Below are 144,179 nucleotides of genomic sequence, written 5' to 3' on the forward strand. Positions count from 1 at the left end.
TGACCCTTCAGCAGAACTGGGTGAATCCAAAGAGAGGGGTGAAATATAAGCTGGTTTAAGGTTGGTTGGGGGGGGGTGGGTTGGGTAGGGGGAGAGAAGTGGAGGGGGGTGGTATGGTTGTAGGGACAAGCAAGCAGTGATAGGAGCAGATAATCAAAAGATATCACAGACAAAAGAACAAAAGAACACAGAGGTGTTGAAGTTGGTGATATTATCTAAATGAATGTGCTAATTAAGAATGGATGGTAGGGCACTCCAGGTATAGATCTAGTGGGGGTGGGGGGGCATAAAAGATTTAAAAATAATGGAAATAGGTGGGAAAAGAAAAAGCTATATAAATTATTGGAAAAACAAAAGGAAGGGGGAAGAAACAGAAAGGGGGTGGGGATGGAGGAGGGAGTTCAAGATCTAAAGTTGTTGAATTCAATATTCAATCCGGAAGGCTGTAAAGTGCCTAGTTGGAAGATGAGGTGCTGTTCCTCCAGTTTGCGTTGGGCTTCACTGGAACAATGCAGCAAGCCAAGGACAGACATGTGGGCAAGAGAACAGGGTGGAGTGTTAAAATGGCAAGCGACAGGGAGGTTTGGGTCATTCTTGTGGACAGACTGCAGGTGTTCTGCAAAGCGGTCACCCAGTTTACGTTTGGTCTCTCCAATGTTGAGGAGACCGCATTGGGAGCAACGAATGCAGTAGACTAAGTTGGGGGAAATGCAAGTGAAATGCTGCTTCACTTGAAAGGAGTGTTTGGGCCCTTGGATGGTGAGGAGAGAGGAAGTGAAGGGGCAGGTGTTGCATCTTTTGCGTGGGCATGGGGAGGTGCCATAGGGTGGGGGTTGAGGAGTAGGGGGTGATGGAGGAGTGGACCAGAGTGTCCCGGAGGGAACGATCCCTACGGAATGCTGCCGGGGGGGGTGAAGGGAAGATGTGTTTGGTGATGGCATCATGCTAGAGTTGGCGGAAATGGCGGAGGATGATCCTTTGAATGTGGAGGCTGGTGGGGTGATAAGTGAGGACAAGGGGGACCCTATCATGTTTCTGGGAGGGAGGAGAAGGCGTGAGGGCGGATGCGCGGGAGATGGGCCGGACACGGTTGAGGGCCCTGTCAATGACCGTGGGTGGAAAACCTCAGTTAAGGAAGAAGGAGGACAAGTCAGAGGAACTGTTTTTGAAGGGAGCATCATCAGAACAGATGCGATGGAGGCGAAGGAACTGAGAGAATGGGATGGAGTCCTTACAGGAAGCGGGGTGTGAGGAGCTGTAGTCGAGGTAGCTATGGGAGTCGGTAGGCTTGTAATGGACATTGGTGGACAGTCTATCTCCAGAGATTGAGACAGAGAGGTCAAGGAAGGGAAGGGAAGTGTCAGAGATGGACCACGTGAAAATGATGGAGGGGCGGAGATTGGAAGCAAACTTAATGAATTTTTCCAAGTCCCAACGAGACCATGAAGCAGCACCGAAGTAATCTTCGATGTACCGGAGAAAGAGTTGTGGAAGGGGGCCGAAGTAGGACTGGAACAAGGAATGTTCCACATACCTCATAAAGAGACAGGCATAGCTGGGGCCCATGCGGGTACCATAGCCACACCTTTTATTTGGAGGAAGTGAGAGGAGTTGAAGGAGAAATTGTTCAGTGTGAGAACAAGTTCAGCCAGACGGAGGAGAGTAGTGGTGAATGGGGATTGTTCGGGCCTCTGTTCGAGGAAGAAGCTAAGGGCCCTCAGATCATCCTGGTGGGGGATGGAGGTGTAGAGGGATTGGACGTCCATGGTGAAGAGGAAGTGGATGGGGCCAGGGAACTGGAAATTGTTGATGTGACATAAGGTGTCAGAGGAATCACGGATGTAGGTGGGAAGGGACTGGACAAGGGGAGAGAGAAGGGAGTCAAGATAACGAGAAATGAGTTCCGTGGGGCAGGAGCAAGCTGACGCGATCGGTCTACCGGGGCAGTTCTGTTTCCCACCCAACCACCCCCCCACCACCTTAAACCAGCTTATATTTCACCCCTCTCCTTGGATTCACCCAGTTCTGCTGAAGAGTCATGAGGACTCGAAACGTCAACTCTTTTCTTCTCCACCGATGCTGCCAGACCTGCTGAGTTTTTCCAGGTAACTCTGTTTTTGTTTCAGTCATTTTTTAAGTTAGGTTCCATTAGTTAGCAAGATAACCTGATGTCTGGATTTCTCAACTTTATTTTGGTATAAACATTTGAGGTTGACAAGCCCTCACTCAATTACATGGCATTATTTTCCAGTTCTGGTTTGGCCCCACCTGTGATAACATCTACTCAATATTTTCTTTGTGATGTGCATAGTTGTTCATATCGATTAAAATATGGCCTGCCTCTTGGTTCTCAGAAGAGAGGTCTTTATTTATTTCCTGCCAGGGCTGGGCCTTTACCAGCATCCCAGTGTGGCATTTAAGCTTTCTTAACATAGTTTTAACTAAGCAAGTTAATAGATTCAATAAACTACTATTGCTAATTGAACTACTTTCAGACTGTGTGAGATAATACCAATCCAAGGGTGAGCTGATCTATTCAGCTCAATATCCCCCCAGTGTGTGTTGTGCCCTAGGCTATCAACTTTAACGTCAATTGTGTTTTGTCTTGCTATAGTATATAGAAATGTTTCAGGGAGAAATTTAGACATGACACAAGTTCAATGAAGTCCCCTGACAGAAATGGAATATTGTATCTGAATCATGTCACATAATTGTGTAAATTATATTTAAGTCTATTATTTACTATTATTTTCTTTTGCATAAGGGCTTTGATGCTTAAAAACATGTTGGTTAATGGTTGTGGGTAACCATGGTATGAAGGAAAAACTGGATATTTAATGTGGTAGGGCACATTTTGTTGTCCCCATAAAACATGTCAGTCACCATGGTTGTGACACAGTATGCTCCTTCCTTGTATAATTATGAGTGAATAAGTAACACCAGGCTGCCTATGCTGACACAGAATCCCAGCTGAACCCACAGGCAGAGACTTAGTGGTTGGGTGCATCATGGGGGTATAACCAGGTGTACTGCATGCATGTACAACCAGCTAAACCCAGTGCCATCCAAGTGTAATGATTGATCACAGCGACATAAGTGGGTGTGTGTTCATTTTTCAGTAATGCTTGCCTTTGCATCATGACCCTAAAAATGTTCTCCAAACCTAAAAATAGGGTTGGAAAGCTTTTGTTGCCTAATGGTGGGCACCTAGAGTGTCAACCCTATAAAGGCTTAGTTCTTTTGTACATACTCAAATGTACTCAACAAGCATGGGGAATCATTAGGCCTTAGTAAGCCTGTGGATCTGATATGTTAGGGGGGTTTGGGCTTCATGCTCTATATTCCATTTAAAAAAAAATCCCCATTCATAATCCAATGTGGTAGTTTTCCCTGTTCTATCAATTGGAGACTTACCATAGCTTGTTCTATCATCCCTGCTCCATATGATATGCAGATGATTCCCTGAGAGACCACTGCTGAGGTGTTCTCAGTTTCTCTTGGAACAGCATTAACTGTGTCTGCAGCTTGCTTGACTCACCGTCCCATATCTATGATACTTATTTGAGGACCTACCCTTCAATTAAGATACTGGCTGATCCTGTTCCCTCTTCCTTCATTATACTCCTTGGGGTCACTCAGCAGAAATGTTATATTATCTACAATGCTTTCTGTATCTAGACTATTAATCCAGCCAGACCCTATACTCCTACCCCCATTCCTGTCAGGATTCCATCGTCTATCAAGTCTCGCTTCCTCCTGATGCGATCTGCACCATACTTGTTAGTAGTTAAGGGTGTGGGTGTGCGGAGTGTATAGTATATTATGTGATGGGGCACGAAGGGATCTCAGTTTCCCATAGCCTGGAGTTTCTTTCTCAAAGGTCTTGATAAGCTGTTGGAGCCTACATTGATGCAATTTGTCAAAATTTCCCCTGCACATCAAAGGTGGTCAAATCCAGAAGGTCGGGATGGTCTCATAATGCAAGTCATTGTAGAAGACCATATCAGTGGGAACACCAACATGCCCATTTGTGCATCTGCGTCTATTTGCAGCTGCTGGCTGGCACTTTGGGCAAGAGGGCTGGGGCTGAAGAACCAGCTCTAAGGCCCATATCCCCTCAGTTTGATCACAGTACATTAGGTATTTCCAGTATGTATAGTTGCCTGCAGTAACTTTGGGGAAGCAGTACTGACATTGATCACCAAAGTCAGTACAGCATACATGACATGGAGATAGATCTTTTCACATCCCATAAAAACCCATAAATCCCATGTGGATCATGATAAATCATAATTCCCTGGTGTTCCCAGAATTTGGATGATTTGTAGTAGTTCCAGAAGCGTGACCCATTTTGGAAAGTTCTAATTGAATCACCCTGGGTGGAGGACCTCCCCCTGGGATGGACATACCAAGACAAATGCTATCCATGGAATTCATACTTGCCATTTTTTGAAGTTTGCTCAAAACACAGAATCAATGGGCTCCCAGACTCTATGTCTCCAAATTTGCAATTTAACAAAAGAAAGCTGATGAGATCAGTTATGCACAAGTTAAAAGTGAAAAATTACCATGTATCTCCTACTGTGTAGTTATGGACTTGGACTTCCAAATCATTCTGGTTGGACAATGCCAGTATTGGTCATGTGGTTGAAACCAGCTTGAGATAAGGAATTTTATCTAAAGATTAAGAAGCGACCTGGGCTGTCTGCAGAAGAACATCACAAGCAGTAGCTGCAAAAGGCTAAGTCATCTTTGCCTTTTAAGAACTGAGGAACTGTGAAGTCTTTAAAAGCCTCCCAGCCTGATCCCAAAACTCCATAGCCATCTGTAAAGAAATGGGACTTCCTGGTAAGGAAGCCACAAGGAACTGGCTTCATGATCTACCCAGAAGCCACCTCTTTGAGGAGATCTTACAATAATTCTGATATTTGACTCCAGCTATTTGGACACATCTAACCTACAATTCAAGAGTACTAGGCCTGCACCAACTGATCTACTGCAATAAGTCAAATGAGTGACCTGTTAACTGTTCTTTTGGTTTAATACTTGTTGAAGTGCACTAGCTTCTTTAAGTGCACTTCCCTTGAGTGCGGGGTGTGTGAATGATGTAATGTTTAAACTTCTTCAGGGTGAGTGTGTCAATAGATAATCTTTGTTATTTTTAAACTCCTGAAAGTCTGCTTCTGTCTCTTTAAATTGACCACACACTAAAGGGGGCTTGGAAACACACATACCTACCTTTCTAAAACATCCACACTGATTGTAGACAGCAAGGGAAGGGTATTGATGTTTTCAGTTTATTTCTCCTTCCCTGTCCTCAACACTAATCTGTTCTCCAAATACCATTGCGTGTTGCAGTTATCCAGCATCTTTTTCCACCCCCCACCACACACCCCACCACACCCCCCCCCAACCCCCTCCACCTGGACACATACCAAGGTAGCCTCCCCAATCTGATATGTTGTCATCACTGTCCAGGTAACATTACATAATGTGAGGAAGACCCCAGCTCTCCATGGGTAACTAAATATCCAATTATATAGGAAGTTTTGTTTTTATTCAGTCTATAGCAGAATGTGGGTGTTGCTGGCTGGGCCAGCATCTATTGCCATCCCCAGTTGCCCTCAAAAAGGTGGTTGTGAGCCTTCTTGGACCGCTGCAATCCATGTGATGTAGGTACACTCACATTGCTGTTTGGGAAGGAGATCCAGGATATTCATCCAGCAACAGTGAAGGAACGATGATATATTTCCACGTCAGGATGGTGTGTGGCTTGGAGGGGAACTTGTGGGTGATGGTGATCCCATGCATCTGCTGCCCTTGTCCTTCTAGAGGTCATGGGTTTGAAAAGTGTTGTCGAAGGAGTCTTGGTGAGTTGTAACAGTGCACCTTGTTGATAGTACACACTGCTGCCACCATGTATTGGTGATGGAGGGAGTGAATGTTTACAATGCTCGATAGGGTGCCAATCAAGCGGGTTACTTTGTCCTGGTTGTCAAGCTCCTTGAGTGTTGTTGGAGATGCGCTCATTCAGGCAAGTGGAGAGTATTCCATCATACTCACGACTTGTGTCTTGTAGATAGTGGACAGGCTTTGGGGAGTCGGAGGATAAGTTACTTGCCACAGGATTCCCAGCCACTGACTGACCTACTCTTGTAGTCAGAATATTTATATGGTTGGTCCAGTTCAGTTTCTAATCAATGGCAACCCCCAGTTGTCTGATTCAATCTGGCAATTCCAACGTCCACTCTCTGGGGTGCCCAATCCCACTGTGTGACCCTGTTCTTTACTGGTCAGGGTACCTTATAGGCCCTATGATTCCCACAGAGAGCATCAGCACAATCATCTCATGCTGGGCTTGCACTGGTTTCTCTCATGCTCTGAAACCCACAAGACATAATTATTACACAAGTATTATGTTTTGAATCTAAAATTCTGAATTGTACATTCACTAACCAGTGAATTCAGGGCACAGAATATCTCCAGTGTATTATTTCTTCACTGCCTTTAACTAATATGATATTTTTGACATTTTTTCCAGTTTCTTCCTGTTGCTATGAACTATCTTAATCAGGTACACAGCTAAGCCAGCCTGGTCTAAAAGAGTGAAGAGATCCTACCCATTAGATTCAGACATGTGATCCTTTTTGTTGCATTTCATGATCATGACAGCATCACTAATCTGATATTCAAAAGATTGTACTTTTTTGTCAAAGTAACATTTAATCTGTTGTTTGCTCATATTCTTTGCCACAAACTCATTGGTTGCGGAAACATAATCTACTGATTGGCTGAGTCAACTATTTTCATTAGCATTGGCATTGAATTAGGTATTAACAGTTATGGCAAGGTCCGCATTAGTCTGCCCATTGTTGCCTGATAAGGGGATATTCTGTGGTGGAGTGAGGAATCAATCAATCACCATCGAGCACGTGGGTAGCATTTTAACCCCCTGTGTGGGGTGTTCTCCACAAAGCTTTTACAATATTGTTTTCAAGATTTGACTGCTTTGTTTCACTAGGCCTGAGGATTGTGGGCGATGACTCACGTAGCTTTTGTGAAATTTCAAGCAATTTCGATAATTCGATAAAGAGCTCCCCTGTAAAATGCAATCCTTGATTGCCTTCTATTTGAATAGGAATTCCCCACCTGCAGAGCTCCTCACACAATAAGACTCAGGCTGCTGCTATAGGTGTGCTGGTTTTACAGGAGAATGCCTCCAGCCATTTGGCAAATTTGTCCATAATATTCAGACAATGCTGGCACCTTGATGTGGCCCTAGGAAGAGGCATGATCAATTTGAGGGTGTGTCCATGGGCTTCTGGGGGCTGGGGCACCTTGAAGGAGAGCCCTATGCTGAAGGCGAATCAAATATCTGGCTATTCTGCTGGACGTATCCACCTTCAGTCTGGACCACCATGCCACCTTAAGGATTTTATCAACAGTTGTTGTTCTCACTGAAATAGTGGCCACCTACAGGCTGACAGTGAAAAATCTCAAAAACTCCTCTGCCATAACAGGTGGAACACAGATAGCAGGGAAGGAATTGGAGATGGGTTTAAACATCAAAAGGCGTTCCATAGAATAGTTAGTTAACTACCCCCCACCTCACCATGTATTTAAATGGTTTGGTGAGTCATGCAGTTGACTGGGGCAGGGGCTTATTCTCCTTGTGTCAGGCAAGGGTAACTGTATAGGGTGGCCACAATTCCTGCAGAAGGACAGAATCATATTGATATAAATGATTTTCCACAGCAGAAACAATACCCAAAAATCGCAGCCTGCAAGGGTTACCAGAAATGGCAGTCTTTTCTAACGTACAAGTATGCCTGTATCTGAACTGGTGACTGTGGATGTCAGGTCAAGTGACGTATTTCTTCATCACTTTCTTCTTCCTCTACCACTTCTTGTTCCTGCACCACCGCCTGGCCAGTTTCAGCTCTGGGGTATCTGAAAGGAGAAAAGCACAAGGGTGAGGTTGTGGTGAGGTGATGGTGAGTAGTGGAATGAAGAGGTGCATCCTTAAACCATCTGTAGCTTGTAAATCAGAGACTATGGAATGTGAGAGGAGTTGAATATGAGAAAAAGGATTAGTTATGAGGATACTTGCATCCTCCATAGTTTCAATACTGCTGCTGGCCATGGCCTGAATCGTGGCTGCTCCGACGATGCTGAGCATCCATGGGGGTAAGGACATTCATCCATACTTGTTACCTGCCAGTTAAGTGCTGCTGCCTGCAGTTATGTGCCACCTTGACCTTCAAGAGAGAGGGAAGTGTGTCAGTGAGTGTGGTGTAATGTGCATGGGTGATTTGGCTGTCATGTTTGAATATCTGGTGGCATGTGCGAGCTGTGAGATGTGGGTGTGAGGTTTTCAGCATTACTAAGCGCGTGTGGGTGAGGAGAAGCCATGGTTATAAGATATGAGTTATGATTGATAAAGATTGCCAGTAGTTGAGTGAAAGGGGAATGATGATGAGAAGTGGTGAGGCTTTTCTTTATTCCTTTATGGGATGTGGATGTTGCTGGCTAGCACTATTGATGTCCCCTTCCATCACTTTACTGATGATTTGGCCGTAATTGGCTGGGTTGGATGTGTCCTTCTTTTAGTTTACAGGACATAACTGGGAAATTTTCCACATTGCTAGTAAATGTCAGTCTTGTAGCTGTACTGGAACAGCTTTGCTAGGGGCGTGGCAAGTTCTGGAGCATAAGTCTTCAGTATTATTGCTGGGATATTGTCAGGGACCATTGTCTTTGCAGTATACAGTGTTCCAGATATACAAATATGGTAGATGAAGATTAATCTACTGACCTTGACCACTCTTTTGAGGTTGTTTCATTTATTCTGCCATTATCCAGGTCTTCAGGGATATGCTGCTTGCATTGACTGTGAAGGATATCTGCTCCCATTTCCTTCTGCGATTTTGCCTGTAGGGCCTTGTAGCCCCTTTGGGATGGAGGACATCTCCTGTCCACCTCATATACCAAGGCCTCCGGAGTTGAGTCTGGGAGTCATGGAGCATGTTCTTTCCCCCGTTGGACCATTAGTCACTATTCTTCCTGGTCAAACTTTCTTCTCTAGCCATTTTTAGCATCTGTTGCAGCTAAAATGCACTTCCCTTTAAGTGGTCCAAGCTGGATTTAATAGCATAAGCTAGCATTAAGCAGCGTTAGCCTCGCATGAACTTGGGTCCTGTTCTGAGGCATGCAGCCACTCAACAGTATGTTTTGCATGCAGCTATCATGTAAATGAGCAGACAGCATGAAGTTTGTGTGCTGCTTGCAACAGAAGGGTGCCTGTTAATCAATAATTGTAGCCCCCGCACTCATTTTTGGGGGTTATCTCTTATAGGTTAATAATCATGCACAATTTCAATTATCCACAAACAAATTGACATGCAGAAGTAAGGAACAAAGAAAAGGGAATTGAGTTTTTACAATGAGTTCAGGATTCATGATTAGTCCATGAGAAGAATACACTGCTAAAGTATAAGAGAAAACTAGGCAATAATGAAATACAATTGATGAATAAATACAAAAAAATCATAATCATAACAAAAAGATTATGCATTAAGTACATAGACAACAAGTGAGGAGGGCACTCAGTAGAGTGTATACTTCTGCTACGCTGTGTTTTCACTCAACGTTATTACAATTTTGCAGATCTTCCTTGAGGCTTTTCCCTACCTGGTTGATGCTATGTAACTATAAAGCTTAGAAAATAAATCTTTTTATTAGGAGCTTCCATCTCACTGAGGGGGCTTCAGGCCAATTCACATTCAACAACCTGCTCTGAAAAATCTGCTCACATTTTGACAGCTGTGACAAATTCTACTACAGCAACTGAGACAATGCACAACATTCTAAGTCAATCAACAAATTCTAGATAAAACAACCTAGAAAATTCAAAACTCGCCCCATCTCCCAAAATTAACAAATCCTTGTTTAAAAAATTCCAGGATCCGGATCCAGATCTGCATCTTGGCTGAAAGATATTGTTAGGAAGAATACATTCTGCTTGGATTATTCTTTCATGGATGTCACTGGCTAAGCCTGCATTTATTTCCAAGACCTAATTGCCCTTGAGAAGATGGTGGTAGGCCACCTTCTTGGACTGCTGCAGTCCACCTGGTGAGCTACACCCACAGTGCTGTTAAGAAGGGAGTTCCAGGATTTTGACCCAGCAACAGTGAAAGAATGACAATATAGTTCCAAGTCAGGATGGTTTGTAGCTTGGAGGGGAATTTGCAGGTGACGGTGTTCCCACACATCTGCTGCCCTTGTCTTTCTAGGTGGCAGAGATTGACGGTTTGAAATATGTTGTCGAAGGAGTCTTGGTGAGTTGCTGCAGTGCATCGTGACAAGAAAACAACCAATCATTGGGGTTGATTTCTAGAGAAAAGCAGAGAACTTTTATCAAACCTCACTTAGATTACATTTGGAGGACTGGGAACAGTTCTGGTCTCCTTATTTTAAAAACATTGGAGTAAGTGCAAAAAAGATACACAAGAATGATGTTACAATTGAGAAAATATACCTATCAGGAAAGGCTGAAGAGGCTAGGGCTCTTTTCTCTGCAAAGAAGAATTCGAGAGTGTAATCTTTAAAGTTATGAAGAGGTTTAATAAGTTGGATGTAGAGAAGAAGTTTTGACTTGTGGTGAAAACCAAAATTAGTGGCCATAATTATCTGTAACTCTGTAACACCTCACACTTGTCTAAATTGAAATTGATTTTCCAACTGCATGTCTATTCAACCAGATTATCAATATAATTTTGCATTTTGTTGCAGCCTTTCTCAGTAATAACTGCAGCTGCCAATTTGGTGTTGTCCGCGAATATTGCAATTGTACTTCAGATTCGCAAGTCTAAATCGCTTATGTAAATTGTGAATATTAGTGGCCCCAGCACTGATTCTTGCATCATCCACCATTTGCCAATCTGAATAACTACCTATGATATCTACTCTCTTTTCTGTTTTGTAATCAGATTGCTATCCATTCTACTGCTTGTCTCTTAACTCCACATGTTGTGAGCATATTCATGAGTTGACCATACAGTATCTTATATGAAAAACCAAAATATTTCATTTACTACAATAGCCCAGTCTACTTTTTGTGAATTCTTCAAGTAACTCATTAAGATTGGTCAAATATGACTTTTTCTTATAAAATCCACGTCGATTGTTCTTTGTTATATTTTCCATTTCCACGTTTTTTTCTATTGCATATTTTAGGGTTACATGCTTTTTCTTACAACCACTGTTAAGTTAACTGTTAAGTTAACTGGTCTATAGATCCTTAGACTTGTTCTACATTCTCTTTTAAATATTGGTATATTAGTAGCTGTCCCCAGTCCTCTGATCTTTCCTTTCTGGTCACTAATAAATTCAATTAGGAATACTGGAAAAACTTCTTTACCCAAAGAGTTGTAACAATACAGAACATGCTGCCTCAAGGAATAGTTGAGGTGAATAGCATGGATGTGTTTAAGGGAAAGCTAGAGAAACACATGAGAGAGAAAGGAATAGAATGCCAGGCTGATGGGGTTAGATGAAGAGGGATGAAAGGAGAATCCTGTGGAGCATAAAATCCGCCAAGGATTAGTTGGATCACATGGCCTCATTATGCGTTGTTGACTCAATGTAATTGTATGCAAGCTACTAAAAATCACAAAAAATAATTCAAACCGTGAATTTAATTTGGCTAGTGTGACTATGACTTCCAGAATTTAAAAAATGCTGTTTGAAATCTAATTTTGCATAATCAATTTCAGTCACTGAGGAAGAAAAAATCAGATGGCATCTTGAGTTATTTACAGCAAACAGATAATATGACACCAAGTGAGAGTATTCCAGGGACCCTTGACAAATCATTACATTAACATAGAAACCACTTAGTGGTATCACAGGGAAATATAAAGTTATGTGTAGACATTGTTGCACAGAAACTGCCATATTAATATTGCAATTTCCAATGGAGCATGTGATTTACATAAAAATTTTAGTATGTCATTGATAATATTTTCCAGTGATTCCTCACTCATTTTATTGCAAACCTCTTACCTTCATATAACCTTCATCTGTGGGCACTTTGGATTGCAGAATTCTTCTCGTCAACTATCAATGTAGCAATGTTTGTTTGCACTGGCAAACTGGAAATCATTGGCTCCAAGTTTAACTTTGAGGTAGTTTTTGCCAGGTGAGCAATAGGTGTGAGTTAGAATCTCATCCACTGCTCAATAAATGTGTCCGATGTATTTTATCTCACTGCTGCATCTTGTTCAGGCCCTAAAGTTAAAATTGTAGTAGGTTTCTATGATGAGATTTGGGTCTGACATTGTATGTTAAAAAAGACCTTGCCAGCTCTGGGTGGGTGTTCTTGCTGCCTGTTTAGGAGATTAGGTGAAAATTATAATCTTCCAGATCTATGCAAGCATGTAAGTTTTTTTGGCAGTTTGAACAGCTCACCTGCTGCAGATCCACCTGGCAAGTAGGGTCAGAGGCAGAATAGCCATATTTTCTTAAATAAATATATATATCAAGCAATCAGAAAGAGGTCAACTATATTCAAAGAGTACCAAAAAGAACTTGTAGAAATTCACAAACAGAATATATTCAAAAGTATTTTCATAACTACCAACCATACACAACTTATTATTACAGCACTCTAATAATGAAGTATTTCAAAATAAAAGATAATATACTTGATTTCTGCTCTCCAGGCTATAAATATATGAAATATATTGCTGCTAACTTTCAATTACTTTGGAACATTACAATTTTCTCCTAATTTAGTGTCGAAAGGATATGGCCCCTTTTTTCTGTGCTTGAAAGCCATATGCATCAGAACAGATCCTATCATATCTGCCAAGTGACAAATTTGTTCTTTGCAATTGGCAATATGATAAAAGCATGAAACTAGAAACAATTGTAACAATGTCATGTCTAACAAAATTGGCCTTTGCTGTGGGAGGCACAGAAGACTTGAGGGCTGATAACTAAGTTCCAACACTGGCAGTGGAATAGTTGTTCTTTGAGCTGTTCTCATGCCATAATGTAAAGTCTGCTCCTGGCGCACAATGCATAAATCAATTAGTTTCATTTTCTGATATCAAAAACTCTTAAAGGCTTGCTAGTCTTCTGAAAACAGTGCTGCTATTGAAGGGTAGAATGATAGAAAGCAAGTTACAGAAAGACAAGGATAATTAATGGAACCCTTCCAAGGTGCAGCTTTGGAAGTTCTGCTACAACAGTAGATATTAGGGAGAAAGGTGGTCCCTTTTGGAGTGGAGAGGCATCTCCTCTGAAGAATAGTGCAAGAGTAGCTGAAAGAATGAATGATGTCTCACTTGTGACAAGTTCCTGAAAGCAGGTGAAGACATTTCTAGTCTCTGAAAGATTGTAAAGAGAAGTATGCTCATATATTGCTTAACTTTACAGTGTTGATTTACAATGCATCTTAATAGCAGTTCACTATAAGCTTGGTTGCACATCACAGAGAGAGGGAATGCACATTCCTCTGGTTTAAGTTCACTCATTTTCCAAAGGCACAGGAATTATCCTGTTTTAATGTTCTACTCCATTACTGCTGTCAATGAGTTTGCCTTATGCACTGTGAAAGAAAGACTTGCATTGATAATACACCTTCCATGTCAACCGGGTGTCCCAAAGTACCTCACAAGCAATGAAATATTTTTTGAAGTGTAGTCACTGCTGTCATGTAGGAAACACAGCATCCACTTTGCACACAGGAAGTTCCCACAAACAGCAACAAAATAATGACCAAATAATCTGATTTTGTGATTGAGGGATAAACATTAGGCAGGACACTGAAGATAACATTGTTTGTCTTTGAAATAGTGCCATGGGACCTTTTCTGTCCACCTGAAAGGGCAGACAGAAACTTGGTTTAATGCCTTATCTGAAAGACAGTGCAACACTCTCTCAGTACTGTACTGGAGTGTCAGGTTAGCTCTTGTGTTCAAGTCCTAGGCTGCATTTCACATCCCCTGCCAGGCATGTTTTCGGAGGGAGGGGCACGTAAAATAGGGCGGGTGCCCACCCCACTACCTTCACTCCCGCCTGCCATACTTAAATAAATATTTATTTATTTTTCATTCAAGGGATGTGGGCTTCACTGGCTGGGCCAGCATTTATTGCCCATCTCTAATCATTCTTGAGAAAGTGGTGGTGAGCTGCCCTCTTGAACCGCTGCAGTCCATGTGGTGTAGGTACACCTACAGTGCTGTTAGAGAGAAAGTTCCAACATTTTGACCCAGTGACAGTGAAGGGCCGGTGATATATTTCCAAGTCAAGATGGTGAGTGGCTTGGAGAGGAACTTCTAGGTGCTGGTGTTTCCATGTGTCTGCTGCCGTTGCCCTTCTAGATGGTGGTGGTCGTGGGTTTGGAAGGTGCTGTCGAAGGAGCCTTGGTGAGTTCCTGCAGTGCATCTTGTAGATGGTACACACTGCTGTTATTGTGCATTGGTGGTGGAGGGAATGAATGTTTGTGGATGGGTTGCCAATCAAGCAAGCTGCTTTGTCCTGAATGGTGTCAAGTTTCTTGAGTATTGTTGGAGCTGCACTCATCCAGGCAAGGGAACAGTATTCCATCACAATCTTGACTTGTGCCTTGTAGATTGTGGACATGCTTTGGGGAGTCAGGAAGTGAGTTATTTACCACAGGATTCCTAGCCTCTGACCTGCTCTTGTAGCCACAGTATTTATATGGTTAGTCCAGTTAAACTTCTGGTCAATGGTAACCCCCAGGGTGTTGATAGTGAGGGATTCAGTGATAGTAATACCATTGAATGTCAAGGGGTGATAGTTAGATTTTCACTTGTTGGAGATGGTCATTGCCTGTACTTGTATGGCGTGAATGTTTCCTGTCATTTGTCAGCCGAAGCCTGGATGTTGTTCAGGTCTTGCTGCATTTGGACATGGACTGCTTCAGAATCTGAGGAGTCACAATTGGTGCTGAACATTGGCAATCATCAGCGGACATCCCCACTTGACCACAATCATCCCTGACCAAGGTGAATGGGTCATGACTGTGGCAGGGTCATGTAGATAAAAAGCTCTAATTAGCATTTGTGTTTTGTTGATAGGTAGAATGTTCATTTTTCTTACAGCTGGAGTCTGTGGAAAGAAAGATACACATGCAGAAATCTATTACAAAACACCAAATTCAATATTAATACAGATCCTTAAAAGGACTCAAACATATGCTGTCAAATGCCCATCGCTTTCTGGCCTGTTCTCTGTCTTTCTGTTCACTGTTAACAGATATCGGTGCAGAATTTTTGCCCATATTGGAGCAAGTCTGAAGGTGAGCAGGAGGAGCCTACCAGCTCCTCAAGGCATGGGAAACAGGCCAGATGCCTGGAGGTTGTCTCCTGGCAGTAGACTGGGGAAGGGCAGTCTTTGAGGCCCACACCCAAATACTTGGACACAGCTGCAGCCGCAGGCTGCCAGGAGGGGTTTACTCTTCATGATGGTAGTATGACCATTTTTAATTTAAAGGCTATACAAGTTGTGAGAGGACACCTCAAGATAGAGGTGCCCTCTCTCTCCTATCTGAAATGGCAAACTGAAGCTCCCTTTGTGCTGGAGGGCCTTCCATTGGCCCTCCAAATTTGAGAACCCACCAGCCATTCTTAATTGGCCAATTTAGGGAACATCATTGCTGGATGACTGTTCCCCTTACAGTGCAGGGTCGGGGCCCTCATTTGACCATGCCGTCAGGGTTCCAACCCATGAAGAACCTTGCCACTGGAATCTACTGGTGAGTCAAACCTCCTATTCAAACGCTTGCTGTCCAAAAGCTCAGGTTTACCTTCCAAAGTTCTGACACGTCCCAGATTCCTCCATTACAGTGACACGAGATTAAAGGACTCACCAATGCTGCCAAAAACACCAGCAGCTTCGTTGCAATGCTGTCAAACTTCAGTTTTTCCCAAACAATTTTGCTAAATCCTGGACCATTCCCCAGTGGCACTGAAACCCAGCTTCATCCAGCAGTTTGCTGCCAAGTGCCACGCTGCCCCATTCCCCTCCCCAGTTTTGCTAACTCCAGTTGCGGTACATTACATGCCAACTAGTTGTGCATTCTCAACTTTTAAATGACAAAAATAAATACATAGCTGAAAGAATACAATAAGATCTTTTCACTTTTCACAGCATAATGGACTTAATTATGGAATTTAACTGCCAAAGTACCATTTAATAAAAATAGAATGTAATTTAGTCAATTATTATAAGCCAGTGGTAAGAGGTTTGTCATAAATAGTCAATTCTTTGGCTATGAGCAATGCCACAGGAGATTATATAATATATAAACAAAATACTTTTTGGCAGAAGCACTTATGGTGGATCAAATTAAGATATGTGTGTGTCTATGTCTGAGAGGAGGTACTGCTAAAACATAGTTGATGTTCAAATGTTTACATACACGTTACCTGGGTTATTGGTGGAGTCATTTAATGAATAACACCTTAAGCAGCACAGCCAAATTCCACACTCCTCAATGGGAAATTTCAGCTTCCTCTTAGGTGTGGATGTCAATGAGTTTGCTCTTAGAGTTTGTTTGAGTCGAGACCAGAAGGGCTAAGTGTTTGCAGACCATTAATGACAGGTGCACAACTTAAATAATTCACATTGAAAAGTTTGATTGACTTGGTGAGTAAGAGTAATTCTAACGAATTCCATGTTATTCTGGCACGTTGGATTCTGCGAGCTCTTTTTGCTTTGGTTGTTGGAAGCGCTAATTCTTGAGTGGAACCACCCACTGACATGGATTATGTATAGCGCAGTTAAATCAGAAAGTCATTTGCTTGCATGCTCAGCGCTATAAGTTTTAGAGTTTATGATGCTGTGTAAATTCAATGCAGGAATCATAGTATGACAGCAGATGAAGGATTAACAACTGTGATATATTTGCTGTTTTATTGAGTGTTAGTTTACAATTTATGGAAAGTATTTTGGTGATCTGTTAAAAACACTGGGAGGTATAGACTTCTGTTTGATAATGTGACTGCTAGACTTCCTGCCGCAGGCCTGAGCTATTTATTTAACGCTTTGCAGCGTGGAGGAAGTCTCCTGAAGGTAAGACAGAGGTGAATGGCTACATGTGCCGTTTGTATATTTGTAAAATTGTACACTTTCTTTCTCTGTCTGTGAAGCGTAATTATCAAATAATATTTTTCTCAATAAACACATTGCTTTGCCAAAAATTGGTCTGGATATGGGATTTATACTTGGAAGAACGGTATTAAATTCTGGTTGCATTCTTGTAAAAAAGATTATCGACATTCAGTTGCATGCTGGGCAAATTTACTATTGCAATCTGAATCTGCCAACTAAATGGGTCAACCCGATCAGCGACAAGAATTCAGTGCATCTTATTGCGTTTCATAATAACAGCCTGGAATCTATTCAGTGACTCCATTCCCCCAGCGACTCTCGAGTTGAACCTCTTAACCTGTTGGAAGAGTTAATGTACCTGACAAATTTGAGTGGTTGAACTACTTTGACTGAAACCTGAGAAAAGTGAAAATAATATCTGTGCCTGTTGTTGTCTTATTGGCATCAGGGGGATTGCAGTTTTAAAGTATAAAAACGCATTTTCCGTTAAATTGCACAATACTTAAAATATTTCTAGACTTGCATCAGTGCTACAGATTATTGTTAGAACAGAAATTGGAAGCGTGACATTTCTGCTTCTCCAAGGTGACAGATAATGTATGGCACTGTTTGTTTTGCAGCTAGTCAGCTTGCTGTTTCCGGTGAGTTGGCTATTTGTGTAATTTTGTTTTAAAATCTAGATTGGCCGTCTGTTTATATAACCATAATGTTTTGGCTAGGGCACAACTCGGAACCTTGGAGCCATTCTGCAAAGTGTAGCTTGGATTGTTTCCTGCGCGTGCCTGTCAATCAGTGACGGAAGCACACGCGATCAGCCGGCAGCTCGAGCTCGCTTCATTCCCGGCAGTGTTCTAAATGGCTGACAGCACTTTCATTGAGGAAACCCACCCTTATGGGTGTAAGGAAGGATTGGAATGGGGATACGAAGAAGGTGAGCTTTTGAACAATTTTTTTGAAAAAAGTGTAAATGAAACATGATATTTTGGTCTAATTATTATTCATTAAAAAAAAGAAACCGTACAAAAAATAAACTTTCCATAAAGTTATAAGATTTTTAAAAATCCTGAGGTTTGTTTCTTTGGCGAGGGATTTATTGCGAACAGATGTGTGTGTCTTTAAAATCAGCTCGCATTTAGCAGCTGGTCCCTTCACGGGTCCATGGTAAACTCCATTTGAAAAGTTTGGTTTATTCAGATTTCTTTAGTCACCTAAGTCCAAAACTATCTCAGATGATCATCTCATGTAAGAAATAATTATTTGTATATCTTTTATAATATGACAACTTGCAAGCAGTCAAGCTCTTCTAAATGTCACCTGTTCTAAGTGTAACCTGTAAAAGTTACACCACTTGACTTTTGAATCTAATTTTAATTTTGCTTGTTTGAAATCCTTAAAAGTAAGAATTACGGTATCATGTAAAGTGCTGAGCTGAACATGGACATAAACAATTTAATTGCTCTATTTTAGGAGTGGAATGGGGACTATTGTTTCCTGAGGCTAATGGAGAGTATCAGTCTCCTATAAATTTGAACTCCAGGGAGGCGAAATATGATCCATCGTTATTGGAAGTGCGTTTATCACCAAATTATGTGGTTTGTCGGGATTCTGAAGTAATGAATGATGGCCATACCATTCAGATACTGCTGAAGTCCAAATCGGGTATGTAAAACAAATGTGCAAGTTGTGCAATGGATTATGCAATGTTTGTTTTTACACAAATGCATCTCACTTTAATGCATTGTTTATTCCTGTGTGGATTCAATAAATCATTGTTTGTAGTGCTGATGTTCAGCAGGAGCTTCAATAGATTAATATTCTTTATGACACATCAACATAAACTTCCTTTTGTGTCATCATGAACATATTTACTATTTTTGCCACAAATAGAGCACAGACGCATGTTTGCAGGACTTTTTTCCTCCAATTTTGTATGATAGGAATTTCACTCAGATGAAACAACAGATTATTGGTATGTCTTCTGGAGAGGGCTATAAATGTGGATTTGAGTCTAAATCTAGATTTTATACTAGTATTGATCTGAATGGACAGAGGTTTGATTTATACCTGTTATAGAGCATTTTTTGGCTTTTCAGTATTAATTAAAGTATATGGAACTCACAATACAAAAAAAAACAAACCAGCCCTATAAATAGTAAGCTCCTCTGAATAGAAACTGAAAATAAAAAGGATGATCTCTAGCTGTTGCTAAGGTCCAAGACAAAAAAATGAATCAAAGGTTTTCAGCGTTAATTGAACCCTGTTCACTTACTGCTTTGCATCTTTAACACAATATATACACGCAGGTCAGAATTTTATGGCTCTTCCTGTCCGGCAGGATAGTACGGATCCGCCGAACTGAATGGAGATTTAAATGGCTCACCGCATCTGCTTGGGTGGGTGGGGGGCGGGGGGGGGTGCATAGGTCCTGGCCATAGAATTTATTTTAGCCTCACTCATTTGGAGCAGAGATCAGAGAACAGTCCTCTCCTCCATTTCTGTTGTAATCAAATTCTTAACTGGAAAATCAGAATCCTGTGAATTGGGTACACTGGCCTCTACATCTGATTTTTCAATTCATACTTTGTGCCTCCTGCTATTTCCAATTACCTCTTATGTTTGTTGCATAAGCTTGTTAAGTTTCTCAGTACTAGTTGCTATTTCTGTTGGTTGTATTCATTGTTAGCTGTTGGATGGAAGAGTTCACAAACATTAGCTGTTGGATAGAAGAATTCACAAATGATGTAGGTGGAAGATGCACAACATCACTTCACTAGTGATAGTCTAACCATCGCCCCTTGACATTCAATGGCATTACCATTGTTGAATCCCCCACTGCTGTGGTTCAAGAAGGCAGCTCACCATCACCTTCTCAAGGGCAATTAGGGATTGTCCAGCCAGCAAAGCCTACATCGCATGCATGAATAAAAAAAATCAATATCCTAGGGTTACTATTGACCAGAAACTGATTGGACTAACTGTATAAATACAATGGTTACGAGAGCAGGTCAGAGGCTAGGAATCCTGCAGCAAGTCACTCACCCCCTGACTCCCCAAAGTCTGTCTACCATCTACAAGGCACAAGTCAGGAGTGTGATGGAATATTGTCCACTTGCCTGGATGTTTGCAACTCCAACAACACTCAAGAAGCTTGGCACTGTCCAGGACAAAGCAGCCCACTTGATTGGCACCACATCCACAAACATTCACTCCCTCCACCACTGATGAACAGTGGCAGCAGTGTGTACTGTCTACAAGACACACTGCAAAAGCTCGCCAAGGGTCCTTGGGCAGCACCTTCCAAACCCATGACGGTTACCATCTAGAAGGACAAGGGCAGCAGATATATGGGAAGTTCCCCTCCACATACTATCCTGACTTGGAAATATATCGCCATTCCTTCACTTCACTGGGTCAAAATCCTGGAACTCTCTTCCTAATAGCACTGTGGATGGACCTACACCACAAGGACTGCAGCGGTTCAAGAAGACAGCTCACCACCACCGTCTTGAGGGCAATATAGGTAATAATGCTGGCCTAGCCAGTGATGCCCACATCCCATGAATGAATAAAAAAAAATTATATAATGACAGAATAAAAGAAATGTAAAAGTGCAGTAGGCCTGGAAATTCTCCACAAGCTGATGCAACACAGGAATTGTAACAAGTTGGGATTGCCACCTTATAGTCGGCCTTGAACTGACTTAATCTAAATTCCTGAGGCAGCGTCATTAGCATTAAAGGGACTGGTGCCCACAATATTTATAGTGCCTCCTGGCTACTCGCCTCTCACAGAATCTGAAATTCTTACAGCTCTATAGGAGGGGTTGGTGGATGGGAGAGAGAGTGGATGGGTTGGTTTGGGCTAGCTTGAGCAGAAATTTTCTGTTCTGAGGTCTTCATTGGTGTAGTTGCCATTTTCTTAATGGTGGTTGATCTCTGATTCACAACTGTTGGGAAATGACATTGTGGACCCTACTTATGCCTGTTTTATGGTGAGCTTCCCTGCATCAAGGAGAAGTACTGTCTGTTGGTCTGATCTGCGGCACTGGTGGGTTTATCTAGTAATGTGTAAGATGACTTTGATTTATCCCTTCCTCTGAAAAGTGATATCTGTATTTGATGCCATAAAGCGGTGGACTCCTATTGGGATAGGATTCCACTGCAAACCTCCCCATCACCCAACCTGCATGGTTGCTATGCTAATTATTTTTTCCCTCTTCCAACCTTTCTTCTCAACAACACTCAATTTGCTTCTGGCGAGGATCATCAAATGAGTGGAAACCCCTAACTCCTGTTTGGATGTCCAATATGTCTCCACGGAGCCTTAACCGTGACACCTTCAAAACCTAGACAGATTAAGATGATTGTGCTTGTATTTCTTGCTTTTGGTTTGTCCTGTATGAGCTTAAAGCACATGCAATTTTTGAAAGAGTTGTCCCTCCTGTCTTCACTAATGGATAATCTGAACCACAATGCCAGGATCTGCTAGTATCAACAACCTGAGATTTATGCAAATTAAATAGGATTATATATTTAAATTTTGTGGCCCCTGAGACTTGATATTGCATGCTCATGTGACACACGAGGACAAACTAACCAAGAGGCATTGAGGCCAATATTATTCTTCTACTGTTGTCCTGTCTGATATCAATTGATTCAGCACAAGTCAGGGATGGATCTGGGGCCACCTTGCTATTTAATTCTTCAGTTCACTGAATAAATTTACTGACCCACGGAGTAGATCTTTGATTTCATCGAAATGTTAAAAGAAGATTTGGACTAAACATCAGCTGTTTGTAAAACGAAGTCACCAAAATTAGGAAAAAGCAAGCAAATCCACTTGTCATAACAACTGGTGGCTGTTCTTTGAGCAGCATAAGCAAGTCAAAAAAGAAAGAACTTGCATTATAAAGCACATCGCAAACATGTAAACATATGAAAAGGAAGGAGAATAAAATACCAGCTGGTCTCATTGTCATTGTGCATTTTTCTTTAATATTCTGCACCACAAAACCTTGATTTCATTCCTTCACAGCCTCCTCAACTAACTAGCTAAACTCCTGGGAACAGCAAAGTATCACAAAAATGAGGGCTAATTAAGGGGTCAGAAAGTCATTTTCCAATCAAACAAATTCCAGGAAAGCATGGTGATTCCCAAAGCCTGCGTACCTACCTTGTATATGCAGTTCTGTCAGCTATACGATGAACTTGTCCAACTTTTTGAATGTTTGCATCAAATCTGCATTTCCTGCACAAACTGGCAACTCTCTGTTAAAAGAAGTATGTCCTGACAATTAATTGATTCTATGCGTATGGCTTATACTTGTGCTTCATGGTCCTTTCTAATCTATCTAAATCAAATTTCTAATCCACATAGTTGAAATCTATTCTCATTCTCATTATGTAGAAAAACCTCAATTCAAATTTCTTTAAGAACATAATAGGAGCAAGAGGAGACCATATGGCCCCTCGATCCTGCTCCATCATTCAATACATTCATGACTGATCTTCTGCCTCAGCACCACTTACCCATCCAGTCCTCAATAATCCTTGATCCCTGAGAGACCAAAAATCTCTCCCTCAGCCTTTAAATATATGCAACGATGGAGCATTCACAATCCCCTAGGATAGAGAATTTCAAATATTCACGACCATTGGAGTGAAGAAGTTTCTCACCATCTGTGATAAATGATCAATCTAAGACTGTGTCTCCATGTTCCAGATTCCCCAGCCAGGGAAAACAATTTCTCCCTTTGATGTCTTTCTTTTAAAGATCCCCAGCTCTGTAAATCTGCTGTGATAATTAAAGATATTTTAACGAGATATTAATCTTGTAACTGTCCACTGAACCCTTCTCTGGCCACAAGGATTACCTACCATATGAGGGAACTGCATCTGAATCCGCTAATATAATCAAAGTCCTGTATCAAAGATAGTATACTGTTGTTATTTTGTAATTTAATTGTCATGGCAAGACATCTATATATATATATATATATATATATATATACATAATTTGGATTTGTTACATGACACCAATTATGAACCTTCAGCAACTCATGTGCTACAGCACCCAACTCTTTCTTTGCTCATTAGCCTTGAGTGAACAGGTTTGGTATTGCCCGAGCGATGAGGATAACTCTATATATAAATAACACATGTGATACCTGGACCAATTTCTTCCATTGCATCTACGTCCAAATATATATCTCTTTTTCTCATCCAAGGTGTAAACACTTGATCAAATCTTTAAATCGTCTACATCAACTTTCTTGACTCCTCCATTCAGATGAAGGTAATGAAAAGCAATAGCCCTAACACCAATTCCCTTTACAAGCAGATGGTCCCTATGCAGAAGTCACTAGCATTGTTAACAAACTTTTATCGATGAGAATGGAACATTTCTTTATTGAATCCAAAATCTCCCTGCTAATATCACAGAACAGAATCTTGTTAACTACTTTTATTCTCTTATCCCCTGTCAGGATATTCCAAAGTACGTTACGCTCAATTAATTACTTTTGTAGAGTGATCACTGTTGTTTTGGAGGCAAACGTGGCAGTCAGCTTTGCATAGCAAGGTCTCAAAAACAGCATTAAGATAGCAGACCGTTTATACTTTTTGATTCTGTTGTTGGAGTGTTGTTGGCTGGGATACTTCCCCTACTTTAAATAATACTGCAGTTTCTTTTGAGTTCACTTGAGCTGGCATATAGTGCTTTGGTTTAGCGTCTCATTCAAAAGAAGACTCTTTTGACAATGCAGCACTCCCTGAAGGAGCATTAAGTACTTTGGGTTCCAGATAGCATCAGAAACTAAACCCCATCAGAAGATGGTTAATTGTGGGAAGCAGCAGATGAGAAATCACGTTGCTATGCCCCAATTGGTACAAAATACTTTGCCCATTTTATTATCTGAATTGAGTTATTGCACAAGATTTCTCATTTTTGTGCTGTGTCAAAAGAAGAAACCAAACTTAGTCAAGTAGGGCATGATAAACCAGAAGAGAATTTGTTCTGGCTTTCCAAAAATTCTATATGCTTAATGAGAAAATTAGTATACAATTTACAGCTTAAAATCTGTACTTAATTACCTGATCTACTTTTGTCACATTTTTGATTTTAAAGCACTTAATTAATGTACTATTTTTAACTCTGTTTAATGTGGATGAGTGCAGGGACTTCATTTTTTTTTGTCCTAGCCTACTTTCTAGGCCACTTTATGACCTGAAAATGGCAATGTATTTTGAGTGTCTTTATGCTGCTTCTATTGCATTTGATGTATTTAGTTCAAATATATGATCCTGAAGTATTTAAATCTGTACCCACTAAGGATGGCTGCACTATATAAATGAAAATACAGTGGCATATTTTGTGCAAAATCTAATATCCGTAGACAATTTAAATGTTATTTTTAAATTTATAGCAAAGTAAATTTTATTTTTGATTTGTTGCAGTTTTAACTGGTGGTCCACTGCTTGACAATCATGAATATGAATTGCATGAAGTTCGATTTCATTGGGGTAAAGAGAACCAGCGTGGCTCTGAACATACTGTTAATTTTAAAGCATTTCCCATGGAGGTGAGTGCCAGACCAAAGTAGATATATATGAGTGGTTAGTGGATTACGTGAAGTTTGAGAACATCCCTTTGGAAATTGTGTTGCTTTCTCAGTTAAAAATAAAATGATCAAATCCCAAAAAGTTTGTCATACATTGTGGCGAGTCAATAATATATCTTTGTTACTAATGCTGAGCATTTATTTCCCAGCCAGTATTGAGGAATTAGATGTTGAATCATGGGTAGCTTTGTGGAATGCTGTAAATGTTTTGGGCTGCCTCCTTCTTTCCCAGCTGCCCCCTCAAAATGTTTTTAGATTCTTGGATATTAGTTCAATACTTTCGTCTGTTTAGCCACTGGACTTTTTCTTCTTGCCTGTGTTCTTACTGCTCTTGAATGGGGATGTTCAGGGTGTGGGTGGTAAGTAGAAGATGGGTTGAGGGGAGGGGGCGGCATCCAAAGAGGTATGGGGTTTTTATACTGAGTATCACAACTTAAAGGCCAGAAGATATTGAATATATTTCTTTAAAGGGTTGTTTTTTGTTAATAACCAAGTTAAGAAAAAAGATACATTGCTGACTGTGTTTGACTCTGTAGCCTTGAATTTGTACTTGTTTTATCTGACAGCTAGAAGTAGTAATTTGTCTGGAGTGGCCCCATAGAACACTAAAAAGGTGTCTCATGCTCTTACTTTCAAAGAGTCAGTCATTTAATTAGGTTCCCTTTTAAACAGGGCCATCTGTTCACCGAAACAATTAGTAAAGTGGGAACATCTCAATTGCACTTTCTTTTTAAATGGGGTGTAGCTGGAATATTGGAATCAGATGACAAGATCCCTTGGTTTGTGAAACTCACTGAAATATATAGTAAATTTTGTGAATCATCTACCTAATGAATGGTGAGGGTGGTCATGCTTCCCTGGGCTAGTTTATTTGATGCAGGTTCAGACTTCCATACTATTGTATGTACCACTCCTCAAGTTGTTGCTTGAAAATATGGAGAGGTGTCTGAGTGACTGCATTGTTGAATATTCCATTCTGTGTTGATGGCTTATTTGCTGGCAGCAGACAGAGATGCAGAATGCAAGGTGACAGAGAACCTAGTGGCTGAGAAATTTTCAGTGAACAGCTGCAGGAATGTGGGGGGAATCACTAAAATGACATCTTGTCCTCCTGGCGTTGCACTGAAAGCAAGTACCTGACTCCCGTGAAAAAAAACAATTGCCCTCTAATGTTGCTCTTTGTCTTTTGGCACAACACCTGGCTAAGACATTCTTAAGTGCAGCAAGAAAATTCGCTACTCTATTTTTATGAAGGCAGGCTGACCTCATCTGAAATAGTCCCGAAAGCAAATAACAATATATTGATTTAACTTCTTTTTCAAAGAGCCTGCTTTTTTATAAATTGGGGCAGAGAGTAAGAATATTGAGGTAATAACAAATTTGTATATGTCAGTAATTGGATCACAGAGCACTGTGTGAAGCTTTGGGTGCTCCGATAAGGAAAGGACACTAAAGCCATAAAGAGAATAAAGAGTAAGTTAACTTGGATGAGTACTAGTAATTATAAGGTCAGACTTCAGATAATGGGACTATTTTCATTGGAGCGGAGGAGGCATAAAAGAGATATAGCTAATATTTTTTACATTTCTGAAGGGCTTTGATAGGGTGAATAAGGAAATACTTACTTTTGTGTTGGTAAGTGAGAGAAGAAAGCCATCAATTTAAATGTCATCAGGACTGAGGATAGAAGTTTAGAGTTAATTAAGAGAGTTGGAGCATGAAATACTTCATCACTTGGAATAGTTCAGCCAGAGTCTATGGCCAGAACTTTACATTGATCGGGTGGGCACGACAATTAAAGGACCAATTAAGGCCATTAAAAATCCTATTGTCCATGATTTTACATTGACCGTGTGATTTTGCGTTCTTCGTATGGGCAAAATGGGCAGGCTGTCAGCCTGTTTTTAATAGGTCAAGGTGAAATGTCTGGGGTGGAATATAATAAAAAGATATCTGGGGACTGATGTTTTTTGAGTTCTGCTGTCAGGTGCTCGAATGTGCTGTATAGACAGAGTTTGGTGCATTTTTTTTCTTGTCATTTAATCTGTACAGGCCTGCAGCTCCCTGAGGCAGCTCCGTAGCAACTGCCTGCATTCAGGGAGCTCGCTAGCAGTGTCCACCCGCACCCTCACTTTTATCGGCACCTGTCCTCTTCCTGCCCCCCTCAGCAGTGCTGAGGTTTTCTCAGTACACGTTTCATGCTGGTCGGCTGTTAATTGGCCAGCAAACGTGAAATTGCATTCAGGGGCCGATCGTGGGTGGAAGCGCATTTTGCGTCCACTTCTGGCCCACCAACTTGACACGCATGCCAAGCGTGAAATCCAGGTTTGCATCTTTTACTCCCTATTATTTATCCACTTTTCCTTTTAAAAGGGCCAAAACCAAATAATTAACTAAGCGAGTTGCAATGGATTAAAAATAGAAGAGAAATTGGATACATGCAGGTGCCTCGGTGAGAGAAGAGGAGGGTATCATTGCGATGAATATAAGAAAGCTCAGAAACATTTTATCAAGATTAACAGAGGGTGAAATTAAAACATAGAGAAAGGAAAAGCTAAGGTGAGGCCTGACTATTTAAAAAAAAACTTGGTCCCGCAAAAGAAAAGTCAAACAAGGTGAAACCCATAAAAAATGCAAATAGTCTTGAAACTGAGGACAAGGCTACTTCCTTTTGAATATTCGTGATGGAAGATGTGAGCAACATGACCTTTTCAAAACAGGTACAAAACCCAAGTATAATCTGACGTCAATATAAGTGAAATGAAAGTTTTAGACAGGCTAAATGGGATCAAAACAAATATCCCCAAGAGTAGATGGTACTTACTGTGGATGTTGAGGACTAGGAAGGAGATCTATGAGGCACTGACAATCATTATGATGGAGTCATTGTGACATGCCAGTAGATAAGAAACAGATAACTGTGATGTCTATATCTAAAAGTTTAATAAAATAGACAAGGGTAATAACAGTGCCATTAGTTAAATAATAGTAGATTAGTTATTAGTAAAATAATGGAATTAATTATCAGGAGCAAACACTAGGATTATCTGTACAATAATCTAGTTAAGTGGTCAATATGGCTCAGATGGGGAGATCCTGACCAACGTCTCTGTGAAAGCGATAACCAAAGTGGATTATGATAAGCTCCATGATGTGGTCTACCTTGAATTCCTTCTGATAGGAACATCAGACCTCTTACAGCTACAACAACAACTTATCGTGCCTTTATCTTAATAAATATTTCCCAAGGTGCTTCACAGGAGCAATATAATGCAAAATATGACACAGACCACATAACATATTAAGTCAGATGACCAAAAACTTATTCAAAGAAGTAGGTTTTAAGAAGAGCCTTCAAGGAAGAAAGTAATGTAGAGAGGCTGAGATGTGTTGGGATGGAGTTCCAGAGCTTGGGGCTTAGGCAACTGAAGGCATAGCCATCGATGGTGGGGCAACGATAATATAATTGGGAATGCACAAGAGGCTAGAATTAGAGGAGTGCAGATATTGAAGGATTGTGGGGCTAAAAGAGATTACAGCGATAAGGAGGGTCAGGTTCACGGAGGGATTTCAAAACATGGGTGAGAGTCAAGTCAAGATGGTGTTTAACCGGAAGCCAGTGAACACTGGAGTGATTGGGGAATGAGGTTAGGTGTGAGTTAAGAAGCTGAGTTTTGAATGACCTGATGCTTATAGAGGGTAGAGTTTAGGAAACCAGCCAGGAATGCATTGGAATAGTTAAATTTAGAGGTAACGAAAGTTCAAATGAGGGTTTCAGCAACAGATGAGCTGAGGCAGGGGCAAAGTTGGGCAGTGCTACAGAGGTGGAAATAAGTGGTCGTGGTGGTGCTCTGGATATATGGTTAGAAGCTCATCTCTGGCTCAACTATGACACCAAGGTTGCAAACAGATTGGCTTAATGGCAGATTGTTGCCAGGGAAAGGGATGGAGTTGGTAGCTGGTGAACAGTTTTTGGATTGGGGCTTGAAATCAATGGTTTCAGTTTCTCAGTGTTTAAATGGAAGAAATTTGTTCTCTTCCAATTTTGGATGTTGTATAAGTGGTCTGATAATTTAGTAACAGTGGAGGAATCAAGAGGGGTGGTGGTGGGGTAGAGCTCCATGTTGTCGGCATACCATGTGAAAACTAATGCTGTGCCTTCAGATGGTGTCACCAAGGGGCAGCATGTAGATGAGAAATAGGAGGGGGCCAAGAATAGGCAGTTGGAGGGACTCCAGAGATAATGGTGCAGGGCCAGGAAGAGAAGCCAGTGCAATCAGAAAAGATTGAAACCAAGTGAGAGCAGTTCCACCCAGGTGGATGACTGTGGAGAGGCATTGGAGGAGGATAGCGTGGTCAACTGTGTCAGAGGCTGCAGACAGGTTGAGAAGGACAAGGATGGAAAATTTACCCTTTTCATAGTCATGTAGGTGTCATTTGCGACTTTGATAAGACCTGTTTTGGTACAGTGGCAAGAGTTGAAACCTGATTTTGGAAGTATTCAAACATGAAGTTCTAGGAAAGATGGGAATGGATTTGGGAGGTGACAACACTTCAAAGGCTTTACCACAGTAAGCCTAAATGATTCCATTGGGCAGTTAAGAGTCAACTACATTAGTGTGGGACTGGAATCACATTAGGTGAGGCATCAGTCATAGGCAATCCAAGAAGGAGGCAAAATATGAAGATATCCTCTGGTTACCATCAGATGCTGTCAAATCCATGTGACTAGTTGGGCCTAATTGGGGTTGATGACAGGTGGCTTTCAGGCTTTTCATGCATGCAAGGTTGAGTGTGAAGGCTGTGTGTATACATGACCTATGCAATCTTGTAGACACTAATGCTTAGCTCTTGGAACGCGGACCACAGTGAATGGGAGTTAGTTGATATGTTCAATGTAGTGCATTTGGAAATTGTGGCTAATGTTCCTTGTACTTCCTGACATGGAAGGGTCATTACATTTCTTCTGGCACTAAATTACTGTAAATGTCCTCATGGGGTTGGTACTGGTTGCCCTGGCCGTATCCTTCGACTACATTTTTGATGGACTTCATTGCTTGGTCTCAAATAAGGTTTGCTTAAATTGCCTGCATGGGCTTACATAACTTACAGTACTGTCTCTGAAAACAGTTGAGCTCATTGCTCTTTCCCCAAAGAGCCTATTACTTGCGACTAAATTATTTGTTGATGGCTGTTTTTTTTTTGAGCTGTTGCAACTTGTTACTTCCTATCACTAATATAGTGGGGTCAACACTAATGTGCTTGGGAGGGAGAAGTCTGACTGCTGCATTCTAGCTGCAATTGTGATACAATTGGGGAAATTAGGTTGTTTCGTTCTCTACAGATTCTTTAGTTTGAACGCAGGATTAAAGATTCTGATTTATAAAAATCAGTAGACAATACTTGTGTAAAGGCTTTGTTTTAAGCATTCTAGGTTCAAAAAGCAAACAGTCATTGAAAAATGTTGTTATTTCTTTCCTTAATTTTTGCAATATTTATATTTTCAGCTCCATCTTATCCATTGGAACTCTACTTTGTTCAAAAGCATTGATGAAGCTTTGGGGAAGAAAAATGGGATAGCAATCATTGCTCTGTTTGTCCAGGTAAGTATTCAATTGTAAACACGCATACTATTTACCGCCCCCCCCCCCCCCCCCCCCCCCCCCCCCCCGCCTTAAACCAGCTTATATTTCACCCCTCTCATTGTAAAGAAAAATCAGTTCTGTTGAAGGGTCATGAGGACTCGAAACGTCAACTCTTTTCTTCTCCACTGATGCTGCCAGACCTGCTGAGTTTTTCCAGGTAATTCTGTTTTTGTTTTGGATTTCCAGCATCTGCAGTTTTTTGTTTCTAATACTATTTACCCTTGCCTGGAAGGATGGTGAGCTGCATGAGAGGACAGATTGCTTGGCTGCTCTTGGTTACTTTCTTACAATCACATACAAAGTGACATTATTGAAATCTGGTCGCATATGACCTGAAATGCTGCATAGTATGGGAAACATAAAATTAAACATATTTAGAGTGAGGGGAAAACCTGAGTGTGAAATTAGCGAAGTACCATAATTTCACACATCTATTGGCAAATGCTGCTCAGGCTGTGCACAAATTGGCCCCTTTAAGTTAGCATACATGTGCAGCCGTATAAAAAGGTTTGAAGGGACTGCATTCTTAATTAAACAAGTTGGCCTTATGCATCAAAAAAAAGTAAAGGGCATGTTGCTTAAGAGGCCAGAATTGGTGGAGCACAGCAGGTATCTCAAAAGGTGGTAGGAGTGAAGGAGGTTAGAGATGTAGGGATTGTTGAGATCATGGACATATTTGAAAACAAGGATGAGAATTTTAAATTGTTAAAATAATTAAAATATAATTGTTTACCCAGTGGACCACCAGAGTTTATCCTTTTTAAAGGCTCACCTTTGCACCAGCTACTTTTGTACTACAGCAGATGTCCATTCTCACTGGTGTTAATTCAATTTTGATGCATAGCTTCAATAGAATGGACTGCACCAAAGAAGGCACCACAATTAACTCAAATGGCTACATTTTATGCTGATTGGGTGGGCACGCGATGGGATGTGAAATCACGCGAGATGATATCGGGTGAGCATCCGACGCTCACGCGATATTTCAGTTGGCGGCTGCGCGCAAAAGTTGGAAGCCTGCCCGCCGACAATTAAGAGGGAAATTAAGCCCATTAATGGAACAATTGACTCTGATTTTTTTGTGGTCTGTCCAATCATACAGTTGGTGGATGGGTGAATCTGCCAGAAAACCTTTAGATTTTTCAAGAAACCTCATCCAAGAGCAGGATGAGGTTTCTGTTATGAAATCAAATAAAAATCTGTGGGCAGCATTTTTATCATCTATATTTTCAGGTGCCTGATTCTGATGTTTGGACATTTTTTTTCTGGCCTTTTGAAACTTTATTTGATGGTTTTTGGGTCTGCAGCTCCCTGAGGCAGCTCTCTGCGCTTGCGCTCACCTGCGCTTGTGTTGACGTCATCGCCCGCCCTCTTCCAGCCCCCACATTGGCAGTGCTGAGCTTTTCAGCGCATGTTTCATGCTGGCTAATTGGCCAGCCAACATGAAATTGCAGTTGGGGGCTGATTGCAGTCAGTGAAATGTTTCCCAGCCTATCCCAGGCCCACTGATTGCGCTTGCCTGCCGAGCTTACAAACTCAGGCCAAAATTGCTGCACAGAACTAACATGACAATTGCAATACAAGATTTTTATGCCTTGCAAAACAAGTTTAAAGCCTGATTTTTTTATCTTCGTGCAGAATTGTTAAAATTTGGGTTTAGACAATCCGAAGATATCCTTAATTTTGGTCATTGCAACCAATTTCCTTTAAGAAATAGTGTTAGTTCTCTAATATCAGAGGTGGATGAAATTTACATGGAGTAGTCAGGTAATAGGCCTGAATCTGTGGGGATTAGAACCTTGTAGCTGGAGAAACAAAAGTATAAATGCTTAAAGAATAAAGTAGTGAAATTACAGGAATTTTAGGAGTGATCATCAATGGTCCAAAAGAGGAATTGGATACATATTTGAAGGGAAAGTTTACAAGGTTAAGAGGAAGGACTAGGGACTAACGATATTTTTTCTAAAACTCAATGAACTAACACTATCAACAAAAATACATCTGTCAGAGTATATGCTATGTGGAAAGAATGCAACTGTGGCACACAATGAATAAACAGAAATTGTGGAAGAATGTACTTGCACACACTAAAATAAATCCTAAGCATTTTCCACGAGAGAGCATGAAATTAACTTAAAAATCTGGTGGAATATAATTGAAGCTGGACCTTCGAGATCACAGCAAAGCGTGGAGCTGCCGTTCATTCTGTGGCATTTGCAATTGGTTGCAGTCAGAGGCAGGGAGGGAGGTGGATGCCTCAAAGGGGTATAGATGGTGGAGGGGAGCCAGCTTGTGACTCCAAACATCCATCCTCCCAAGTGAATGATCATGGCTGACGAGGGATTATGCAGTTAATGTTTTTAGGCTGCCAAGGCCATGGCCTTACTACAAAATTTGGAAGGTAGTGGAGACAAGCGCAAAATGTCCATGTGAGGGTTTTTGCACATGGCTCTCATCACCCTGGTCAAAAAGCAATGTCTCCATACACATTCATATATGAATGGGAGGAACACCCAGGGTGTCCTTTCGCTGAAATTGTGGAGTGGGGGTGGGGGGTGGGAATGCCATGACCAGATGGAAGCTGCTAGCTTTGAGATGGACATGCTCGCTTAATGTACCACTTCAATTTGTTCACACATCCACTGAGGCGTTGATGATGTAGGCTGCAGGCAACCCTGCCTTGCTAATGACTCTCATCCAGATGAGAAGAAGGAGGTCCTGTTGCTGGTTGGCACAGGGCCTTAAGGAGCACGGGTCTGAGCAGCAAGAGGCAGCAAGAGGCAGCAGGGCCTCTAGAAGGTCAGACTGATGGTGAACATGGACCACTATCAGTGAACATTGGCTCGACATGGGTGTATCGCCAGCGGTGCTCTTACCTAGAGATGAGTGAAAGGCAATGCTGGAGGCACCCTCATATGTCCCAGGATGTGGTTGTTCACATATGCCAGCTTATCCAGTATGAACTGCAGCTGCAAGAACTCTGGAGGAGTAGTGTGGAGCTCCTGGCCTGCTGTGAGTGAATTTCTATTTGGGTGCCATTTAAAAATGGCACAGACCCTTCGAACTCATGGGGTAACGATAGGATGGGTGACTTTTGCCTGCCCTGCCACGAGATTTGACAAGCTCCTCGCTGATTCATAAATAATGAGCTCAAAAGCAAATGATCAGGTGGGTTCATACGCCCTGCCATCCAGTGCGAATCATGCCAACTTTCCCTCTAACCATTAGGGTGGGATTTTCTGGTCCTGCCAGCAACAGGCGTTGTGGCGGGCTGGAGTGGAAAATATGGGGTGCGGCCAAAATTCAGTTCCCTGCTAGCGTAAAAGCAAATTGCAATTTTCCCCTCTCAGCTTTCATAGCAGGTAGGGTTGCCTGCCATGCCATGTTGGGAACCGTATTTGCATGCCTTTGCATTTCATGAATGCTCATTTGAAAACCCATCTCACCGGAATCATGCTCCTGCTCCAAAGCTAATCAGCATGCTGGTGGTTGATTAGACTAGTGCGAATTACGACCAGATATGCACCTGGTGAACAGCACCTCGCTTGTGACTTCGAGGTTTGTGCATGCAGTGTTTGTCTACTAGAGAACCATAGAAAAGTTAAGGCACAGAAAGAGGCCATTCAGCCTATCATGTCTATGCCTGCCAAAAAAGGAAAAACAAAGAAACTAGCCGTTCATTTTAATTCCACTTTCCAGCACCTGGCCCGTCAATGCCTTGCAGGTTACAGCACTTCATGTGCAGATCCTGATACCTTTTTAAATGAGTTGAGTGTTTCAGCCTCAACCATCAATTTGGCCAGTGAATTCCAGATGCCCACCAAGCTCTGGGTGAAAAAGTGTTTCCTCATGCCCTCTAATCCTTCTACCAATCACCTTAAATCTATGTCCCCTGCTAATTGACCCCCTCAGCTAGCGGAAACCAGTCTTTACAGTCTACCCCATCTAGGCCCTCATAATTTTGTGTACTTCAATTAGGTCACCCCTCAGCCTCCTCTGTTCTAAGGAAAACCACCCTAGCCTATCCAATCTTTGCTCATAGCTGTAACTTTCAAGACCTGGCAACATGCAGAGCAATTACGTCCTTTCTGTAATGTGGTGACCAGAACTGTACACAAAATTCCAGCTGTGGTCTAACCAGCATTTTATGCAGTTTAAGCATCACATCCCTGCTTTGTATTCAATACCTCATCCAATAAAGGAAAGCATTCTATATGCTTTATTTTTTTACTACCTTATCCACCTGTCCTGCCATCTTCAGGGACCTGTGGATATGCACTCCAATTTCTCTTGCTTCCTCAACCCCTCCAATATCCTTCTTTATTGAATATTCCCTTACTTTGTTTACCCTCCCCAAATGCATTACCTCACACATTTCAGGATTGAATTCCATTTGCCTCTTTTCTGCCCACTGAACCAACCATTGATTTTTAAAAAAAAAAAAAAATTTACGGGATGTGGGCTTCGCTGGCTGGGCCAGCATTTATTGCCCATTCCTAGTTTCCCTTGAGATGGTGGTGGTGATCTGCCTTCTTGAACTGTTGCAGTCCATGTGCTGTTGGTACACCCACTGTGCTTTTAGGAAGGGAGTTCTAGGATTTTGACCCAGTGACAGTGAAGGAATGGTGATACATTACCAAGTCAGGATGATGAGTGACTTGGAGGGGAACTTCCAGGTGGTTACGTTCCCATCTATCTGCTGCCCTTGTTCTAGATGGTAGTGGTTGTGGGTTTGGAAGGTACTGTTGAAGGAACCTTGGTGAATTCCTGCAGTGCATCTTGTAGACGGTACACATTGCTGTTACTGTGATGTCAATCAAATGGGCTACTTTGACCTGGACGGTGTCAAGCTTCTTAAGTGTTGTGGGAGCGGCACTCATCCAGGCAAGTGGGAAGTATTCCATCACAATCCTGACTTGTGCCTTGTAGATGGTGGACAGGCTTTGGGGAATCAGGAGGTGAGTTACTCGTCGCACAATTCCTAGCCCCAGATAATATTCTGGAGACAACAGCTATGTTCTTCACTATCAAGTACACAGCCAGTTTTTGTGTCATCTGCAAATTTTCCAATCACGCCTCCCACATTTGAGTCCAAATCATTAATATATACAACAAACAGCAAGGGCCCCAACACTGAGCCCTGTAGAATGCCACTGGAAACCGCTTTCCATTCACAAAAAGCATCCATCAACCGTTACCCTCTTCTGTCGCTGAGTCAATTTTGGATCCAACTCATCACATTCCCCTGTATCCCATGGCATCTCCCTTTTCTAACCAGTCTGCTATGTGGGACCTTGCCAAATGCCTAACTAAAATCCTCAAAGACAACATCCACTGCACTACCCTCATCAATCTTCCTTGTTACTTCCTCAAAAAATTTGATTAATTTAATAAGACACAATCTTCCCCTGACAAATCCAAGCTGACTATCCCTGATCAATCATGTCTTTCTAAGTGACAGTTTATCCTATCTCTCAGAATTGATTCACTAATTTGCCCACCATTGAAGTCAGACTGACCGGCCTATAATTTTCTGGCCTATCCCTTGCACTTTTTTTAAATAATGGTATAGCATTCACAGACCTTTAATCCTCTGGTACTGTGTTTGTATCTAGTGAGGATTGGAAGATGATCCTCAGAGCATCAGCTATTGCCTCCCTGGCTTCCTTTTACAGCCTGTGATACAATTCATTTGGCCTTGATGATTTATCCACTTTTAAGGATGCTAGTCCCTCCAGTACTTCCCCTGTCATTAAGCTTATTGTATCTAATGTTTTGTACTCTTCCTCTCTAACTAGAATGTCTGCATCATCTCTCTCCTTAGTGAAGACCGAGACAAAATAATCATTGAGAACCCTGCCCACATCTTCAGCATCAACACAAAAGTGACCATGTCCTTCTCTGATAGACTCTACCCTTTCCTTAGTTATTCTCTTGCTTTTAATGTACTGGTAAAACATCTTTGAGTTCTGTTGAAGAGTCATGCGGACTCGAAATGTTAACTGTGTTCCTCTCTACTGATGCTGCCAGACCTGCTGAGTTTTTCCAGGTATTTTTGTTTTTGTATTGGATTTCCAGCATCCGCAATTTTTTGCTTTTATCTTTGGGTTTTCTTTGATTTAACCTGCCAATTTTTTTGTATTCTCACTTTCTTTTCCTAATTTCCTTTTTATTTCATCCCTGTACTTTCTATACTCCTCTACTTTCTACAATATTAAGCTTCTTGTGATTATCATAAGCTTTCTTTTTCTGCTTTATCTTACTCTTTATGCTTCCGGATAACCAGGGGGCTCAAGATTTGGCAGTACCACCTTTTATTCTTTATGGAGACTTCTCTACATTGTGCTCATAGAATATCGCTTTTGAATGCCTCCCAGTGATTTAATATTTTTCTCTTCTAGTAGCTGTATCCAGCCAACTTTCACCAGTTCACCTCTCAGCTTTGTAAAATTTGTCTTCCCCCAATTTAGAACTTTTACTCCTGTTCTATCTTTGTCTTTTTCCATAATGATGCTAAATCTAACTGTATTATGGTCAGTATCTCCAAAAGGGTTCCCCACTGCTACTTCATCCACTTGTCCAGCTTCATTTCCAAAGACTAAATCTAGAATTGCATCCCCTCTCGTTGGGCTTGCTACATGTTGACTAAAAAAAGTTCTATTGAATGCAGTTCAAGAATTTTGTGCCCTTCACATTGCTCGTACCCCAATTGATATAAGGATAGTTGAAGTCTCCAACTATTACTGCCTTATTGTTTTTGCACTCAGAATTTTGCCTACATTTTAAAAAATTCTTTCATGGGGTATTGGTTTCGCTGGCAAGGCCTGCATTTGTTGCCAATTCTTAATTGCCCTTGAACTGAGTGATTTGCTAAGCCATTTCAGAAGGCATTTTATAGTCCACTACATTGCTGTGGGTCTGGAGTCACATGTAGGCCAGACCCGGTAAGGACGGTAGATTTCTTTCCTAAAGGACATTAGTGAACCAGATGGATTTTTACAACAATCGATGGTGGCTTTATAGTCACCATTACTGAGACTAGCTTTATATTCCAGATTTATTAATTGAATTTAAATTCCACCAGCTGCCATGGTGGGGTTTTAACCCATGTCCTCAGAGCATTAGTCAGGGCCTCGGCTTACTAGTCTCATTTCCCCATTGAGATGGTGGCATAGTGGTCCAACTACCTTCCACTATTTGGGGGTCTATAGTACACTCCTAGCTATGTGGCTGCCCCTTCTTTATTTCTGAGCTCAGCCTATATGGGCTCATTTGATGCATCGTTTAGTATACCATCCTTCCTCACAACTATAATTGATTCTTTAACCAATAATGCTACACCCCTACCTCCTTTTTATCTCCCGCTCTATCCTGCCTGAAAACACAATATCCACAGACGTTGAACTGTCATTTTTGCCCCTCTTTAAACCAAGTTTCCATTATAGCAATGATATCTTGCTGCTATATGTTTATTTGTGCCCCCAGATCATTAGCTTTGTTTGCTATACTCCTTGCATTTACGGTGTTGTGACCAGCCCCCGGTTGAGGTTCCCCAAATTGTTATGCTCCCGGGTGTGGAGGAATGAACTAGCTCCCTTTCTTTGTTCAACCACCTCAGTTGGTTGCAACAAGGTTAATTTAAAAAGAAAAACAAAAACAGAATTACCTGGAAAAACTCAGCAGGTCTGGCAGCATCGGCGGAGAAGACGTTTCGAGTCCTCATGACCCTTCAACAGAACTGAGCAAAATTAGGAGAGGGGTGAAATATAAGCTGGTTTAAGGTGGGGGGTTGGGGGGGGGGTGGGTAGTGGGGGTGGCTGTAGGAACAAGCAAGCAGTGATAGGAGCAGAAAATCAAAAGATGTCACAGACAAAAGAACAAAGAGGTGTTGAAGGTGGTGATATCTAAGAGAATGTGTTAATTAAGAATGGATGGCAGGACAAACAAGGTATAGCTCTAGTGGGGGTGGGGAAATAAGACTAACAAGGCATACATAAGAGGTATAGATTTAAAAATAATGGAAATAGGTGGGAAAAGAAAAATCTATATAAATTATTGGAAAAAACAAAAGGGAGGGGGAAGAAACGGAAAGGGGGTGGGGATGGAGGAGGGAGTTCAAGATCTAAAGTTGTTGAATTCAATATTCAGTCCGGAAGGCTGTAAAGTGCCTAGTCGGAAGATGAAGTGCTGTTCCTCCAGTTTGCGTTGAGCTTCACTGGAACAATGCAGCAAGCCAAGCCATTTTTTAATTTAAAAAGGATCCCTTCCATTGTGGACACCTTTTCCCAGTCCAAATGTTTTTATGCTTTAAAAGGATTTTAACTAGGCTTTTTTGAGTCAAAGAGTGAGTTTATTAGTTACTAAAACACGAGAAAAAATGTGGCACACATACACACAAATTAGAAGTGAGTCCAGAAATAAAAGTTTAAAAAAAGATATATGATCAGTCTTTTGGCTTGTCTGTAAGAAGTAGATGGCAAAACTTTGCAGCAGTTAAGTTGGGTGATTCCGGTAGAGCTGACTTTGGCAGTTGAGTGGGTTTGGAGATTTTTGGCTCTGCAGGTTAGCTGAAAGGAATTGTCCTGTTTCGTTTGACTGTGGCTTTCCTGACTTATGACTTTGTTCCAGCAATGAGAAAGAGAGGACTTCTTTTTACCTGCAAGTGCAGGGATGCCTAATTGATGTTCCTCAGCTGTGACTTTCACAGCACACCCTTGCACAACAGGCCTGGAACACCAAAACTAGCACACACAGACCAGGGTTGCAGTTGGCTTTTAACCCCTTTTCTTGTGTATTCTTGGAAGGGAAAAAACAAACATGTTTTACACCCAGAACTGTTTTTCTTTTCAACTCGCATCATGTCCACAGTCTGGGATGTAACTCATAGGTCATGGTTTCTGCTGAGATGGTAATCATACTTCATTATCACCTCAATCACAGGAGATCAGTTTTTGTTGCGTTGCATCTTTTCCTTTCAAGTGCCTCTGTCTGAAGTGGGCTTTGACAACCTTTTAGGTGTGACATTCTGCTCTCTGGACTAGTTGGTCAAGTGTAGTCCACATAGGAATTTCTCAGCAAGTGGTTACTTTACAGTCTCAGCCAGCTTTTACTTGTATGTCCTTTTTTAAATAAAAAAGCACGCCTTCAAAGTTTAATATGTCCAGAAGTAATCTGGGGCTATGATCCATGGTCGTGACAACATACATACCTTTTAATACTGCCACATTTCTGTGTTGTACGATCTTTAAACTGTTCTGCTTCTGTCTTTCAGAGTCACTGACTAATTTTCTATCTCCCGTCCCTTCTCTGAATTTGCCCTTAGGTTCCCATCCCCCTGCCAATCTAGTTTAAAGTACACTCACTAGCAAACTTCCCTGCGAGGATACTTGTCCCAGTACTGTTCAGGTGTAGACTGTTCAGCTCGTACAGATTCCACCTTTCCAGAACTGGTCCCAGTGCCGCAGAAATCTGATGCCCTCCTTTCTATACCAGCCTTCCAGCCACATGTTTAATCGCTCAATTCTCCTATCTCTATACTCTCACATGGGACTGGGAGTAATCCTGAGATTATTGCTTTAGAGGTCCTGCTTTTCAATCTCCTTCCTCGCTCCCTAAAATCTGCTTTTAGGACCCCATCACCTTTCTGACCTAAGTCATTGATACCAACATGGACCATGACCTCTGGCTGATGACCCTTGCCCAGAATTAAGTCCTGCAATCGCTCCGTGATATCCGTTTGCCTGTCACCAGGGAGGCAACATATTATCCTGGAGTCATATCTAAGGTCACAGAAATGCCTGTCTGTTCCCCTAACTAACAAATCCCCTATCACTACTGCTCTTCATTTGTTCTTCCTCCCCTCCTGTACAACAGAGCCGCCTGTGGTGTTACAAACCTGCCTCTGACTGCACTCCTCTGATGAACCAACACCCTCACCAGTATCCAAAATTAAAAACCGATTGATGAGCGGGATCCCAGGGGCCTCCTGCATTACCTGACGGTTCTCTTGGACTGCCTGGCGGTCACCTATTTCCTTTCTGCCTCCAGGCTCTTAAGCTGTGGTGTGACCACCTCTCTGAACATGCTATTCATGTATCTCTCAGCCTTGTGGATGCACCACAGTGACTCCAGCCGCCACTCGAGCTCCAAAACCTGGAGCTCAGGTTTCTGCAGCTGGTGACTCTACCTGCACTTGTGATCATCTAGGACACCTGTAGTGTCCACTACTTCCCCTATATTACAGAATACACGTTCCACATGACCGAGCTGTCCTGCCATGGCTTCAATTTACTTCCCTTATGTTAACTTTATTTTACTTTAGTTTACTTATACTACTTTATTTTACTGGACCTTGACTTAACTTTCTTAAATCTAAGTAGCTACTTCTTTAAAAAAATGCATCTTTCTATTTTCCAATTCTTCCTTTAACCCTCCCTAGCAATTTCTCACCAACCAATGACTTCACATTTCTCCTGTGATGTCACTCTTGGATTTATTTCAAACTCAGTCCCTTTGTACAGCTTCTGGTTTCTGGGGGCAAACTCGCAGTAATTGCATTCAGAACCAGCTACCTTACATTGCACTGCCCTCGCAACTGCTCCAACTCCCAGCCAAGGCTGCTCAGGTAGCAAGATCAGCGGGAAGGGAAGGGGGGGTGTGTGGAAGGCACACGCTTGACATGATTGTAGTGGGGGGGTGTGCGGTGTGGTGACAGGAGGGAAGGTGTGGACAGAAGCACATGGCTAGAGAGGGTTAAAGGAAAAGTGGGGATAAGTCTGAGGCAATCCTGGAACACTGCACACCATGTAGCTGGGGCTAGAAAACAAAGGCAGTCCTGGGGCAGTGCACACCATACAACAAGGCTGTTCCTGGCACGGTTGTCTTGGTCCCAGTCCAGGGATGGGGAGAGCTTGTCTGTGCTATTGGTTGTGCGCTGTCGGTTGTGCAAAGTCTGGTGTGCAGCGCGTGCTCAGTCCCTCACGTATTTGGATCCTGGGGTTGGTGGCTTAGTATTGGGTGGCAGATGGCACAATTGCAGTCAGGGGAGGCACCTGTAGCCTGTAAAAGAGGAACTGGTAAGTAAGGAAGTAAGGAGGACATTCAATGGTCTCAGGTTTGCGGTGGGGGGTGACAGTGTTGGAAGTTGATCTCACAATGGAAGTGGAGCTGCATCATTGAGACAGCCAGTGGAATGATGCTGGTGAAAAATAACCTTGGAAAACAATCACCAAGGGAGGGGTCTGAGGGCCTGTGGGAGGAGTCAATTACTGCACTTTTGGGCTGATTGAAGGGGCACCCAATAATTTCTAATTCAGATGTTGAGAGCAAGGCTCAGCTGAGACATGTTAGGAAGATTCAAATGCCAATTGAAGGAGTTGGACAGCTTAACTCATGGTGCACATTCTTGCGAGAATCTGTTAAATTTGGGGCCAAATGTTGAATGGGTATGAATGAACATTTGTGTTTCTCATTGGAATGTGGAAAGGTCAGAAAGATCCAAATGTAATGGGGACATGGCTAAAGTACATATGCAAAATTTTCCAAAGACTTCTACGCATTGTTGCTGAGAGGTTCAGGCTTTACACGGCTCAATAATGACAGTCATTATATTGGTGAAAGACTGAGCTCTAGTCTACTCCAAAGGGTGCAGCCTGACAGTGCCCTGACAGGCTAATAGCCTCTTTGTGAATGTGCTGCCATGCCTGGGGCATTGTGGGGGGTGGGGGGAGGTGGGGGGTGCAAGGGAAGATCTTTCTTTAAATTCATTTTGCAGGATGTGGGTATTGCTGGCTAGGCCAGCATTTATTGCCCATTCCCAATTGCCCTTGAGAAAGTGGTGGTGAGTTATCTTTTTGAACTGCTTCAATCCATGTGGTGTAGGTACACCCACAGTGCTGTGAGGGAGGTAGTTCAGGATTTTGACCCAGCAACAGTGAAGGAACAGTGATATTTCCAAGTCAGGATGGCGAGTGGCTTAGAAAGGAACTTCAAGGCGGTGGTGTTCCCATGTGTCTGCTGCCCTTGTCCTTCTAGATAGTAGTCGTGGGTTTGGAAGGTACTGTCTCTATGAGCCTTAATGTGTTTCTGCAGTGCATCTTGTAGATAGTGCACATTGCTGCTGCTGTGTGTTGGTGGTGGAGGGAATGAATGTTTGTGCATGCGTTGCCAATTAAGCGGGCTGCTTTGTCCTGGATGGTGTCAAGCATCTTGAATGTTGTTGGAGCTGCACTCATCCAGACAAGGGGAGAGTATTCCATCACATTCTTGACTTATGCCTTGTAGATTGTGGACATGCTTTGGGGAGTCAGGAGGTGAGTTACTCGCCACAAGATTCCTAACCTCTGACCTGCTCCTATAGGTACAATATTTATATGGCTAGTCCAGTTCAGTTTCTGGTCAATGGAAACCCCCAGGATGTTGATAGTGGGGGATTGAGCGATGGTAATGCCATTGAATGTCAAGGGGTGATAGTTGGCTTTTCTCTTGTTGGAGATGGTCATTGCCTGGTACTTGTATGGCGTGAATCTTACTTGCCACTTATCAGCCCAAGCCTAAATATTGTCCAGGATTGCTGCATTTGGACATGGACTGCTTCAGCATCTGAGGAGTCACAAATGGTGATGAACATTGTGCAATCATCAGCGAACACCCCACTTCTGACCTAATGATGGAAGGTCATTAATGAAGCAGCTGAAGATGGTTGGGCTTAGCCTGAGGAATTCCTGCAGTGACGTACTGGAACTGAAATGATTGAACTCCATCAGCCACAACCATCTTCCTTTGCGCTAGGCATGACTCCAACCAATGGAAATTTTTCCTCTTGATTCCCAGTTTTGTGAGGGCACCTTGATGCCACAATTGGTCAAATGCTGCCTTAATGTCAAGGACAGTCATTCTCACCTCACCTCTGGAGTTCAGCTCTTTTGTCCATGTTTGAACCAAGGCTGTAATGAGGTCAAGAGCTGAGTGGCCCAAACTGAGAATCAATGAGATCAAGTGCTGCTTGATAGCACTGTTGATGACTCCTTCAATCACTCTACTGATGATGGAGTGTAGACTGATGGGGCGATAATCGGCTTGTTTGGATTTGTTCTGCGTTTTATGTACAGGACATAGCTGGGCAATTTTCCACAGAGCCGGGTAGATAACAGTGTTGTAGCTGTACTGGAACAGCTTGGCTGGAGGTGCAGCAAGTTCTGGAGCACAATTCTTCAGTACTATAGCTGGAATATTGTCAGCACCCATAGTCTTTGCAATATCCAATGCCTTCAGCCGTTTCTTGATATCATGTGGAGTGAATCAAAGTGGCTGAAGACTGGCATCTTGAATGCTGGGGACCTCCGGAGGAGGCTGAGATGGATCATCCGCTTGATGCTTATGGCTGAAGATTGTAGCAAATGCTTGAGCCTTATCTTTTTCACTGATGTGCTGGGCTCCTCCATCATTGAGGATGGAAATATTTGTGGAGCCTCCTTCTCCAGTGAATTTTTAATTGTCTACCACCACTCACACCTGGATGTGGCGGGACTGCTGAGCTTTGATCTGATCCGTTGGTTGTGGAATCGCTTAGCTCTGTCTATCGCTTGCTGCTAATGCTGTTGGGAAGCATATAGTCCTGTATTGTCACTTCACCAGGTTGATGCCTCATTTTCAGGTATGCCTGGTGCTGATCCTGTCATGCCCTCCTGCACTCTTCATTGCTGATCCCCTGGCTTGGTGGTAATGGTAGAGTGGGGGTTATGCCGACCATGAGGTTACAGATTGTGGTTAAGTACAATTCTGTTGCTGTTGGTTGCCCAGTCTTGAGTCACTGGATCTGTTCGAAATCTATCCCACTTAGCATGGTGATAGTATCACACAACACAATAGAGCGGGTATCCTCAATGTGAAGATGGGACGTCGTCTCCACAATGACTGTGCGGTGGTCCCTCCTACCAATGTCATGGACAGATGCATCTGCGGCAGGCAGGTTGGTGAGGACGAGGTCAAGTATGTTTTTCCCAATTGCCAGTTCCCTCACAACCTGCTGCAGAACCAGTCTAGCAGCTATGTCCTTTCGGACTCGGCCAGCTTGGCCTTTGGTGCTACTGAGCCACTCTTGGTGATGGACATTCAAGTCCCCCACCTAGATTACATTTTGTGTCCTTGCTACTCTGTGTTTCCTCCAAGTGGTGTTTAACATGGAGGAGTACTGATTGATCATCTGAAGGGTGGGGGGATGTGGTAATCAGCAGGAGGTTTCCTTACCCACGATTAGCCTGAAGCTATGAGACTTCGTGGGGGCTAGAGTCAATGTTGAGGATTCCCAGGGCAACTCCCTCCCAACTGTATACCACTATGCTGCCACCATGGAGATGGTGGTGTCTGGGACATGATCTTTAAGGTATGATTCTGTGAGGCTATTGCTTGACTAGTCTGTGAGACAGCTCTCCCAATTTTGGCACAAGCCCCCATATGTAAGGAGGTCTTTGTATTGGATTCAAATTCCACTATCTGCTGTGATGGGATTCAAACCCAGGTCCCCATTACCCTGGGTCTCTGGATTACCAGTCCAGTGACAATACCACTATGCCAATGCCTCCCTTTGGATGAGGGCAACCAAAGAACTTCACAATGACCCCATAGCTTGGTAATGGAAGGTGATCATTGCAGGTTATTGTTCAATTATGAATCTGATCAACTGCTACATCTAGATGCATCCCCGACATCCACAGCAGAGGTGGACGCAGCCTGCTGGCTGCTATGCCCTGTTTCCTGTGATGACCTTGGTGGGCATCTTCTTGAGGGCTGAGGCATGGGGGGGTGGGGGCAGGTGCACCCTCCCTGATCTGAGGAGCTGGAGTTGCTGGGGTCACAGGCAGAGGGGATTTGAAGTGGCTCGATAGCCCTGGAGAGTCCTGGGTGTATTATCCTGGGATGTCCAGCTGATGGTCCTCGTCCCTGTACATTTCTGAGGGCCCCTCTCTGAGGGGAAGGGTCTTCTGGAGGGAGATCAAAGCTTCCCATCCCCCTCTTGCATTGTCACTGATGGATCCCACTCACGGCTATAGTGATGGCATGCAGGTCCAAGTGTTTGTCCAGCATAAATCGAGCCTTCTGCTCAACCAGGGTCTCCATGGTGGATGCCGCCCGTACAGTGGTGACCTCGATGCACTGTCTTATTAGTTCCATGACATCAGAAAGAACATGGTTGGACTCCTTCATCCTCCATTCTAATCTAGTGACAGCCTTTGACAATCCTGCCTGCCGTACCCCTGCCTGTCTTTGGAGCTCCATCATCTCTCTGATGAGCCTCTGGAATTGACCCTCATCGGACTCTGACTTGGCATAAGCCTGGCCTCCATCAGTCCTCCGAGTGTTGGTGACCTTGGCTGTCACTGCCTTCACCTGCTGCTGACCCAAATCTGTGCTGTGCTCACCAGACGGTGACTCCTAGCTTGCTCTAAAACTAGGTACGCAATGATGGCTCGACATCTAGTGGGTCTTCAGGATCCTCATCAGAGGTGGTCTGGGGGCTGGAGCTGATGGGCTGGCTGGCTGGCTCTGTGTCTCCACCTTTTCTTCCTGGTGCTTGTTATAAGAGAAGAGATAACTATTGATTGGCTGGATAGTCACCTACATTAAAGAGCACTCACAGTTTCAGCGGTTGGGTGAAGGCTACCAGATGGACCCTCACTGGCTTGTTGGGAGATGTCAATCTTGTCTTCGGCGCAGGAACGACCCCTAAACTTGCCAGCCAGCTCCGCTGCTTGTTCTTCAAAAGGGTGGGGTGTGGGGGGCCGGGGGTTTGGGTGGGGGGAGGAGGAGGAGGAGAGGAGGAGTGGCTTGAGCTCCATCATCTGCCTCCAATCTGGGATCTCTTCCTGTTGTCCTGCATTATGACAGAAGGACAGACTGTGAATGGAATGGATGCCAAAGCAGATGATAAGCATGCCTGCCTTCTGTGTGTGTTGAGTGGACCTATGTGATGGCTGAGGACGAGACTTGTGCAGGATGTGACGAGATGGAGATGTAAATGTGTGTGTGTGTGATATCACTTATGCTGGTAGTGTGTGAGATCCCTGTGAACTGTAACCCTGCGAATGCCTGATTGCTTTATGAGAGTTAGAAGGTTGATTTACCCCACCGGAGCGGATGAGAATATTCATCCTCTCCCTAACTGGAGAGTGGACCTCTTCTGAGATCTGGAGGTGCTGACTCTATTGGTGACCTCCTTCCAAGCCTTGGTGGTAAGGTGGCTGGCCCTCTGGCTCCCATCATGGGAGTAAAGGACCTCCCGGCGTTCTTTGCCTGGAGGAGCTCCTGCGGTCACTTGTCGCTGAACTTCAGGGCACAGCTCTAGTCTCTCCTGGGGGCCATCACTCACCAGAACAACTCCTGGATTGCAAAGAATGAACATGTGTATGGGTGCTATTTAAATATGGCACCTAGAACTTTGACCCGATGAGGTAACGGCAGGGCGGGCGAATCCCAGCCTGCCCTGCCGTGAGTACACATGATGCTTGTTTATGCATACATAATGAGGTGAAAAGCAGATGATCTGGCATGGCAACCCACTCTGCCAGCCAGTGGGAGCCACGTTGACTTTCCCACCTGTCATTGCACTTAATCTCTGGAGCATAAAATTCCGCCCTTAGTCTCCAGAATGGGAACTTCCGCCCATAGAGTGAAAAATCAAGAAAGTTATGCTAAACCTTAAAACACTGATTAGTCCCCAGTTCTTGGCATCACGCTTTAGGAAGGATGTCAAGGCCTTAGAGAGTGCACAGAATGATACTAGGGATGAGGGACTTCATTTATTTGGAGAGATTGGAGAAGGTGAGGCTATTCTCTTTAAAGCAGAGAAGGAGGCATTTGACTTGATGTTCAAAATCATGAAGGGTTTTGTTAGAGTAAATAAGGAATAAACTGTTTCTAGATTGATTGTTAAATGAAGGGCACAGAGTTAAGGTGAATGGCATAGAACCACGGAGTAAAATGTTTTTACTCAGTGAGCTGTTGTGACCTGGTATGCACTGCCTGAAAGGATAGTGAAGTGGATTCAGTATCAATTCCAAAAGCAATTGGATACATGTTTGTAGGGAAAATTTACAGGGCTAAAGGGGAAGGACTAGGATCTTGGATAGCTTTACTAAAGAGGTAGCACAGATGTGATGGGTTGGATGGCAGCATCCTGTGCTCCATTGCTCTTTGATTTCAAAGTTACGTCAAATACATTTTTTAGAATTAGTGATAGAGCAATTTTATTTCAAATGCATTTAAATGATAATTCTACTAATTGAAAGCTTCATGAAATGTACTAGATAGTCCACTGCCTTAGACCTGAACCTGTAGAGCTAAGGCAATTCACAGGAACAGAAAAATCACTAGAAAAATTGCTTTTACTGCTCTCGTTCACCAGCCAGTGACTGAATCAGATCTTTGTTACTAGATATATGCAGAATGCTTGCTCAACCTCTTAATCAGGGCATGGTGTGTGGCATAGAGAAATTCTCTAGAACAAGAGCAACGTAAGGTATTAGTGAGACCACATCTTAAGTACTATGTATAGTTTGTTTCCTTATTTAAGTAGTGACATAATTGCATTACAAGCAGTTCAGAGAAGGTTCACTTGACTGATTCCTGGAATGAGGGGGCTATCCAATGAGAAAAGGTTGAACAGATTAGGCCTGTATCCATTGGAGTTTAGAAGAATGAAAGACGATCTTTTGAAACATATATGACCCTGGGGGGACTTGATAAGGTGGGTGTTTTCCCCTTGTGGGAAAGACTAGAACTAGGGGACACAGTTTAAAAATGAGGAGCCTTCCACTTGAGACTAAGGTGGGGAGAAATGTTTTCTCTCAGGGGATCGTGAGTCTGTGGAACTTTCTTCCCCAGAGAGCGGTAGAGGCAGTGCCATTGAATATTTTTATGCTGATTTAGATAGGTTCTTGATTGACAAGGGAGTCAAAGGGTATAGGGGTAGGAAGGAAAGTGGAGCTGAGACGACAATCAGATCAGCCATGATTTTATTGAATGGCTGAGCAGGCTCGAGAAGCTGCTTCTAATTTGTGTGTTCATATGCATGAGTTGCTTTTGAGTTTTATGTATAAGCTATTTAGCTAACAATACTGGTCTGGAGGTTTTGGAAAGGAAGAAGATGCATCTCCTGGATTAATGATATTCTCTCCTGAATAGCTTTTCCTCTATTCGTAGACTAAAGACAAAAACCTTATTGGATATTTCAGAATCTTGATCATTGAGGATTTAGACAGGGGAGTCAATTTTGAGTAGTGGAAGCCTGTTTTACAACTTAAAGTAATTACAGTCGGAAAGTGTCATCTGGTGATGTACTTGGCGTATAGCTGTAGTTCCTGGTTCAATTTGAATACCAAGTAGTTTAGATAGAAAATCTTTTAAGTCGTAGGTGTTTGCCCTTGGCTTGACCTGGGAAGTGCTGCTACATCTGTACAGGGCCTTGGTGAGATCACATCTAGAGTACTGTGTGCAGTTTTGGTTTCCTTTCATAAGAAAGGATATACTTGCATTGGAAGCAGCTCAGAGAAGGTTCACTCAACTGATTCCTGGGATTGAAGGGGTTGTGTTCTGAGGAAAGGTTGAGCAGGATGGGCTTATGGCCATTGGACTTTAGAAGAATGAGAGATGATCTTATTGAAACACACAACATCCTGAGGGGACTGACAGGGTGGATGCTGAGAGCATGTTTCCCTTTACTGGGGAGTCTAGAACTAGGGGACAAAGTTTAAAAATTAAAAATCCCATTTAAGATGAGATAAGGAGAACATTTTTTTCTCTCAGGGTCTGTGGAATTCCCTTCCCCAGAGAGCAGTTGAGCTGGGTCATTGAATACATTCAAGGCTGGGTTAGATAGATTTTTGATCTACAAGGGAGTCGAGGGTTATGGGAAGCAGTCAGATAGATGAAATTGAAGCCACAATCAAATCAGCCATGATCTTATTGAATGGTAGAGCAGGATTGAGAGGCCGAATTCTTGTGTTCTTGGCTGGTGAACATATGAATCAAGGAATTGGGCCATTGCACCCACAATTAGAAATAACAGACACAATTTAATTTTATATGTTATTTATGGTGACAGGAGGAGTAACTGAGAGCACAGTGGTGTGAGTCAGTTATTGCGTGTTCACTGTGGCTCAGTTGGTAGCACTCATCTCTGAATCAGAAGTTTCTGGGTTCAAGCTTGAGCATGAAAATCAAGGTACTGAGGGAGCATTGCACTTGAAGGTGTATCTTTCGGATGAGGCGTTTAAACCATCTGCCTGCTTGGGTAGATATAAAAAATTCCATGGCATGAGAAGAGGGGAAGAGTTACCCCTGATGTCCTGGCCAACATTTCTCTCAATTAACAAAATGAGACTGATTATTATATGCTGTTTGTGAAATTTGCTTAGCGCAAATTAGCTGCCTTGCTTCCTACATTACAACAGTGACTACTCATTCAAAAGTACTTTTCAAAGCAGTTTACAGCCAATAATGTCCAGTGGTTGTCAAAAATAGTGATTAAATGCAAGTGTTTCTTTTCTTAAGCTGTATGAAAGAGCAATTTTGGTTATAACTGAGTGGACTTGAACTAGATCATTGGAATGCCAAATAATATTAAATCAGTAAATAGGCTTCCTCACAAGGAATGGACAAAAAAGTGAAGGATCCTCAGGTCAAATTCAGCTCCTAATGACCAGAAAAAGAATGACATTGGCATAGGCATTGTAGCAAATGTGTGGTGCAGAAAATCCTAAAGAAAATAGAGAGTGAGAGTTATACCTAAGCTGTACCCAGCTTAGGCTGTTAAAGTTTCTTCTTTGCTGACCACAAAGGTTCTAAGTGAAATAGATCTGTTCTCAATGCTTGACATTCTGAAAGGGATAGTGAGAGAAGTGCAATGTACAGAATGAAGTTGGGAAGTTTTATAAATGGGACACAATGGAGGGGACTTTGTACTGTGTTCAATGCTGATGGTGGTTGTAAGATGTGGAAATTGTTCTGTCCATTGGCACAGACACTTGCAGCTAGGTGAACATGTCTATCTTTGGTTAGGTTAAAGAGCTTGCATCTGTACACAATTCCTACATTCAAAACCTTTTTTATTTGTTATATTTGTCTCACTCTTTGTCATCCTTCTCCCTTACAAATTTGTGTTTGCATTTATAATGGGAACTGTCTGCATAAGCATGTCACGTAAACCTAAATATGTCATCATCTCAGTAGTGATGCTTTTTTCATAACTCCAATTGCAAGATGAGAGCTGGCCCTTCAGTTAACTCTGCTTTTGGCCTTCTTTGTCACCTGATCCTACTCACCTTGGTGAATCCTCCAGTGTAGTCCCCTCATTTCACTTGCAATGCTTTCTATGGCCAGCTGTTGGCCTGGTGCTAAACAGGGTAGAGATACAATCTTCAGCATTTAATAAGTGACTTCTGTGCAGCACTTTCAAGCTAAGTCCCAAAATTTGTTAGTTGGTTCACAACTCTCATGTAAGTTTCTCATGCATGATATTGATAGCCTGCAGTTAACCATGGAGCGTGTGTTCATTGTGCTAAGCAGAGCAAGGGCGCTTAAAGGTGCATTGCTGCCGAGGTTTTTGTCATTGGTCTGTTTAGTACTAGTGCCTGAGTTTTCTGACTTTTTAAAAAAGACAATGGGCTAAGGGTTAGGAATTGGGTTAGTGGGTCTCAAACCTTCCTATGTGAGTCTTAGTGTAAATGATGACAACAATGCATCTTGGTGTAAATGGTGACAAGAATAAGCATCAAGTGCAGCCAAAGGGAGAAAATTGCGAGGATAGTAGAAGCTTTTGAAGGTGAGTTTAGGCAAAAAGAAAGTAGAATTTTCCTTTGGTGACTTATGACTAACCATAGGAAGTGGAGAAGGGAAATATTGAATGTGCAAGAGGCAAAGATGGTGTCTTGCAGGGCTGTGCATGAAGAATGAGAGATGTAAAGAGGCGTCTGGCCTTAGTGCATGCCTGTTGAGATCATTACATTACTTTCTGTTTCTCAGTCCTGTCCTGGAGAAAATGCTGCTCAAATTCACATGTGCTGCCTCTTGCCGTGCCTATTCACCAAACTAAAGGTATAAGCTTATTCTCCCGAATCGTGTGGCTGTATGTAATGCTAAATGTTTTGAACCCACGATGATTGTTGGTTGGTCCAGAGCTATTTCAGTTATTGCTCAGAATCCTTGTCAGTCCTGCTCACCATATGCAGGTTACATTTCTATGCCTTAAAAATAAAGTTTGTTGCTTGCCACACACTACTCTCTTAATTGTTATTTAGAGAGATATCTGATTATGTATTCTGCTCCAGCCATCTTCACCCCCACCCCACAGTCCAAATCAACTATTACCTGTAGAAATTTGAATTCCAGGTGTTTACACAGCACTTCGTTTGTTCCCTATGCAGTCATCAGTGTAAATGACATCAGAATTGTCAGGAGATGTAAGGTGTAATCTCTCAGATCTGCAGGCCTTGTATTGCTGAGAAAAGAGACATGCAGTTGAAGCTTTTCATCTTGCACTCATCAGATTCAAGGACACCAAATTTCAAAGGGAACAACATTGTATACTGCATGAGTGAAGGGTGCTGTTGGTTGGCAGGTGAACTCTAGTTGAGGCGAATGCACCGGGGAATAGTTATCCCCTAAACTTTTGCTTAAATTAAAAAAGGCAAGTCGACTCTGGCCAAGGTGTTCATGGAGAATACACCAGGGAATAGCTGTCCCTTATGCACAATCCCGAGTGTAGTAAGAATTACACTTGCAGCCAATTTAAGATTATCAGTCAAGCTTGCAATGTGAACACTTATGCTTGCTAGTATATTCATATGCAGGGCCCTGTCCTCTGCAAACAAAAAGGATATGTCCAGCATTGCGCCTTTTCAATTAAAGAAAAACATGGGGCAAGATTTTACATCCTGCGGGTGGGCACGTGCCTGACCCAGTCAGGCGTTAAAATAGTGCGCGATGACTTCGGGCGAGTGTCCCGACGTCATTGTTCACGTGCTATTTCGATATTTGGCGGGTGTGCGCAAGAGTCGGCTGTGTGCCTGCCAACAATTAAGAGACCCTATTAAAGTCTTTAATTAATGAAAAACTGTTTTTCGCTGTCCAGCCAACCTTATGGTAGGTGGGTGGGCGAATCGACCAGGCGGCCTTTGGATTTTTTAGGAAACCTCATCCATGGGCGTTATGAGGTTTTCACAATTAAGTAAAAATGTTGCAACATAGTTTTTATTCTGCTAATCTTCCTATGACTGAGTCCTATGAGGGGACATTATTTTCACATTTTTAAAATCTTAATTTTTGCTTTTAATATTCTTCAGTTTTCTGAGGCAGCTAGCTCCCTGCCTTCAGGGAGCTTTCAGTGTGTGGTCCCCTGCGCATGCATAAACTTTTGTGCCAGCACTCCTGCCGCCCCCACCCCAGCAGCGCTGAACTTGTCAGCATGCCTTTTACGCTGGCTGACCGTCAATTGGCCAGCCAGTGTGACATTGCAGCCAGGGGCCAATAGTGGGCGGCAGATGGTTTCCTGGCCGCTCCCGGTCCTGCCTGCCCAACAACCCGAAAATCCTGCCCATGAGGGACAACCGATCCCTGGTGCATTCCCCATGGCAAAACCTTGACCAATCAGAGGTTTTTTCTAATTTAAACAAAAGCTTGGGGGTAAATGTTTCATGGCAACAGTTTGACCAGAGTCCGCTTGCCAACTAAATAGCACCCTTTTCTCATGCAACATAAATCGTTGTTCCCTTTGAAATTTCCATCTGTCTTGAGTGCAAGACGAAAACCTTCAACAGCATGTCTTTTTTTTTCAGCAAGTGTTGTACTACCAAACATCTAAAAATGCATCTTTATTATAAAAGAAGTTTAAAACACATGAATCATTCATGTTGTGATTCTACTGAAACTGGCCCTCCATACTTATCAGTCTCAAAATATGTAAATGTTTTACATTTTAAAGAGGAGCTCTGTGTCAATTTCAAAAAGTGTATTTCAATTTTGTTCAGTGACCTCGTGTTCCGCTGTGTTGACATACGACTTACTGTAGAAAGCACAAGCTCCAGAAAAGATTTGAGGCCATTATGTGTAACATGTCAAATATTATGAACCAAACCAATATTTAAGTATAAGGCTACCTATTTGTTGCTGTGTGACTGATTTAAGTTTCTAATAACTTATTTTCATAATTGGATGACACAATGGCAATGTTAAATAAATACTTATTTTTGTCTCTCTCAGATAGGAAAGGAGCACTTGGGCCTAAAGGCTGTCACTGAAATCCTTCAGGAAATCCAGTACAAGGTAAGCCATGAATCATTTTTCCTGTAGAATAAGCAAAAATACTTGCTTGTCATATAGAAACTCAACGTCTTTATTATGTAAATAAGACATAATAAGATAACACAAACTGGCTTTATATATGTTTGTATTCATAGATAGAGAAGAGGAAAGCAGCATTTGGTGGTGTAAAAATAAAATAAAAAGAGATTGATACGCTAGTTTTTCAGGTAAATCCAGCATCACGGAAATCACATTAGAGGGCTTGCCACACTTGCAGCATAGTCTTAACACCAACCCTCCCATGTGACAAGGAGGGGAGTTTCTTATCTTAATTGTTCACATTGCTTAAGTGAATGTCTAGTAAGCTCTCTTGTTCATCCATGCTAATGTACATAATAGTAAGCTCTCTTTTTCAGTTATCTGCTTCCCCACAGATCAGCAGAATCTGTTGTAAGAATTCATAATTTCAACGTCAGCAGTAGCTCAGCTGCTAGAACTTCGCCTCTGAGTCACAGGTTCTGAGTTCAAGACCCACTCTAGGACTTGGGTACAAAAATCAATGCTGACACCCCAGCACAACACTGAGGGAGTGCAGCATTGTTGGAAATGCCATCTTTCAGTTAAGATATAAAGCTGAGGCCCCATTTGCTCTCCTCAGGTGGATGTACAAGATCCCATGGCACTATTTTGAATAAGGGCTGGGGAATATCTGTGGAACTCCAGCCAATATGTACCCCACAATCAACAACTAAAAAAAACCTCTCGGATTATCTAGTCATTATCACTTTGCTGTTGTAGAGCTTGTGATGTGCAAATTAGCTGCTGCGTTTCTGATATTACAACACTGAATATGCTTCAAGAGTATTTCATTGGAGCCTTGGGACATCTAGTGGTTATGAAAAATGCTTGTACAAATGCAAGTCTCTCTTTAACATATATTTATGAAACACCTTCCATAACTCAGGATATCCCAAGTGGATCGCAGCCAATGAAGTAGTTTTGAGGGGCAGTTATTGTTGTAATAGAGGAAATGTAGCAGCCAATTTGACACAGCAGAGTATAGCAAACAGCAATTTGACCAGACAATCCATTTTTCTATTTCAATGTTGCTTGAGGGATAAATGTTAGCCAGGATGCTGAGGAAAATTCCCCTAGTGCCATGGGATTTTTATTAACAAGCTGTAGAAGGTAGCAATGGTCTTCTGGAAGGCATCCTCTAAGTATGTCTTTAAATAAACTAGGTGTAGAAAGTTGCCATAAAAGTGTTGTTGCATGGGAAGTGAGCATTAACCTGATTGTGCTACTGATTAATGGTCAGCTGGACACAGACGTGGAAACTCTTTTGGTTCAGAATTACCTTGGCATTATGTATAAGAACATGGATGGCCATGTGCAATTACAGCAGGAGTTACTGGACAGCAGGGATTCCTATCAACCAGAAGAATTACAATGCCTGTCATTCCACTGCTGCTTTCCAGGGTGAAAATGATTAAGGTGTTTACCAGGAAAACAAAACACCATTGGATGGATCTGTATGCATGATGTAGATATTCCCTGAGTTAATTTAGAAGGAGGTGTAGAAGTTGAGGACTCTTGTGACCTGGTAAAGCAATATTTTTTTTATTCATTCATGGGGCGTGGGCATCACTGGCTAGGCCAGCATTTATTGCCTTGTTCAGAGGGCATTTAAGAGTCAACCATATTGCTGTGGGTCTGGAGTCACATGTAGGCCAGATCAAGTGAGGACAGCAGATTTCCTTTCCTAAAGGACATTAGTGAACCAGTTGGGTTTTTACAACAATTGATTTGGTTTCATGGTCATCATCAGATTTATAATTCCAGATTTAAAAAAAAAAATGAATTTAAATTTCACCATCTGCTATGGTAGGATTCAAACCCATGTCCCCACAGAATTAACCTGGGTCTCTAGAATACTAGATCAGTGACAATACCACTATGCCGCCAGCATTGGCAGGTTATCTTGTTCTGTCACTTTCTCCCTGATGAATCTTAGACTGAGAAACCAATTTTTTTTTTCTGACCTGGGACTTTAAACAGTTTAATGACTAAGAATAGGGGACAGTTTGTCCCTGATGTATTTCTTTTGTTTATCCTCTTTTTTCCTCCTGCAAAACATTGTGATATCAGAGCACTGATAGTTCAATTCATTTTCACAATTTTGATTGCACCAATCACAATTCCAGCAGTTCAGCTTTGAGGCACCACTTAACTACGAATAAATGACATGACGACAATGTACGAGGCCCTCTTATCCATTCAGCCTGTCCCACACAACTACAATGCTTTGTGCATCACAAATACACTTCTCATCCAAAAGCTATGTACTCTCCTGGGCGAGGCAAGTAAACCAATAAATACTGGGCCAATTAGGGAAAATCCCTCCAGAAACAGGTCTAGAAAAGCTGGAGAATTTAATATTGATTTTATATGAAAGAATAAGGTGTGTAATGTTAAAAGGCCAATTGGCAAAAAATACGCTTTGCAAGCCCAGTGGGAAGCTGGCAGAATTTAAAATTCGCACTATTTTGCATTCTTTGCTTATTTGAACTGCATTGAAGAGAATAAGTCTGCTGGTTAAAACACTGGGCTCAATTGAACATTTAATCATAGAAAATGTCACAACAAAGCTTTTGCCTTGATCTCTGCAAATGTACACTTGCCAGCAGTGCCTCTGGGTAGCAATTAGCTTAATTTTCCATCCTCTTTCTCTGGCTCTGTGATCTTTGTTATGAGAAAAATAAAGGTGAGTGACAGTGAATTATAACAAGTAACATTCCTAAATAGAAAATCATATGAGACACAAATTGGGTGCACACATATGCATTCCAGAATCAATTGACATCGTCCGAAAAGGAAAACAGAGGAGGTGAAAATTGATTGGAAGAAAACTTACTGGTTATCAGAATTAGGTATAAGTGAAAGTTGAATGGTGAAAATGATGTATTTCAATGAGCAGAATTTAATAAAGATTCCGGGAACGGAAAACATAGGAAGTAGGATGGGTTAATTGTGCCGGAGCCAAACTGAAAATTATGTTGGTGTTCAGAATGAAAAATTAAATCATAGGCGTGGCAGGCCTCATGCTGTCCTGTGCTGGATTGCTACTTGTACTACATTTGAAATTCCATGAATATTCATTATATTAAGACTTTTCGAAATTAAGTTCTACCTTCACGATTAAGTCAACAGCGCATGGGAACCCCATGGCATCTGGTTCACGTTCATTTAAAGGTGGCGTGCACCAGTTGGCTTTGTGCTGTTGTGTCTGAAGTGAGCAGTTGTCTTTGATCCCTGCGGCACAAAGGAGAGAAGCATGAGAATGGCAACTTGCATGGATGGTCGGGACCGGCAAAGGCTAGTCGGGGGAGGATGGGAGCTTTGGGCAGGGTCATAGAGGAAATCAAGAGGGCTTTGACGAGGTCAACAGGTATGTTTGGGGCATGGAGGGGTAAAGAGTGGGAAGGCACCTTGAGTGTAGTCAGGGTTGGGGGCAGCTAGTGAAGATAAACAAAATGAAGGGTCTAAAGGTTGGTGCCAGTCCTGTTCACATTTAGGTCCTGTAGGCCAAACACTTGGTGCTGGTTAACAGAGGGAACTTTCAGAGTTACAGGAGGGATTTCTATTGGGTATGGGGAAAGGTTCAAGCTGAGGTGGGTATATTTGAAAGTCTTGTAGAGCTGTTCACAGGATTGAATGGAAACTGGAAGGATAATGCAGGGATGGTTTCAGATCCAAAGAGGAATCTTGACGGACTGGGAGGGTGGTAGGTTCGGGGGAGAGATGACATGCACATGTCCATGATGACAGGGCCCAGCGTGATAGATGGAGCTTAATGAGTTACAGAGGGAAGATGCACAGTGATGTTGGGAGGGTTAAAGATGATGGAGACAAAATCAAAGGTTACAGGGCAAGGGTGCTGTGTTGCAAATCAAAGGTCACTCGCAAAATGCAACTGCACATGTGCAAAAACTTACTTGTAGCTGCCAGGAGTGCATTTTGAAGTGGGAGGAGGCCAGTGAGGGGTGGGTGGAGTTTTGGGTGTGGACAATTGGAGGAGTGGAAAATCAGCAGCTGTATGGATGAAACCATGGCATTTTTCACACAGTTCACTTGGTGGAATACCTCTGGGTGTCATACATCCAATATTCCTACAACCTCAGGAGCTGGAGCAGAGGATGTGACAAAGGAAGGCTCTCGCCAGTGAACAGCTGCAACTGCAAAGAGGTACCAGAGGGGAAGGATGGTCAGGAGGCAGCCATCCAGGGAAGGCATAGGAGAAGGCAGCCACTGACAAAGCAGCACATCTTCAGAACCTGGACAAACAATCTCCAGATCTCGGAGAGGCAATGCTAGACACGCCTGAGGCTCTCCTGGGAAACGGTCACTGAAATTTGGCAGATATTGCAGCAATGCCTGCAGCTATATGGATTTGGTGGCAGCCCCATGCCTGTGGCCCTCTAAGTGACTGCAGTGCTCAAACTTTTCGCCATTGGCTGCTTCCAGGGCTCCATGAATGACACATTTGGCATTTCACATGCTGCCACACACAGGTGCATCAAAGAGGTGACCAATGCCCTCTTCTGTCATGCCAATGAGTTTATCAAGTTCACCACAGATGATTATGGTCAGGCAGCTAGAGGAATAGGCTTTATTGCTATCACTCGTTTCCCTAGAGTGCAAGGAGTAATTGACTGCACTTAGGTTGCGATTAGAGTTCCCTGGAAACAGCCAGTGGCATATTTGAACCTCAAGGGATTCCACTCTCTAAATGTCCAACTGGTTTGCGACCACAGGTGAAGAATCATGCAGGTCTGTGTGCATTTCCCACGGAGCTCTCATGACTCATCTTGTGGAACTTGCACCTTCCTCAGCTTTTTGAGGCCCCTTCCCAGATTGACAGCTGGAGCATGGGTCCCCTTTGGACCTAGTTGATGAAACCAGTGAGGCATCCGTGCAGCACAGTGGAAGAGCGCCACAATGCAATCCATGCCTCCACCAGAGCCAGCATTGAACAGACCAGTGGCATGTAAAAATGTGCTTCTGCTGCCTTGACAGGTCTGGAGGGGATCTGCAGTACGCACCACTGTTTTTCATGGATCATTGTGGTATGTTGTGCACAGCACAAATTGGCCATGCAATGCAGAGGACCTTTACATCAGACTAACAGGGAGGAGCAACACTTATACTCACATGAGGATAAATGGGATGAGTGTGAGGAAGATGACATGTGCATGGGCCTCTAATGGATGCTGGGGCTGTGGAGAGATGTGGCAGGGATACTAGGGCAATTGCATATACATGAGATTCAACCAAGATTGAGGGATCACCATGACCACTATTCCATCAGTAGGACAGCTTGGTACGCTTGGAATGCCTACCAACCCCTACCAGCCTCCTTTCCTCCTCCCCCAAAGCTACCTTTGACCCTGCGTCCTCTACCACTTAGAATAGCAAGGGAAGTGGATATCTGTCTCATACACTCATTATAAAAGACTGTTGCCCAGGACAATTGATGTGCCAGTGGACATATGTCAAGAAGCCTATCATGACAGAGATCTTAGAACCTGCTCCATCATTACAGGTCCTTGTCTTCACATAATGTAGAATATAATCTCACACAATCTTCTTGACACTGCATATATTGGAATATCTGCAAGCCAGCATGTTCCTCTGTCCCACAGTCTGCCAACCAGAGGATGGATTTCAACCCCTCAAATATTACTTGTATGTAAGTCGACCCCCTACTTTTTGGCTAAAAATTTGTTCTCAAACTCAATATTTACACAAGTATGTACAGATTGTGCAATGTTTACATGTGACAAAATTAATTTCGTGAAAAAATAAATGTGTGCCACCAGTGAGCACTGGTAAATTCTTAGGGTACTTTTTTTTCATCTTTTTGTGAACTTGGCATCGGCTGAGTTGAAAGCACCCTGCTCATTGTGATGACTTTGGCATGCATCTTTTGGAGTTCCAGGGCCTCGAGGACTCTGCCCCACTTGGTGTGTCCTGCACAGGTGCAGGGGCAGCCTCTTTGGCCATGCCTGCTTGAGGCAATGGGGTCAATGGCAGAGGGGAAGATGAGAGGCCGTTAGAGTGTCCTGAGAGAAAGTGCTGGGGGCAGTTGGGCTGCTCCTCCTCCAGGGTGCACAATGACACCTCCTTGTCTCCCTGAGGATTAGGGACACCTGGAGGGAGGTCCAAGTGTATCATACCCCCTCTCCCCCTCTCACTTAACTACTGCTGAATGAAGCCCATGGCTGATCAAGTGCAGGTCAGAGCCTATGTGGATTTGAATGCTTGACCTGGTTTTCTAAGGCCATTGCCAACCTTTCTATGGAGGAAGCCATGTGCTCATATGCCTGAGAAATGAGAGAACTCATGGCATGCATGAGCTCTCCATAATCTGTGCAAAGCTGTGCATAACCCTTGGCATCTTCGACACATGTTCCTGAAACTCTGCTGCATTTGCACAGGCTTCGTGTGGCCATGACCAGAGGCCTGTCATCAGCGTGGAGCTCAGCAGGGGTTTGTTCCTCAACAGTCCGGAATGTCTGCAACCTCGGTTGTCACAGCCTCCCTCAGCTGCTGGGACATGTCTCTGCTGCGCTCACTAGAATGTGGCCCTGATTCTAAATCTGGCCCATCTGTGACCCAGGTTGGTGTAACTGAGTGAGTTGAGGGTGCGGGGAGGCAGGTGATGATGCATCCTCTGGGTTTATGGTGTCATCAGCCCCAGAGGTGGAGTCTACAGTGGTTGAGAGAACAAAAAGAAACACATTAAGGTTCCACAGAGTATATGATGACTGCGTACTCGTGTGATCCTGAGCACCCATTATGGCTGCAGCAGATTTGATCCACTCTCACTCTGATGCCTTGCTACTCCAGCCTCGCCATTAGCAATGGATCGGCTACCCTGTTCTCCCTCAATCTAGATGGGTTCTTCCACAGCAGGGGTGAGGACCCTTGAGATTGGGAACTTCTCTACCTGTCTTTGCCCTTTCCTCTGTCTATGGGTCTGCTTGTTGTGCAGGAGAAAGTGGAGATTTAGTGGTTTGGCAAATGTCATCTGACCCAGTGTCTGCATGCATCCCATCTCTCATATTGACTCATTGATGTGTTAGCTGGTATCCAATCACTCACTCAAGTCAAACTATCACATGCTTTGGCCTCAAATGCCATGTGGTTCTGAGGCTGGTCACACATTTACCAGCTTAGCCTAGTTGCATACTCTCACAAATACATAACCTAGTACCCACATGAGATTCAATCGTATGCCACCATGACACTTCAGAACAAAGAAGGTAATTGACCCTTTTCTGGCACTGTATCTGTGATCTTTGGTGGATCCCCATGGTTGCTAACCTCCTCTAAGCTGCCTTAGTTGGGCGGGAGGGCCTCTTGTTGACATTGGTTGAGAAGAGCGCCAATAAACATATTCTTGACAGCCTGAATGGGAATCTGCAGGGAGGCATTGCTGACTAGTGGGGCTGGTCTATGTCTTTGCTCCGACTTCTCCAAAGTGACGTGCAGGGGGCTTGAATGTGATGGGTGGGTCCTAAGACAATAAAGATTAATGAAGTGAGGAGTGATGGGGGAAGAAGTTTAAGGGGGTCTAAGAGGGATGAAGTGGTGCACTGAAAATTGGCTAGGATTTTGACAAAAAGGCAGTGGACAGGGAAGTTGGGGCCTTGATGCAGAGCCTCTCTGCTTCTTCAGGCGGCCCTTTAATAGCACACCTGGACCTGCTGAACTCTCACCTGACAGTGGGATCCACCAATGGAAAACTGTCCTCGCCTCACAATCTTTGTGTTTCAAGTGCTTGCTTCCCGTCCTTTCAATTTTTATAGGACTCATGAGCGCTGGCTCTCGACACAAAATGTGCCATCAGGAATGGAGAGCCTCTGATTTAAATTCCGCCCAATGTGTGATTCATTGAGGAAATGCATATGAAATTACTTGGATTAACTTCCAAATACAAATCATGAATCAGGAACTTTGTTAGAATGCCAGTTTAATTGGCTTCAGAATAGGTCACAGTTGTGACATGATATAAGATGATCTATAATTTTCTTCACTTGACTGTACCGTGTAATTATTCTTCATGGATTTAAAGATTTTCTTTTTGCTATTTTTTTTGTTTAGGGAAAATTGAAAACCATACCATGTTTCAATCCTAATACCCTACTTCCTGGTAAGTGTTTTCTCCTTGATAACATTCTTAGTGTCATTTGGGGTAATAAGTGATTCAATAGGATATTTGTAACTTCTTACATCTTTCTAATTTCATCACATTTTGTCTATGTTTTAGATCCACTCCTTAGAGATTACTGGGTATATGAAGGCTCTCTGACCATTCCTCCATGCTGTGAAAATGTGACCTGGATATTATTTCGATACCCTTTAACAATCTCTCAGTTGCAGGTACATAATGAACTTCATAAAGCTTGCCTCTGTACATGAGAAACTTGGAAGTCACTTTTCTTTATTTCTTTTAAGTAAAGGTGACAGCCTTTGAATCCATACTTGCAACAGAATCCTAAGGAAAGGTCAACGATGAAATGATAGTTGGCTTTTATCAATTTTTTTCTAAACAGATCAACAGGTAACCATAGGTGTCAATCAATAAGAGAATAAATGACTACATGTATTTTCCACTTTGGTGTAGCTGTTAAATGCCACCGTTTGAAGTTGTTGTGCAGTGATGTTTGATTAAAAAGAAAAACTATTTAGCCTAAACTTTTTAAACACACAATTAGATATGTGAGCTAAAAACAGCCATATGGCTGTTATGATATTGTCCAATTTTGCCCAGGTTAATTTGGTTAGTAATTCAGTACAGTTTGCTTAACTTTGTAACATGTAAATACACAGTTTACCTGTAAAATTTATCCAGGTTTGAAAGAAAAAACCTGCATTCATATAGTGCCCTTCCCAAACACAGGACATCCCAAATGCTTTGCAACAATGAAATACTTTGGAGCCACTGTTAAAATGTAGGAAACATAGCAGCCAATTCTGAACATGGTAAAGTCACACAAACAGCAATGAGGTAACAAACACATAGGGGCCTGAATGTTCTGATATGGGGAGTGGCAAATGACTCAAGTCATCAATGTGCCCGAGGAGTTTTTGTATGTACACATGCACAGTACTTGCGAGGGATGTTTACATTTCTGATTGCCCATGTTGCTCTGCCTGGACTGCTGCATGATTCCTGTGGGATGCGATGGCCATTTCCATGCAGACTTGGGCTGTGTGCCCTATACTTACTCTTTATTTTCATATATTTACTTTGAGCTTTTCCTTCCTGAGGAGCACAGCTCAGAGTAAATCAGCTGAAGTGTCAAAGCACTCCAGCACTGAGGCAACCCCAAAGCAACTCAGCATCCCCACCAACGTAGCTCAGCAACCCCTCCAACCCAGCTCAACAACACCTCTGACACTGCTCTGCATTCCCTCAACATTGCTCAGCATCCCCTCCTGTGCCCCAACTCCTGACTCACTTTCTGGAATCTCTGGCTTCTGTTCAGCCAATATCGGAAGAGTCAGCAATGTCGGGGTGTGTGTGGGGAGTTGAGGGGTTAACTGTTGGGAGTAAGAGAGACGAGGGTGGCCTGGGATGGGGGGTAAGCATTGTCAGGAGGTGGTGAGGGGGAGTGAGAACATTTTTAGGAGGTGATGTGAGCATTGTCGGGTGGATGAGAGAGGGGGTTCATTGGAAATGGCAGATTTAAAAAAAAATTAATAAAGAACATCGATGGCTTTCAGGAAAGACACAACAGTGAGGAGTTCTGAAATCCGGCAGAAGGAAGAAATTAAATTAACGCCACTATATTTCCTCATTGACCTAGTGTACATCAATAAAATTTCCATGAGAACTATACAAGTTTAAAACAGAGAAGGAGGTATTTGGCCAATTGTATCTATGCCAACTCTTTGCTAGTGCAATCCAAAATAAATTCCCCAAAAATTAATTCCATTTGTTCTCTTCTCTTCTTGTGTCCTTCTTAGCATTACATCATAGTACTTCAGAAGTTGGTAATATTTTAAACTAATGCTTGTGTTCCATTTACTGTTGGTTCAAAGCATCTTTCAACTTAATTGATTTATTTCTAATCCAAAGCATGTAGCCCTCTACCCGCAGCTGGTCTTATTCAAAGAGCTACAATTACAGTACTCCAAATATCTTACCCATGGTGTGACCTCCATTTTAAGCACAATGGTTTAAAACTGCTACTTGGACTAAACAAGAATAAAAGAAACCAGAACTACAAATTCCATATTTTATGTATAGAAAGCCATTTGAGTTTACCTTTAATTTTAATTATTAAAGTTTAAACTAGATTTCATACGTTCTTAGTGAAAACTGAGTCTGATGCATTTGTATGCATGTGATGATACAGTAATACTTTTTTTCCTGCTATGCATCTCACTTCCAGCAACATTGACCTGGCAATAGAATCAGTGGAATGACTAAGAGAAAATTAAGAGATTAAGTCAAGTGTGATATAGATTTTCAATTGTTGAAAGCTTTTTATATTGGTACAATACTATGCCTGACTTCTTTCATTGTGAATTCAGGCATGATAGACATGACCTCAGTGTGCTTGGATTTCTAAATTCAGGTAATTAGCATGTTGTTTGATGTTTGTCAGCAACAGGGCCACCCGTTACTGTGATGTATTCTAAAAGCTGTTCAAAATACCTGCCAGAAGGCTTATAGCTTATAGTGGGGCGGAGGGTTATTTTCTCTTTTTAAAAATAGAGATGGCACTTAACTTTTTAGCTATTTCTTGCCTTGTTGCTTGCTGTCTAGAGAATGTACGTTCCCTAAAACCTTGCCATAAAAAAATTCAAGCATGGTCATCATTGCCTTTTGGTGTTTCGATCCCAAAGTATCTAAAGGAGAATATGCCTGTCACTTTCATTATGAGATGAGATTTGGTTTTGGTTGCAGCTGTAGAGGCTACAGCTTCTGACACTTGTTGTAAGCCAGAGAATATTTTAAAAAAATTGTTCATGGGATGAACTAGTTGCCCTGAGACCACAGTGGTGATGGAGAAGGGTGGACATCAAGTCTAGTAGTGGGGCACCAATCAAGCAACTGCTGTCCTGGAATAAAAGCTAAATACTGTGGATGCTGGAAATCTGAAATAAAAACAGAAAATGCTGGAAAAACTCAAATCTGGCAATATCTGTGGAGAGAGAAACAGTTAATGTTTTGAGTCCGCTCTGAAGAAGTCATGTGGATTTGAAATGTTAACTCTGTTTCCCCCTCCACAGGTGCTGCCAGACCTGTTGAGTTTTCGCAGCATTTTCAGTTTTTATTGCACTGCCCTGGAGTGTTGTTGCAGTTGTACCCATTGAGGCGAGTGGTATGAATTCCATTACAATCTTGGCTTGAATTTAGCAGTGGTCAGGAGGTGAACTACCCTTTGTAGAATATTAAATTGTTTCCAAGCTTTTGAAGCTATCATGTTGATATGGCTGGTTCAGTTTAGCTTCTAGTCAATGTTAACCCCCGAGATGGTGATGGTGGAAAACTAGAGTATAATGGTGCAAAGGAAGGTTGACAATAATAATATAGTGTATTTAACATAGTAAAACATCACAAGGTGCCTAACAAGCGCAATTCATTTTTGACAGTTTAGACACTGAGCCACAAAAGGAGAAATCCGGACAGGTGATCAAAAGCTTTGACAAAAAGATCAGTTTTAAGGAGCATCGTAAAGGAGAGAGAGGGAGAGAAATTTAAAGAAGGAATTCTAGAGCTTAGAGCCAAGGTAGCTGAAAGTATGGCTGCTAATGATGAAGTGATTAAAATCAGGAATGAGGAGAGGTGCAGAGGACTGGAAAGCTTGTTGGGCTGGAGGAGACCACACAGAGAGTTGAGGACAGGGAGGGAATTGAAAACAAGGATGAAGATTTTAAAATTGAGGCATTATCTGACAGAGAACCAGTGAAGGGCAGCAAGTACATGGGGTAATAAGCAGAGAGTTTTGAATAAGCACATGTTTATGTAGGGTGTAAGCTGGGAGGCAGGCTAGGAGAGCATTGGAATGTTCTATATAAATATATATATAAATATAAAAACAAAAAAACTGCGGATGCTGGAAATCCAAAACAAAAACAGAATTACCTGGAAATATTTCAACTCTTTCTTGGACTCGAACTCAAGTTCTGTCGAAGGGTCATGAGGACTCGAAACGTCAACTCTTTTCTTCTCCGCCGATGCTGCCAGACCTGCTGAGTTTTTCCAGGTAATTCTGTTATTGGAATGTTCTAGTCTAGTTTTGGCAAAGGAGGAGCTGAGGTGGAGGTTGAGCTGGTGTTGAGTGATGTTATGGAAGGGGAAGTAGGCAGATTTGTGGCCTGAAGGCGGCAGGAATGGTGGACTGCCTCGGTGAAAGTGTTATGGCTACCAATATAGTGGGCATTAACAGACATGATAGTCTTAGCATTATTGTGCACTGAAGCAGTTGGTGTCCATGTGCAGCAAGACCTGGACAATATTCAGGCTTGGGCTGACAAGTGTTAAGTAACATTTGCACCACACAAGTGCCTGGCAATGATCATCTCTAACAGGAGAGCATCTAACTATTTCTCCTTGAAATTCAATGGCATCCCCATCGCTGAACCCCCCACTATCAACATCCTAGGGGTTACCATGGAACAGATACCAAACTGGATCAAACATATAAATACTGTGGCTACAAGAGCAGGTCAGAGGCTAGAAATTCTGCAGTGAGTAACTTAACTTCTGACTCCCCAAAGCCTGTCCACAATCTACAAGGCACAAGTGTGATGGAATAGTCTCCACTTGCCTGGATGAATGCAGCTCCAAAAACACTCAAGAAATTCGATACCATCCAGTACAAACAGCCCAGTTGATTGGCATCCCATGCACCACCTTAAACATTCATGCCCACCACTACTGATGCACAGTAGCAGCCGTGTGTACCACCTGCAAGATGCACTGCAGCAACTCACCAAAGCTATTTTGACAGCAATTTCCAAACCCATGCCCTCTACTACCTAGAAGGACAAGCAGCAGTTGCATCGGAACACCAGCACGTGCAAGGTTCATTCCAAACCACACACCGTGACTTGGAACTATATCACTGTCGCTGGCTCAAAATCCTGGAACTCCCTTCCGAACAGCACTGTGGGTGTACCTATGCCACATGGCCTGCAGCAGTTCAAGAAGGTGGCTCACCACTAACTTTTAAAAAGCAGTTAGGGATGGGCAACAAATGCTGGCCTAGATAGTGACACCCATATTCTGTGAAAGAATTAAGTTGAAAAAGATTGGCATTGGCACATTAATGAAGTAGAAACCTTTGATCCTCCTGTACGTCTTCCCATTGATAAGTGGGGCTCACAGAGCACATTCATGAAATAAATGGCTCCCTGCTCAATTGGGAAATCTGGGGTCCTGGTAAAGCTAGGTGCCCACTTTCCCTGCTAGATCCTGGTTAGAGAGAAGGCGATGAAATCTCTCGTAGAGTACGGGGCCTCTACCACATCTCAGTTTTTGAACTGGAAAATGTTGGCAATGTCACCTCCTGCCTGGAAAGATCCAATTTCAGAGAAGTTGGGAGTGACAGTGACCTTGCTGACCACTGATAGTGCACCCTTGCCCTGCTGTTGAAGGAGGTGGCACAATTGTGTGACCATGTCCCTAGTGAATTGTAGCTGCTTCAGATACTGTCCCTGGCTGAGGTAGAGGAAAGAGAAGTGCTTCCTGAATACCCTTGACTGATAGGGCCTTCTGTAGAAGAGAACAGTCCTCTTTCTACACCCTCTGTGTACAGCTTCCCCTCTGCAGCCTTGATTCTATCCTGTCATGTTGTACACAGAGGGACTGCAAATACAGCTTCCCATAATCATAACAACCTTTCTGTTTGAACAGTCAGGGACACAACTATTCTGACCTATCTGTTAGGACACAACAAAAAACTCTTCCAAAACCAAGTCTGAGAGGCTGTTTGGTATTGCATTTTTCCTCTTGTTAAAACTTCCAGTGCAGCCATTGGCATGCCTGCACTCCCTCCCTTTCAGTATAGGGCACTGTGTGGGCCATGCTAGAAGTTGTTGGAAGCACCTTCCGCCATTTTGAAGGGTTCCAGCTTCTCTAGCACTTATTCCACTGGTGTGATGGAGCTAAATTTTGTGGCCAATGGTATCAGTGCTCACAATATTTAGTTGGAAGAAGTTTCTGCTCATTTCAAGCAGTGTGACAAATCAGAAACTGTTGAGTAGTCTAAGGGGGTGGTACTGAGATTGTATGCTGATAATACTCGGCTCTTATGGAACCTAATGCTGTGTTTTGAATATTGCTGAAGGGCAGCACGTAGATGAGAAATCGAAGGGGGCCAAGGATAGATCTTTGGTGAACTCCAGAGCTAACAGAGCAAGTGTGAGAAGAGAAACCACTGCAGGAGATTCTCTGGTTATGAATAGATAGATAAGAATGGAACCGAGCTAGGGCAGTTCCACCAAGCTATATGATGGCAGAGATGCATTGGAGCAGTGGTCAACTGCCAAATCTGCAGATGGGTCAAAAAGAATGAAAAGGGATAGATTATTACCATTACAGTCAGAAAGAATGTCATTTGTGACTTTGAGAAAACCTGTTCCAGTACCATGGTTGGGGAAGAAACCTGACTGGAGGAATTCAAGTGTGGAATTATGGGAAGAATGGGCATGGATTTGGGAAACGACGGCATGTTAAATGACTTTGAAGAGGAAAGGGAGGTTGGAAATGGAGCGGTAGTTTATAGGTACAGAGAAGAAGGGTGATGACCTATGTTTTCTGAAGATGTGGGCTTGTATGAATGCGCAGCAAACCAGAAGATATTTTGCAGGCTACTCGCAAGTTGACTTGTTTAAGATATTGTGCATGCATGGCTGCATAAAAAAAAACTGTGCATTGAAATGAACCGCTGCCCAGAAGAAAAAAAAATAGGGGAGACCTTGGTGATGACAGCAGATTTGAGCCAGAATAAAACACCCAACCTGACTAAGCTAAAATGATGCACGATATTTCGGTCGGCGGATGCGCGCAGGAGTCAGCAGTGTGCATGCCGCCAGTTAAAAGGCCTATTAAGGCCATTAAAAAGGTAATTGAATGACATTTTTTGCTGCCCATCGAATCTTACAGTTGGCAGGTATGTGAAGAGGCCAAGTGGCCTTTGCACTTTTCAGGAAACCTCATCCACAGGAGGGAAGAGGTTTTCAACAGCTATTAAAAATTAAATAAAAATGAGAACATTTCATTAATGTGACAGTCACATAAGGGGACATGTTTTATAACATTTTAAAAATCTTTTATTTATAATGTTTTAAACTCTTCATCTCCCTGAGGCAGCTCTGTTTCTTGGAGCTTTTCCAACACGCATCGTGCAAGCGTGAACTTGCACTCTCACCCTCCTTCTCTTTCCCCCAATACAGGCGGCGCTGAACCCTGCTGCGTGCGACTCACCTTTTAGCACCTGACAATTAAACTGCTGGAACATATCGATTTCGGGGAGCACATGAACTAACTGTGTGGCCCTTCACTGGCCTTAATTGGTCCGCCAGTGTGAAATTGTAGTCTGGCCCCAATTGTGGGCGGTGGTTGGCTTCCCAGCTGCCACCGGCTGTCCCACCCGATAAGGGCAAAATGCTCCCTTTGAAGTTGGTGGGGCAGCACTTGTGTAAGAAACATTAATGATATCAGCTAACCTTAGCCCCAGTTAGGGAAGTTGAGTGGTCAACATTTTGGTTGGTGTTGAGGGAGCAGGAAGTGGGTTTCACGGACTAAATAAGACTGCAGAGAGTATTGTAGGAGATAGGATAGAATCTAGAGGAGAATGTATAATTGGGGATCTGCTTGTCTGAAGGGGAAGGGACAGAAACCTGAGATTGTAAAGTAATTTCTTCGACAGCAGTCTCTTAAGTTTACACAGAAGAATAATAGTTTGTTGAAATTAACCAGAGTTGTAGGGTGGATCAGTGTTGATGTCATTATCGTTATTGTTAATTTCAGTTACTGTGTCAGTTGAGATGATTAATTGATGACACTGCTCCATCTGAAAAATGAAACTGGTCCAAGGGACTTTACTGGGTTTGTCCTGTTACAGCTTGTACAAGTATTTAAAGGGAGTGTAGCAAAAGTAAATATTGGTCCCTTAGAGTATGAGACAGACAAGGTTATAATGGAACCAAGGAAAAGGCAGAAACACTAAACAAGTATTTTGTGTCTGACTTCACAGTAGAACACACCAAAAGTAACAAGGAGCTTAATTTTTCCAACACTTAGATAATATTAATTACTTTAATTGGATTAAAAGCTGACATGCCCTGAACCTGATGCCTATGTGCTAGGATTCTAAAAGAGATGAATACATTAGCTGTGATGTCCTATTAATTGTTGGTGTGCAGAGTGATTTGGGTGTCCTTGTACACAAAACATAAAGTTAACATGCAGATATAGCAAACAATGGTATGTTGGACTTTATTGCAAGTCATTGGTGAGAATATAATTGGTGTACGGTATGTACAGCTTTGGTCTCTGTACAGAAGGAAGGATACACTTGTCTTAACACGGGGTGCAACAAAGGTTTACTAGGTTGATTCCTGGGGTGAGAGGATTGCCGTATGAGGAGAGTTTGAATAGAATGGACCTATACTCTACAGAGTTTAGAAGAATGAGAGGTGTTCTTATGGAAACAAAGATTCTGGGATAGCTTGACAGGATAGATGCTGTGAGGCAATTTCCCCTGGCTAGAGAGTCTAGAACTGGGAGCCATTAAAGGCAATTACAAAGGTATGCAGACAGAGTTGGCTACAGTGGACTGAGGAAACAGGTTAAAAGGTCAGACGGTAGGTAAGTAGTGGTAGATATTTAAGGGGACATTTCATAACTCTCAGCAATTGAGAAAGAAAGACTCTAAGAAGGATGCGCTACCCATGGTTAACTAAGGAAGTATCAAATTGAAAGACATACAATTCTGTGCAGATTAGTGGGAGGCCAGAAGATTGGGGAAATTTTTAAAAACCTGCAAAGGAAGACCAAAAAAAAAGGGAGAAAAGAGAGTCGGGATATATGAGTAATTTTCACATTAGCAAACTGTAACCATTGGAGTGCCATAAGGATTAGTGCTGGGGTCACAACTTCTTACAATTTATATTAATGACTTGGGGTGCAGGAACTACATTAGGAACTGAGTGTATTGTAGCCAGATTTGCTCAATACAAAGATAGGTAGGAATGTAAGCTGTGAGGAGGATATAAAGAGTCTCTAAAAATACATAGGTTAAGTGAGTGGACAAAAATTTGACAATCGGAGTATAATGTGGGAAAATGTGAGGTTGTCCACTTTGGTGGGAAGAATAGAAAAATGGGATATTATTTAAATTGAGAGATACTCTAGAATTTTGCTATACAAAGGGCTCTGGCTATCCTCGTAGACAGATCACAAAAACTAGCATAGAAGTACAGCAAGTAATTAGGAAGGCAAATAGAATGTTAGCCTTTTATTGCAAGGGGAATGGATTATAAAAGAAAAGTCTTGTAAATCTGTGCAGGGCATTGATGAAACTGTACTTTGAGAACTGTGCACAGTTTTGTTCTCCTTACCTAAGGAGGGATGTACTTGGATTGGAGGGAGTTCAGAGAAGGTTGATTCCTGGGATGAATCAGTTGCCTTGAGGAAAGGTTGAGCAGGTTGGGCCTGTACTCATTGGAGTTAGAAGTTTGAGAGGTGATCTTATTGAAACATACAAGATTCTGAGGGATCCTGACAGGGTAGATGCTAAGGGAATGTTTCCCCCTTGTGTGGAATATAGAACAAATTTAATATAGAACAAATTTAAAAATAAGGGGCTCTCATTTAAGATGGCGTTAAAGAGCATTACAGATATCTAATTTTGTAATTTGTATATTTTAGGAGCATAGCTTTTAGTTTGGGAATTGAAATTTTTAAACTGTAAGACAAATGAAAACTTCTGGTTTAAGAAGCTGGTAAACTGAGTAATTGCAAGTAAAAAGGTGACTTAACTTAATTTGATAAGGCGAAATTTGGAAGTGGGAAACCCATAAGAAATGAATGACCCCTCTCTGAGACTCTGGGATGTCTACAGTTGCCTCAGTAAGGCGTTTAAATTATTCATATGGTTTCCCAGAGCAAAAGGAACATTTGGGAATTGGGGATAATTAATTCATTTAACTTTCTATCTGGGTCATCCCAGATGTGCCACATTGCCCAGGGTATAGATTGCAGTGAGTTTTGGATTTGGTTTTGGGTTAAATTATCCATGTGATTTCTCACAGAAACAGGCAGTTGAAGTTTGGTTTGGCCTGAGAGCAGCTTTGAGACAAGCAGAGAGAGAATCTGCCAGCAACTATAAAGCAGTTGGAACCAGGGACAGAGGCTTTTAGAAACCGAGGGTGTTTTCTGATATAGAGTCAGTAAGCAACAATGCATTGAGGCCCATGTTTGAACAGGGAAGCCCACAATTGTGAGGTGTTGAAGGACAGTTGGAGAATTTGTCATCTAGCCAGGGTTAGGTGCTAGTAGAAGGAACCCAAGAAATCTCATATCTTATAGAATAGCAGAAACACTGGGGAGAATTGAAGTGAATTCCTGAGAGCTGTGAAGAAAACACTTTTGTTTGGTCCATCAGAAGTGAAGGAGCCCTCAAGATCTTGTGAAGTATAGGGGAGCTCTTAGGTAGAATTAAAAGTAGAATGGGGAGTCTGCTGTTGAGATTTTTCCACTTTAAAGTATGTGTTTATGAAATATCGTATTAACTTAGTACTTGCTTTGTTTAACTATTGTACAGGAAAAGTTTCTGTTTAAAATGTAAAATCTTGTGGTGTAATTCTTTTAGTTAATAACTGGGAGTTTGAATTTCTTTTTAAAAGTCACTGGTCTCCACTAAGGAGGAATTTCTTCTCTGAGGGTCATTAATCTCTGGAATTCTCAACCCAAAGAGAAGTGGAAGCTGGATCATTGAATATATTAGTTAGACAGATTTTTGGTCTACAAAGGAGTCAAGAGTTATGGGAGGGAGACAGGAAATTGGAGTTAAAGTCACGATCAGATCAGCCATGATCTTATTGAATGGTAGAGCAAGCTTGAGGGGCCAAATAGCCTACCCCTGTTCCTATTTCTCAGGTTCTTCAGTCTTATAGTCTCAAGGTAAGGGGACAGCCATTTTGGACTGAGATGAGAAATTTCCTAACTTAGAACATGGGGGTACTGAATTCTGAAGAGTCAGAGGACTGTGGACTCTCAGTAATTGAGCATATTCAAGGCTGAGGTCAAGGAATATGGGGGTCAGTTGGAAAATGATGTTGAAGATGCTTTGTTATTGGGGGCGTTGTGAATGGAGTTGAAACTGGAATCATCAGGACACAACCCAATTTCTGACTTTGTGGTGGAGGAATGGTCATTGATAAAAGTAGCTGAAGGATTGGCCTCCAACAGCAACAACCATGACGATTTTCCTTCGTGTTGGCATAGTTCCCAGTGACTTCAATTTTGCTAGTTGTCATTGGCATCATATTCGACTAGGTACTGTCTTCATGATAAGGGCAGAAAATCTCCTCTCTGATGGTATTCAATCATCGTGCCTACTTCAGGATTGAAATTTTGATGAGATCTTATTCTGGTAGAATCCAAGCTATTGATCAGTGAGCTAGCTATTTGTAAGTTGGTGTCACTTTATGGCACTCTTAATGGCATATTCTGTTACTTTACTGGTGATTGGGAGAAGATAGACATGGCAGTAAATGGATTAGAGTTGTCTTGTTTCTTGTGGGTAGATCACTGGCGAACTTCCACATTGTCAAGTAGATGTGACTTTTATAGTAATATTGGAACAGCTAACTCTGGTAGACAGGTCTTGAACATTATAATTAGGTTGTTATCTGGGTCCATAGCCTCTGCTGTGTCTAATATAGTTAGCTATTTCTTAATATCATGTGACATTAACTGAATTGACTTGGCACTGCTTTCTATATTCTTGGAGAATTTGCCAAGTAAGATCACTCATTTGGCACTTTTGGCTCTGGACGTTTGGAAATACTTCAGCCTTTTTCTTGCGCTCAGATGCTGAACTCTCCACCTTGGTTGAGGATGAAAATTTTCCAGTAGCTCTTCCTCTCAATAGCTACCAGGTTGTCCACTACCATTCTCGATTGATTGTGATTAGGCTACAGAGCTTTGCAATGATGAATTACATCAATTTGTGGGAGATAATATCTCACCTGTTTATTTTAAATTCACTCTTGAGATATTGGTGTCTCTAGCAAGGACAGTATTGATTGCCCATCTCAAAGATGGTGGTGAGCGGCCTTCGACACTCCAAGGTTCTGTGTAGCCACATGTCACAATATTCTCTGAATAGTTTTAATAAAGCCTGCATCTCCAAGGAGAGGCATTTGGCCTTCATCCAGACCTTCTGTCATTTATACTTTTCTTGTGATTCCACTTCTTCGAGTTTTGGGGGCTGAACCCAGTGATTGTATTTTTATATCGCTACCTAAATAAAGGCTAACATATCATTTGCTTTCCTAATTTCTTGTTGTGCCTGCAATGTTGAGTTTGTCTTCTGTGCACAAGGAAACCTTGGCCTCTCTGAATACCAACATTTCGCAGTCTTAAAAACTTCTACTTTGAAAAGCTTCACTCTTCTTCACATGATTTTATTTGGCACACTCTCTTGCTCATTCACTTAAGCTGCCTACATCCCTTTGGAGTCTCTTTGTGTCCTCCTCACAGCTTACTTATCCACAAAACTTTGCACTGTTAGTGAACTTGGATACGTTACTCTTGGTCCCTGCATCTGAGTCATTGTTAAAGATTTTTAAATATCCAAAGGCCCATTGATCCTGCTAATGTTTTCCTATGAGCCATAATAAGTTAGAAAGCATTTGTACTTGTGATTTGTCTTTACAATGAGCCTTTTTTGTAGTTCAGTGCTCAGAAGTACCTGCCTGAGTTCTGATTTCACAAAGCAGAAATTGGATTTAAAGAAGTTAAGATATGGAAAAGTTCTCAATATTTTAACTTGACAGCTAGCAATAAAATAAACTGCTTCCCTTTTTTTTGTACATTGTATTGATTTGCTTTGTGAAATCTTTAAAATTTAGAAATGCATGTACATGTTTACATATTCCTGTCTTTTCTGATTTTGTAGATGATGCAACCTAACTGGGCTGTATTTCTCTCACTTTCAATGACCATTCAAAATTAATATTAACTTTTTCAGGTTATGTTTCAGAAACACCACACCATTTCACTGTTCATAATATTTGTTAAATCTGTTCCTTTGTGTAAGAAAGGAGAGTGAAATGTATTAGGAGGGATTAAAATAGCTCAGCAATGGTTTGAGTGTAAAGTATCATAGCTAAAGTAGTTACGATGCAATAGTTATGTTGAAGGGTCATTCGGACTCAAAATGTTAACTGTGCTGCTATCTGCAGATGCTGCCAGACTTGCTGAGTTTTTCCAGGTATTTTTGTTTTTATGATGCAATAGTATTTTTCTTGATGAAGATTATCCTGATTATATTTACTGCTGACAAAGAGCCGTGTCTAAGCTTTTCATCTTGCGCTCATCAGGACACTCGCAAGAATACCAATATAAGGAGGAAAACAACAATTTATACTGTATGTGAAGAGAGTGCTGATTGGTTAGCAAGTGGTGATGGACAGTTAACTGCCAAGCATTTTTTTGAAATCAGTCATTACCACTTGTGCAACCTCCATGGTAATGCCACTTGCTGACAAATGCAAAAGTTCCTCAGTCGTGTCCTTAGCTGAATCATCTTTAGCTGCTTCATCAATGACCTTCCCTCCATCATGAGGTCTGAAGTGTCACTTCACTGATGACTGTGTAGTGTTCAGAACCATTTGCAACTCCTCGCATATTGAAGCAATCTGTGCCCACATGCAGCAAAACCTGCAGAACATTCACCTCATCCCTGACCACTACCCCTAGAAGGACAAGGATAGCAGATGCATGGGAACACCACCAACTGCAAGTTCCCCTCCACTTTACAGACCATTGTGACTAGGAACTATATTGTTGCTCCTTCATTGTCGTTAAGTTAAAATCCTTGAATTCCCTCCCCAACAGCACTGGGATGCACCTACAACACACGGACTGCAGCAGTTCAAGAACATGGCTCACCACCACCTCTCAGGGGCAGTTAGGGATGGACAATGAATGCTGGCCATGCCAGCTTACATCCTATGAGTAAATAAAAGCAAACCTAAAACAACCCAGTCATTTATAAAGGTTGTGTGTTCATATAAATCTAACTTCATTTTGCATCCTAGATAGAGGAGTTTAGAAGGGTACGGTCCCACATAAAAGGAGCAGAACTACCTGAAGGATGTGATGGGATTTTAGGAGACAATTTTAGGCCGACTCAGCCTCTCAGTGATCGAATCGTCAGAGCAGCATTCCAATAAGAAACGTAATAATGAATGGAACCAATTTAAGGTAATCATAAAACAAAATGTTTCTTTCTGCTGTACAAACAGACTAATAATAAAATTTGTGGTCATAAAGATATGTACTTGTCTGCCACACTATAGGTTTATTGAAATTTTTGAAATATTTGCACTTCTAGACATTTTGCATACGCAGATGTGATTATTTTTAAATTGAGTAACAATACATTTTATTCCAGGATCACCCTGGAAATAAAGAAAAGATAGACTTGTATTCATACAGCACTTTTCATGCCCACCAGATGTCTTAAATCCTTTATAGCCAATGCAGTACTTTTTTTGAAGTGTAGTTACTGTTGTAATGTAGGACATTAATTTCTACATTGTGCAGCTGCTAATTTGCCTCAGCAAACTCCCATAAACTGCAATGTGATGATGATGAGATGATCTGATTTTGTGATGTTGAATGAGGGATAAATAATTGGCTAGGACACAGAGATAACTCCCCTGCTCTTCAAAATAGTGCAATGGATAATTCCCCCTCCCCCCGACCCTGCCGCCAGCTACTTTTCTCTGCTGCTAGCTGACTCCTTAAACCCCCTTCCTGTACCCTCCACCCTTACCCCTAACAATAAGCGCAAAGAGGTCTTTGACTTCTTTGTTATTAACATCTAGACTTAGCGACTTTTGCCACTTCCCTCCTTTCCATTAGCCCACCTGGCCACACTTTTTTAGCCCTGGCCCTGAACTTGCATCTTTGTCTCGTTTCTCTATCTCACCTCATGCCGCTTATGAGCTCGTCTTGTCCAGGAGACCCACCGCCTGCTCCCTTGACTTTGTTCCCACCCTTATGACCACCCATTTTCCCTCCCTGGTCCCAGAGTTAGCTGATTTTGTTAACAGTTCTCTTTCTTCAGATACTCTTCCTTTCCTGAATCTGCCAAGATCACCCCCTCCTCAAAAAAACAATCCTTAAGCCACCATCCTTGCAAACTGCCACCCACATCCAACTTTCCTTTCATCTTCAAAATTCTTGAATGTGTCATTGTCTCCCAAATCTGTGCCCATCTTTTCCAGAACTCCATTTTTGAATTCCTCCAGCCAGTTTTTCGCCCCTGCCTCTGCACTGAAACTGCTTTTATCAAAGTTGGAAATGACATCCTGTCTATGACTGTGACAAAGGTAACCTAGTCCTCCTGATCTTTCCCGATCTGTCAGCAACCTTTTACACTTGGCCACACCATTCTACTCCAATGCCTTTCTACTGGTGTTCAGCTGGACAGAACTGTGCTCTCTTGCTTCCATCCTTATCTATTTAATTGTTGCTAGAGTATCACTTGAATGGCTTCCCTTTTCACTCCTGCACCACTATGTCATCTGACGCTAAGCATCTGTCCTTGCCCCCTTCCTATTCCTCAACTATGTGCTGTTGTTTTGTGAGATCATCCAAAATAACCATGTTATGTTTTCACATGGTGATGATGATACGCAGCTGTACTTCAGCACCAGCTCTCTTGAACCCTCCACTGTTGCTAACTTATCAGACTGGTTGTCAGACATCCAGTGATAGATGAGCAGAAGTTTCTTCCAGCTGAACATTGGGAAGATTGAAACCATTATCTTTGGTTGCTGCTACAAAATTCCATTCTTCAGCTACCAACTCCATCCTCTTCCTGGTAACCGTCTGAGGCTGAAACAGACTACTCGCAGCTTTGGTGTCATATTTGGCACCCAGACGAGCTTCTCACTGCATATTCATGCTACTACTCAGACCACCGATACCCACGACTGTAAGAACACCTGACTCTGCCCTGGTCAGCTCATCTGCTGCTGAAACTCTCATTCATGCCTTTGTTACTTTTAACCCTTGACTATTCGATTGCATTCCTGGTCGGTCTCCAATGTTCTGCTACTCATAAACTTGAAACCCTCCAAAGCTCTACCCATGTCCTTATTCCTGTCAGTACCATTCACCCATCACCTCTGTGCTCACTGGCCTGCAGTGACTCCTGGTCAAACAGCACCCTAATTTTAAAATTCTCATCCTTGTTTTCTAGTTCCTCAATGGCCTTGCTTTTCACTACCTCTTTAATTCCCTCCAGCCCCACAATCCTCAGATATCAGAACTCCTCTAATTCAGGCCTCTTGAACATCCCTGATTGGTTGTTTCTTCAGTTCCCTAGACCCTAGCTCTGGTATTTCCTCTCTAAACTTCTCTCTCGCTTCCTTTAAGACATTGCTTAAAACCCTTTGGCCATCTGCCCTAATAACACCGATGTGGTTCGATGTCCAATTTTGCTTCATAATGGTCCTGAGAAAGAGCTTGGGATGTTTTATTGCATTAAAGGTACTACATGAATAAAAGTTAATATTCCATATTTCTTTTATGAAAGTAACATGGATAAATTGAAATTAATCATCTATATTGAATACTAGAGCAGGAGTTCATCTTTTGTAACATTAATGCTTTTTTATATTAAACTGCAAAATGTTTTTGTTCCTTTCCCAGCACCTACAAAATAGGTAATACAGTCCTGAGGGAATGTTAGCCAGTTTTAGAAAGCAGGGTATTACTATTATAATAGAAAAAGTGATTATTAACAAATAGAAATCCCAACTACGTTAGTTTTCCACCAGGAGAATTTGTTCTATAGATTTTTTTGTTAGTCTTATGATATCTATTCACAACGTGGTTAATCAAGACTCAGTTGCAATAATGTTACATTTGCAAATGAAAAATGTTTCAATTACAGTCACTCCACTTTAAAGTAATCCGTTATTGTACATGAAGCACTTGAATATTTTTGGAAACTTTGCACTATATTTTTTAGTTAATTCTTGTGACATGGAGATTACTAGCTAGAAGGAACAATAATATGTGTCCAAATTGGAACAATGTGTAACTTGGAGAAAGCTTGGAAGTGGTGGTGCTCCCATGCACCTAATGCTCTTGTCCTTCTCAGTGTTGATGGTTCTTGATTGGTAAGGGGATCAAAGGTTACGGGGAGAAGGTGGGAAATGGGGTTGAGAAACTTATCAGCCATGATTGAATGGCGGAGCAGACTCGATGGGCCGAAGGGCCTAATTTCTGCTCCTATGTCTTATGGTCACGAGTTTGGGAATGCTATACAATGACATTTTTATATTCCTTGATTTGTTTTAGACTTTCTGGTATTTTAATAATGTATTTACATATTCTAAACCTTTAGGTTTTTGATTTCCCATGAGAAAGATTGAAATATAGAGTGGAACAGTGCATTAGAGTGTTCAATTAGTTTACATGCCACCTGCCAGCCACAGATGCCAAGTGGGCACTTCACTGCAGCTCACCACTTGTGAGGGTAAGAAGTGGCAAGATTGTTAGAAACATTGGAGAAACAGAGAGATCTAGGGGTAGAGATACACAAATGCAGGCATTTTTGGCATTGGCTCAATGGGCAGAATGGCCTCCTGTGTTGTAATATTCTGTGACTCTATTAGCTGAAAGTTGAAACCTTGGGGTGGGTATGGGCATGGATAATTGGCCGTGAGCCCAGGTTTCTTGTATTCCTCCTTCTGGCTCCACCAAGTATACATTTATATGTTGTATGAGCAGCCTCTGGGGTTTTCTTTCAAAACCTCAATATATGTCATAGGACCCTGATGTGCATATTGCAAATGAGCTGCCTGAAACAGACATGAGCTCTAGGCACCCATTGTAGGACCCTACCTAAGATGATAGTGGCTGGAGTTTTAGCATAAATGAGGGGTAGGTGAAGTGACTTGGGTCACTACTGTTCCATTTATGCCAGTTGGACTGAGTTAAAATCAAAGGTGGGAGGTATAAAAGGCTATAGAGAGGAAAACGGGACTCTGGGTTTTATGTATTGGACAATTAACTTTTAAAAATATTGAATTAGTACAGGATACTGAATTGACCACAATTGGGAGTATTATATGCAGTTCATTACAGAAATGGTACAAGAGCAATGAAAAGCATACAGAAAAAATGATTAACCTTTTATTAGGAATTAGCGGATATAGCTATGAAGAAATGCTTGGAATTTTTTTATTGGAATGGAGAAGATTAACGGGGCATAAACGCTTTCAAAATTTGAAAGTTTTTAACTGGCTGAAGGGTGTAATGTTTTCATTGTTCGGTGAATCAGTAACTGGGGTCACAGATTCAGTTACGACAAATGTCCATTAAGGTGGAGACTTCAGTGTCATTTGAAGGGAAATTGGATAATTATTTGAAAAGGAATCATGTAAAAGTATTTAGAAATGGATATGAAAAAGATATAGGCCAGTCTTCTGTTCAGTGTGTGGGAGCGGGCCCCGCTTGCCGATGCATAAAATGATGTGCGGCGACGTTGGTTGTGCGTCCTGACGTCACCACACGTCATTCCGATCTTGAGCTCGGTGGGCGCGCACCTGAGTTGGCTGTGCGCTGGCTGAACTGTCAAGGGCCTATTAAGGCCATTTAAACACCAATTAAAATAATTAACAGAGCTGCCTGTTCAACTTTAAGGTTGGCAGGGAGGCGAAGAGCCCAGGCGGCCTTTGCATTTATCATGAAACCTCATCCACGGGCGGGATGATGTTTCATGAAGGTTTTTGAACTTGAATAAAAATTTTCAATAAAATTCATAGACATGTCCCAGCTCATGTGACACTGTCACATGAGGGGGCATCTTAAATTTTTTTTTCCTTTATTTAAATTTTTAAATATCAAACTGATCTCCCTGAGGCAGCTCTGTGTCTCGGAGATTTCTGTGCTTTTTCATGTACTTGCACGAAAGAGTGCAGGCCCCAACCCAGCCTACTCCCCCCAGCCGCACAGTGAGGGCTCAGTGCTTCCGGGTGTGCGTCACGCTGGGTGGGCCTTAACTCGCCCGCCCACGTTAAATGGTGGTGCGTAGCCGATTGTGGGCGGCGATTGGCTGTGCGCTCACCTGTGCCCGCTCCCACCCAGTGTCGTTCCCCCCCCCCCCCAACTGATAGGGAGAAAATTCTCCCCAAAGAATAGATAACTCAAGTTGAAGGGTTAGCTCTGGCACCAAAATATTGTGCTGTAATCTCTATAATTCAAGGTTAGCAGTAGAAGTCTTGGTTCATATTTATGCTTATTTCTTCTTATGTTTGTGTGCATGTGGATGTGTACTAGGTTCATAAACAAAATGACCGATATAAGAGTTAATCTAAATATTTGAATTAAAACAGCATTTTCATTTGTCCATGTCCTTCTGAAACACAGCAAATGGCATTTGAAGATTGTGAGCATTTCCTTTTCACAAAAGGAACTGATGTATATGAATAACTTAGGAATGCTGATGTTGGTCTACTTTTTAGACACACTACAATAATCTCAGCTTTATCCTTACTTGTGGGATTGGGGCAGGTAGTTAAAGAGACCCACTACCCTTGATCTGCACGTTTATAGTTAGAGGTACGGTGTCATTCCTTGCTTTCAAATTTCTCAATGGCTTTACCTCTCCCTATCTCTGCAATTGCCTTCAGCCCCAAAACCCTCAGAGATATCTGTGCCCATCTAAATCTGGCCTCCTGACTTTAACTGTGGCACCATTGGTGGCTGTGCCTTCAGCTACTTGGGTCCTAAACTCTGGAATTCCCTTCTTACATCTCTCTGGCTCTCTACTTAGATTTTAAGGATGGTCTGAAAAGAAAAAAAGCAATCTCTTTGACCAAGTTTTTGGTCACCTGATCTAATATCTCCTTCTCTGTCTCAGTTTTGTATTTTGTTTTATAATGCTCCTGTGAAGTACCTTGTGACATTTTATTATGTTAACAGCGCTATATAAATACAAGTTGTTGTTGTGTCACCTTTATAAATGGACCAATGGACCTGCAATTCAGAGCTTGGAGGTACAACTGCTGCACATAGTGCTGGGACTACTGAAAGGCAAATAAGATAGTAAGTATAGACACCTTTTATAGTTAAGTGAACTGTAGCACCTAGGTGTGTGAGGATTCTGATCTTCACCAGGTGTTTCATCCTTCTCAGGCCTGAAACTTGAGTAGCCATTAAGTCCTCATTGGATGGTAACTCATTTTGTTCAAACCTATGAGGAACTTCAGTTACATGTATAGACTGGGGAGTCTGGAGCTATTCTCCTTGGAGAAGATTAAGAGGAGATTTGATAAAGCTTTTCAAAATCATGAAGGATCTGGACAGATTAGAAAGGGATCCTGTTGGTGGAAGGATCAAGAACCAGAAGCACTGATTTAAGGTGATTGGCAAAAGAAGTAACATGGCATGAGGAAAGACATTTTTATGCAGTGAGTGGTTTAGATCTGGAATGCACTGCCTGAGAATGTAATGGAGGCAGATTCAACCATGGCTTTCAAAAGAGAATTAGGAAATTAACTGAAGACACGAAATTTGCCGGGCTAGGAGGTAAAAACGGGGGAGTGGGATGAGATTGGTTGCTCTTGTGATGACTAGACATGGACATGATAGGCTGAATGGCCTCTTTCTGCACTATAACCATTCTGTGATTCTATGATTCCTTCCCTGAATTGATCCTTGGTCTGGATATTGGCATCCAAGTTTGCTAAAAGCCAAGTTTTGTCCAGGAATTACTTTTGGTTTGAGTGCTATAAAATTTTTCTTTCTTCTCCTCCTCCATTCCACACGAGAAGATAAGAAATAGGAGTTGGAGTTGGCCATTTCGCCCCTTGAGCCAGCGCTACCCTTTAATGAGATCATGGCTGATCTTCTGCCTCAACTCCACCTTCCCATACACCTTAATTCCTTTAGTAATCAAACATTTTATTGTCTCTGTCTTGAATATACTCAACTATTGAACATCCACAGCTCTCTGGGAAAGTTAATTCCAGAGATACACAACCCTTTGAGTGAAGAAATTTTCCCTCACCTTCATACTAAATGTTTATATATTCTTATATTCTAAGTCTGTGACTTTGTGTTCTAGACTCCCCAGCGAGAAGAAACATTTTCTTGGTATCTATCCTGCAAAGCCCATTTAAAATGTTATGTTTCAATTAGAGCTCATTCTTCTAAATTGCAGGGAGCATAGATTTAATCTCCTTGATTCTCCTCCTAGAGCAATCCATTCATCATAGGAACCTGCCGAGTGAGTCTTCATTGCATTCCCTATAGAGCAAGTGTTTCCGTCCTTGGGTAAGGAGAGCAAAACTGCATTTGGTTCAGGTGTGATTTCACCAATGCCCTGTTTAAATTGTAGTGATATTTCTTCCTCTTTTATTCCAATCCCTTATTAACAAAAGCTAACATGCTATTTGCCTTCCTAATTCCTGGCTATACTTGCATTTATCTTGACTCTGTTTCCTGTTAGTTTGTCAATACCCTATATTAACATTTCACCCCCAGCAGCATGAGCTCTTATCTTGTGTACTAACCTTTTACGTTGCACCTTATCAAATGCCTTTTAGAAATCCAAATACATCCACATCTGCTTGTTTCCCCTTTATCCATCTTAGGAGTTGCAGCCTCCAAAAAGCTGATTTGTTAAAAACAATTTCACTTACTTAAAGCCTTAATAATATTATCATTTTCCAAGTGCTTCATTACCATTTCACAAATGATAGATTCTCGCATTTTGCTTACTACTATTGGCCTATCATTTTTCATATTCTCTCCTCCCTTCCTCTTTTCTTAAATATCAGGGTTATGTTTCTAACCCTGAGTAAGTGTTCTAGAACTTGGGGAATACTTGAAGATGAAAATCACTGTGTCCACTATCTTGTTGTCACCTCCTAATTCCAAAAAAGGTTGTATGCCTTCTACAAGGCTCAAATCGGAAGTGTAATGGAGTGCCCTCCACTTGCCTGTGTGAGTGGAGCCCCAACGAGAACCTTGACAGCATCCAGGACAAAGCAGCCTGCTTGATCAACACTCAATCCACCACTTCAACATTCACTCCCTCCACCCAAAATCTCCTTCAGCAACATCTTCCAAACCTGCGACCTCTATCGTCTAGACGGAAGGACAAGGGCAACAGACGCATGGGAGCACTACCCTCTGCTAGTTTCCCTCCAAGCCACGCACCATCCTGACTTGGAAGTATATTGCTGTTCTTCAATGTCACTGGATCAAAATCCTGTAACTCAAAAATCCTGTGATGATGTCACTCCTTGATTTTTCATTAATTTTTTTGTTGTTTGTTTTTGAAGCTTCAGCTCCCAGCTCTCCTCCTGAATCCATCCCCATGCTGCCCAGGCCACCTTCCCCAACCTCCCAGATTGCCTTGCACACCCCTTCCAAACCCCCTAGGCCGCCTCACCCCATCCTCTCCCTCTACACTGCAATGCCATGCCCTCCCTCATCACGTCCAGACTATATCGCCCCAAGCCAGCCAACCCCCTCCATTCTGCCTCACCCTGCAAAACAAGGCTCCTATCCCCACAAGCCCCCTCGCCCTTCCACTGTCTCCTCCCCCCCCCCCCCCCCCCCCCCCCCCCCCCCCCCCCCCGCCCAACCCCGGGACCAGGCTGCCATACCTGCCCCACCCTCCCCACAGGCTGCTGTTCTCCCCCCCCCCCACCCCGCCAAACAAGGCTGCCTCACCTCAGCCTGCCCCCCCCCCCATCCTACCCTACCCCACACCACCATGGCTATCGCCCATCCTCTCCACCTACCCTGGCCTCCTCTTCTTGTTTTCCTCCTTCCTCTTGCTCATTTCAGAACGCTAATCTGAGAAACTGTTTTTTGCATTTAAAAACAACTGCTATGCTAATCGGTATATTTGGTGATGATGTAACTATAGTGTGCATAAGTTGAAGAAGCAGGTGACCTGCACGGATTCGATTAGCAGAAAACCTGGAGGTTGTGGAATCCAGTGGACCCCAGCAATTTAGAGACTATTGAGAGGCCCCTTTTAATAAAAAAAAGTTACTTTTCAAAAAAAATTAAAATAAATCTCACCTAAGGCTATAGAGGTGGAAAGGTATATTCTACACCACCACTTATGCAGAAGACAATTGCAAAAGCCCTCAATCTACTTTTATAAATTTAATTGAGGTAAAGCAATTGGCAGGCAAAATGTTATCAGATTTGGGAGACAGAGCTAGGACTACAGAGGCATTGGAATAGTCCAAGTTGGAAGTTTAACATGTTTGTAAAGAGACTGAAAACTAATTTATAGTCTGAGAAGGAGTTGTGACATTTAGGAGTGACTTGTCAATTGGTGAAGTAAGGACATGTTGTGCCGTAGCACCATCATTGGTGGAAGTCCTGCAACTGCAGTGGCCCAGATTTTGGGTAGAGAATAACAGCGAGGTTTATCAGTGCTCAGCATTATTATGGAAAAAATCGGATAGCAACTTCCAGCCTCCACACGTGTGCATTTAAACATGGAAATATGTAAGTTGTTTTCAGAAATATTCTGATCCTCTACAGGATGTGTTGTAACAATGCTCGCTTATAGGACTTGATACTGAAATCATTACAATGTAGTGATCTTGGGTTACTTCCCCACTCGTCCCCACCAGAAAATTATGACTGATTCATTCAGGAGTAAGTGAATATTTAATGACATGTTAATTGATAATTAATGCCAAGCAACCCTTTTGGCCATGAACATTTAATTTTACGATTGTGGAATGTGATTCCTGCTGTGGCTGATTAGTGTTGGAGAATTAATTTTTTTTTAGCTGTTTCAGGCTGTCTCTTTCATCTCTTTGTTAGTTCTGTCTGTTTCTTCCAATCTTTATTCCACTTTCTGTATATGATTTAAAGTTATTTATTCTGCATGGTTTAGATTCTGGTGCAGGTGATTTTGCTTTTTAAATTCGGCAACCGAGAATTATAATTGGCACAAATTCGCACTAAATCCAACACCTTTATTGAGAATGTTAAACAATACAGTTCCAATTAAATAATTCAGTTATCTCTCAGATGGCCAATTTGCGATGACTGTAGGTTGCTGAGGAGTAATCTGTGACTGAAATCTTTCTGCTTGCTTCACTGGGATTCTTCCCATTGATACGTATCCTCTGTTTTCTTTCTTGAGCACTCCTGTGAGGGGCTTTTCCATGGGTTTACAGACAGAATACAGTTTGTGAAAGAGCTCATGCACAGTTCTCTTCTGGATGTGGGTACTTGGTTAGCTGTTCATTGGTGAGTGTATTCCCAAGTTGTCTTCCATTGGTTTGGCCATATATGGACTTCTTCCCATCCCACTGTTATTACCTGTTTGACTTTGATTAGTTTGCTGTGATTAACTTCTCTCTTTCAATTCAAATTGTCCTAAGTTGTTTTCAGTTCAGTACATATCATTGTACTGCACCTGCTCTGTTGCCATGTACCAAGTCTGCTGTAACTTCATAGCCAGTGTGCTAACCTTTCCTTAAACTGGGCTGGATTTTTAGTTGAGTTGGGAACCGGGCATGAGCTAGTTCTGCATTGATTGCTTTAGGCGCGCCTGTGGAAATTTTCAAATCTTTAGCCAGTTGCAGCTAGAGACACATCAACGTATGTTTCTTATGTTTCAAAAAGCCTCAGCTGCCTGGCATGATCCCGGAGAGGCAACCCTCCAGGGGACAGCCAGTGACCATTATGGATCTGTGCCAACACGCGGTGTCTGTTTGGTCAACTGGAGATTTTAGTCGGCCCTGCAACAGTGCCTTAATAGGCTCATTAATGGGAAATAATTGGCCTTAATTGGCTTCCGGTTGCTTGCAATGTGCTGTGGCGAGGCTGGTTGCCCCTTACTCTGCTCAAAGACACCACAAATACCCTGTGGATGACTGGATCAAATACTGGATTTGAGCAAGTAGATGCGTGAAAACGTGGGCTGCTGTCAACAGGGCGAACAGTGAACACTGTTCCTTCATCACTGCCTGTAAAATCTAGCCAGTATGAGAGGCGGTAGGGATTTTACATTGCTAAGGGTGTGTTGTGGTCACTTTGACAAATGGACCACAGGAGTCTCAGGTACGGGTCACAACCGTTTATTCAAGCAATTGCAAGGAGAGAACCATCTCAATGCAGCTTGAGATAGAACTCTGCTAAATTACAAGTGTTCAGTATATTTATACATTATTGGTCACGTACAAGAACAGTTACCAGATTCCGATCTCCTCAACATATAGGTTTACATTAAACAGACATCTCTGGTAACAAATACATGCACTGTATGTCCCTATTTGTTTTCATCTAGGCAGAGACCTTCCCTCCTACCTAAACTGGGACCATCTGTTCTTCCCCTATCTGTTGAAGAGCACACTTAATCTTAGTTGTTATTGCCACCCTCCAGTCCGGTTCCCAAAGCCTTTCTGTTGTTTGCAGGCCCTAAGGCTGTGCAAGGTTCATCTGGTAACCTTTAACTGCCAATGTGCTTGGTAGCACTGGATACCTGGAAAGTTTAAGTAATTCATTCCCTTTCAATAAATTCTTACTGTACCCCTATATTCTACCCTAACAGGTGTTTACATAGGCATTCCCATTATAAATGTTTAGAAGCTTCAATTTTACCCCTGGGCCCGTGAGTCATGCAGGCAGAAGCTTAGCATTATCTGCATAGGCTAGTCAATCTTTCAACTGAACCCAGTGGGTGGGAGCAAGAGGTGGCTGCCTGGGATCTGCAAAAAAACCACTGCTGATAGTTGGGTAAATGGTTGAGAGGGAATTTCAGAAGGCTTCGGAAAAGGGATGGAAAGCCCCGGCCAGTGAACTTTAAGGTTTCCTTGTGGGGCACTCCAGCCCCTATTTGGAATTTTGTTTTTTAATTACCATTTTGGGCTCCTCGTATTGCCAGGTTGGCTTATGGGAAAACAACAATGGTTCCCCCATGCAGGCTACTGGTTAAATTGACCATTGAGTCCTGATGACATTCATAGCCCAGTCTGCACATTCATTCAAGTAACCTGCTGTCTATTGCCAGACACTGATATCTCCAGTTCTACCAGCTCTCAAAACTTTGATCATGTTGCTAGATTTTGTTCCGTGCCACTTCCAACCTGTCACTCATTACAATAGCCTGTTCCCTCACTGCCAAACTTTGGAGCCACACCTCCGCAAACACTATTGTCAAACCCAGAGAATCATCCAGTAAATCAAAAGCCGCCCTCCAGGTAATAGATTGTCATAAAAACCCATCTGGTTCACTAATATCCTTTAGGGAAGGAAATCTGCTGTCCTTACCTGGTCTGGCCTACATGTGACTCCAGACCCACAGAAATGTGGTTGACTCTTAAAAATGCCCTCTGAACAAGGGCAATTAGGGATGGAAAATAAATGCTGGCACCCACATCCCATGAATGAATTTTTAAAATAGCAGCCCTCAAAGCTATAGTGCTAGGTTCTTTTATAAGTAGTTTGTCCTTGAATAGCACCTGGAGCTAGAGGAGGAAATTTGAGTGCAGAGATCTCTGGCATTAAGTTACATTGCTGTGTTCTCTTCACATATATTCATGTTCAGTTACCAGCAATACATGAAAGTCTGATGCAGCAACATCCAGGCACAAAATGGAACATAAGATTAGTGTCCACAATTTTAATGGAAGCATAAATCAGTTTATTTTATATAGGGTAATGTCTACATTAAAGTAATAGGCAGAGGAATGTCATATGAATGCAGTAACCAGCCATTCATTATTATTGCCAACAGCACCTCCCAGTCTTTGTTTCTATGTAGCAGCACATCATATAAGGATCATAGAAAACACTGAGGATATTGTTGTGGTTTTATTATTAATTTTAATAATGGGACTATTTGAATTTCTACTGATAAAAATGGCAATGATGAAGACACGGTGGGGTAAAGGAGACAGAGGAACTGTGCACAGACCACAGTTCCTCTATATGAAACACCAAACATCGGGAACCTGAGTAACTTTTATGACACTTAGGCCTGGATTTTTTAACCTAGAGGTGAGTTTTGTGTGGGTGGTGGTGCTGGTGTGATGCTGGGAATCCTGCAAGAATAGGTTTCCCAAATGCCCTTTAGGGGTTGTCCCCACCCACAAGCAGCCTGATTGACAGGCCGCAGGCCAAAGCCTATAAGAACAAGCACTAGGTGTAATGTGGAAGTGAGAGACATTGTGATGGGGGGAGATGATGGTTGGGTTGGAGAGCAGACAGGTCATGTGGGGACAGTGGGAGTGCTTTACTGGACACCTTGTTAAGCTTGTATGAAACTCTCCTGTTCCTTCTAGTCCACAAGCTGTGTTGTAAAGGCAATATTCTCATGGATTCAGCCCTCCTTGACTCACTTAAGCTGCCAAGTTTCTCAAAACCTGGCTGCCTGTGGTTAAAAATAGGATATGCGTTAAAATAAAGATGTGTAACTTCATTATAATATTTAAATAACTGGCTTGGTTCTGCAAGTGGGTTGGTTGTCCAGCCTTCATCTCTGTTTAAACTGGAAATGGGCGATCTTGAGGCAGATTGGATTTCTGTTTCAGGTGTCCTTCATTTTAACCTCTGACATGACCTCCAACTCACCTGTTTCTGTGAGTTAAAATTCACCCCTAGATGTCCGTACTGCAAGTTTGAGAAGGCATTGGTCTCAATCATTAGAAACATGTTAGAAGTGCATCCAACTTTTCTGTCTGGAGAAGGAAGCATAGGAATAATTTGACAGCAATGGTAATCTATAAATAAAACACTTTAAAATGTTTTACTCTAGCACAGTAACTGTGATTTTTACTGTTATATTTTTCTCATCCACAGCATGCATTTTGTTTGAGTTGATCAAAGATGGGCCTTCTATTTCCCTTTATCCATATACCAAAATCTGTAAATATGAGATGTTAAACTTGTTTCCATTTGGCAGTAGACCACTTGCTAAATTTTGTCCTTCTCTTGGCGGTCAATCCATTTATTTGCTTCAAGGCTCTTTCTGTCACAGAAACATAATAGCTAATATTCTTAGCAGTAGAGCAACACAGATTTCCAAAATCACTAGATGAATAAAATCAGAAGTTACTAGGGGCATGATTTTTGCTTGCAGGAATATTGCTTCCCATTACAAATGTATTTATTTCTTGTAAAATCATTTAACCTGTTGTTCCCGTATGCCCTTAATAATGAAAATAGAAATAAAAGCATTGAATAAGCACAACCTGATTTTGATTAAATAACATTTGTATTGAGATTCAGATGAGGCTTTCTCGAACGGGAGCTCAAGCTAAAGAAATTTTGGGCAGAAGCACGCAATTACTCCCACATAACAGCACAGGTGTAACAATCAATCAATGCTTAAATAATAGTTTCACATGTCAAATGGAAAGATTTGAGTTGGAATATCTAATCTTAGTGGTAATTATCACCAAAGAATTATGCCCAGCACTTGGAATCAGACAATTTTCTTTTTATTCTTCCACAAAAATAGCAAGGATGATTTTTAACCCTTCTGCCTGACTGAAACAGGGTCAAAAATCGTTTGTGAGATATACCCATTGGTGTCTTCAATTTTAACTGCCTGAAGCGGGCAAAGACTTTCTTTAAATATGCAATCAGGGTGATTGGGCCTCAGATGCTCTTGAGGCTGAGCAGCTAGTGTAGCGTTGTTTCTATCCCACCAAATGAAGATAGTAGTAAGGGGATCCAAAACCAGAAGAAACCTAAAGGCCAGGATCTTTAGGTGGGGGCGCAGGGCCCGCTCGCTGATGCGTAAAATGACGTGGGATGACGTCAGGCGAACTCCCAATCTCTCCCCACGTCATTTCAATTTTTAGGTCGGTGGGGGTGTAGCCAAATCAGCTGTGCGCCTCCAACCTGTCAACGGCCAATTGAGGCCATTGAAAAAGTAATTGACTTAACTGATGGACCTGCCGTCCATCCTTAAGGTTGGTGGGCAGGCCGGGAGCCCTGGTGGGCTTCAGAAAAAGCATGAAACCTCATCCACGGGTGGGATGAGGTTTCATGAGGGAATTTTAAAAATTTAATAAAGGTAAAGTGATGGAAATGTCCCAACTCAAGTGACAGTGTCACATGAAGGGACATGTCAGGGAAATTTTGTTTCTGCTCTTTGACCATTTTTAAATTTGGCGCTGATCTCTCTGAGGCAGCACTTAGCCTCAGGGAGATGAGTGTGCTCTTTCGCGCACGTGAATGAAAGAGCGTACTCTCGCCTGAGGGATTTCCTCCCTCCTCCCCCCCTCCCCACAGGAAGTGCATTGCACTTCCTGGCGGACGTCACGCTGGGTGGACCTTAATTAGCCCGCCCAAGTAAAATGGCGGCACGCTTCCAATCGGAGGTGCCAATTGGAGGCACGCCTGCAAACACCCACACCTGTTCTTTTCCCCCCCCAACGGGGGGAAAATTCTTCCCAAAGAGATATTTATCTTTCTTACCTTGTGGAGCCAGGGGGAGCTGAAACACTTTTGTCGGGCTCCACGAAGCAAGTTTAGGACTCTCCTGTACTGACTATCCCCTTCCCTCTCATGAAACCCTCCAGAAATGTGTGGATTATGTCATTGCTGGCAACTGTTTGTTTGCTGCAAACTAGGTCCCTCCTGTACCCAAAATTCTGTTCATGTTCTCCAGCCAGCTGCCACTTCACACCTGTTTAGGTTTTGAAATGTAATCATTACTGCATGTCCTGCTGTATCATGTTACCCCTGCCGTGAGTTTCTCCCTGCAGGCAGCCATCTTACGTTCAGTTCAATAAAGACACTATACTAGAAAGACTGTAGTCTTTGAGTTTGTAACATGGTGTCAGTAGTGGGGCTGAGAGTGAGTTTTGAAAAGCTGGAAGAGAAACTATGGCTACTAAAAGAGGAACACTGAAATGTTCCAATCTGCTAAAAGCTGCTGAAAACAAAAAAAAAAACAAAGACAAAGAAAAGCTAACACAAGCCGAAGACTGTGAGTAAAATACTGGGTGAGACAAAATGGCTGTAAATTTAACACTCCCAACTCCCAACTCCTGTCAAAATGAAAGGAGATATGTAGCAGAACTGGCAGTTTTTCTACTTGCAATGGCAAAACTACGAGATTACTACAGATTTAATTAACAAACCAGAGCTGATACAAGTAGGAACACTTTTAACACTGCTGGGGAGCGACTACTACAAATTGTATTCCACCCTAAATCTATCTAAAGAACAGAAAAAAAACAGACTGCAGAAATTTTGAAAGCCCTGAAGGCATGCTTTGAACCCTGAGTGAATGTAACTTATGAAGGGTATGTGTTCAACATTAGAGTTCAAGGTGAAAAGTAGTCCATTGATCAGTATGTGACTGCAGTAACACAGCTTGCAGAATCATGTGAATTTTGGCAGCTAAGAGATGATCTCATTAGAGATAGAATTGTCTTAGGCATAAGAGAGAGTGAGAGGAAGTTTACTGAGGAGAAACTTACTCTCAAGAAAATGATAGACATGTGCCAAAACGTGGAATTTGAAAAGTGTCGGCTAGAGCACACCTATGGCAGAGCAGACCAGGAGATACATTATGCTGAGACACATTCCCGGCCAAAGGAGCAGAACAATCGTGGACAAAGGGCACAATGCAAATACATATAGAGGGAAAAAAGGATCATCCAGCGTTTGAAAAGCAGTGTTTTAACTGCAAGAAGCAGAATCATTTTGCACACAAGTAGTTGGCTAGAAAGAAGCAAATCAAGCCTATACAGGGGGCTACTGGAGAGATATCAGCCAAAGATTCTGATGAAGCACTATACACCTCACAACAGGTTGGTTCCATCAAGTCTATAGGTGGTAAATGGTTTGTGACTGTTAGAATGATGACTGCAGAAGGAAATCATCAAGTGAACAAGTGTCGGATAGACACTGTTGCTTCATGCGAGAGCATGACCTGCACAGACCTGTGTGAAGTAGCTCCACACGGTAATCAAAAATGAAGCCCTTGAAAGTAAGGTTGAGGCTTTATGATGGCAAGATACTCATGCTGAGAAGACAAATTAGTCTGAGATCCCACTGCCGTGGCAAGAATGAAGATCTGGAGTTCCAGATCATAGACGGTATGCAACAGCCACTCTCTCAGCTGGAGCAAGTCAAAAGCTTTGACTGATAATCCTAAACAGAGATTTACATTGTGTCGCAGCACACAAAATCATTGACCACTGAACAGATCCTAGAGGAGAACAAAGATGTGTTTACAGGGATTGGATGTCTACCTGGAGAATGTCATCTTAAAGTAGATGAGAGCATAAGACCAATTCAGCATCTGCCAAGAAGAATTCCAGTTGTCCTCGAGACAAACCTTAAAAAAAAGAGCTAGCAAAGAAGGGAGTAATTAAGAAAGTGACAATTCTTACAGACTGGATTAGCAGCGTGGTAGCAGTGAAGCAACCTAGAAAGCAAAGGATCTAAATAAAGTGCTGAAGGGATCTCACTGTCCCATACCAACCATCGAAGGAATTTTGCTACAACTTGTCAAGGCAAAGATCTTTACTACCCTAGATAAGAAGGATGGTTACTGGCAAGTGAAGCTGGATGAAAGCAGCTTTCTAACTACATTTTGGATGCCATTCAGGAGATACAGATGGTTGCGCATGCCATTTGGCGTTTCCACGTCTCCAGTGGAGCATCAATGTGGACAACTTGAGATAGTTGGTGATCTTCGCGGAGTGGAAGCCATTGTGGATGATCTACTAGTCTATGGATGTGGAGACACAATGGAAGAAGCCTTTGTGGACCATGATCAGAATTTAATACGACTGCTAGAGAGAGCTCGCCAGATGAACCTGAACCTGAAGTGGAACAAGAAAAAATTGCAATTGAAGATGCCTAAAGTCGAATAAATAGGTCATGTATTGACAACAAAAGGTCTTTGCCTGGATCCTTACAAATTGAGAGTTGTAGCAGTGATACAGTGATCAACAGATGTGAAAGTAGTGTAATGATTTGTTGGACACATGAACTATTTAATAAAATGTTTGCTTAATTTGTCGTCAGAGTGTGAACCATTATGCAAGCTCACTGTCATGGCTGTGCAGCAGCATTGGGGCTCAGAATTTGAAACAGCATTCATGAAAATTAAACAACTAATGATGACAATGCCAGTGCTGAAGTACTCTGACATCAATGATGAAGTCACCTTCCAGTGTGATGCCAGTGAGACAGGTCTTGGAGCAACCCTGGATGCAGTAAGAACAAGCAGTCACAGTTGCATCCAGAGCATTAAGGCAAACCGAGCAACGCTACATTCAGATCAAGGAAGAGTGCCTGGCTATCATTTTCGCTTGTGAACATTTTCATCAGTGCCTGCTGGGGAGAGACAAAGTAATATTGGAGTCCGACCACAAGCCACTTAAAAGCATTTTTCTCAAACTGCTACTATCTGCTCCATAATGTCTGCAGAGAATGTTCCTTTGCTTATAGAGATATCATCTGGATGTGACATACAAGTAAGGGAAATAGATGTACATCACTGACATGCTGTCGAGATCAGCACTCCCCATGACGAAAGTTGAGGATACTGCAACAGAATGCGAAATCTTCCAGATTCAACATGAATCAGCAGCTCGACATGCTCGAGAAGTCCTTAACCCAACAGGGATGTTGGGCAGAATTTTTTGCTTGGTGTGCGCCGTGCGTCGGACATGCTCGAGTGTGAAATAGCGCATGATGACGTCGGGCGAGCATACTGATATCATCGCGCATTTGCATGATATTTTGGTCAGCGGGTGTGCGCGAGAGTCGGCAGCATGCCTGCCGACAATTAAGAGGCTTATTAAGGCCCATCCGATGTTATGGTTGGTGGGTGAATCGGCCAGGGGGCCTTTGCCTTTTTGAGGAAACCTCATCCAAAGGTGAGATGAGGTTTCGGAGATTAATTAAAAAAAGATAAAAATGTTTGGGCTGAATTTTCAGCATCCATGTGTTTAGTGACTCATTTTGATGCATAGACATTTTTTTGGCATTTTAAAATCTTTATTTATGGCTTTTGGATTCTTCCGCTCCCTGAGGCCATTTCCCGGCTGCTCCCTGGCCCGTCGACCACACCCTCATGCCAAACTCAAAATCCTGCCCATTGAATCTGTAGAACAAGTGCCTTGCCCAAAATCAAGTGAACTGTCCAACAAGATGCAACTCTCCAAGTGCTGCAAGAAGTAGTGATGAAAGGATAGCCTAAGAGCATCAAAGACACACCTGCGGTCACAAGAGCTTGTTGGGAATACTAAGATGAATTGACAGTCCATGATGGCATCATGTACAAAGGAAATAGAATCATCATAGAGATGAGGGGAGAGATGCTGAAGCATATCCATGCAAGCCATCAAGGAATTGAATCGAGTCTGAGGCAGGCAAGAGAAGTGTTTCTACTGGCCAAATGTGAACAATGAAATTAAAGACCAGGTCATGCTTGTAACGAGTACCATGCTAAATAAGCTAGAGAGTATGGCACCTGACATCCCAGGCAGACCATGGGTGAAGCAGGGAGTAGACCTCTTCACTATAGCAGGAACTCATTATCCTGTCACTGTAGACTACTATTCTGACCACTGGGAGGCAGACCAGCTAACTTCCAATGACGACAGGAGAGATAGTAGAATGCTTGAAAGTACAATTCAGTTGTTATGGTATTCCAGCCATTTTGATGAGTGACAATGGCCCTCTGTTCACGAATGAAGAATTCGGCCACTTCACAAAGGATTGGGAAATTCAGCTCTACACATCTCCGTGCTGTCCCCAGTCAAAAAGAAAGACTGAGGCAGCAGTGAACATCGCCAAAGTAATCATCACGAAACAACAAATCTAGCACAGATGTATACAAGGCAATCCTTGAGTGGAGAAACACACTGACTGAAGACATGGAAAGTAGTACAATCCAAAGACTAATGCCATGCTGCACCCAAACTACTCTTCCAATAGAAAAAAATCTACTGAAACCAGAAGTAGTAACAGGCATGAGTGAAAAAAAAATTAAGGTGAAACGGCAGAAAGCCAAATTTCATTTTGACAAAAATTCCCAAATTACCAGAGTTGAGCATTGGAAGACTGTCAGGGTACAAACCTTCAATGCTCCCAACAAGTGTCAGCCCACATGGCAGCTTGGGACATGTGTAGGGTAGTTGTAACCTTGATCATATGCAGTGGAAGTGAATGTCCAAATATATCAGTGCAACTGCTGGCATATACAAACTAGAGAAGCTGTTCCTTCACTGCAGGCAGCCAATGAGGAATATGGGATCTCACCAGCTGCACAGAGTACAGAACGACTATCACTCCCAGAGGTCCCCCAATCCTCAACAATGGAAGTGGAACAACAGCAACAGTTACCACGGCAACAAGAAGTGCCACAGGAACGACACTTCCCAGAGATGGAACACCATCCAGACAAGCAGCCAATGAAAATGCGCATGCATACCATAAAGGGACCTGCATGATTTAACGACTGTGTTTGCAATGCATGTGCAGTGACTGATGAGAATAAGGAACAGTTTGTTAATACAAGAGAATAGTTGTGATATAGTGGGTAACTTGGGTAATTCAGTTACATACAGAGTTGTCTTTTGTTCGTTAGAAAAAGGGGAATGTTTGTGTCCTTTGTTCGTTATGATAAGGTTTGTGTTTTGAAATGCAATCATTACTACATGTCCTATCTGGCTTGCTGTAGTCATGTTAACTCTGCCATAAGGGATTCCTTGCAGGTAGCCATCTTACATTCAGTTCAATAAAGGCACTACACTAGAAAGACTGCAGTCTTTGAGCTTGTAACAGCATCCATTTTGGGATGCTGATGAAGCCACAGGTTCATTACCCAGGTCTCTCTTAGCTGAGGTCAGCGTAGGGAAGGGTTTGTTGCTCACCTTGCGCCCTCCCTCACCCTCCCAATTTCCATTCCCAGTCAAAATTGTGCTTTGTATCAATAATCAACTTATTAGCTATCCTAGGTTTTTAATACTTTAAATGCTTTTATCCATAATAGTGGACGTTAAAATCAGCAAAGAATCTTATTAAATTACACAAGATTAGTATGATTATACTCATAAGTAAAACAGTGCATATCATTGTAAATGACAGAAATGGGCAATCCCATCTTTTAGTTTCTTTGCATGAGTCCTAGAAGAAAAAGTTCCAAGTAAAAGAAAGTCAGCCTCGCATTTATAAAGCACCTTTTGCATCCTCAGGACATCCCAAAGCACTTTACAGTCAATGAGCCATGTTTGAAGTGGATTCTTGGCATAACAGGAAATATAGTAGCCAATTTACATACAGCAAAATAGGATGCTTTTTTTCGTTGCAATTGTCTGGAGAGCTGGTTAGGACCAGACTTTTTTCTTGAATGCATGCAAGGTTTTAGAGTGGCGTTCATGGTAAGGTTTTCTTCTCTGCTTGGCTTTAAATTGACCCAGAACTCAGATTAAAGGTCAGAGCCAATTCTGGGGTTGCCCTAAAACAAATACATTTGTCTAAACTTACAAATTAAATTTTTTCAATGTCCTTTTATACAGCAAAAGTAGTGTTGGTTTTATTGGTTTGAATTGGTCTGCTTTAAACCAAATTATTGTTTGAACCAGTTTCTCAACGCTGATTGTTTTTATGTTCTTAAAGCCATAAAAAAGTTTGGAATTTTAATTGTACTGAAGTACGAGAGAAGTTGGTATGGTTGCATCAGTGCCAGCATTTTATTCATACCTGATGGGAAGTGCTGACACACCATGTGATGCAGAACTCTGGAAGCTATATGAATTATGTATTGTAGCACAGTGATTGATTGTTTCAAACCCAGTTGAGTTGCACATAGATAAAATTATTTTACTGAGTAATTTGTAAGATAAGAATAGTACAGTGGTGCACTCCACTGATATATTAGAACTGTTTTCTTATTCCATATATCTGATCAGTCAAATGAACAGGGTGAACCTTCTCTAAGGAATTTCTCAGGCATGAATGTCCCATTCTTTTTTAACAGGGTGAAGACAATGAACCCACAGTATCCCACTGTATGAGAAATGGATCTTTCTGAAGCTGCTGCTCCTTCAAAATACAAAGCATGTTTTGTGTTGCCGTCTATAATTAAAGCAGTGTTGAAAAGCAGCTGTGGCAGTTGGCTTGTTCTCATAGTCCTGTTAAATATTCCAGAAAAAAGAGCTGATGCACAAGAACAAGAGTTCATTTTAGGTGCCCCCATGCTTCACATAACTGTTTTTGTAGACTGTTTATGCATTTGTCTTTTCTAGATGGTCATTTGTTAAACATTTTATTGATAACAAAGATTTTGTCATATATTTGACACAATTTAATAATGACCTGTATTTCTGAAGTTTTTTGAGTTTGAAATTTGTGAAGCGTTTGCTAGTTCTTTGCTGCTGGATATAGTATGACTTTGCATACTGTGGTTTAGCAGCTTTAAAAAGGAAGAAGTTTGCTCTTGGACAAACTGGTGTGACTTGAAGGTTATTTGCATTACTGAATAAAACTGCATTGTTTGCCAGTCCTTATAAAGTTTTCAGTAGCCAGTTGGTTTGTCCTTTACCAAGGCAATTGTTTAATCTTGAGAATGCTATATTTTGAAGTGTTATTTTTTGCTCAGCTTCATAAACTGCAATTACTTTAAATTGAATGTCTGCCTGGAAGAAAGAGACATATCCTGCAATTATTTTTTACAAAGAGAAAGGGCTTCTGCAATAAATGAGACTGAACAAGTGCGATATGTGGATTTTGCTTCAGGTATGAGAAACTAAAGCCATCCTGAACAGCATAGTTTGCAAAGTCTTGTACATTAAACCAGTCTGCTCCTGAATGATGCACTAATTTAGTTGTTGCAGAAATGCCCTGCTTTACTGTGAAGTTGTCAATGTTCTTTCAAGCAAATATTTGAAGTAAATGTTGCTGAATGTGTTAAATGGTTGATAAATCAAACTTTCTCTATATAATGTGTAGTTTCAATATGTGTATTTGTGAATTATTTATTAGTATTATTATGTAGCTGACATTGGAACCGTGCTTATCCTCAGTTGGCTTTACATTTGGGATACATGAGTACATTCAATGGGTCAAGTACAATCACTTTTAACACAATTGCATACCAAATACTTTGGAATGAGAGGGCACGATAAATGTGAAGAAAACTGAACCAAAATGCTTAACAAAATTTATGGTGAATCTCTGAAACTTTTGCTAATAATTCTTCATATGCAACTCATGAAGCTTATGTAAAGATTATCATATCAATTATGTTTCTTTGTAATATACTGAATTCAAACTTTGCAAATGTAATAAAACAGGCCATAATTGTTGTTTCTCTATTCTTTGCATTTCCTGCTTTGTTTCCTTTATCTGAGTGCTACTTTATTTTAATTTCACTTCTATTTTTTTTTCCTCATTTGGCTGTGCAAGCTACAAATTGTTAATCTTGTTGACAAGAGTCCTGCTGTGGGATGTATGCAGGATGAATTAGTTCAAAACTATAACCAAACCAAGTTAATTAAAGTCCTGAGCAATGTACCTGAGTCATCTAAATTCAGCTGAAATCCTTATTTATTTTAATGTATGATGATCATCTGGAAATCCTTGTTAAATTACTTTTCAACATTTTGATAAATTAGAAAATAATCTATTCTAGTATTATGAAAAAACCTCACAGTTGAATAGTACTGAAAGTTACAGGCCAGTTGATAAAGGAATATTGCATTCTAGTAAGATAACTGTATGGTACTTCTGTTGCATTTTAACTGGTGGGGGAGTGCATTATGCAACCAGTGAAACAATAATAACCATTCTTTAGCTGATCATGTGTGCTGCTTTAATTGTTAAAACTGAACTTTTAATAGGTTCTGTAGAGTTCAATTTTACATATTCCTGTGGCAAAAGTGGTAGCATTTTTTAAAATATTCTTGGTACAGACTATTCCACAAACATGATCAATCTGTTTCTTTAATAATGTATCAGCATTTAAATATTTTCTTATCTGTTGCATTGATTTTTTTACCCATGCAGAAGTACTAACAGTTTACATCAAGATTGAGGATTTCCAAAGGCAGGATCTATTTGGAGGATCTATTGAAGGATTATGGGACCCTTTTTTTGAGAAATTAATTTACTGGAATTTCTTGGAGTTTGCTTAGTTCCTCATCACAAGTACTCTGAGTACAAAACTACAGCAACATGAAATAAGCTTATGGCCTTATTGAGGGCAGTATTTAATTCAAATGTATGATGTATTTGACTTCTGTGTATTTAAATGGAGGTAGGTTTACCGCACAAGGACTAGAATTGAAATCACATCTTCCTTGTTATGTCTAAGTAACTTCAATGAAAACTCCTTAGATTTAAATTCTTAGTGCTGCGTAAAAAGAAAATAATGTTGATGTCATTATTATCTTGAGAATTGATGTCTTTGAGTTCTGCAGTATGGTGCAAACTTTTGTAATACAGTAAGATATGCGTGAAGACAATATCCAAAGCTAACCTTTAGGAGTATTTCCAAAACTATAAAATAAATAATTGTCCTTGATGTGAACACATTAAACATTTCCTATCTCTAGAATCCATGACTAGGAATCTTTCTTTGCTGAAAGTTCTGTGCTGTAATTGAGTCTTTGGCTGACTACTCTTGTGTTGTATTTAGTATACATTCAATCACACATTCTCCTTTTAACTAACTTATATCATGTTAAGTACATATTCAGTAAAGTCTTAAAAGACTTTAACCAGTTTTTATAATACATTTATAAAAAAAACTGGTTTGTTCGCCACATTAATACAATAATGACAATATAGTTTTTTATACGATTGTTTGTGGATGTTATTCTTGCTGTGAATATATGTTTTATATTTTACATCTTCTATTAAAACTCCTAAGACAGTACTTCCTTCTCTCAATAATATCTTGATGTTTTTATTATTAGTAACTATGACCAGATCTCAGGAGTCATGCATCTGATTTTCACCATGGTGTATTTATTTAGATATATGCAAGGGAGTAAATAACTTAGCAGTGCAAAAAGGTACCTTGACACATCTTGCACTAGTCACATGTTTCATGTCATACACTTTTTTCCCTTTGTTGTAGATCCTTCCAATAAATTCTGCAAGTAAAAATGCAAAGTACATACTTAGATAATGAACATTTTTGCAGCTGGTATACACATGTAATGCATGGGGAAGGGTCACATTTTGAAAGAACACATCATTTAAGAAAAAACTTAACAGATAATGTCTACTAGTCAAGGAACAGAAAACAACAACAAAAAAGTACTAGTAAACAACTAGCAAGCTGGAAACTGAAAACCCCCAAAACCACGGAAAATATTTTCAAAGTATCCGCTGTTGCCATCTTCCTTTCTTGTAATCCAAGCTATAGTACTAAAATAACATTTTAAACTTAGAAATTCCCAACAAAATCATGAATTAGCTTTTCACTGTTTGAAATTTTGGGAACATTTCTCTCTGCTGACCTGACACTCTGTAGAGGGGCTGGAACTTAAATTCTGTTTTTTCTGGAACTTGTAATGACTTTTCTGCAGAAATGCCGGGTCAGTAACCACACACCCTTGAATGTACTGTGTTACTTTTGTTAGGAGGAAATAAAGGGATACAGTAATTATTAGGGGGAATATAGGGGTACAGTAAGAACCTATTGAAAGGGAATGAATTACTTAAAATCTCCAAGCACATCGGCAGTTAAAGGTTACCAGATGAACCTTGCACAATTTTAAGGGCCTGTAAACAACAGAAAGGCCTTGGAGCCGGACTGTAGTCAGAGGATGGCAATGACAACTAAGATTAAGTGTGCTCTTCAACAGATAGGGGAAGAACAGATGGTAATGTCTCTGCCTGGGTGAAAACAAATAGGGATGTTCTTGTTACCAGAGATGTCTTGTAATGTAAACCTATATGCTGACAAGATCGGAATCTGGAAACTGTTCTTGTACGTGACCAATAATGTATAAATATGTTGAATACTTGTAGTTTAGCAGTGTGCTGTCTCAAGCTGTATTGAGATGGTGCCCTCCTTGCAATTGCTTGAATAAACAATCGTAACCTGTACCTGAGTCTCCTGTGGTCCGTTCATCAAAGACACCACATCAATTTGGCGTAGTCGGCAGGATACTTGGATCGGATCCTCGGGACGGCTCTGCAAAGTGGGTGAGTATATTCATTTACCACCTGTAGTTAGTGCAATAAGCCTACCCAAGAACGGTCCGATCAACTATCAAAGAATTAGGAGGAGGACTCAGGACAGGAGATAGGCACCAGGGGTAAGAGGCGGACTCGTGCAGGCAGACTAGCGGGGCCAAATCTGTGCTGGAAGGCCAGAACCATTACCAGAGATAGGAGACAGAGCTGTGCTGGTGGGTTACGGTTTGAGATATAGCCTTAGCCAAAGCTGCACAGGGAGGCCAGGTCCCAGTAAAACCACACATAGCTCATAACTAAGTTGTTAGGACCGTGCAAACATACTGTGCAGAGATAGACGGAAAATAAGAACAGAGTGCCGTCAGGGAAACAAAATAGTGCTATGGAACTCGACTGGGGAACTGAGGACTCCATTACGAGGTTCATAATGGAACAACAGTCCAAAATAATCACTAAGATGCAGAAGGAGGAGTGGAATCCACAGAGAACCCCCGGAGAACAAAAACAGTGATGGATAGAGCAGAAAAAGGATAAGGAAAAGAAAGGGGTGATGGTTATTATTATCTCGTACCTGCAGTTGTGCAGACGGATTAATACTAAGTTCCAGACGATTAGAGAGAGAAAGACAAAGTCAGATTCAGGACAGATCAGAGCAGTGGTGGCAGCTTGTAGTGATACTGATCAAGGGGAGGAGAGCTCCGAAGGAGAAACCTATGATGGAGTTGGGACAAAACCGCCCTCGTACGAACCAACCATCCCACTGTGCCTGTTGAATTCCATGGCCCCTATGGCAGTAACTGTTAGGAAAAGTAAAGTCAGGAAAGGCGAACTAAAACCCAAAGGGAGAAAGGGGGACTGAGGAATAGGGGGAGGATGAAGAGATTGAGAGGGTTATGGAGAAAGTTAAGCAGGTACCATTCAGCCCAGGGGAGAAGCAGGTTTTGCTTAAAGAACTGCTGAGACTTAAAACTTGGCATAACAACCCAAAATTTTGGACCAAACTCTGGGAAATGAAAGATTTCCATGCAATGCACCCCCTTGATACCCATATACTGGTGAAGGCTAAATGCCCAGGAATATCTGGGGAAGATTACCCCTGCAGCTTAGAAGTGGAAACTGGGCGAAACCTGGGGACATCCCAGAGTGGGAGAAGGCGACAGCCCTGCACAGGGACTTTGAGGAGGCAGTTAAGGAAGCCTTGGAGGAAGGAGAACAAATTCGGGGTGTGCAGGATGACAAGGTTTTCCTGAAAATGTGGAAGGATGATTGGGACCAAGAAGGTCTGCTACAAGAGCTGCTTGTGCTGAAGAGAGAGAGAGAGAGAAAAGGGGGCTACTCCTAGGGGCGTTAATAAGCACTGCCAGGCAGTAGCAGGGGAAATGTGAGCTTTTGTCAGTCTGATTGTCCCTGTAGGTGGAGCCTTTAAGACCCCTTTATTTCCCCCACTGCTATTTGAAGTTTCATTTAGAATATGAGAGTTTTAAGTCATTAAAAAGGGTTAGATAAACTAACCTTTGTACCACCCCCTTGCAGACCAGTATCACCAGCTTCCAAGCTGATTGGGATTGATACATTCGAGTTGCATTAGCTCATATGAGTTAGTATTCTAAAATTCTGAGGGGAAAAATTACCTGAAGTTCAAAGGATTCTAGGAAAACCAAAAGGAATAAACACACGGTCTAGGTGGTTTCAATGGGTAAAAAGGGGTTTCTTTTGAAGAGATGAATTAAATATGAAAAGAAATCTGCATCCCAACAGCACTGTAATTTGAATTTGGGATAATCTTGAGATGTAAAGTGCCGTGTAATTTAACAGGTTACTTTGGAATCACTAGGATGCTATCTAAGATAAAGAATGTGTCGATAAACATACGGGAATTATAACTTGGATACAAATCAATACACATAAGAGGTAGTTTTAATTTTGATAGCGTAAATTACATTTCTTACAAAGTTTAAAATTTGAGGTTTGGTTCCTGATAATTTCTCAAAAGGGAATTTTCATTTTAAAAAGTTTAACAGCAATTGGCACTAATTCAAAAGCTGCAAGCTTTTGTATTTGTAAGTCTGTTCCCAAAATATGAAGCTAAGCTCAAAACCTTGACAAAGTTTGGCAGAAATCCAATTTTTGGCCGAGTTAATGAATCTGGGATAATTCTAAAAGAAATGGGCCAGACACAATTTAGTGGGTTACTTTTGAAACAATAAAATGTTTGCGAAGAAGATAAGAAGGCAAAACATGTCAATGCCTGATTTCTGTTTTTAAAACTGTTATGAGAATATTTCATTTATTTTAAAGTCTCTCCAGGCAACCTGAACAAGGTGAGATGGTAGCTGTTGCATGTGCAAAGTGGCATGAGGCAAGTAGGAGAAAGAGTTAGGGAAAGAGGATACAATATACAAACTTTTTAAGGGAAGTGAATTTGGTAATCTGGCCATCGACTGAGACATTGGAAATGCACAGGGGGAGATAAGCAAAGATCTAGAGACAGAGATCCTCGTTGACACAGAATAGTTAATATGGCCTAAAGAGCAAGGAAACATTATAAACAATCAAGACAATAGAGAAACTGACATCAAGAGAACCTTAGGATGATCATGGTCAGGGGGGAAAAAAAACTTAGAGATAAAACAATGTGGAATCTGTAGTTCAGGAATTGAAATGTAAGGAGAAATAATACTTAACAACAATTTACCACAAGATGGATACAGGTAAAGGGAAAGCTGGAAAAAGGTTAAATAGATGTATTACTGATTGTATGTATGTGCCTGTGAGGTACAAAAAGTAAGGCCACCAGGATTAACACTGTGATGACAGAAAGAGTTAAGCGGCTCGCAGAGAGAACCATTACTGGAAGTGAAGATATTGAGCCATTGAAAGATAGGATAAGAAGGTGCATTGTAGAATTGTGTCGGCAGTTTAAAGGATTGAGGTCTGACATGGGACAGCAGCAGGAGACAGTAGACTGGAAGTAGTGGAGGGGGCCTATGCAGATGGATTCAGATCAGGGAACTCATTTCACAGGAAGAGTCATTAAAGAAATGTATAAGTTCAAATATAAACAGAAATTCCACATTCGCTACCAGCCACAGAGCTCAGGGATGGTGGAAAGGATGAACTGAACTTAAAAAAAAATCAATCACAAAAGCAATTCAAGTGACAGGGAACAGCCCAATATCCTAATGCGCCTTAGGGCTACCCCAAGCAGGACCATGGGGTTCACCCCATTTGAAATAATGACGAGGAGAGCAATGCAGTTACCTGAGGGAATCATAGTAGGAGTGGGAGATGTAGGACCACTAAAAGGAAGGATGCGAGACTATGTGAGGGAAATAAGTAAGCAATTGCATGAATTAAGGGAGGAAGTCAGGGACAAGTGATTAAGGATATGGAAACATGCAAATCCAAAGAGCAACAACGGACCAAGTGTGGAATAAGGCGATGGTCAAGGTGAGCCCAGAGTGAACAGGCATGGACCATATGAGGTAATTATGTTAGGTGATACATGCACACTTATAAATATGAAAACAGGAAGTAAATGGAGGCATTAAACACAGTTAAAAATACATGACAATTGACCAAGCGGTAACCCGGAGAATGGGAGCCGATGTTAATGTCTCCACAGATCTACGATCCTGGTCGTGGGCGTATCAGTACTGGCAACAAGGTCGGGGATCATCACTGCTTGTCCCACATTGCAGGAGGAACTTTGGTACAGCATGGACAGTGCTGAACGTGCCACGCAATGGGGAATAATAACTGCAACAGTAGGAGAACAAATGCTTTCGAATTGTAGTAAGGGTTTGCTTCAGATCGGATGTGGGAGGTCTGCCACTATCCAGCCACCTCCCACCTCTACTTTCACAGTCCGAGTAGAGATGATTGAAGCCCCTCAAACTACACCAACTGACCCACCTTGTCTGACAATGCATCCAGGACCGACGAATGGTTTGGTATTGGTTAATCAGAAGTTTTGTATGATAATGTACACCACGAGCTGGTACCCGTAGTCTTGAACCTATCCGGAATTGCCCTGCCCCAGTGATGCTCAATCTATATTCGAGCACTAAATATGGCTCAAATGGGCCAGCTGATGACTGAAGCATCTCAATTCAAAGGTGAGATGTGGTCAGGCTTGGGAGGGAACTGCGTTAAGTGCAGCCTGATAAATGATGCCACTACGATATTCAATATAGGGACATCAGTGGTAATTCAGAACCTGGCAACTGTTGACCAGAAGTTCTGTACCCTGCGCTTTAAGCTTAAGGAGTGGGGACAGGGAGATCATAACATCCAATTAAATACAGACCAGGACATGACACGGTTAATCCAAAGCCTGGCTACCATGCTCGAATGTCATGCGGGGACTATCAACAAACTGATTGAAATAGGGAAAAATATTTCAGACAAAGTGAGCAGAAGTGATGTTTGCAGCACCTATGGATCTTGGACACTGGAACAAGCCCGAGAGAATTTAAGACAGATTAATGAAGGGATAGTTCCTTTATGGGTAACTAATGAGCATTTATTTAATATTTCACGACACAAGGATCATGACTTGACCAGTTGCCAGCTCAGAGGTTTAACACGTGTATTTGGATGAATGTTGAATGTATAGTGAATAGTAATACGCTAATAGGCATTGTATTAGTAATATCTGTCATACCTATGTCAACACCCGGCAGGACCTTACATAGAGTAGAAAACATTGGGGTTATATGGGTGGGGGATTATTATATTAAGTATCACTATATTCCACCATATGCAGTAGACATAGAAGGAAATATAGTTAGCACTACATTAGAAGGGAGTAGTATAGAAGCCACCGCAGTAGTATGTGCACACCCAATATATGAGACAGAAGAAGCAAAGTGCAGATTTAAAGCAGCAGCAAACTGTACAATGTACAATGTACAACTGTACAATGGCAACTATATGGGCTGCAAAAGAACCAACCCATGTTGCATATGGGAGATATTGGAGAATGGGAGATATTGTATCACCATGTGGCAGGAAAGAATCCAGTATGGGAACAACCGATATGCCCCATCCATAATCATTCAGTGTGCCTACATCCACAGGCACCAGCAATGTTAGGGAAAGTGGAACTGGTCAAAATATACAAGGGAGGAACGACTACTATTCAGCTCAAGAAAAGCCTTAAGGATAACCTGACACAGCATTTGAACTAGTTCTATGAAATTCCCCTATTACCAGAGCACCTAACCACGATTGGAAGACAGGTTCAGCAGATATACACTGCAGCAACAGGTTAGAGCCTTAAAGATGGATATTGAACAAATAGATGCTTCCACCTGGTGGGAGGATCTGTGGAATTGGGGCTTGAACATACAGATACACTCCTGGATTCAGATATCTCCCATGCCCTAGTTATACTTCAGCTGATATTGATTAAGTTTCTAACGCACTTGATATACTGCACCCGGAGGTCACAAAAAAGGTGGTGTTGCAGGAGTTTTAGTAGGTGGAGCAGGAATCTGGTAAGCCAGAGGTTCGGATTAAAGGACCAGATGATACAGATGGTTTGACCAGTACCCGTACCCTTTAAGTGCCAAAACTGGATACCTGGCCAGTATCCAGATACCTGGGGGGACTGTTAGGGGGAAATAAAGGGATACAGTAATTATTAGGGGGAATATAGGGGTACAGTAAGAACCTATTGAAAGGGAATGAATTACTTAAAATCTCCAAGCACATTGGCAGTTAAAGGTTACCAGATGAAACTTGCACAGCCTTAAGGGCCTGCAAACAACAGAAAGGCCTTGGAGCCGGACTGTAGTCAGAGGGTGGCATTAACAACTAAGATTAAGTGTGCTCTTCAACAGATAGGGGAAGAACAGATGGTAATGTCTCTGCCTGGGTGAAAACAAATAGGGATGTACTTGTTACCAGAGATGGTTTGTAATGTAAACCTATATGTTGACGAGATCGGAATCTGGAAACTGCTCTTGTACATGACCAATAATGTATAAATATGTTGAATACTTGTAGTTTAGCAGAGTGCTGTCTCAAGCTGTATTGAGATGGTGCCCTCCTTGCAATTGCTTGAATAAACAATCGTAACCTGTACCTGAGTCTCCTGTGGTCCATTCATCAGACACCACATCACTTTGAACAACAGTGCTCAGAATTCAGTATAAAATTTCCAAGAATAGGAAGCTGTGGCATGCTCTGTGAATGTTGATCATATATTTTTAAAAATGGTGCTTTAACGATGCATCTAATTTTCTGATTAGATAGACAAATTTGTAGGGCAGGAGGAGGTTACAAAGAATATCAGGAGTGAGGCCACAAAGGGATTTCAACATGAAGACGCAAAGTTTTTAAATTGGAAGACTGGAGTCGGCAAGGGCAAGAATGAGCAGGACTTGGTTTAGGAGAAGATAAGGGAAACAAAGTGCAGGATGAGCTGTGGTTTATGAAGTGTGGAGCATCAGAGGCCAGTCAGGCAGAGTGACAAAGGCATGAATGAGAGTGATAGCAGCAGAAGAGATATGGCAGAGTTTGAGGCAGATGATGGAGAAAATCTGAGGTCAGAAGTTCAGGATGCAAAGATTGTAAATAGTGTGGTTCAAACTAAGAAAGTAGTTGAAGAGGGAAGTAGAATTCTATTGATGAATTTATGATGGGGGATGAAAGCTGCAGCTTTGTTTTTTTAACAATGCTTAAATGGAGGAAATTATAGCTTATTCAAGATTACTTGAGCAATCTGATGCCACAGAAGCAGTGGAGTGGTCAAGGGAGGCTGTGGAATGGATGTGGTCAGCATATGTTTGGAAGGTTACTGCTAACTGTGGAGAGGGTTGGTGAACTATGGCTGTGAAAAAAACTCCATGGGTGATTACAGTTTCTCTGACAGTACTTTTCCTATGTTAACATTCAGTATCTTATTTGAAAGTCACATTGATACATTCACTTTCTGTCGCAACACAAGAATACAGATTTTCTTTTGTGCTGATCGTGTGGAAACTGAAAATTGTTCTAAACTTGTGCTCAGTACTGAGGAAGAATGGGCTACAAATCCAGTTGCACATGTGCTGTGGAGGCTTACCGCTGCAGTGATTCACCACTGGCCTCTATGCACAGCCTGCACAGCATTGCAGTAGGAGAAGAGCGCATACAGGTGGAAAACTTTGAATTGGCACTATTCTGACTTCACACAGTCTGATGTGATGCCAGGATTCCAAATTTGGACAATGTAGGTCCTTTGTACATTCTCATTTATCACCCTTCAAAGATCCAATGTGAGACTACAGTACAGGCCCTGCACTTGATTGAAGCATACAAGATCTTGATAGGGTGGATATGAAAAGGATGTTTCCTTTTGTGGGAGAATGTAGAACTAGAGGTCACTGTTTTAAAAATAAGGGGTCGCTCATTTAAGACAGGGATGAGGAGAATTTTTTTCTCTGAAAGCCAAGTGTCTTTGGAACTTTCTTCCTCAAAACACAATAGAATACTTCCAGACACCTTGCAATAGAAAGTTTGCCAAAAATTACCTCCAATTTGGGTGCCTGGCCCTTTAAGGAGCGCGAGTACATATGATCATATGAATTAAGAGGAGGAGGCCACTCGGCCCTCAAGCCTGCTCTACCATTCAATAGGTGGTGGAAGCAGTCTTTGAATATTTTTAAGGCAGAGGTAGATAGCGCCTTGATAAGTAAGGGGTGAAAGGTTATGGGGATAGGCAGGAATGTGGGGAAACCAGATCAGCTATGAACTTATTGAATCGTAGAGCAGGCTTGAGGGCCGAGTGGCCTACTCCTCCTAATTCATATGTTCATATGTATTCGCGCTCTTTAAGGGCCAGACACACAAATTGGAGGCAATTTTTGGCAAACTTTCTATTGCAAGGTGCCTGGAAGTACTCTATTGTGTTTCCGGAGGTCTTTTGCACTGAGCTCCTGGATTTTCTACAGGATGGTGCTGCATCCTCAAAGGAAGGGCTGAGGGGCAGTTGATTGTCCACACAAAGTCTTCAGCAAGTAGGGGGCCTGCAGTTGTAGCACCACTGAGTTTTCAGGATGATGGGGAGGTGGAGCAGAGGCCATGGAGAGGCAAGAGAGGCCTTCTACCAAATGGGAGCCAGATTCCTCCATACTTCTTGACAGTGAAAGGAAGTTGTCTGGCAGGCCAGCCAATTAATGCATCCAGCATCTTAGTGTCATGCCTACCAGTACATCACTGCCTGCTGGCCCACCTAGGTCCTCATCCGAGTCCACTGGAGTAGAACTCATTGGCCATTTTATCTTTGAGAAGCTGGAAAATGAACCATCCTTTGGCCTGGCCTTGCGGCAGACCACTCATACATGGAAGACTCAATATATACTGATACCAGCTCTATACTAGCCTCCAGGGTACATGATGACTGTGAGTGCCAGATCAAGTGATAGGGCCTCTTCATCAGTGCTATACTTTTGCTCTCATTCTCTTCTGCTTTGGGCTGCCATGGATGGGCAAGCAATATTTGAAAGCAGGAATTCCAAAGGGGAAGATTGATGTAGGGGAAAGGTTTGTGGTATAAAGCAAGAGATCGAAGGTCACCCTGAGCAGTTTGCTTATCGTGTCAGATAGCTGGATGTGCTGAGGGTTGAGAAGTGGCATAAGACCCCATGCCATCATCCTCAGTGTTCTCAACAATGCTAGATGCCAATGGCCCCATGATAATAGGACCCATCTCCTCTGTGAGGCTCAGGAGATGCAGGTGATGTTGTCCACTGTTGGCTGTGCCCTGCTCTTTTGTGCCACCTTGTACTGCAAAGAGAGGACAGAACGTCAATGATTGTGCAGCACTGTATTTGGGTGATGTGCATGCCATTGTTGAATAGCTGGAAGTATGTGGAGAATGCAAGAGGTGAGTGAGAGGCTGGGAGCATTGGTAGTTCTTCAAGGGTGACATGGAGTATCTGGGTGTTAGGCATAAATCTTAAGTGCCAGGGAGTGCTCCTGGGTAAATGATGGAGGTGTGGTGCAAATTGAAAGATTGAGGGTGTGGTGGGTGGGAGATGTCATATGAATATGCATTCACTGACCTTGACCACCCACATGAGGTCATTAGATTTCTTGTGGTACTGCTGCCACACCCTTGCATCCAGAATCCTTCTCCCTGGCTACCTGCTCCCATTCTATTCTGAGGGTTGTCTTTGAAGGCCTCCTGGTCCCTCACTAAATCAGGGCATCTCTCCTCCTGCCCACCGCCACCACTAATGCCTCCAGAATTGCATTTGTCAGGCAACAATCCTCTCTCTGCCCTGGTGTGCAATTTTCTAACATTTTAAGTTGCAGCAATTTTCTTCAGTGCAGTTTCGCTTTGAGAGACAGCTTGCTTTTAAGAGTAACAGGTTGGCTGGGCCACTGGGTTTCCAAGTAACGCTTATTGGTCCCCTTGCTGAGCGCAGAGGCTAGAGGCAGTGTTTAGAAGAGGAGAGCTATGCAGGAGTTACTCTGGCCAATGTTAAGATCATTCAAATGAGTTGGACACACCAAATATATGCATGTTGCCCATCTAGAATCATGTGTTGTGAGTCATGTGGCAAAAAATTGGGGCTATCCAATTTCTAGCCAAATAGATCCACACACCACCTGTATGTTGGAGGCCATTGCATTTTCTACTCCTGATATACAAGAACTATTTTACAAAATTAGGGTCAGAGACTTATCCCTCTTGTGCATATCTAGAATTAATGGTGGTGTTGCCAAAATCTTTCTGTCTATTGTGTATTATTTTGTAAAAGTGGACTTCTCCAAAAAGATGTTCTCTGCTTCCAAATTGTGTTCCATACGTTTATGCACTACATGTGGGAAAAAAAAGGGATAACTTTTCACTTAAGTGGAAAGCAACATTGAGCAGGGTGGGAGTCCAATCAGATACTGTCCATATTGAAGTGGAAATTTGCCCTCCAATATCTTTTTAAAAACCTGACATAGTCCACATCTGTACCACTTTGTGAACCTTCTTTCATTAATGCACAATTAGCACTTAGTGCTAATCTCACCTCAAATTGTGTAACAACACCTCATTTGGATTCAAATCTCTTGTGCCAGCATTTTAAGCTTTTGAAAATTGACTTTTGTTTCTTTCAATGATAATTTTAGAGACTATAACTGTTAGAAAATTGAGCTCTGTGATTGATCTGCAGCACCAGTGTTCTCAGGAGAAATTATGAACAATTTTGAATTACTTCAGTCACCTTTCCTTGATCTCATTAAATGTGACCCAGAAGAAATTGAGAAATGCTTTTATAATTTCATTATATCCAATTGCTAATGGCTGATTTCCAAAACTGCTAAACTATCTTATTTTATGTTTATTTAATGATACAATGTTCCATTACAACCAGAAGGGGTGAAGTGGCTCCCCTCTATTTAACCTCCTCAGTTGGTCACAAAGCTTTAAGTTCCTTTTTCATGAGGATATGCCTTTTCAAAATCCGCATGTATTTAACTATTTAAGCTGTGAGCAATAAAGAGCCAATCAAAGAAGGCTTTCTTGAATCAAAGAGAGAGAAAATTTATTAACCATTAAATCTGAGAAAACTGATAAAAACGTGACATCACGCATTTGGCCCTCCTGTAATCATTAGGGCCCACACATGTACAAACACATAAGTAACAGAAATAGGGGGAGTTAGAGTCCAAATTTTAAAAAGGTAAAAATATATACTATTAAGTGTCCTTTGACTGTCCTTTAGGCGTAGATTTGAAACACTATGGCTGATTTAGGTGAGTTGGTTTCTTAGATGTGGTCAGATGTAAGAAGATGTTGTAATTATTACAAGATCTCAGTTTGCTGTTGGTTTCTAGTAGAGTTGGCTTCTTGAACTGGTGACATGCTTACTCCAAAAAGAGAGGGAGAGCAGCCCTTGGCCTGTGTCACTTACAATCTCTCTCTAGTGATTGGGCAGCCTTTCCTTGAAATAATTCACCCATTGTGTATTTCCAAGAGGCTTTGGATGTGTATGTCTGTTGGCAGATATTGTTTCAATATCCACTACTTTGCATTTTTAATGTCCCTTCCTTGGACAGTTAAGAGTTTTGATGGGTGTCTGGACTATAGGAAAAGTCTGTCTCTACACACTCCCCTGAGGGTGATTTTGTTTGTTTTGCACCTTCCCCTTGGAATGTGGCCTTGCATTTTAAGCAGCATGCTCTTTCTCAGTTCAAATTGCAAATTTTCCAGTCAGTTTAAAGTCAAAAAAGCATATTCTCAAAAATAAAGGGGCATAGCCTCATGACCGTTCTTCATATATATTTGTTTTAACTTGCAAGTTGAAGTATCTGTTTTGTAAGGACTTTTATATCTGAACATGGCAACGCAGTATTAATTGTCTTCATATTTGGTTTCTCCCTGCTGTGAATGACATTGAATGAAACTCTTTTGTTGCTGGACAGCTTTCCGTTTTCTGCAGACTGTAAGAAAGAAATGACTGGGAGGTCAAAATTTTGTTATGATGTGGCAGCTGATGTGTGTCAGGCGGGCCAAAGGAAAGGAAACTTGGTCACGCTATGGCAGCAGTTTTACAATTTGTATTTATTATGAGAAGATTTGTGCACTGAATTTAGAAGTAGTGAGTCCATTAACAACTTTAGAGATTTTAAAAATTAAATTAAAACATTAACAAAAGAAAATAATTCAAACAGACATAAGGTTACTGTTATTTGATATTATAACAAATCTGAAAATTCCTAATTAACCTGACTCCTAACTACACAACCCCTTTAAGGCTACAGTCCAAAATAGATTTTAAATTTAAATAGGTAATCCAGCAAGGTTACCATAGCACCCACTCGTGGGGGTGAAATTCCAAAGGCTTTTTAACACAACTTTAGTTACTGGAACAGCACTTCTTTTGCAGAGTAGCTAGAGGCTAGAGATTTTACATGGCCATGCCCCAAATAGCCTTCCATCCTTATTTATATATGTTTCTCTCTTTAATGTGTAAAATCCCATTGTTCTGCATATCTTTGGAAATTTACTTTTCCCAAAATATAAAAATCTTTCATGTTGTCAATATGACATCTTTCCTTTTGGGAAAACTAAACATAATGGGAAGAATTTTCCCCCCGTTGAGGGGGGGATGTGCAGTAGCGGGCGAGGGCAAGCATGCCCCTGATTGGGGGCGGGCCAATTAAGGCCTGCCCAGCGTGATATCTGCTAGGAAGCGCTATGCACCCCCTGTGCGGGCAGGGGTGGGGGTGGGGGTGATTCCCTCAGCTAGGAGTGCGCTCTTTTGCGCATGTGCGCAAAAGAGCACACTCATCTCCCTGAGGCTAAGTGCTGCCTCAGGGAGATTGGCGCCAAATTTAAAAATAGTAAAGATACAAAAACAAAATTTCCCTGACATGTCCCCTCATGTGACACTGTCACATGAGCTGGGACATGTCCATCACTTTAAATCAAACATTTATTAAATTTTTTAAAACCCTCATGAAACCTCATCCCGCCTGTGGATGAGGTTTCCTGCTTTTTCTGAAGTCCGCTGGGGCTCCTGGCCTGCCTGCCAACCTTAAAGTTGGATGGGCAGGTCCATTAATGAGGTTAATGACTTTGTCAATGGCCGCAATAGGCCGTTGACAGGTCGGCGGGTGCACAGCTGATTCGGCTTGAAAATTGAAATGACGTGGGCTGGTGTCGGGAGTTCCGCCCAATGTCATCCCGCGTCATTTTACACAAAGGCGAGCGGGCCTCGACCCCGTTCACTGACCTGAAGATCCTGCCCATAATAACCTTGCCCTATTTATCTTGTTAATTGGAAACATCCTCCCATCCCTTTGAAAATCAAACAACCCCTTCCCTTATCTAAAAATGCAAATTTCCTTCACACTTTACTGACCGTTATACCCAGCTCAATCATTAGCATTTCAAATATCCTTTGATAATTTCGAGCTTGCAGTCTATTTGACTCTAATTGAATTAAATCAGTCTTACAGACAGAACCATCTACACTCACACTTATAACCCTACAGTAATATTGTGAACAATATTATATGTCAGTTTTGTGACAATTTATACAGTATTAAGTTCTGATCACAAACTGTAAAGGTCATGTTAGCTTAGTATTACGTGGAAAATATTCAGTTTAAGCTGTAAAGTTGCAAGTAATATTCAAGCTACTTGATGCCAAGTACTAACAGTTTTCAAGAAAAGGCCCAAGACTTCAATGCAATTATCTTCAACTATCAAAATCATAGGGGTTACCAATAACCAGAAGCTTAACTGGAGCAGTCATATCAACAAAATGAGAACAGAATAGAGGCAGGAAATTTTGTGATGGGTGTCTCTCATCTTCTGGTGTCTGTAAAGTCTCACTCCAAATTTACTAGGCCTATGTCAGGATGGTATCAATCTAAAACACTTCAGCTTGATACATTCAAGCCAAAAGTTTGTTTGATTTTCAACTCCCCTTCACACTGATTCCAATGTGAATTACAATATTTAGAACTTGCACTGCAGTGACTCACTAGACTTCATTCCTCTGCACCTCCTTACACTATGGAACCTCCTACTAAAAAGGGGAGCAGCATTACCACAGGATGGTCCACCCCTCCAAATTTCACACATATCTTGGAGATATATGGCTGATCCTTCATTGTTGCTGGATCAAAATCTTGGAATTCCCAGCCTAAAAATGTTATGAAAACAGTAGAAGGAATATGTGGTTCTATTAGAAGGCCCACTACAATCATATCTGGCCAATAAAGGATAGATAAAAGATGCAGCTTTCTCAGTATCTCCTACATGCCAAGAACATTTTTTTAACAGAAGGCAGTTTGAATAATTATTCTGAATTATTGCTCCATGTATATCTTTCGTGTGAGAGCAGTATAGCCAAATAGCTCCTATCCTGAAAGAAACAAGACTTAAGACCTCTCTCTCCTGTGTGTGGAAGATTTCAGTAATTCCGCATTAATAGCTAGCTGGCTGTTTCTTCTAATATCTCTATATCTTGTTATCTGTCTGAAAACCCCTGTCAAGAGACAAAGGGGAGAATCACTGTTAGAGACATCAAAAGACAAGTGCTCAACCAGTGAACTAAATATTGAAAGTGCTGGAAGATTACCTCATGTCATCAACAAGAATTGAAAGTGCTGGAAGATTACCTTGTGTCATCAACAAGAATTGAAAGGAATTTGGAAGACATCGATTAAAATCAACCCATTGAATCCTGTACTCTGGAATTGGTGCCATTGAACTGTTTTATCCCACCCTTATAAGACACAAAAACATGGATTTTGTCTCTTGTATGTGTGTGTATAGGGATTTAAAAAGGGGCAGAATTTAGGTTATAGAATTAGAAATTAGCAGTTCATATTTCTCTTTTGCCACTGGTTAACAACAGTTTGTTCAATAGACAGTTGGTTACTTATTATGTTTACAAACCTGGTGCCTGTATTCTGTTAATCTAAATTAAACAGTTAGGTAGAATTGGGGCAATCTGATGTTTGGTCAAACTTTTTCATATTTGTTGCAACTTGGGAAACAGTGGGGCTTGATATTACAGTGCACTATCCCCCAGTGAGTCATGACATTTTGTTATATTTAATCTTTTTCATCACACTGAAAATTCATTAATCAATGAGCAGGAAAGATGTGGTAATAAATGACAAAGTAGCATTCAGTATTGTATTATGAAACCTGGCTCAGTGGTAGCACTCTCACCTCTGAATTTGAAGATGAGGCTTCAAGTCGTAAGCAAGGAGACTTGAGCACAGAATCGAAATTGAAACTTCAGTACAGTAATGAAGGAAGTACTTTCACCGCTATATTTTGGATGAATTGTTAATCCAAGGCTCTAACTGCCTGCTAAGAGCTCCGTGGCATCACTCAAGCTCAGAAAAGTTCCCCCAGTATCAGCCGACATTTATCCCTCAATCAACACCATCCAAAACAGATTTCCTGACTATTCTCTTTGCTTCTGGGATTTTGTTGTATTCAATTGGCTGGTTGACACCTTCCCTGTTCATCGCACCCCAATTTCTGTGAGGCATTAGATCAGATTTATTTATGTAAGGGATCTACTGCCTGTTTTAGGCAACTGCCTGATTACCTGTAAAATAGTTCAATCTAAATTTTGGACCTTGGGGTGCAGCACACTGGTTCTCAAAATTGGGCCTGTTGCCGGTTATCTACAGCTCCTCAAAGGATCTATCAGATTTTTTTTTAACTTTTGCACTCTGGAACCACTTTCAATTATGTGTCTTCAACAGCCACAGTTGGAAGCCATCAATTTTAAATATACAGCAAAGTCGAATTTTTAAATTGCTTTTTTGCTAATTTGTTTCCAATTAAATGTATTATACATCTAAGGAAATGTCAGCTGGTAAAGTGTTTCACATTTGCAGCTTGTGTTTAATTGGGAATTATATTCAATTGCTACTTAGCATAACCTCAATTCATCCATTTTTAGTCTCTAGTTTTAGTTTTCCTTTGTATTCCACTTACTAGTTTTCCATTATCCTCTAGTAGAATTCAACTTCTCTTTTCATATTCAAGTCAGTCAATAAAGGGTTTACATTTTGAGCATTGCTGAACAAGAGATATGTTGAAGCTTTTCGTCTTGCACTCATAGGACAATTCACAAGAATACCAATGTAAGGGGTAAACAGCAATTTATACTGTATGAAAAGAAAATGCTGATTGGTTGGCAAGTGAACTCTGATTGGATTGTTGCCATGGAGAATGCACCAATTGATGGTGACTGACAGTTAACAGCCCAGCATTGTTTGAAATTTAAACCAGGCAGCTTGACCCTGATTGGTCAAAGCATTGCCCTGAGGAATGAGTCAGCAAATGGCTGTCACTTATGTTGTTTAGCTGAAACAGGCGCAATGTGTGTACATGTTCTTTTTATTTGCGAAGAACAGGGCCCTGTGTTTTAATATATGTAGCTTCCAGCACATGCAAATGCATCATACTGCGAGCCCAACTGAAAATCATAAATTGGTTATCAATGTAATTCTTAGCATACTGAGGATTATTTAGCAAATGTTGTCCAATCACAAATCACATCTAATGTTGGGCACTGTTTTGAGTTTTGCAAGCACTGGTTGGTTGGGTATGGTATGTACCCTGCTCATTGCAAACAGTGGCTGGGACATGCTGTTTGATACAATCAACCAGTCTTTGGGACATATGGCCTACATACCTACCATTGCATTGGCGCTGAAATTCACATACCGTATTACTAATTTATGTGATAGGCAGAACATCTTTTTGGCTTGACGGCAGCATCCTGTTAATGGCGAATAGCACTCATGTTGCTGTTGCATAGTAGCAGTGTGAAACAGCTAGCTTCACCTGTTGCTCAAAGTTTTGAGGTATCTTGTCCTTCCAGAGTAATCTGTGGTAGACAGGGCACTTTTCAGGGCTGAAAATAATATCCTTAGGCCAGTTCATGAGTTTGCATGATATACAGTATGAAATAATCTAATCAGGGTAGCTAATATCCCACACAATGTGCTTAATGCACCCTATTTCAACATCAAGTTTGCATGGTGAACAAATGGGTCGGGCCCTATTTACATGGTTTTTGATAAGACCAATCGTATAGCCTTTTGGAACTGTAAGAATCCCAATGCGCATATTGACCAGTGAAGGTAGGCTTGCGGTAGACCATGGTAGAGAACCCTCTGGAAGATTTCTCAACTAATACATCAAGGAAGGGGAGTTTAACTGCTCCATTTCAAAGGTGAATTTGAACACAGGATTGAGCCCATTAAGACATGTAAGCAAATTATTACATGCAACTGCAGATTTAAATATAGTGAATGAATCATTTCCACATATTGGAAATATGTGAGGGGTAGGAAGTTAGATATCATTCCATTGAAGACATGTTTCTCATGGAATCCAACAAAGATGTTTGCGAGAACTGGACCTCCAGGGGATCCCATGGAACCATGATTTATTTGGGCATAAAAGTTGTTATTAAAAATGAACTCAACTGCACGGGTTGCAGAGCTCAGTGAATACTGATTCGCGCAATGGTGGCGGTCCTAGCTCACCATGATATAGTGCTGCAATGCAAATATCTATGGCTTCCTTAAGTGGAACATTGGTGTATATAAATAATTGACTATGATCAAATGCATTAATTAGCAATTATTTACTTCTGATTGTAAATACCTGCTTTAAAGCTCTTGAACTCCCTATCCTATTTTTATAATTATCCAGTGCTGAATCAGAGATTGATTATTTGCCTCATTTAGACATTGTTTCACTCTGATAATTGACTATTTGGAAAAGGATTCTTAAGTTCCTTGGTTAACAAAGATGCCAACAGGGCATTTAGATCCATATTAGTAAGGAGGCAAGGTGTAGATGTACATCTATAATTACTTACACAATTAGTTCTCAACCTGAGCCTTGTTGACAAAGGGTGTACATCAACTTGAGCACCTCCATTACTACAGAGGGAAAATCAGTAGGATGAGTTAATCCTCCTAATCACACAGCTTTTCAGAGAAGTTTAGCAGCCCCCCCCCACTTTGACCAGGATTGGTCTCCTCCAATAAATCCCCCTTTGATGCATACACAGCTATAAAGGGAGCTAGACAGTTGGGCTTGTGGCGCAACGGTAGCGTGTCTGACTCCAGATCAGAAGGTTGTGTGTTCAAATCACGTCAGGCTCACGGCTCTTCTCTGTACCTGAAGCTTTAAGAAGCTTGGCCTAAATAGCCAAGTGGTTATGGTACTGGGTTTGTAACCCCAAGATCAAGAGTTCAAATCTCCCAATAGCAAAACTATGAAATGGAAGAGACATAAAGGGAGCTAGGTAATACACTTCTGTTCTGCTTTTTTGTTATCCACTAGGTGTTGAATGAATAATAAGATGCCTAACTTTTGATGGCTTTTTTCTTCCCATTTCCCTGAGATGAGGCACATAGATTTAGTTGGCACTTCTTTCTGATGGCTTAGTCAAGATTAGGACCTTGTTGTACTGGGAGTTACAGAAATATCCACGTCTGATCACACTGGTACAGCACAATATATGCTGCACCACTAGACTATATCCACAGTGCTCTTGAGTGAATGACAGCTGTTAAACCTGGCACTGAGTTAAAGGGATTGGCTAAAATGGGAGATTCTAGCACTGTCGATCCTGCAACGTTCTCCTTACTAACATCTGGGCACTTGTGTCAAAATTAGGAGCGCTGTCCCACAGACTAGTCAAGCAGCAGCCTGACATAAACTCAAGGAATTATACCTTACAGCCAATGTCTCAGACGCCACCATTATCATCCTTGGGTATGTCCTGCCCCACTGACAGGAAAGACACACCAGAGGTGGCAGCTCAGTGGTATACAGTTGGGATGGAGATGGTCTGGGAGTTCTCAACGTCATGGTCAAACATGGGCAAGGAAACCTCTTGCTGGTTACCACCTATTGCCCCCCGCCCCCCCCCCCACCACCCCCCACACTAATTCAGCTGATGAATCAGTGCTCTTCCATGTTGAACACCACTTGGAAAAAGCACTGAGGCAATCGGACAGGATGCACTCTCATGGGGGACTTCAATGTCCATTACCAACAGTGGCTCAGTAACACCACTACTGACCGAGTCCTAAAGGATGTAACTGCTAGACTGCATCTGTGGCAGGTGTTGAGGGAACCAGTAAGGGGGAAAAATCAACTTGATTTCATCGTCACCAATCTACCTGTTGCAGATGCATCTATCCACAACAGTATTTGTAGGAGTGACCACTGCACAGTCCTTGTGGAGATGAACTCCCGTGTTCACACTGAAGATACCCTCCATCATGTTGTATGGCACTGCCGCTGTGCTAAATGGGATAGACTTTGAACAGATTTAACAACTCAAGCAAATCAACCATGAGGCACTGTGGGTCATCAGCAGTAGAATTGTATATAACTGCAATCTGTATTCTCATGGCCCACTCTACAATTACCACCAAGCTGAGGCCATAGCACTTGTTCAATGAAGAGTGCAGGAGGCCATGCCAGGATCAGCACCAGGCATACCTAAAAAATGAGGTGTCAGCATGGTGAAGCTACAACGCAGGACTAAGCAGCAAGTGATAGACAGAGCTAAGCGATTCGACAATCAACGGATCAGATCTAAGCTCTGCAGTCTTACCACATCCAGTTGTGAATGGTGGAGGACAACTAAACAACACACTGGAGGAGGAGGCTCCACAAATATCCCATCCTTATTGATGGGGAGTCTAGCACATTAGTGCAAAAGACATGGCTGAAGCATTTGCAACAATCTTCAGCCAGAAGTGCTGAGTAGATGATCCATCTCGGCCTCCTCCTGAGGCCCTCAGCATCACAGATGCCAGTCTTCAGCCAATTCAGTTTACTCCATATGATATCAAGAAATGGCTGGACACTGTTAAGGCTATGGGCCCTGACAATCTTCTGGCAATAATACTGAAGACTTGTGCTTCAGAACAAGCTGTGCATCTAGCCACACTGTTCCAGTACAGCTATGACACTGGCATCTACATGGTAATGTGGAAATTTTCCTAGATATGACCTGTCCATTAAAAGCAGTCCATTTCCAACCAGGCCCATTACTGCCTCATCAGTCTACCCTTGATCATCAGCAAAGTAATGGAAGGAGTCGTTGACAGTGCTTTCAAGTGGCACTTGCTCAGCAATAACCTGCTCACTAATGATCAGTTTGGGTTCCACCAGGGCCACTTGGCTCCTAACCTCATTACAGCCTTGGTCCAAACGTGGACAAAAGAGCCAAAATCCAGAGGTGAGGTGAGGTGAGGTCTTTGACATCAGGGCAGCATTTGACCGAGTATGTCATCAAGGAGCCCTGGTAAAACTGGAGTCAATAGGAGTCAAGGAGGAAATTCCTCTGATTGAAGTAATACCTAGCACAAAGGAAGATGGTCCCCCTTAAGGGGAGTTGGGTGGCATTATAGTATTGTCATTGGACTGGTAATCCAGAGACCCAGGGTAATGCTCTTGGGACCTGGGTTCAAATCCCATCACGGCAGATAATGGAATTTGAATTCAATAAAATTCTGGAATTAAGTCTGATGATGACCATGAAACCATTGTCGATTGTTGTAAAAACCCATCTGGCTCACTAATGTCCTTTAAGGAAGGAAACCTGCTGTCCTTACCTGGCCTGGCCTATGCATGACTCCAGACCCACAGCAATGTGGTTGACTCTCAAATGTCCCCTGTACAAGGGCAATTAGGTATGGGCAATAAATGCCCACATCCCATGAATGAATAAAGAAAAAGATTTTGTTTTTGGAGATCAGTCATCTCAGTGCCAGGACATCACTGCAGTGACCTTCGCTCCATCATAAGGCCAGAAATGCGGATGTTTGCTGATTGCACAACGTTCAGCACCATTTGCGATGCCTCAGATACTGAAGCCATCCATGTCCATATGCAGCAAGACATGGACAATATCCAGGCTTAGGCTGATAAGCGGCAAGTAACATTCACACAACACAAGTGCCAGGAAATGACCATCACCAACAAAAGAGAATCCAACCATTTCCCCTTGATATTCAAAGGCATTACCATTGCTGAATACCCCACTATCAACATCCTGGGGGGTCACTATTGACCAGAAACTGAACTGGACTAGTCATATAAATACCGTGGCTACTAGAGCAGGTCAGAGGTTTGGTAGTCTGCGGTAAGTGATTCACATCCTGACTGTCTAAAGCCTGCCCACCATTCACAATGCACAAGTCAGGAGTGTGATGGAATACTTTCCACTTGCCTGGATGAGTGCAACTCTCACAACACTCAAGAAGCTCGATTCAGGACAAAGCAGCCCGCTTGATTGACACCTGATCCACCACTTTCAACACTCACTGTCTCCACTGCCGATGCACAGTAGCAGCAGTGTATACCGTCTACAAGATGCACTGCAGCAGCTCATCAAGGCTCCTTTAACAGTACCTTCCAAACTGTGACATCTACCACCTAGAAGAAGGGCAACAGATACATGGGAACAACACTGCCTGCCAGTTCCTCTCCAAGCCACCATCCTGACTTGGGAAATATATTGCTGTTCCTTCACTGTCGTTGGGTCAAAATCCTGGAACTCCCTCCCTAATAGCACTGTGGGTATACCTACACCACATGGACTGCAGCGGTTCAAGAAGGCAGCTCATCACCACCTTCACAAGGGCAATTAGGGATGGGCAATAAACGCTGGCCAACCAGCGATGCCCACATCCCATGAAAGGATAAAAAGAAACCTTTCTTTCTTCTGAGGCCTCCCTGTTATTAAAAAATCTGTAACAAGTATTTTTATATAAAAATTATTTATAGAATGAAGCATATATTTGTTCTTATTTTACCTAATTAATGGGAAACTTGATGGTATTGTGCAACAATTATGTCAAAATGTGGAGCTATATTTGACAAGCACATGTGCATATCATGCTGAATGTTCACCCTAGTTTGGCACTTGGTTTTAATTTGTCATTGCTGAAAATTCACATGAATATCTTTTATGAAATTGGACCAATGTCTTCAGCGCTGCAGAAGAAGCAGTGCTTGATTCATCAGAGCATTTGCAACAAAATGCCTCCAGTGGCAATTCTCTGAACTTGGTTCTGAGGGAGCTGTCTGTTGAAATATCAGTGAGCTCTTCTAAAAGCTTTAATGGGAGAGAGGGTGGCAGTTTAGCTTCAGTATTCTCACTAAATGTATTTGTAGCCCACAGGCGTGCAGCAGATTGTTCCATTCTGAATTCTGAAAAACAGTATTAAATTTGTTTTTTTTAGACTGAAATGATGTGCTACCAGCTGTGGTTTGATTACATCAAAGTCAATGCTTTCTTCTCTTGAATGAGAGAATGTAAGAACTCAAAGATATCCATAGTCCCCACACATACAAGAACTTTCCACTCTTGAGTTTCATTTTGAATGCATCAATTTTTTTCTGCTTTGGGAAAAGAATGAGTTCTTCCACTTTGCATAATTTTATTCAGCTTATTTATTTCACTGAATATGTCTGCAAGGTAACTCAGTTTAACCAGCCACATACTGTCATTCAGCACTTCGGCATGTTCAGGTTTCTTATCAGCTAAGACGTATTTCTTCCTGAGCTCTGCACCCACTTCCTCACAAATGGCAACAACACTTAGAGTTTGTTGTTCTGGATTTAATAAAATTACTGAGCATTACCACAGCGTTATGAGTGCTGATGATCTCGTTTATTATCTTTTGTAGCAAATGCCTTTTGGTGAAAAAATCAAATGTTCAAACAATGCAAGCTGGAGCAGCTTTTATTTTTTGCACCACAGAGCGCGGGATTTTCCTCTCAGTGTCCTAAGTGTGGCGGCTGGCGTGAAAAACAGCATTTTAGCCACCAGCACAATGGCGGGTTTTCACACCATATCGTCCCCTTCCCACCACATTAATAATCTACGCAAGGGTTATGGGTCATGGGCAGGTGGCCTCTGATTCGTCCGTCCTGCTGTGAACGCATTGCAGGTGCTATATTTAAACAGTAGCCACACACAGTGTGGATGCAGACCAGGACAGCTTCATTGAAGACATGGCACCAAAAGTCGAGAAGACGGCAGCCCCCAAGTTTAATGACGCCTCACTGCAATGCCTGCTGGATGCTGTGGAGGCCTGCTGCAATGTCCTCTACTGCCATGATGGGCGGAGGAGGTCCACCAACATCACTACTCCAGTTTGGAAGGCAATGGCAGCACATATGAGTTCAGCCATCCAGTTCAGAAAGAGGATGAATGATCTCATCCATTTCTCCAGGGTAAGTCAACCATCTCATCACTCTCCACTTTCACATACACAAATCCATCACACATTCACAGGGATATCACACACTGCCAGCTCAAGGGGTATTACCACTCATTCTCACACACGCCTTCACATCTCCATCTGGGTTCATCGCCTCTGGAGCTGGCGTCCTCATCCAGTCCATGGCTCCACTCACCACCCACACATGCCAGGCATCCCTATCATCTGCCCTTGCGTCTGTGATCTGTGCTTCTCACACTCTCCATCTGCCTTTCTGCAGGATGAGCTCACACACAATCACAGGGAGAGGTCCCAGACTGGGGTGGAATGCTGGAAATCAAGGTCCTCACTGCCTTCAAGGACAGCCATCGAGCTGGCTGGAGAGGACGTCGACCATGCCTGAGGTGATGGTGAGTTCAGCGGCAAACACGCACCAGCTCATTCCTCAGACGACCATACTGTGAGTGCATTGTCCTGTATTACAGCTGCCTGCCATGTACTAATTACCTCTACTTTCTTTCATAGGCACCCATGCAAAGTGCCCAAGGCACCCAGTCAGCCAGGCCCTTAGCTCAAGCTCCAATGACACTTCAGATGAGGAACCTGCGGACAGAACCACTGTAGACTTGTCACAGCACTCACCCGCACCCTCCAGCAGCGCAGAGACACACACCTCACTGGGACCTAGACCTAGAGCAGCCTCAGGGTCACACCTTGGTGAGCACAGCAGACAATTTGATCTACAACAGGTAGAGGTAGGGACATCTGAGGTAACCGGGATTCAGGGAAATGCTGGAGGCCACGATTCTGCTGAGTCCGAGTCAGATGATGAGCCTCCAGACTAAGCCCTAAATCAATTGTTGGAGCTGCAACGACAATCATGGGAACATCAGGAAGGGATGTCAGCCGGGGCCCTTGGGCACCCACAGGGAGGAAGACCAGTAGCTCGACACCCTGAGGCCATCCATTAGGTGACTTTGGGACTGTCTGGCCGACCTCAATCCCCTCTTCTTGTGATCCCATCACTTGCAGCTCCACAGGGCAAGGAGGGTGCACCTGCCCCACAGCAGGACCCCGGAAGCAGCCAGGGGCCTCCAGGTTTTGGCCTTCCGGAGGACCCTTACCAAAGTCATCACAGACGACAAGACATAGCAATCAGCAGGCTGCCTCCACCTCCGCTGTGGATGTCGGGAATGCACCCAGACGTAGTGGTAGGGTTAAGAATGTTAAAAAAAAATTAGGAGCACAACTTTGGCAAGGTTGTCCACAACATGTATATAATGTTCACAAATGTAAATAGGATCACACCTATTTCACATACCCTCTTGTATGCCTCCTTTTTATGATGTGATGTGTTGCTATCAATCAGGTGTGATACCATGGTCCCTCCCCGACTTATCACAGAAGTCGTTATAATGGGCCCCTCGTCTATGTAGTGTGCTTCCATATCAGCACAGAGTGTGTCCCTTTTTCAGATCATTCTCAACATCAGTGATGCCTCCACCTTTAATGTTAAGTGTGCTTGTGGAACAACCCTCATTCACATGCTTTGCAGGATCACATTATGTTTATTCTTGGCTGTGTAGGATTAAGGCAGAGGTGTTCTCCAATCTCATCTGCATTCTTGAAAGATGATGGCATAGTGTACAAGGAGAGATGTGTTAAAGCATGGAGACAGCTCATATATCATGCACCTCCATTTGCTCTCTGTCATCCAGCAGGGTTTTCATGCTTTGAGCCCACACTCACAGCTGATGTGCGTTCTTATCTGCCAACCGCATTTCTGGCTTCTGTGTACACCTGCTAAGCTCACCCTCAAGTTACTGAAGCTCTGCCCCCCTCAGCAGCATTATTGTCCTGGTGCTTGAACCTACAATCTTGATCGTTTCTCAATCTGTAATTGTATGTGAAGTGGCCACAAGGCTCTCGTCACAGAGTTGGGATTGAGCCCTACGTGTCCCATCACCTAAGCCCTCGCTGAGGTGTGTGATGCTAATTGCAAATGGTGATTTTTGGCGGTCAACAGAGCCTTTAAGCATGCTCTGGAAGTGCACCTTGCAGCTTTAGACAGTGGTGAGAGGAGCAATGGCATAGGAGCGAGGATGTACTAAAGCTGAAGTCTGCCCTTTATTAGCAATGTCTTGTCACCTTGGGGGCCTCATGGCGTATGAACATTTTGGAGTTTGCAAGGTCTAGCTCTGACCACGAGGGCACAATATGTATCCAAAAGAGGAACTTTAATGTCTGGCATGCAAGTGGTTGAATGTTATCAGCTTCAGGTGCACAGTAAGGTGAGGATAAAAGCAGGGCCAGCATTCCTAACTGAGAGTGCTGGGTATTAATGTGAAAGAGAAGAAGGTGACACAGAGGATTGAGTCATCTCAGAATAGATGCACACCTGCAGAAGCAGGTCCTAGGCTGCCTTGGTGCAAGTGTCATCTACTAGTTTCACCATTGACGTTACATAGAATGCGCTATCCCTTTGCTGGAGATGGATCTCCTTGAGGAGCTTTGTCAGATTGAAGGCATACAGCTACGAGCCCACTGTGGAACAGCTCCTGGTTCTTGTCAGCTGCTGTTGTGACTGGGATGCTGGAGAGACACTTGAAGAGGCAGCACCTTCTGACGTCTGATGCTGGGACTCCGCCTCCAGTTAGCACCTCATCTCAGCAAGGACACATTGCTGCCGAGGGTTCATCATCCTTCAAAGGGTCAGGACAATGTGAGCCTGATGTATAACTATTCACTCTCATATTGAAGTACGTGGTTGAGATGAGAGAAATAGCAACACTGGTGTTAAAGTTGGCTCATGATTGACAGCACTTGTCCAAGAGGGTGCTCACTTCAACTCGTCATCCTCCGTGTGGAATCTGGTGTCTGTCAAGGCCTCATGTGCACTCCTGCCTCACCTGGCCCATGCTATGTCCTCTTCTCCTGCAACCTTTGCAATGCCAGATTGTGCACAGTGCAGCAAGCCACAATGATTGTGAGACCCTCTGGGGACTGTACTGGAGTGCTTCTCCAGATCTGTCCAGACATTGGAATCGCATCATCAGCCATGTCCTATCTGTGTACCCTTTGCCACTGATAAGCCAGCCCTAGATCCTTTGTAGTCCCTTGAAGATGTCCAGGATCTGCGGCCTGGGTATCTGGCACAAACCTGCATAAGTTTCTTATGGTCGCAGACCAGCTGTACATTGAGAGAATGGAAGCCTTTCCTATTTATATGTTGGATTGCCTGTTACCAAGGGCTTTTATAGCCACATGAGTGCAGTCAAGGGCACCCTGCACCTGTAGCAATCTGGAAATTGCTGCAAAGCCCAGTGCTCTGTTGTCCTGGTTTGTTTGATCTGTGAAGTTGATGTAATTATGGGCCTTGGCAAAAAGGGCGTTTGTCACCTCATGAATGCATTTGTGCATGAACGCTTGAGAGATCCCACAGAGGTCCCCAGTCAAGCCCGGAAGGAGCCACTTGTGCAGAAGTTCAGAGTGGCCGTTACGTTCACAGCCAGTGGCTATGGATGCTCTCCCAGCTCCCGTGACGGAAATTCCTGGAGAATGTGGCAAATTTGAGTCACCAGATCCCTGGACATGTGGAGGCATTGTCAACACTGTCCCTTGTTCATCTGTACATAAGACATGTGTGGTCTGTAGACCCGCAGTCTTGTGAGGCACCTACACATGATGTCTCTGTGAGCCTCATCCTTTGTGTCTGGAGGGGGCCTTGCTATCCCTTGGTCTTGAGGGTTTAGCTCCACCTTTTGGTAAGCCAGGCGCCTCTGTTGTAACCTTCTCCTCCTTCTCTCCTGCCTGTATGCGATTATGCATGCAGCAATAAATCAAGTTTCCATCTCCCCACTTCTCTGCAGCATCAATGAGAAACAGACATGAGTCACTATCAGTTTGCATTTTTGTCAATGATTCATCAGTGAATGTGGGTTCAAGGGCTTTGTTGCAGTATTGGAAACTAATTGCCTTAAAATTGCAGGCCAGCACGGGGTTCGTATCAAGGTGCACCTCCCCCCACCCTTCTTTCCCCACAATCCCACACCCCCCTCTGCTTTACATGACCGAATGCTATGAGATTGCCTTGGCCAGGTGCATGGATGTTCTGCTTTCAGCCCAGGCACTTGGATTCTCATTCACTGCACTCTAATACCAGACTCTTTAGAATACACTTGAGGGAAAATGTTTAGTCAGAAACTGAGACTATTTGAGTGGGGCCTGAGGCTCCATGATTGTAAGATGAATCTGAAGCTTGTCCAGTCGCCCAATTGCTCTAGCGTGCGTTACCACTCTGGGGAATCTCCGCACTGTGAATAAAAGGTTAATAAAAGGAGATTGATTAGTGCCACTTCGTGGGATTAGTCTTGCATGAAAGCACATTATAGCTTCACTTTGCTGATTCCCTGCATTGTCATTGAAAGGCTCCTAACAAGTCTCAGCTACGTAGCTCTCCTCATTTGGAAATACGCAGTTCAGTTGGGTGCCCCTTTAATCGATTCCCCCCGCCCCCCCCACCCCGACCAAGTGCATGCACCTGCCCTCCAATCGGCCCTCAGAGCCCTCACCATCAGAGTATTTCCTAATCTTAACATTGTACGATGCTATCGCTGTAGGTTGGAAGGTGGTGGTTCTGAGGTCTCACTACCAGACCAGCTTGGACCATCCCTGTGTGATTGTGGAAATCCCTCCCATCATCCTGCAGGAGCTTAATGTTCAAACTTCCCTCCCTCCAAGAACCTCTCAATCTCTCAATCATCCTCCCATATTCCTTGATCCCATCGTGATTGCTACCCCCGGAACATGGTGAGGTAGATGTACCTTTATGGGCCCCACCCCTCCCCATGTTGAGGAACTTGCACAGTCTGATATACTACCCCCCTCCTTCCGACACCCTCAAATGCCCCCGCGATATCTTTTCTCCATTTAAAGGTTGCACATGCCTCCCCTGACTGAGTGTGCCACCTGCAGCCCAATATGATGCCAGAAAACTGCAGGGTGAATGTGCGTGACGTTATGACAATGTCCTGTGCACAATATCCTGGGTATGATTGAGACTGGACTGGCATGCCCTCCCCCTACCTGGACTGGGACAAGGACAATTTTTGCAACCTAAACATTGAAGTGCTTCTCTCCTTCTGACCCAAAGTTGCTTATGTTATTCTGTAACCAACTCTCTCCCCATCCTGGTCCTAAGGATGCTTTCCCACTCTTCCCACTGCCCCTCACCCCACCCCCAGTCATGTGTCTGAGTGCAATCTTCCCCAATATTACTTCTCCCCCCAGTGGAGCCCTTGCCCTGCAGCCCCTTCTCATGCTTCAGGCCAGTTTCCCCCTTCCCCAGTGGAGGCCTTACCCTGCAGCCCATTAAAAGCCCCACATTATCGCTGGCTTGGTAGGTAGAGACTTGCCTCTGACACCCTCCCCTGAAAGCGTTGTGGTGCTGCCTTCAATGTCTGGCTCAGAGTCTGAATTGCCTTGAGCACTGCACGATGCAAGGTAGACAAATGAACCTCAAAGCCCTGAGCAAAGCGCAGGTCATCAGATGCGCATTGCTTATGTGCTGTTGTGAAACACATCAGTCCAATTGGATGCTGACATGCCCTCTTGATTCAGCGTGAGGGGACTGATTCCAGCAAGCAGACCTTATAATGAGTTGCAAATGTATTAAGAAGACGTTCCTGATGTGCCACGATGGGAAACACAACCTGCCATTGACAGCTGGAGCGGATGAACCTGGACTACTTTTATAATGGCGGTAAACTGATTTTTCCAATCTTGCGATATTTTGCCCTCCCACCTGCCATGACCACTGTTGAGAGCGGGGCTGGAAAATCCCACACACAATGTTTTCTGGTCATTGTTGGAACCACATCACTGCAGACCCCAAAGCATGTTTTGAGCTGATTTCAGCTGAAGTCATGAAATCAACCAACAATTTAAAAAGGTTGTCTGACTTGCTATTAGACTGAGCTTTTTGTAAACCAAAATCTCTTTTATTTCCTTATTCCATACATACTGAACACAGGCGAGTAAATAGGACAATTTAGAAATGTTTCTGGATTCTTCAAATTGTATAGCAAAGTCATTGTTGTACAGGCGATCAATGCATTGCAAAACTATGTCTTCTGACATTAAATCAATCTGTCATTTGATGGTTTCATTTGACATCAGTATTTTTTTTCAGTTCTTTGACCTTCTGCTTTCCAAACATTCTCCTATGATTTCAGTGTCACACAGCATTACCCTCAGTAATTGTATGTATTTATTTTCTGCTTTAGCAATTTTCTGCACCCTGCAATAAGATGATTTTTATCAGCAGTAATTGTGGATTTCATTACTGCTTTAGCACAAAGTAGCTCTATAGCCTTTTTCTCAAAAAATGAACGTTGCTTCACCCACATTTTGTGCTTGGTAACTAAACATCTCTCTGATTTGGGTGGGTTCAAAGGTTCATTAGACGGTATTGTGCACAAATTACAGACTGTGGTTGAGCTATGCATCCGCTTGCACTACAAGTAACCCATAATTCAAGTAACCATCTGAATATTTCTTTAACTTTGCAAGGTTAGTGGGGGCTTCAGTTTTTTTTAGTCATACCTCTATCTTTTCGATCTTCTTCAGCCTTTACGATTAAAGGAGGTTTGTGGGTTTTGTTGGTTTGAAGCTGATGGACACATTGAAAATTTATCCATATCTGTTGTTGCTTGTGAGAGTTTACAACTTTTCCTGTACTTTGGCCTGAATTTTTGCAATGACAGAGAGCCTCTCTGTCATTACGAAAATGGCAGAAGAGGCCGAAATCTGGAAGTCTCACTCCGAACATGGCTGCTACCATTTTCTTAGGGGTGGAAATGAGCCCTGGTCAGGATTTGTGCGTGTGCATTTTGTAAAGGCAGCTGCCCATATGAAACAGCAGCTTCCTCCAGTTATGGCTGGATGAGTGCAGTTCCTACAACACTGGACACCATCCAGGACAAAGCAGTCTGCTTGATTGACACCACATCCACAAGCATTCACTCCCTCCACCACTGATGCGCAGTAGCAGCAGTGTGTGCCATCTACAAGATGCATTGCAGGAATTCACCAAGGCTGCTTCGACAGCACCATCCAAACCCATGACCACTACCAGCTAGAAGGACAAGGGCAGCAGATAGATGGGAACACCACCGCCTGGAAGCTCCCCTCCAAGTCACTCACCACCTTGGCTTGGAAATATGTCGCCGTTCCTTCACTGTCGCTGGGTCAAAATCCTAGAACTCCCTCCCTAACAGCACCATGGGTATACCTACACCACATGGACTGCAGCGGTTCAAGAAGGCAGCTCACCACCACCTTCTCAAGGGCAAGTAGGAATGGGCAATAAATGCTGGCCCAGCCAGCGAAGCCCACATTCCGTTAATGAATAAAAAAAAGTCTGATTTTTTTTGTTAGGCAGGAGTGGGGAAACACACTATGTGCAGATTAGACCTGGTAGGAACAGTCTAAACTTTCCGGAGTCCTTTGGAGAGATGGGGTACCCTTTTGGAATGATAGGGTATCCCTTTCGATCGGCCCTGGGGCACTTTTGAAAGAGGTAAGATGCCATAGAACTATAGAAAAGTTAAGGCACAGAAAGACGCCATTCAGCCCATCATGTCTGCGCTGACTGAAAAAAACTACCACCCATTCTAATCCCACCTTCCAGCACCAGATCTGTAGACCATAAGATGTAGGAGCAAAAGTAGACTATTTGGCCCACTGAGTCTGATTCAATGAATCATGGCTAATCCTCAATTCCATTTTCCCGCCTTTACCCCATAACCTTTGATTCCCTTACTGATTAAAAATCTGTCTATCTCAGCGTTGAATATACTTAACGACCTGACCACTAGAGTCCTCTGTGGTAAAGAATTCCACAGATTAACTACCCTCTGAGAGAAGAAATTCCTCCTCATCTCTGTCTTAAATGGGCGGCCCCTTACTCTGTGATTATGCCTTCTGGTCCTAGACTCTTCCACAAGGGAAAACAACCTCTCAGCATCTACCCTGTCAAGCCCCCTAAGAATCTTAGCAAGACTTACCTATAATTATACTCCATTCCCTTTGAAATAAAGGCTAACATTTCATTTGCCTTACCAATTACCTATTGGACCTGTATGCTAGCTTTTGGAATTCATGCATGAGGACCCCCAAATCCCTCAGTGCTGCAGCTTTCTGAGGTCTTTCTCCATTTAGGTAATATTCCGCTACTCTATTCTTCCTGTCAAAATGCATAACATCATACTTTCCTACATTATATTCCATCTGCCAAGTTTTTGCTGGCTCACTTAACCTGTCTATATCCCTCCGTAGACTGTTTGTTTCACCCTCAGCACTTGCCTTCCCACCAATTTTTTTTGTCATCTGCAAACTTAGTGGATTCATGTACATTCATTTCCCTCATCCAAGGCATTAATATATAATGTAACTAACTGTGGTCCCAACACTGATCCCTGTGGCACTCAACTAGTTATGGGTTGCCATCCTGAAAATGCCCCCCATATCCCAACTCTCTGACTTCTATTAGTTATCCTCTATCCATGCTAATATACTACTCCCAACATCATGGGCTCTTATCTTACTAAGTAGCCTTTTGGAAATCCAAATATATTACATCTACTGGTTCCCTTTTATCTACCCTGCTTGTTACCTCCTCAAAGAATTCTAATAAATTTGTCAGGCATGATTTCCCCTTCCTGAAGCCATGCTGACTCTGCTTGATTATATTATGCATTTCTAAATGCTTTGCTATTACATCCTTTATAAAAGAATAACATTTTCCAATGATAGATGTTAAGCTAACTGACCTGTAGTACATGTTTTTGTCCCCCTGCCTTTTTGAATAAGGGTGTTACATTGGTCCTTCTCCAATGCTCTGGTACTTATCCAGAATCTAAGGATTCTTGGAAGATTACTACTAGTGCATCCACAATCTTTGCAGCTACTTCCTTTAATATCCTAGGATGCAATCCATCAGGTCCAGAGGATTTATTAGCCTTTAGCCCCATTAGTTGCCCTAGTACCTTTTCTCTAGTGATAGTTATTGAATTTATTAATCACCCTCCACCTTTTGCCCTTGATTATTTAGTATTTTTGGAATGCTATTAGTGTCTTCTACCATGAAGACTGATGCAAAGTATTTATTCAACTCCTCTGCCATTTCCTGGTTCCCCATTATTATTTCTGCAGCCTCATTCTCTAAGGGGACTATGTTCACTTTGGCTTCTCTCTTCCTTTTTATGTATTGAAAGAAGCCCTGACTGCGTGCTTTTATATTGCTTGCCAGTTTATCCTCCAAATTTATTTTCTCCCTCTTTATTATTTTTTGGTCATCTTCTGTTGATGTTTAAAACTTTCCCAATCCTCTGGCTTGTCACTAACCTATGCCACATTGTATGTTTTTTCTTTCAATTTGATACTGTCCTTAACTTCCAAGGTTAACCATGGTTGGTTTATCCCCTTCCTTGAATCCTTCTTCCTCACTGGGATATCTCTTTGTTGTGAGTCATTTTCTTAGACACCTGCCATTGTTCATCAACCATCCTTTCTGCTAAACTCCTTTTCCAGTACTCTGCCCTCATTCCTTTGTAAGTTTATTTATGTTTAGCACAGTTGTTTCCAACCCATGTTTCTCACTCTCAGCCAAGGGTATTGGGGCTTTGGGGGGGTGGGATGGGGGAGGTGAATGGGGGTGGGGGGTGGGTGGGTGGGATGGGGAGGAGGCAGACGGGGAGCTGAAGTTGAGATTGCAATCAGGCCAGCCATGATTTCAGTGAATGGCACAGCAGGCTCAAAGGCCCAAACAGCCTACACCTGCCCCTAAGCCTTATGATCCTGAGGGACATTACCGAACCGACCACATCACCATAAATCCTTCAGTGAAAAGGCAGCCTTCCTTTTATCTCCTCTCCAATTTCTTCACAAATAGTTGACTATTTCTCAAAGGGCGCAAGTGCCCAGACTACGTCTATCTGTGGTCGGAGAAGCACATGGCCATTTGACTCTGAGTGAAATGCAAAGAAAAGTGTGATAATGCCTTTAGCCATTTTATTAGCTCAGACTGAAGATATTGGAGGAAAGATTCATATCTGATCCCAATTATTACAGTGTTGCTGCAGCCCTTTCTTTTCAAATGTACGTATAACTTCTAACTGACACAGGGTGGCACCGCATGAGGGCGAGAAAAGAGTTGAAAAGATCGCTTGTGCTATCTCCACCCATGCAAAGCATGACTAACTCACAGATTTCCCTGCCCCCAACTTGGGTTTTAATCCCCTAAAAAGAAAGTTGTAGCTCCCGCTTTTTAATTTAATAATTGAAAATGGTGAGTAGTTTATGAACAAGGAAGGGAATAGGGCTGGATCAAAAATAGTTTGCCAAGATACCACTGTAAAAGTTAGTGCACATAAAGGAACCTGTGAAATGTACATATGGTGACCAACAGAATGATTTGGCTGTGCATGTGCAGTCTTGTAACGCTGGGACTTTTCCAATTGTCTCAATGTACAGGAAAAACTACTGGCAGATCTCCTGAAATCTTATTACGAAAATCTAGCAGGCTGTGAACCATGTTTGAGATTCCCTGGCCTAAAACACAGTACTTAAAGGCTTAGCCACAAAATAAATAGCCCATTTGTGGTTCAGCTCCTGAAATGAACTTCTCTGAGGGATGGTTAAACAACCAGAAAGACCTTTGCTACTTCATTGCTTAAGTAAATGTTTCAAATATATACGAATATATACATTTCTTTCAAGTTATAGAAAACTGGTAAACCTGACTATTCCTACATCAGTTGGCTCAGGTTAAATGTTTGAAAAGACCAGCTGTTGGGTTTAGATTTTTAAAACGGACTTACAGGCGTAAGAACTTTGTCAACTGTAATTTATGCTTAACTCAATCATTCCGTCAACAAACTGGGAATCCTAACCTGGCCATAATTAATTTTCTTAATCATACCTATGCATCTTAGCAATATTACTAGAAGGCACATTGTACTGGTTTTAAATTAATAAAACTGCAGAGAAGTCTGAGCATCTATCCGAAGCCCAACTCTAGATATCTTATTTTTTGACTTACAGTTTGACTAATTAGCTGTAATGTTATTGGTGCTGTATATGGCTGTAGGTCTTTCCTAAATTTGTTAGTGCTTGCCTAAGTTCTTGTGACTTTTCCAACACTTTTACGTATTTATGTTTGAAAAGTTTAAACATGTGTTTGTGGTGTGTAAGGTCGTTATGGAAATTCTCACCTTAAAATTATAAACTTAACACCAGGTCCTATGTTGCAGGTGGTTTTAGGCAACAATGTGTAATCTAATTTAAATTCTTTTTGGTTTGGTTGCCCTGAGAATATGTTATGATATTCTTTGATTTCTGGACTTTTTGAAGAAAGCCATGTCTGAAATGGTAATGTTGGTCAATGTTATATAAACAGATAATCAACGAGATTATGATAGGCCAACACTGTTAGCATTCTACTACTGGGATGCCAATCTGAGGACCCTTGTAAGTAACTGAAATATAACCAACATCTGCCAGTAATATAGAAACAAATGTGGGTAAAACAACGAAAATATATAATGTAGAAAGAAAAATAAGTGTCACAAATACTACTTCCTTTTTGTACAGCAAACTCTTGGTTTTGCATTGGATTCTTACTTAAGAAGTCGGTCTTATTCTTGGCAAATTAAACCAGAATAATTAGTTAGTAGCAGTGAAGTGATTGATTAGAGTAAGAGCTGTGAGGAATCTCCTTCCGAAACAAATGCTAAATGGTAGTAATTAAGTGAGATGTATGTCAAACATCATTATGAAGTCATTCTAAAATTAGCCTGGAGTCTTAAATCTCATTTATACAGCAAATTAAATCAGTGTATGGATCAATTGAATTTGAATTAATTAACTCTACTCCATTTCTCTCCACATTTATAAACCTCAAAGTCAAGCTAGTTGGATGGAAGCCATGAAATTTCTGCTCTGCCAAACATATGTAATAAAAACCACATTTCTTCATTATGAGTATTAATAAAGACTGTAAGAGAATTAATGGAAGTTTCTGGAACAGGGCATTGTAAGTGATTTGTAAGTTGGAGGATAAAAATGAAACAGAAGGACATTCTATAAATGGCACATGTGTTTAATTGATATCACAGTGACTAATAGATGATTACATGTGTTAACTGTTGCATCTATTTAGGAAAAAAAACACTGCTCTTTAATCCCTCTGAACCCTGTGAATATACAGAAATATTGATACATTTAAATGTAAGTTTTCAATTTACAGTACGTGTCAGCTTGTCATCAAACAAATGAAGTGAGGAGCTGGCAGGCAAGTAAACAATTTCAGCCAATGTATCACCCTCAGTGCATTTTCAGTTTCCCCCAACTCTTTGAACTTGTATGAATGTATGCAGTTTTAGGATGTCTCCATCTTCAACAAGCCACAGATTAATGGGTCAGAGGGTGACAATCTCTGCATTAACACCTCTGTGGAGTTTTGTTTTTGTTTTTATTTAAATACAGTTTAATTCTTCCTTTCTTTGCAGAGGTGCTAAGACACAGAGAAATTAGCTACATGGCATGACAGCGCCACCATCTGCCTATACAAAATACACCTAGACAAACATTTTATGTAATTTTCTTAATTCCATTTCTGTGTTTTACATCAGAAAAATAGATTTAAAGTATGTTTCACTACATTGCAAGTCTAATTAATGATTAAAAATCAAACACTTGGATAACAGTTATCAGCAAAACATTGACAACCAAAGAGAGACTCTGGGCGAAATTGTCCCTGAATTGCACTCAATATGGCAGTGGGCGTGGAAATCGATGCTTTTCCTTCCGGCTACAGTGGCAGGTTCTCGTTCTGTATCGTCCCCATCCTGCCTCATAAATTATGTATACATGCGAAATCTGCTGGATCGCTGGCAGGCAGCTGCCAGTTCATCTGCCCTGATGTGGCCTCACTGCTTCCTCAATCTGGGCGCCATATTTAAACAGCATGGACAGTTCTCAATGCTCGCAGCCCAGGGTAGCTCCATTGAAGGGATGGCCCCAAAACCTAGGAAGAGTGCTGCCCCCAGGTTTAGTGATGCTTCACTTGAGCACCTGCTGGACACCTTGGGGGCCCGCTGTGATGTCCTCTACCCCTGCTCTGGCTGCAGGAAGGGCAACAACATCTCTGTTTTTGAGAGGTGGTAGCAGCAGTGGTCAGCGCAAACACTGCCTAGAAGAGGTCGGCCATCTGTTCCGCCAGGTTAAGTCAACCATCTAACCACTCTCAACTCACTCACTCATAAGGCCATCACAGATCCTCAGGGATCTCACTCACTGCCTGCTCAATGGACATCACCACTCACTCTCACACACACCCTCACATCCCCATATGACCTCATCCCCTCTGCTGATGTCGCCATCATTCCGTCCATGGTTTCATCCTTCTCATCTTTCCTGCTGTGCGTGATGATAACGCTCCCTCCATTGGTCTTTACGCAGGACAAAATCGCGCATAATAAAAGACTTGGGGGTGGGGTGCATTGAAGGTTATCAGTGACTTCAAGAACAGAGCTATTGCACTGGCTAGAGGCAATGTTGACCATTCCTGTAGTGATGGTGAGGTTGGCGGCAAGCACCCATGTGAGGATCCTACACCAGACCATCCCTCCGTCAACTCTACTGTAAGTGCACTGTTCAGTGCGTTACTTGGCTGCCATGCACTAATAATTTCACTTTCTCTCCTAGACCCAGCTGTCACATGCCCTCAGGCAACCAGGACCCCAGCTCCAGCATTGAGAGCACCTCAGATGAGGACCCTGAGGGCAGCACCATTGAACACCCGTCACAGCGCTCATCCACACCCTCCACCAGTGCAGATACACATTGCTCATTGGGACCTAGATCCAGAGGAGGCTCAGGATCACAAACTGGTGAGCACAGTACACAATCTGGTTCACAGCAGGCGGGGGCAGGGACATCTGAGGTCGCCGGTACTCAGAGGACTGCTGGAGGCTACGATTCTGCTGAGTCCGAGCCCAATGATGTGCCTCCTGACTCGATCCTCAATCAGTTGGTGGAGCTGCAGCGACAATCATGGGAACATTAGGAAGGGATGTCAAGTGCACTCCTCAGATTGTAAGGGATAATGGAGGAGTCTGACCACCTTCAGTCCCAGGTGATCACGCCGTCACGCCAACACACTGAGGTCAACACGAGTAGGATGATGGCCGCCATGGAGACCTTGGCCTAGGACATTGGTCCTGCATTGCTGCGCGGCTGAACTCCATCACTGAAGCCATAGCTGGCCTCCAACGGTGTCAACACGAGAGGAGTGTGGGGTAGCATAATCTTACTCCAGTTTCCCCTTCTTATCAAGGAGTCAGCCAGGGTCCTTTGGGCAGCCATAGGGAGGTGGACCAGCAGTTCGACGCCCCAGAGCTATCCACCCAGTTGACTCCAGGAGTGTCCCACTGATCCAAATCCCCTCTTCCTGTGACTCCAGCAGCTCCAGCTCCACAAGCTGTGGAGGGTGCCACTGCCACACAACAGGACCGGGGCTTTCCAGATCTTGGCCCTCCAGAGTATGCCTGTCAAGGTCATCACAGACAGGGCGTTGCAGTCAGCAGGCTGCCTCCACCTCCACTGTGGATGTTGGGGAAGCACCAAAACATAGTGGTAGGGTTAGGAAAAGTAAGAAATATTAGGAGTACAATGGTGGCATGGGTGTGCACAACTGTAAGTAGAACATGACCTATTCCACATCTCTTGTGTTCGCCTCCTGTATTGCAGTCAATTAGGTGACACTCATACTCATGGGACCACCCCCCCCCCCCCCCCCCCCCCCCCACCACCACCTCCAACTTATTGTGGCAGTCACTATCACGGACATGTCGTCTGTGTAGTTTGCTTACATTTCACCGCAGTGTCTGGTCGTTTTCATATCAATTCCGGCATCAGTGATGCCTCGTCCGTAATGTTATCTGTGCTTGTGGAAGGTACGTCCTTCAGCTGCTTTACAGAGTCATCTCATTATCACTCTGGCTGTGTGATATAGAGGCAGAGCTGTTGTCCCATATAGTATGCATGATTGAAAGCTGAAGGTGTGGCGTAGGAGGACAGAAGTATTAACACATAGAGAAGGGTGAGGTATCCTGTTACTCCATGCACTCTGTCATCTGCCAGGGCTTCCGTGTATGAGCCATACTCTGAGGAACTGTGCGTTCCTGTCTGGCAGCCACCCTTGCGACTTTCTGACTGTACATCTAATAAGCTCAGCAATAAGTGTGAGCACTTTGCCACCTTAAGTCTACAAGAATCTTGTCCTCTCAGGCAAACTAGTGTTTTGGCGCACGAACAGGCCTGATCTCCCTAACTGCATAGCTATGTTGTGACCACAAGGCTCTCATTTCAATGTACGCTTGTAGTGTCGTGCATCCCCACACTAGACCACTGGTCACAGTCACAAATGCTAATTCCAAACAGTCACATGTGGTGGACCATGGATACATTGAGCATGATTGGGAACCACCAGTCGTACCTTCAGACAATGTTGTTAAGGGAAATTGGGTATGAGCAGTAAAGTACAAAGCTCAAGCGTGCTCTATATTGGAAACTATGCATGACCCTCAGGACTTCATGGTGTCAGAGATATTTCAATTCACCAGGGCCAGCGCTGCCCATGAGGGCACAAAGTTTGTGTTAAAGAGGAGGCATGTTAATGGCTGGCATGCGATTGTTTGAATGTTGTCATCCTCAGGTGGTCAGCATCCATAGTAAGGTGAGAAAAAGTGCAGGCCACCACCCCTGAGTGAGAGTGCTGGGTGTCAATGGGATTGGGAAGAATGTGACAGGGAGGACTGACTCATCTGTACTTGGATTGAGACCTGGCAAACCTCCTTGGCTGCCTTAGCCCAAGTCTCACCCATTAGTTGTGCCATCGACATTACTTAGAATGCATAGTCGCGTTGCTGGACATGGATCACTTTGAGGAGTGTAGTCAGATTGAAGGCTACCACCTATGAGCCCACTCACCATAGTGGATCAGCTTGTGCATCATGTAGGCTACTGTCATGACTGGGATGCTGCAGAGATGTTTGAAGAGTCAGCACCTTCCGACCTTTGATGGCAAGATACCCTCCTCCAGGCAGCACCTCATCTCAGCGAGGAAGCATGCTCCCAATGCTCCAACAACCTTCAAAGGATCATGCCAAGGAGAGCTTGATGTGGAACTATGGACTCTCATTTTGAAGTGTAGAGTTGAAAAGATAGGAGTTGCAAGCTCTTGTTCATGTTGGCCCCTCATGTAGGTCACTTGTCCAAGGAGATGTTCACTCTTTTCGTCATCCTCCTCCTGGAATCTTGTGGCTATGAGGCCCTCCTGTGCATGCCTGCCTCACCTGGCCTGTGTTATGGCCTCTTTATCTGCAGCATTGGCTTCCTCAAACTCATCGCTGTCATCTCCTTCAAGGTCCTCCTCTTGGGAGGGGACATGCAGCTCCTCCAAATCGTCATCTGGCAAGTCATCCCCCTTTGCAGCGCCAGGTTGTGCAGCACGCAGCAAGCCACAATGGTGCATGAGACCCTCTGGGAAGCATACTGGAGTGCTCCACCAGCTCTGTCCAGGCATCGGAATTGCATTTTCAGGATCCCTATGGTGTGTTCCACCAATGTCCGGGCTGCGGCATGAGCCTCGTTGTACCTTCTCTCTGCCGGGGTCTGAGGCCGCTGCATGGGTGTCATCAGCCACATCCTTTGTGAGTACACTTTGTCCTGAGGAGCCAACCCTGGCCCCTCAAAGTTCTCCGGATCTGTGATCTACTGAAGATATATGAATCATGGACGCTTCCTGGATATCTGGCACAAACCTGCAGGGTTTGTTTGTTATGGTTGCACATCAGCTGTACAATAAGCGAGCAGAAGGCTTTGCTGTTTAGGTATTGTAGTGCCTGCTGCCAGGGAGCTTTGACAGCCACTTGAATGTCGATGGCACCCTGCACCTGTGGAAACCAGGAAATCTTTGCGAATGCCAGTGCTCTGGCATCCTGGCATGCTTGATCTCTGTCTGATGTAAGTGTGGGCCTTGACAAAAAGGGCGCCTGTGACCTCATGTTTGCATTTGTGTGTGGAAGCCTGAGAGACCCCACAGAGGTCCTCAGTCAACCCCTGGAAGGAGCCAGTGGCGCAGAAGTTGACTGCAGTTGTTCTCTTCACAGCCACTGGCAATGATGTCCTCCGAGTCCACGTATTGCCATTCATGGAAAATGGGGCAAATGTGAGTTACTAGATGCCTGGGCATGAGGAAGTGTTGGCAACACTAGTTCTCAATAATCTGCAGATAAGAGACGATATCTGTACATCCTGGTTCTAGTGAGGTGCCAACGCACAACGTTTCTGCTTCCACATCCTCTGTACCCGGAGGGGGCCTTGCTGGGCCTTGGCCTTGAGGGTTTTGTTCCTCCCTTCGGCAAGCCAGCCTCCTCCACAATCTTCTCCTCCTTCTCTCGTTCCTGTCTGCAATTATCCAGGCAGCAATGAATGCAAGCTCCATCTTCCTGGTGGCCTCCTCCCTGCAGTATCAATGAGAAGCAGATAGGAGTCAGCACTCGTCTGCAATACTAATCTTTCTGTCAATGACTCATGAACGATTGTGAGTTCACAGCCCTGGTTCCCGTGTCACTAACTACTCACCACAGAAATGATCTACAATGTGCTGTGTGCACCAAGGTGCCCCCCCTCCCCTTAATCATGACCGACTGCTCTGACATTGCTTTGGCCAGGTGCCTGGATGTACTGCTTTCAGCCCAGGCGCTGGCATCCTCATACACAGGACTGTAATACCACAGTGTTTGGAATATACATGAGCATCAATTTTGAAACAGGCTATGCAATATGTTGAGAGCAGCTTGAAGTTTGTCTTCTGGGAACCATCCAACGCCACTACTGCAACATGCTTCAAAAGCTTATCTTGGTGCCCAGCTGCACTTAACATCATCATTGTTCTGGGGAAATGCCATGCTGCGAGCAAGGGGTTATACCCAGGAGATTGATTACTGCCACTCTACAATTAGTGTCGCATGAATGTGCATCATTGCTTCATTTTGGTGATTCCCTGCAATGTTATTGAGAGACCACTCATCTCTCAGCTGTGCCTGTCTGCTCATATGGGAATGCACAGTTCAGCTGGGTGGCTCTTTAATTGGCCCCCTCCCAACGGAAGGCAACTGGCGTCCAAAGCACCTGAACAGCCCCAGCAGCAGTGTTTGTTCCCATTATACATTTGATCCGCGCAATCGTAGCAGGCAAGGAAATGGTGGTGGTGGTGAAGTCTCACTGCCAGACCAGCTTGGACGCTTGCTGTGCAAGTATGGAACACCCCACTTCACTGCCGAGGAAGTTAACGTTAAGATTACCCCCCTTCCTAGACCCCTCAGTCCTCCACCTGTATTCCTTGATTCCATTGTTTTTGTGATACATATTGTTAGTTAGCCCATGGACATTCTGAGGTGGAGGTGCCTACACCTTGTGTCCACCTCAGCCCTCAACATCATGAGGCCACTTGCACTATTAAATATGTACCCCCACGCCAAGCAGGTCCTTGCTCTGCAGCCTTCGACCTTGCTGGGGCCATTTCTCCCCCTTCCTCAAGCAAGCCCTCACCCTGCAACTGTTGAAAAGACACCTCAGCCTTACTGCTGGTGAGACTTTTGTGTTAGTCCCCCTGAAACTGATGTGGTGCTGCCAGCGAAGTCTAGCACTGAATAATATGAGTGCTGCCGAAACAAGATAGGCAAATGGTCCTCAAATTGAGGAGCGAGGTGCAGGTCACCAGGTGCACGTCACTTATGTACCATTGTGAAACACAGAGGCGTGATTGCACACTGATGTGGCCTCATGATCCAGAGTGGAAGGATGATTCTAGCGAGTAGGGGTTGTAATTGCAAGTGAATCTATGAAAATGATATTCTGGCGTTCAGCAGTGAGAAATGTGACCTGCCATTGATGGCAAGAGTGGACGATTCCAAACTGGTTTTACAATGATGTAAAACTGATTTTTGTGATCCTGCGAGATTTTCCGCTCCCATCCACCATGATGCCCGCCACAAACAGGAGCAGAAAATCCCGGCCTCTAACTATTTTACTTAGAAAGACTACTGGAGTTGATGAATCATTTCATGTACATTTGAGCAGTTTTCATTACAGTGTAGGTAAGAATTAACAAGTCTATCAAATTATGGAGTTATTATTTGTAGCGATATAG

At 42.5% G+C, this 144,179-nt stretch overlaps 1 protein-coding gene, 1 long non-coding RNA gene and 1 other non-coding gene across 7 annotated transcripts; 2 read left to right on the forward strand and 1 right to left on the reverse strand.

Moving 5' to 3' along the window:
• The first annotated feature begins 17,055 nt into the window (after positions 1–17,055).
• Positions 17,056–101,914, forward strand: ca8 (carbonic anhydrase VIII). Of its 5 annotated transcripts, none has more exons than XR_005943264.1 (10): positions 17,056–17,106; positions 17,865–18,076; positions 18,613–18,804; positions 24,600–24,724; positions 30,271–30,366; positions 53,662–53,724; positions 61,870–61,918; positions 62,036–62,148; positions 97,992–98,749; positions 100,019–101,914. XR_005943264.1 is itself a non-coding variant. In XM_041189068.1 (10 exons), exons 2-9 carry the CDS (start codon positions 18,001–18,003, stop codon positions 76,192–76,194), a joined length of 849 nt encoding a protein of 282 aa, XP_041045002.1. In that variant the 5' UTR covers positions 17,056–17,106; positions 17,865–18,000; the 3' UTR covers positions 76,195–76,225; positions 100,019–101,914. The 5 variants fall into 5 exon arrangements, 4 of the variants coding, with proteins under 4 accessions (XP_041045002.1, XP_041045003.1, XP_041045006.1 ...); XM_041189068.1 differs by lacking the exon at positions 97,992–98,749 and adding an exon at positions 76,060–76,225; XM_041189069.1 differs by lacking the exon at positions 100,019–101,914 and adding an exon at positions 76,060–76,225 and having other exon boundaries at positions 97,992–98,058.
• On the reverse strand, positions 86,449–102,099 carry LOC121278710. Its single transcript, XR_005943265.1, has 4 exons — positions 102,072–102,099; positions 101,033–101,109; positions 89,606–89,712; positions 86,449–86,582 (listed from the first exon to the last, which is right to left on the reverse strand). It is a non-coding gene; the product is annotated as an uncharacterized LOC121278710 (long non-coding RNA).
• A 17,641-nt stretch (positions 102,100–119,740) lies between these two features.
• On the forward strand, positions 119,741–119,812 carry trnaw-cca. The gene has a single exon. It is a non-coding gene; the product is annotated as a tRNA-Trp (tRNA).
• The last annotated feature ends 24,367 nt before the right edge of the window (positions 119,813–144,179 follow it).

This window comes from Carcharodon carcharias, chromosome 6, assembly GCF_017639515.1.
Source record: "Carcharodon carcharias isolate sCarCar2 chromosome 6, sCarCar2.pri, whole genome shotgun sequence".
Taxonomy (NCBI): Eukaryota; Metazoa; Chordata; class Chondrichthyes; order Lamniformes; family Lamnidae; genus Carcharodon; species Carcharodon carcharias.

Coding starts and splice junctions, on each gene's coding strand:
- ca8 (XM_041189068.1), top strand. CDS start 18,001: ATGGCTGACAGCACTTTCATTGAGGAAACCCACCCTTATGGGTGTAAG. Junction 30,367..53,661: donor TCATTGCTCTGTTTGTCCAG/GTAAGTATTCAA, acceptor TGTCTCTCTCAG/ATAGGAAAGGAGCACTTGGG. Junction 53,725..61,869: donor TTCAGGAAATCCAGTACAAG/GTAAGCCATGAA, acceptor TTTTTTGTTTAG/GGAAAATTGAAAACCATACC.